General features: G+C 55.7%; 2 protein-coding genes across 2 annotated transcripts; both read left to right on the forward strand.

The window, feature by feature from the left end:
• The first annotated feature begins 420 nt into the window (after positions 1–420).
• Positions 421–70,880, forward strand: LOC137310882 (zinc finger protein 271-like). Its single transcript, XM_067978431.1, has 4 exons — positions 421–545; positions 2,825–4,169; positions 64,567–64,684; positions 66,970–70,880. Exons 2-4 carry the CDS (start codon positions 2,826–2,828, stop codon positions 68,655–68,657), a joined length of 3,150 nt encoding a protein of 1,049 aa, XP_067834532.1. The 5' UTR covers positions 421–545; position 2,825; the 3' UTR covers positions 68,658–70,880.
• A 5,831-nt stretch (positions 70,881–76,711) lies between these two features.
• LOC137310883 (uncharacterized) lies at positions 76,712–102,444 on the forward strand. Its single transcript, XM_067978432.1, has 2 exons — positions 76,712–76,940; positions 97,800–102,444. The coding sequence occupies exon 2, from the start codon at positions 97,814–97,816 to the stop codon at positions 99,482–99,484; it is 1,671 nt and encodes a 556-aa protein (XP_067834533.1). The 5' UTR covers positions 76,712–76,940; positions 97,800–97,813; the 3' UTR covers positions 99,485–102,444.
• Positions 102,445–107,512: the final 5,068 nt, after the last annotated feature.

The following is a 107,512-nucleotide window of genomic DNA, read 5'->3' on the forward strand; positions in this document are numbered from 1 at the left end:
TTTCTGTCTATCTCGCTCTCTCTCTCTACCCTCACTATCCTGTTTCTGTCTATCTCTCTCTCTCTCTATCCTGTTTCTGTCTCTCTCTCTCTCTCTCTCTACCCTCACTATCCTGTTTCTGTATCTCTCTCTCTCTCTCTCACTCACTCCTCACTATCCTGTTTCTGTGTTTTTTTCCTCAAGGCCTGGTCTCCTTCTCCTCCCGCCGATTTCTCCAGCTTCGCTAGACCCGGATGTTATCTCGCGTCCTCGGTCTTTATTGGTCGGGGGGCCTCATCAATCACCAGAGGGGAAAGCGGGCCTCCACTCAGGCAGAAGAGAGACCACTGGGACCTGTCCGTCAGTCAAACAATTCCTCTTTTTGAAAGGACGAGTTCCGGAGGCCCGCCCAGTAATGGCGGCCGCCGCTACCCAGAACGCCCCGCGCCGCGGAAAGCGCTCTATCGCTGTCAGGGGGCGAGCCGCGCATGCGCGCCCGCGCTGCCTGCTGGGGCTGTTTTAGACCGGCTGGAGGATCGCGGCGGCTCCGGGCCCCGGAACAACAGGTCGGTCCGGGCTAGAGCCGGGGAACGGGAACGGGATCGGGATCGGGAACGGGAACGGGTCTGGGCCGGGAGAGGGAGAGGGAGACGGGCCCCTGGATCCGAATTGGAAGCCGACGCCCCCTCCCCCAATCCCCCTCCCCTTCCCCCACCCCCCCTCAATCCCTCCCCCCACCCCCCCTCAATCCCTCCCCCTCCTCAATCCCTCCCCCTCCTCCGCCCCCCTCAATCCCTCCCCCTCCTCCGCCCCCCTCAATCCCTCCCCCTCCTCCCCCCCCCTCAATCCCTCCCCCCCCTCAATCCCTCTCCTCCCTCCACATCCCCCTCAATCCCTCTCCTCCCTCCACATCCCCCTCAATCCCTCTCCTCCCTCCACACCCCACTCAATCCCCTCCCCCTCTTGTTACCCCAGAAAGGGCCGTGAGGAAGCAGTCGGTTGCTATGGGAGAAATGGGCGGGGTCAATGGGGGAGTGGACACGCTTCCCATCATGCTGCTCCTTTGTCGCCGGCCCGTCGCCATCTTAGGAAGGGCAGGTGTGCGCGCTGCATTGTGGGGTTCCTGCAGCCATTTCCCCGCCCCCCCCCTTTCCCTCCCAGGGGCAGTTGGTGCAGAGAGAAGGAGCTCAGGTAGGATGGTCATCCCCTTGCAGCCTCGGTGGAGGGCTGTCCCCTACAGGGAGGGGCTGGGAGCATTGGCTGCACCCCATTATAGGAAGGATGGGAGAGCTGCAGTGTGGAGCTCCTGGGACAAGGTGATGGGGCTGGACAACACCAGCAACTCCCATCAATACAGCATCTTTAACATAGTGAGGTGTCCCAGGGCGCTTTACAGGAGCGATTATCAAACAGAATCAAACACCGAGCCACGTGAGGAGATATTAGGACAGGTGACCAAAAGCTCGGTCAAAGAGGGAGGTTTTAAGGAGAGTCTTAAAGGAGGAGAGAGAGGGGGAGAGGTTTCGGGAGGGAATTCCAGAGCTTAGGGCCCAGACACTGAAGGCACGGCCGCCAATGGTGGAGCGATTAAAATCGGGGGATGGACAAGAGGCAAGAATTGGAGGAGAGCAGAGATCTCGGAGGGTTGTCGGGCTGGAGGATGTTATAGAGATAGGGAGGGGGGTGAGGGCCATGGAGGGATTTGAACAGGAGGATAAGAATTGTAGGGGCTGGAGGAGGTTATAGAGATAGGGAGGGGGGGCGAGGGCCATGGAGGGATTTGAACAGGAGGATGAGAATTTTAAAATCGAGGTGTTCCCGGACCGGGAGCCAATGTGGGTCAGTGAGTCAGCTATAGCTCCAGCCTCTGGGTGAGCTAGGGATGGTGGAGTTAATGGGAGTCTGGTGCACCAATGTCATTCGGTCCCTGTTTTAAAGTCATACGTTCTGCCCTTATATGGCGGAGATGTCAATCGAAACACAGGCGTTGTAATTTACAATGGCAACTGCCTATGTAAACAGGTCACGGTGTAATTATACCCTCCCACCACGGGAGGCATCACAGGCTGCCTACACAACTGGGAGGCACTTTCTATTATGAACTCGGCCATGGTGTTTTATAATGGGAAACGTCGACTGTAAGTGTGTACAGATGTGAGATGTTACGAGGGACGAGAGGTTCAGGGGTGACCTTTTTCGTCTTCAATGGGAGGAGAGGGGATAATTGGGAGACCGACCCCAGGGAGGGGGAGGGACACAGGACGTTCTGTCATTGGACAGGATAGGGCAGGCGCTAAAAGAAAGAAAGAACTTGCATTTCTATAGCGCCTTTCACAACGTTCCAAAGCGCTTTACAGCCAATGAAGGACTTTTGTCAGTGTTATAATGTAGGAATGAATTGTGGCAGCCAGCAAGGTCCCTCAAACAGAAATGAGATAATGACCAGATGATGTGTTTTTTTAGTGATGCTGTTTGAGGAATAAATATTGGTCAGGATACCAGGAAGACTTGGAAATAGTGCCCTTGGGATCTTTTACACTCTCCTGAACAGGCAGATGGGGCCTCGGTTTAACGTCTCCTCCGACAGAATAACGCTCACTCAATACAGCGCTAAAGCATCAGCCTAGATTATGGGCTCAAGCCTCTGGAGTGGGGCTTGAACCCATGGCTTTCTGACTCAGAGGCAAGAGTGAGACCTGCTGAGTGAGTCCTGGCCGACCCCGAGGAGGGGCTATGAATGGGCTCGGGGGGGGTGACCGGGGAGGCCCTGGGGAAGGTGGCTGCTCCCTCCAGTCAGTACTGCAGCAGGAGCAGATGGTAAGGTTATTTTCCTGTTGATCTGCAGGATGAACCTGGAGCAGACCCCAGGCATTGGAGCTCAGTCGCCATCACCGCCCGGGGGGGAGCAGCTCGGCGGCAGCGATGGGGATGGTGCCCGGCCGGTGAGCGGCGAAGACACGGCACTGCCCGGAGCCTCGGGGCGCGGAGACTGCGGGGAGACCTTGGACCTGCTGCGGCAGACGGGGAGCCACCGCCGCCGCCGCCCAGGAGAGAAGCCCTTCCAGTGCGAGGCCTGTGACAAGGCCTTCCCGCACGCCTCGGGCTTGCTGAAGCACCGGCGAGTCCACACGGGCGAGAAGCCTTTCCGCTGCCTGGTGTGCCACAAGGCCTTCGCCAGCTCGTCCTGGCTCTCGGTTCACCAGCGCTCGCACACGGGCGAGAAGCCCTTCGAGTGTGGCGTGTGCCACAAGCGTTTTGCCTACTCCTCGTCCTTTGCCATCCACGGCCGTATCCACACCGGCGAGCGGCCCTTCCAGTGCTCGGCCTGCGGCAAGGGCTTCCGCGAGTCCTCCAAGCTGCTCATCCACCAGCGGCTGCACACCGACCGACGGCTCTTCCAGTGCGCCGTGTGCCTCAAGAGCTTCAGCAACCTGTCGTACCTGGCCAGCCACCGGCGGGTCCACACCGGCGAGCGGCCCTTCGAGTGTGACATCTGCCACCAGCACTTTGGGAACTCGTCCACCCTCACCAGTCACCGACGGCTGCACACCGGCGAGCGGCCCTTCAAGTGCGCCCACTGCGACCGGGCCTTCAACCAGTCAGGCCACCTGGCCAGCCACCGGCGGGTCCACACCGGCGAGCGGCCCTTCAAGTGCGAGACGTGTGGCCGGGCCTTCGCCGTCTCCTCCAACCTCATGAACCACCGGCGGGTCCACACTGGTGACAAGCCCTACCGCTGCGACGTCTGCTTCAAGCGCTTTGCCTACTCCTCCTCCCTCATGCGACACCGGCACATCCACACCGGCGAGAAGCCCTTCAAGTGCCAGGCCTGCGGCCGGGCCTTCAACCAGTCGGGCCACCTGGCCAACCACCGCTGCTCCCAGGCCCAGGCTCAGGCCCAGGCCCAGGCCCAGCCACTCTACCAGTGCTCACTCTGCCTCCAGAGTTTCCGTGACCTGGGCCGCCTGTCCCAGCACCAGTGTGGCCCGCTGACCGCCTCCGACCACCTGCTCCAGTGTGCCCTGTGCCTCCACACCTTTTCCCACCTCTCCGAGCTGTCCCAGCACCAGTGCACCGGGGCTGGGGAGGGGGAAGAGGCCAGGGACAGGGACGGGCCTTTCCGCTGCCTGGTCTGGATCAACTCCCTGGCCACCCTCTCCTCTCTCTCCGTCCACCAGCGAGCTCGCGTGTGAGGGAGGGAGGCCGGGCCCCGACATCTCAGCTGGGACCATTGCTGACCCAGACACCGCCTGGAACACAAACACACCAACTTTGTGCATGTGTGTTTGGATGTGCGGGTGGGGGTATGTTTGTGTTTGGGTGTGGGGGGTATGTCAGGGGGCGTTTGTGGTGTGAAGGTGCGTGCGTGTCTGTAGGGGTGGGGGTGCGTGAGTGTGTATCTGTGTGGGGGTGCGTGAGTGTGTATCTGTGTGGGGGTGCGTGAGTGTGTATCTGTGTGTGTGGGGGTGCGTGAGTGTGTATCTGTGTGTGTGGGGGTGCGTGAGTGTGTATCTGTGTGTGTGGGGGTGCGTGAGTGTGTATCTGTGTGTGTGGGGGTGCGTGAGTGTGTATCTGTGTGTGTGGGGGTGCGTGAGTGTGTATCTGTGTGTGTGGGGGTGCGTGAGTGTGTATCTGTGTGTGTGGGGGTGCGTGAGTGTGTATCTGTGTGTGTGGGGGTGCGTGAGTGTGTATCTGTGTGTGTGGGGGTGCGTGCGTGTCTGTATCTGTGTGGGGGTGCGTGAGTGTGTATCTGTGTGGGGGTGCGTGAGTGTGTATCTGTGTGGGGGTGCGTGCGTTTGTGTGCGGGTATTTGTGGGGGTGGGGTATGTGATTGGGGATTGTGTGCAGGTATTTGTCAGGGTGGGGGTATGTGCGTGTGTATTTGGGTGCGTGTGTATGTGATTGGGGGTTGTGTGCGTGTGTATGTGATTGGGGATTGTGCGTGGGTGGGTACGTGTGTATGTATGTGATTGGGGGTTGTGTGCGTGTGTATGTGATTGTGGATTGTGTGCGGGTATTTGTGTGCGTGTGTATGTGATTGGGGATTGTGTGCGGGTATCTGTGTGCGTGTGTATGTGATTGGGGATTGTGCGTGGGTGTGTGTGTGTATGTGATTGGGGATTGTGCGTGGGTGTGTATGTGATTGGGGATTGTGTGCGGGTATTTGTGTGTGTATATGTGGGTGGGTACATGTGTGCGGGTATTTGTGTGTGTATATGTGGGTGGGTACGTGTGTATGTATGTGGGGATTGTGTGCGGGTATATGTGGGTGGGTACGTGTATGTATGTGATTGGGGATTGTGTGCGGGTATTTGTGTGTGTATATGTGGGTGGGTACGTGTGTGCGGGTATTTGTGTGTGTGTGTGTGGGGGGGGAAGTTGAACTATTGAAGTGTTTCTTCTGGTTCAGGAGGAGTCCGGTAGCAGAGAGTGTTCCCAGGCTTAATCCTCCATCCTCGAGATAGCTGATCTCCCCTGGGGTGGGACTGAGCTCCACACAGAGCAGGAAAAGCCCAGGCTCTGTGATAAGTTAGCTGAACTGCAGCCACCTCTCCCCTCTCCCATAACCTGCCGGTTCTGATTGTGCCCACCACTTGTCTTTTAATGTCACAATATTTAAATTATTTCCAATGATCTTCCTTCCTGTAACACAACTCCCTCTCGGCTTGTTACAGGAACCAGGGTCCCACACGCCTGGTGTAATGAGCTGTGATCAATCCCTCTCGGCTTGTTACAGGACCCAGGGTCCCACACGCCTGGTGTAATGAGCTGTGATCAATCCCTCTCGGCTTGTTACAGAATCCAGGGTCCCACACGCCTGGTGTAATGAGCCGTGATCAATCCCTCTCGGCTTGTTACAGGACCCAGGGTCCCACACGCCTGGTGTAATGAGCTGTGATCAATCCCTCTCGGCTTGTTACAGGACCCAGGGTCCCACACGCCCGGTGTAATGAGCTGTGATCAATCCCTCTCGGCTTGTTACAGGACCCAGGGTCCCACACGCCCGGTGCAATGAGCTGTGATCAATCCCTCTCGGCTTGTTACAGGACCCAGGGTCCCACACGCCCAGTGTAATGTGCCGTGATCAATCCCTCTCGGCTTGTTACAGGACCCAGGGTCCCACACGCCTGGTGTAATGAGCTGTGATCAATCCCTCTCGGCTTGTTACAGGACCCAGGGTCCCACACGCCTGGTGTAATGAGCTGTGATCAATCCCTCTCAGCTTGTTACAGGACCCAGGGTCCCACACGCCCGGTGTAATGAGCTGTGATCAATCCCTCTCGGCTTGTTACAGGAACCAGGGTCCCACACGCCCAGTGTAATGTGCCGTGATCAATCCCTCTCGGCTTGTTACAGGACCCAGGGTCCCACACGCCTGGTGTAATGAGCTGTGATCAATCCCTCTCGGCTTGTTACAGGATCCAGGGTCCCACACGCCTGGTGTAATGAGCTGTGATCAATCCCTCTCGGCTTGTTACAGGACCCAGGGTCCCACACGCCCGGTGTAATGAGCTGTGATCAATCCCTCTCGGCTTGTTACAGGATCCAGGGTCCCACACGCCTGGTGTAATGAGGTGTGATCAATCCCTCACGGCTTGTTACAGGATCCAGGGTCCCACACGCCCGGTGTAATGAGCTGTGATCAATCCCTCTCGGCTTGTTACAAAATCCAGGGTCCCACACGCCTGGTGTAATGAGCTGTGATCAATCCCTCTCGGCTTGTTACAGGAACCAGGGTCCCACACGCCTGGTGTAATGAGCTGTGATCAATCCCTCTCGGCTTGTTACAGAATCCAGGGTCCCACACGCCTGGTGTAATGAGCTGTGATCAATCCCTCTCGGCTTGTTACAGGACCCAGGGTCCCACACGCCCAGTGTAATGAGCTGTGATCAATCCCTCTCGGCTTGTTACAGGATCCAGGGTCCCACACGCCCAGTGTAATGAGCTGTGATCAATCCCTCTCGGCTTGTTACAGAATCCAGGGTCCCACACGCCCGGTGTAATGAGCTGTGATCAATCCCTCTCGGCTTGTTACAGAATCCAGGGTCCCACACGCCCGGTGTAATGAGCTGTGATCAATCCCTCTCGGCTTGTTACAGGATCCAGGGTCCCACACGCCTGGTGTAATGAGCTGTGATCAATCCCTCTCGGCTTGTTACAGGAACCAGGGTCCCACACGCCTGGTGTAATGAGCTGTGATCAATCCCTCTCGGCTTGTTACAGGACCCAGGGTCCCACACGCCCAGTGTAATGAGCTGTGATCAATCCCTCTCGGCTTGTTACAGGATCCAGGGTCCCACACGCCCAGTGTAATGAGCTGTGATCAATCCCTCTCGGCTTGTTACAGAATCCAGGGTCCCACACGCCTGGTGTAATGAGCTGTGATCAATCCCTCTCGGCTTGTTACAGAATCCAGGGTCCCACACGCACGATGTAATGAGCTGTGATCAATCCCTCTCGGCTTGTTACAGGAACCAGGGTCCCACACGCCTGGTGTAATGAGCTGTGATCAATCCCTCTCGGCTTGTTACAGAATCCAGGGTCCCACACGCCTGGTGTAATGAGCTGTGATCAATCCCTCTCGGCTTGTTACAGGACCCAGGGTCCCACACGCCCAGTGTAATGAGCTGTGATCAATCCCTCTCGGCTTGTTACAGGATCCAGGGTCCCACACGCCCAGTGTAATGAGCTGTGATCAATCCCTCTCGGCTTGTTACAGAATCCAGGGTCCCACACGCCTGGTGTAATGAGCTGTGATCAATCCCTCTCGGCTTGTTACAGAATCCAGGGTCCCACACGCCCGATGTAATGAGCTGTGATCAATCCCTCTCGGCTTGTTACAGGATCCAGGGTCCCACACGCCTGGTGTAATGAGCTGCTGTGATATAATGGAGAAGTGGCATTGGACAGTCAAAGGATTAACTCCTGGCCAGCTCTAACCAATAGTAACGTGTTTAGAAATCTAGGAACTGATTAGAAAGATGGATCTTTCTGGACTGTGAAAGTCTGATAAATGTACTGATTTTCTGGTGGTTTAATTGTTTTTTTACTTTACTGGTAGACCTCCCGTGACGTTGCTCACGGATTGAGTAGGTAAAGAAATAGTGTGCTGCTCACCCACTGGGGTTAGATAAATGAAGTAAGTTTGTGTCTGTTGTGTATCTCTGTTCCGTCAATAACCCAGTGCACTGAACGTGCTGTCGTTATATAAATAAATGTTTGTTGCTCACTCACAGCAGTTACGTGAATAAAGAAATCTGTGCACCTGATTGGCTTCCGCTGCTCATTAATAATTAGAAACAGCATCCAACTAGGAAGCCTGCGGTGACGCTGTTCCTGCATTGTAATGCATTCTTCCTGGCTATTAGCTACACCCCCCAGTTTGGTGTCCATAAGTTTTGAAAATGTACTTCCCATTCCCGAGTCCAAATCGTTGATGTAAATTGTGATCAGCAGTTGTCCCAGCACTGATCTCTGGACCATCACTTCCCACCTTTTGCATCTTAAAGGAGGAGAGATAGGTGGAGAGGTTCAGGGAGAGAATTCCAGAGCTTAGGGCCTAGACAGCTGAAGGCACGGCCCCAATAGTGGGCGAACATAGAAGGGGGATGGACGAGAGGGCAGAGTTGAAGGAACGCAGAGATCTCGTGTTTTTATCACATTAATGGAAGTAGAATGGGTCTTTCTATAGACTTTTCTCCATGTGCTTCTGCAAAAAACGGGCGAAGAAAATCGGGGATGCACAAAAGGCCAGAATTGGAGTAGCACAGAGATCTCCAATCCCCCAGGAGTTGGTGTTTGCACCATTGCTCTTTTTGATATAGATTAATAACCTGGACTTGGGTATGGGGGGCATAATTTCAAAGTTTGCAAATGACACAAAGCTGGGAAATATAAACAATGTGGAGGACATAGACAGACTGGTGAAATGGGCAGATACATGTCAGATGAAATTTAATGCAGAGAGGTGTGAAATGATGTATTTTGGAAGGAAAAATGAGGAAAGACGACATAAACTAAAAGGTACAATTTTAAAGGGGGTGCAGGAACAGAGAGACCTGGGGGTTCATATACACAAATCTTTGATGGTGGCAGGACAGGTCAATAAGGCTGTTAATAAAGCAAAAGGGATCCTTCACTTTATCAATAGAGGCATAGAATACAAAAACAAGGAAGTTATGCTAAACCTTTATGAAATACTGATTAGGCCTCAGCTGGAGCATAGGGAGAAACTGTTTCCACTGGCAGGAGGGTCAGTAACCAGAGGGCACAGATTTAAGGTAATCGGCAAAATGGCCAGGCGGGAGGTGAATCATAGAAAGGTTACAGCACAGGAGGAGGCCATTCGGCCCATCGAGTCCGCGCCAGCTCTATGCAAGGCCAATCCAGCAAGTCCCACTGCCCCGTCCTATCCCCGTAGCCCTGCAATTCTTTTTCTTTCAAGTACTTATCCAGTTCCCTTTTGAAGGCCATGATCAAATCTCCTCTCAACCGTCTCTGTTCCAAGGAGAACAACCCCAGCTTCTCCAGTCTATCCACGTGACTGAAGTCCCTCATCCCTGGAATCATTCTGGTCAATCTCCTCTGCACCCTCTCTAAGGCCATCACATCTTTCTTGAAGTGCGGTGCCCAGAACTGGACACAATACTCCAGTTGTGACTGAACCAGTGTTCGTACTCTATGCCTCTATTTATAAAGCCTAGGATCCCGTATGCTTTTTTAACCACTTTCTCAACCTGCTCTGCCACCTTCAACGATTTGTGCACATATACCCCCAGATCTCTCTGATCCTGTACCCCTTTTAGAGCTGTGCCCTCTAGTTTATATTGCCACTCCTCGTTCTTCCTACCGAAATGTATCTCCGCATTTTTATGTGCTAAATCTCACCTGCCATGTGTCCGCCCATGCCACCAGCCTGTTTATATCCTCTTGAAGTCGATCACTGTCCTCCTCACCTTCCAAGTTTTGTGTCATCTGCAAATTTTGAAATTGTGCCCAGTACACCCAAGTCCAAGTCATCAATATATATCAAGAAAAGCAGTGGTCCCAGTACCAACCCCTGGGGAACACCACTGTACACCTCCCTCCAGTCCAAAAAACACCCGTTCACCATTACTCTCTGTCTCCTGTCCCTTAGCCAATTCTGTATCCATGCTGCTACTGCCCCCTTTATTCCATGGGCTTCAATCTTGATGATAAGCCTACCGGGCGGCACTTTATCAAATGCCTTTTGAAAGTCCATATACACCACATCAACCACATTGCCCTCATCAAAAAACTCTATCAGGTTAGTTAAACATGATTTGCCTTTAACAAATCTATGCTGGCTTTCCTTAATCAATCCACACTCGTCCAAGTGACTGTTAATTCTGTCCCGGATTATCGTTTCTAAAAGTTTCCCCACCACTGAGGTTAAACTGACTGGCCTGTAGTTGCTGGGTTTATCCTTGCACCCTTTTTTGAACAAGTGTGTAACATTTGCAATTCTCCAGTCCTCTGGCACCACCCTCGTATCTACGGATGTTTGGAAGATTGTGGCCAGTACCTCTGCAATTTCCACCCTTACTTCCCTCAGCAAGGTGCATCCCATCTGGACCGAGGGACTTATCTACTTTAAGTACAGCTAACCTCTTCTTTATCAATTTTTAGCCCATCCAGAATCTCAACTATATCTTCCTTTCCTGAGACTCTGGCAGCATCTTCTTCCTTGTAAAGACAGATGCAAAGTACTCATTTAGTACCTCAGCCATCCCCTCTGCCTCCATGAGTAGATCTCCTTTATGGTCCCTAATCGGCCTCACTCCTTTTACTACCCGTGTACTGTTTACATGCCCTTAGAAGACTTTTAGATTCCCTTGAGATGAGGGGAAAAAATGATCGGAAATGCACTGTCTGAAAGGGCGGTGGAAACAGATTCAATAACTTTCAGAAGAGAATTGGATAAATACTTGAAGGTGAAAAATTTGGAGGGCTATGGGGAAAGAGCAGAGGAGTAGGATTAATTGGATAGCCCTTTCAAAGAGCCAGCACAGGCACGATGGGCCAAATGGCCTCCTTCTGTGCTGTATGATGCTATGAACTTGGGCAAAAAAATACACATTCGTCAAGAATCTCAGGACGTCACACTGGATATCTCCAACCTTGGTCAGGAGGCTGTGAGAGAGATGAACATTTAAAAACCGGTTCGTTCGGTCCCGACCGGTTCGTTCGGTCCCGACCGGTTCGTTCGGTCCCGACCGGTTCGTTCGGTCCCGACCGGTTCGTTCAGTCCCGACCGGTTCGTTCAATCCAGACCGGTTCGTTCAATCCAGACCGGTTCCCTCGGTCCCGACCGGTTCGTTCAATCCAGACCGGTTCGTTCGGTCCCGACCGGTTCCCTCGGTCCCGACCGGTTCGTTCAATCCAGACCGGTTTGTTCAGTCCCGACCGGTTCCCTCGGTCCCGACCGGTTCGTTCAATCCCGACCGGTTCGTTCAATCCCGACCGGTTCGTTCAGTCCCGACCGGTTCGTTCAATCCCGACCGGTTCGTTCAATCCCGACCGGTTCGTTCAATCCCGACCGGTTCGTTCGGTCCCGACCGGTTCGTTCAATCCCGACCGGTTCCCTCGGTCCCGACCGGTTCGTTCAATCCCGACCGGTTCGTTCAATCCCGACCGGTTTGTTCAGTCCCGACCGGTTCGTTCAATCCCGACCGGTTCGTTCAATCCCGACCGGTTCGTTCAATCCCGACCGGTTCCCTCGGTCCCGACCGGTTCGTTCAATCCCGACCGGTTCCCTCGGTCCCGACCGGTTTGTTCAGTCCCGACCGGTTCCCTCGGTCCCGACCGGTTCGTTCAATCCCGACCGGTTCCCTCGGTCCCGACCGGTTCCCTCGGTCCCGACCGGTTCGTTCAATCCCGACCGGTTCCCTCGGTCCCGACCGGTTCGTTCAATCCCGACCGGTTCCCTCGGTCCCGACCGGTTCGTTCAATCCCGACCGGTTCCCTCGGTCCCGACCGGTTCGTTCAATCCCGACCGGTTCGTTCAGTCCCGACCGGTTCCCTCGGTCCCGACCGGTTCGTTCGGTCCCGACCGGTTCGTTCAATCCCGACCGGTTCGCTCGGTCCCGACCGGTTCGTTCGGTCCCGACCGGTTCGTTCGGTCCCGACCGGTTCGCTCGGTCCCGACCGGTTCGCTCGGTCCCGACCGGTTCGTTCAATCCCGACCGGTTCCCTCGGTCCAGACCGGTTCGTTCAATCCCGACCGGTTCCCTCGGTCCCGACCGGTTCGTTCAATCCAGACCGGTTCGTTCGGTCCCGACCGGTTCGCTCAATCCAGACCGGTTCGTTCAATCCCGACCGGTTCGTTCGGTCCCGACCGGTTCGTTCAATCCCGACCGGTTCGTTCAATCCCGACCGGTTCGTTCAATCCCGACCGGTTCGTTCAATCCCGACCGGTTCCCTCGGTCCCGACCGGTTCGTTCAATCCCGACCGGTTCCCTCGGTCCCGACCGGTTCGTTCAGTCCCGACCGGTTCGTTCGGTCCCGACCGGTTCGTTCAATCCCGACCGGTTCCCTCGGTCCCGACCGGTTCGTTCAATCCCGACCGGTTCGTTCAATCCCGACCGGTTCGTTCAATCCCGACCGGTTCCCTCGGTCCCGACCGGTTCGTTCAGTCCCGACCGGTTCGTTCAATCCCGACCGGTTCGTTCAATCCCGACCGGTTCCCTCGGTCCCGACCGGTTCGTTCAATCCCGACCGGTTCGTTCAATCCCGACCGGTTCCCTCGGTCCCGACCGGTTCGTTCAATCCAGACCGGTTCGTTCAGTCCCGACCGGTTCCCTCGGTCCCGACCGGTTCGTTCAATCCCGACCGGTTCGTTCGGTCCCGACCGGTTCGTTCAATCCCGACCGGTTCCCTCGGTCCCAACCGGTTCGTTCAATCCCGACCGGTTCGTTCAATCCCGACCGGTTCGTTCAATCCCGACCGGTTCGTTCAATCCCGACCGGTTCCCTCGGTCCCGACCGGTTCGTTCAATCCAGACCGGTTCGTTCAGTCCCGACCGGTTCCCTCGGTCCCGACCGGTTCGTTCAATCCCGACCGGTTCGTTCGGTCCCGACCGGTTCGTTCAATCCCGACCGGTTCCCTCGGTCCCAACCGGTTCGTTCAATCCCGACCGGTTCGTTCAATCCCGACCGGTTCGTTCAATCCCGACCGGTTCGTTCAATCCCGACCGGTTCGTTCAATCCCGACCGGTTCGTTCAATCCCGACCGGTTCGTTCAATCCCGACCGGTTCGTTCAATCCCGACCGGTTCGTTCAATCCCGACCGGTTCGTTCAATCCCGACCGGTTCCCTCGGTCCCGAACGGTTCGTTCAATCCAGACCGGTTCGTTCAATCCCGACCGGTTCGTTCAATCCCGACCGGTTCCCTCGGTCCCGACCGGTTCGTTCAATCCAGACCGGTTCGTTCGGTCCCGACCGGTTCGTTCGGTCCCGACCGGTTCGTTCGGTCCCGACCGGTTCGTTCAATCCCGACCGGTTCGTTCAATCCCGACCGGTTCGTTCAATCCCGACCGGTTCGTTCAATCCCGACCGGTTCGTTCAATCCCGACCGGTTCGTTCGGTCCCGACCGGTTCGTTCAATCCCGACCGGTTCGTTCAATCCCGACCGGTTCGTTCGGTCCCGACCGGTTCGTTCGGTCCCGACCGGTTCGTTCGGTCCCGACCGGTTCGTTCAATCCCGACCGGTTCGTTCAATCCCGACCGGTTCGTTCAATCCCGACCGGTTCGTTCAATCCCGACCGGTTCCCTCGGTCCCGACCGGTTCGTTCAGTCCCGACCGGTTCGTTCAATCCTGACCGGTTCCCTCGGTCCCGACCGGTTCGTTCAATCCCGACCGGTTCCCTCGGTCCCGACCGGTTCGTTCAATCCAGACCGGTTCGTTCGGTCCCGACCGGTTCGTTCGGTCCCGACCGGTTCGTTCAATCCAGACCGGTTCGTTCAATCCCGACCGGTTCGCTTGGTCCCGACCGGTTCGTTCAATCCAGACCGGTTCGTTCAATCCAGACCGGTTCGTTCAGTCCCGACCGGTTCGTTCAGTCCCGACCGGTTCCCTCGGTCCCGACCGGTTCGTTCAGTCCCGACCGGTTCGTTCAATCCCGACCGGTTCGTTCAATCCCGACCGGTTCCCTCGGTCCCGACCGGTTCGTTCAATCCCGACCGGTTCCCTCGGTCCCGACCGGTTCGTTCAATCCCGACCGGTTCCCTCGGTCCCGACCGGTTCGTTCAGTCCCGACCGGTTCCCTCGGTCCCGACCGGTTCGTTCAGTCCCGACCGGTTCCCTCGGTCCCGACCGGTTCCCTCGGTCCCGACCGGTTCCCTCGGTCCCGACCGGTTCGTTCAATCCCGACCGGTTCCCTCGGTCCCGACCGGTTCGTTCAATCCCGACCGGTTCCCTCGGTCCCGACCGGTTCGTTCAATCCCGACCGGTTCCCTCGGTCCCGACCGGTTCGTTCAATCCCGACCGGTTCGTTCAATCCCGACCGGTTCGTTCAATCCCGACCGGTTCGTTCAATCCCGACCGGTTCGTTCAATCCCGACCGGTTCGTTCAATCCCGACCGGTTCGTTCAATCCCGACCGGTTCGTTCAATCCCGACCGGTTCGTTCAATCCCGACCGGTTCCCTCGGTCCCGACCGGTTCGTTCAATCCAGACCGGTTCGTTCGGTCCCGACCGGTTCGTTCGGTCCCGACCGGTTCGTTCGGTCCCGACCGGTTCGTTCGGTCCCGACCGGTTCGTTCGGTCCCGACCGGTTCGTTCAATCCCGACCGGTTCGTTCAATCCCGACCGGTTCGTTCAATCCAGACCGGTTCGTTCAATCCCGACCGGTTCGTTCAATCCCGACCGGTTCGTTCAATCCCGACCGGTTCGTTCAATCCCGACCGGTTCGTTCAATCCCGACCGGTTCCCTCGGTCCCGACCGGTTCGTTCAATCCCGACCGGTTCGTTCAATCCCGACCGGTTCGTTCAATCCCGACCGGTTCCCTCGGTCCCGACCGGTTCGTTCAATCCCGACCGGTTCCCTCGGTCCCGACCGGTTCGTTCAATCCCGACCGGTTCGTTCAATCCAGACCGGTTCGTTCAATCCCGACCGGTTCGTTCGGTCCCGACCGGTTCGTTCAATCCAGACCGGTTCGTTCAATCCAGACCGGTTCGTTCAATCCCGACCGGTTCGTTCGGTCCCGACCGGTTCGTTCAATCCAGACCGGTTCGTTCAATCCAGACCGGTTCGTTCGGTCCCGACCGGTTCGTTCAGTCCCGACCGGTTCGTTCAATCCAGACCGGTTCGTTCAATCCCGACCGGTTCCCTCGGTCCCGACCGGTTCGTTCGGTCCCGACCGGTTCGTTCAATCCTGACCGGTTCCCTCGGTCCCGACCGGTTCGTTCGATCCCGACCGGTTCGTTCGATCCCGACCGGTTCGTTCAATCCCGACCGGTTCGTTCAATCCCGACCGGTTCGTTCGGTCCCGACCGGTTCGTTCGGTCCCGACCGGTTCGTTCGGTCCCGACCGGTTCGTTCAATCCCGACCGGTTCGTTCGGTCCCGACCGGTTCGTTCAATCCAGACCGGTTCGTTCGGTCCCGACCGGTTCGTTCAGTCCCGACCGGTTCGTTCAATCCAGACCGGTTCGTTCAATCCCGACCGGTTCCCTCGGTCCCGACCGGTTCGTTCGGTCCCGACCGGTTCGTTCAATCCTGACCGGTTCCCTCGGTCCCGACCGGTTCGTTCGGTCCCGACCGGTTCGTTCAATCCCGACCGGTTCGTTCAATCCCGACCGGTTCGTTCAATCCCGACCGGTTCGTTCAATCCCGACCGGTTCGTTCGGTCCCGACCGGTTCGTTCAATCCAGACCGGTTCGTTCAATCCAGACCGGTTCGTTCAATCCCGACCGGTTCGTTCAGTCCCGACCGGTTCGTTCAATCCAGACCGGTTCGTTCAATCCCGACCGGTTCGTTCAGTCCCGACCGGTTCGTTCAATCCCGACCGGTTCCCTCGGTCCCGACCGGTTCCCTCGGTCCAGACCGGTTCGTTCAATCCCGACCGGTTCGTTCAATCCCGACCGGTTCCCTCGGTCCCGACCGGTTCGTTCAATCCCGACCGGTTCGTTCAATCCCGACCGGTTCCCTCGGTCCCGACCGGTTCGTTCAATCCCGACCGGTTCGTTCAATCCCGACCGGTTCGTTCAATCCAGACCGGTTCGTTCAATCCCGACCGGTTCCCTCGGTCCCGACCGGTTCGTTCAATCCCGACCGGTTCGTTCAATCCCGACCGGTTCGTTCAATCCAGACCGGTTCGTTCGGTCCCGACCGGTTCGTTCAATCCCGACCGGTTCGTTCAATCCCGACCGGTTCCCTCGGTCCCGACCGGTTCGTTCAATCCCGACCGGTTCGTTCAATCCCGACCGGTTCGTTCGGTCCCGACCGGTTCGTTCGGTCCCGACCGGTTCGTTCAATCCAGACCGGTTCGTTCAATCCAGACCGGTTCGTTCGGTCCCGACCGGTTCGTTCAATCCAGACCGGTTCGTTCAATCCCGACCGGTTCCCTCGGTCCCGACCGGTTCGTTCGGTCCCGACCGGTTCGTTCAATCCTGACCGGTTCCCTCGGTCCCGACCGGTTCGTTCGGTCCCGACCGGTTCGTTCGGTCCCGACCGGTTCGTTCAATCCCGACCGGTTCGTTCAATCCCGACCGGTTCGTTCAATCCCGACCGGTTCGTTCAATCCCGACCGGTTCGTTCAATCCCGACCGGTTCGTTCAATCCCGACCGGTTCGTTCAATCCAGACCGGTTCGTTCAATCCAGACCGGTTCGTTCAATCCCGACCGGTTCGTTCAGTCCCGACCGGTTCGTTCAATCCAGACCGGTTCGTTCAATCCCGACCGGTTCCCTCGGTCCCGACCGGTTCCCTCGGTCCCGACCGGTTCGTTCAATCCAGACCGGTTCGTTCGGTCCCGACCGGTTCCCTCGGTCCCGACCGGTTCGTTCAGTCCCGACCGGTTCCCTCGGTCCCGACCGGTTCGTTCAGTCCCGACCGGTTCCCTCGGTCCCGACCGGTTCGTTCAATCCCGACCGGTTCCCTCGGTCCCGACCGGTTCGTTCAGTCCCGACCGGTTCCCTCGGTCCCGACCGGTTCGTTCTGTGCCGATCGGTTCGCTCGGTCCCCTCGGTCCCGACCGGTTCATTCTGTGCCGATCGGTTCGCTCGGTCCCGACCGGTTCGTTCTGTGCCGATCGGTTCGCTCGGTCCCGACCGGTTCGTTCTGTGCCGATCGGTTCGCTCAGCCGCTGTGACTCCTGTTATGTGTAAGCTCACACTCTACACCAAACCACAGCACTCTTCAGAAACATGACGCCATAAATCAACGTAAATACACTCACCTCAAAACACAGATGACACAAAACTTGGAAGGTGAGGAGGAAAGTGATAGATTTCAAGAGGATATAAACAGGCTGGTGGCGTGGGCGAACACATGGCAGGTGAAATTTAGCACGGAAAAATGCGGAGATACATTCCGGTAGGAAGAACGAGGAGTGGCAATATAAACTAGAGGGCACAGCTCTAAAAGGGGTACAGGATCAGAGAGATCTGGGGGTATATGTGCACAAATCGTTGAAGGTGGCAGGGCAGGTTGAGAAAGTGGTTAAAAAAGCCAGACTCCATCGGTCTGAGCGGAGACCCCTGTGTCAGTTATGGCTCAAGTGTCAGAAGGTCATGGGTTCAAGTCCAGAGACAAGTACAGAGGGAGTGCTGCACTGTCGGAGGTAGATGGATATACTCTGGGACTTGAGCCCCATAATCCAGGCCCACACTCCCCGGTCCCAGTACTGAGGGAGTGCTGCACTGTCGGAGGTAGATGGAGGCAGCTGAGAGGAGCCGAGCCGAGCGGAGGGAGCGTCCGATAAAAGGCGGGATTTCAGAGCGCTGAGTGCAGCTGAGAGGAGCCGAGCCGAGCGGAGGGAGCGTCCGATAAAAGGCGGGATTTCAGAGCGCTGAGAACAGCTGAGAGGAGCCGAGCGGAGGGAGCGTCCGATAAAAGGCGGGATTTCAGAGCGCTGAGTGCAGCTGAGAGGAGCCGAGCCGAGCAGAGCTGCGACCGAGTTCGAAGTGACGTCAGGAATCAGATCGGGACGCGACACAGGGGAGGCACCTGATTGGGGAGTAGGTTCAGGTGAGTATTTCTACTTATCGACAGTAACTGAAGTAAAAGGAAAGGGAAGGTCTGCAGGTCTTATAGGAAGTAGCGTTTATTTTTTAGTGAATCAAGGTCCCTAGTGTAGTTAACATTCTCTAAATTGAGAACAATTTAAAGGAGTAAACTCCTTAAAGGGAGTGGTAAGTAGTTTTTCTTTCCTTTTTTTTCTCTTGACATTGCAGTTGTTGTTAAGCTAACTTAAGGGTTAAGTCATGGCAGGAGATCCCAGAGCCGTGTCATGTTCCTCTTGTGAGATGTGGGAATTCAGGGCTCCTTCCTGTATCCCTGATTCCTTCACCTGCGGGAAGTGTGTCCAGCTGCTGCTATTGTTTGACCGCTTGACGGCTCTGGAGCTGCGGATGGACTCACTTTGGAGCATCCGCGATGCTGAGAAAGTCGTGGATAGCACGTTCAGTGAGTTGGTCACACCACAGATAAAAATTACTGAGGGAGATAGTGAATGGGTGACCAACAGACAGAGGAAGAGTAGGAAGGCAGTGCAGGGGTCCCCTGCGGTCATCTCCCTCCAAAACAGGTATACCGTTTTGGATACTGTTGGCGGAGATGGCTCACCAGGGGAAGGTGGCAGTGGCCAGGTTCATGGCACCGTGGCTGGCTCTGCTGCACAGGAGGGCAGGAAAAAGAGTGGCAGAGCTATAGTGATAGGGGACTCGATTGTAAGGGGAATAGACAGGCGTTTCTGCGGACGCAACCGAGACTCCAGGATGGTATGTTGCCTCCCTGGTGCAAGGGTCAAGGATGTCTCGGAGCGGCTGCAGGACATTCTGGAGGGGGAGGGTGAACAGCCAGTTGTCGTGGTGCATATAGGCACCAACGATATAGGTAAAAAACAGGATGAGGTCCTACAAGCTGAATTTAGGGAGTTAGGAGTTAAACTAAAGAGTAGGACCTCAAAGGTAGTAATCTCAGGATTGCTACCAGTGCCACGGGCAAGTCAGAGTAGGAATGACAGGATAGCTAAGATGAATACGTGGCTTGAGAGATGGTGCAAGAGGGAGGGATACAAATTCCTGGGCCATTGGAACCGGTTCTGGGGGAGGTGGGACCAGTACAAATTGGACGGTCTGCATCTGGGCAGGACTGGAACCAATGTCCTAGGGGGAGTGTTTGCCAGTGCTGTTGGGGAGGGTTTAAACTAATGTGGCAGGGGGATGGGAACCGATGCAGGAAGTCAGTGGGAAATAAAATGGTGACAGAAACAAAAGGCAGTAAGGGAGAGTGTACAGAACATGACCGGACAGATGGTCTGAGAAAGCAGGGCAAAGACCAAGGGAAGTCTAGATTAAACTGCATTTATTTCAATGCAAGAAGTCTGATGGGCAAGGCAGATGAACTCAGGGCATGGATGGGTACATGGGACTGGGATGTTATAGCTATTACTGAAACATGGATAAGGGAGGGGCAGGACTGGCAGCTCAATGTTCCAGGGTACAGATGCTATAGGAAAGATAGAGCAGGAGGTAAGAGAGGAGGGGGAGTTGCGTTCTTGATTAGGGAGAACATCACGGCAGTAGTGAGAGGGGATATATCCGAGGGTTCGCCCACTGAGTCTATATGGGTCGAACTGAAAAATAAGAAGGGAGAGATCACTTTGATAGGATTGTACTACAGACCCCCAAATAGTCAACGGGAAATTGAGGAGCAAATATGTAAGGAGATTACAGACAGCTGCAAGAAAAATAGGGTGGTAATAGTAGGGGACTTTAACTTTCCCAACATTGACTGGGACAGCCATAGCATTAGGGGCTTGGATGGAGAGAAATTTGTTGAGTGTATTCAGGAGGAATTTCTCATTCAGTATGTGGATGGCCCGACTAGAGAGGGGGCAAAACTTGACCTCCTCTTGGGAAATAAGGAAGGGCAGGTGAGAGAAGTGTTAGTGAGGGATCACTTTGGGACAAGTGATCATAATTCCATTAGTTTTAAGATAGCTATGGAGAAGGATAGGTCTGGCCCAAAAGTTAAAATTCTAAATTGGGGAAAGGCCAATTTTGATGGTATTAGACAGGAACTTTCAGAAGTTGATTGGGAGAGTCTGTTGGCAGGCAAAGGGACGTCTGGTAAGTGGGAGGCTTTCAAAAGTGTGTTAACCAGGGTTCAGGGTAAGCACATTCCTTATAAAGTGAAGGGCAAGGCTGGTAGAAGTAGGGAACCTTGGATGACTCGGGAGATTGAGGCACTAGTCAAAAAGAAGAAGGAGGCATATGACATGCATAGGCAGCTGGGATCAAGTGGATCCCTTGAAGAGTATAGAGATTGCCGGAGTAGAGTTAAGAGAGAAATCAGGAGGGCAAAAAGGGGATATGAGATTGCTTTGGCAGATCAGGCAAAGGTGAATCCAAAGAGCTTCTACAAATACATAAAGGGCAAAAGGGTAACTAGGGAGAGAGTAGGGCCTCTTAAGGATCAACAAGGTCATCTATGTGCGGAACCACAAGAAATGGGTGAGATCCTGAATGAATATTTCACATCGGTATTTACGGTTGAGAAAGGCATGGATGTTAGGGAACTTGGGGAAATAAATAGTGATGTCTTGAGGAGTGTACATATTACAGAGAGGGAGGTGCTGGAAGTCTTAACGCGCATCAAGGTAGATAAATCTCCGGGACCTGATGAAATGTATCCCAGGACGTTATGGGAGGTTAGGGAGGAAATTGCGGGTCCCCTAGCAGAGATATTTGAATCATCCACCGCTACAGGTGAGGTGCCTGAAGATTGGAGGGTAGCAAATGTTGTGCCTTTGTTTAAGAAGGGCGGCAGGGAAAAGCCTGGGAACTACAGACCAGTGAGCCTGACATCTGTAGTGGGTAAGTTGTTAGAGGGTATTCTGAGGGACAGGATCTACAGGCATTTGGAGAGGCAGGGACTAATTAGGAACAGTCAGCATGGTTTTGTGAGAGGAAAATCATGTCTCACGAATTTGATTGAGTTTTTTGAAGGGGTAACCAAGAAGATAGATGAGGGCTGTGCAGTAGACGTGGTCCACATGGACTTCAGCAAAGCATTTGACAAGGTACCGCATGGTAGGTTGTTACATAAGGTTAAATCTCATGGGATCCAAGGTGAGGTAGCCAATTGGATACAAAATTGGCTTGACGACAGAAGACAGAGGGTGGTTGTAGAGGGTTGTTTTTCAAACTGGATGCCTGTGTCCAGCGGTGTGCCTCAGGGATCGGTGCTGGGTCCGCTGTTATTTGTTATTTATATTAATGATTTGGATGAGAATTTAGGAGGCATGGTTAGTAAGTTTGCAGATGACACCAAGATTGGTGGCATTGTGGACAGTGAAGAAGGTTATCTAGGATTGCAACGGGATCTTGATCAATTGGGCCAGTGGGCCGATGAATGGCAGATGGAGTTTAATTTAGATAAATGTGAGGTGATGCATTTTGGTAGATCGAATCGGGCCAGGACCTACTCCGTTAATGGTAGGGCGTTGGGGAGAGTTATAGAACAAAGAGATCTAGGAGTACAGATTCATAGCTCCTTGAAAGTGGAGTCACAGGTGGAATGGGTGGTGAAGAAGGCATTCGGCATGCTTGGTTTCATTGGTCAGAACATTGAATGCAGGAGTTGGGATGTCTTGTTGAAGTTGTACAGGGCATTGGTGAGGCCACACTTGGAGTACTGTGTACAGTTCTGGTCACCCTATTATAGAAAGGATATTATTAAACTAGAAAGAGTGCAGAAAAGATTTACTAGGATGCTACCAGGACTTGATGGTTTGAGTTACAGGGAGAGGTTAGACAGACTGGGACTTTTTTCCCTGGAGAGTAGGAGGTTAAGGGGTGATCTTATAGAAGTCTATAAAATAATGAGGGGCATAGATAAGGTCGATAGTCAAAATCTTTTCCCAAAGGTAGGGGAGTCTATAACGAGGGGGCATAGATTTAAGGTGAGAGGGGAGAGATACAAAAGGGTCCAGAGGGGCAATTTTTTCACTCAAAGGGTGGTGAGTGTCTGGAACGAGCTGCCAGAGGCAGTAGTAGAGGCGGGTACAATTTTGTCTTTTAAAAAGCATTTGGACAGTTACATGGGTAAGATGGGTATAGAGGGATATGGGCCAAGTGCAGGCAATTGGGACTAGCTTAGTGGTATAAACTGGGCGACATGGACATGTTGGGCCGAAGGGCCTGTTTCCATGTTGTAACTTCTATGATTCTATGATTCTATATACTCTAGGACTTGAGCCCCATAATCCAGGCCCACACTCCCCGGTCCCAGTACTGAGGGAGTGCTGCACTGTCGGAGGTAGATGGATATACTCTAGGACTCGAGCCCCATAATCCAGGCCCACACTCCCCGGTGCCAGTACTGAGGGAGTGCTGCACTGTCGGAGGTAGATGGATATACTCTAGGACTCGAGCCCCATAATCCAGGCCCACACTCCCCGGTCCCAGTACTGAGGGAGTGCTGCACTGTCGGAGGTAGATGTATATACTCTAGGACTTGAGCCCCATAATCCAGGCCCACACTCCCTGGTCCCAGTACTGAGGGAGTGCTGCACTGTCGGAGGTAGATGGATATACTCTAGGACTCGAGCCCCATAATCCAGGCCCACACTCCCCGGTCCCAGTACTGAGGGAGTGCTGCACTGTCGGAGGTAGATGGATATACTCTAGGACTTGAGCCCCATAATCCAGGCCCACACTCCCCGTTCCCAGTATTGAGGGAGTGCTGCACTGTCGGAGGTAGATGGATATACTCTAGGACCTGAGCCCCATAATCCAACCAACACCACTAAATCTGGTCATTATCACATTGCTGTTTATGAGACCTTACTGTGCGCAAATTGGCTGCCATCTTTCTTACATTACAACAGTGACTACACTTCACAGGTACTTCATTGGTTGTAAAGTGCTTTGGGGACGTCCTGAGGTGGTGAAACGTGCAATAGAAATGGGAGTTCTTTCTTTCTTTCCCAGTACAGCGTATACTCTGACTGGCCAAATAGGATACAAATGCCTGTATTTTTCACCACATCCCATGTCTGCTCTGGATCAGACCCCAGGCTCCAGAGGGTGTTGTACATACATGTGTAGGTGTGTGTGTGTACTCACCCAGTCCTGTGCCAGCCTCTGTCTCCAGCGGGTACGTGTTTCTCACAAGTGCCCTGGTTAATCCTGTGGGACCGATGTCCCCTCGGCCCAGTCCTGTGCCAGCCTTTGTCTCCAGCGGGTACGTGTTCCCCACAAGTGCCCTGGTTAATCCTGTGGGACCGATGTCCCCTCGGCCCAGTCCTGTGCCAGCCTCTGTCTCCAGCGGGTACGTGTTCCCCACAAGTGCCCTTGTAATCCTGTGGGACCGATGTCCCCTCGGCCCAGTCCTGTGCCAGCCTCTGTCTCCAGCGGGTACGTGTTCCCCACAAGTGCCCTTGTTAATCCTGTGAGACCGATGTCCCCTCGGCCCAGTCCTGTGCCAGCCTCTGTCTCCAGCGGGTACGTGTTCCCCACAAGTGCCCTGGTTAATCCTGTGGGACCGATGTCCCCTCGGCCCAGTCCTGTGCCAGCCTCTGTCTCCAGCGGGTACGTGTTCCCCACAAGTGCCCTTGTTAATCCTGTGAGACCGATGTCCCCTCGGCCCAGTCCTGTGCCAGCCTCTGTCTCCAGCGGGTACGTGTTCCCCACAAGTGCCCTGGTTAATCCTGTGGGACCGATGTCCCCTTGGCCCAGTCCTGTGCCAGCCTCTGTCTCCAGCGGGTACGTGTTCCCCACAAGTGCCCTTGTTAATCCTGTGGGACCGATGTCCCCTCGGCCCAGTCCTGTGCCAGCCTCTGTCTCCAGCGGGTACGTGTTCCCCACAAGTGCCCTGGTTAATCCTGTGGGACCGATGTCCCCTTGGCCCAGTCCTGTGCCTGACCGCTGTCCTGCCAACATCAGCGAAGAGTTAGGAGCCACATTTAGGACCGGGTAAAATGACACATCACAGTCCCCCCTCACCCCCCACCCCGCCAACCGGCAATCTGCCGTAGTCTGCACCCATCAGAGCCACTTACATAGAATTACACAGAAACAGGCCATTCAACCCAACAGGTCTGTGCCGGTGTTTATGGTCCACACGAGCCTCCTCCCTCCCGACTTTATCTCACCCTATCAGCATATCCTTCTATTCCTTTCTCCCTCATGTGTTTATCCAACTTCCCCTGAAATCCATCTACACTATTCGCCTCAACTACTCCTTGTGGGAGCGAGTTCCACATTCTCACCACTCTCTGGGGAAAGAAGTTTCTCCTGAATTCCTGATTTGATTTATTAGTGACTATCTGATATTTATGGCCCCTAGTTCTGGTCTCCCCCACAAGTGGAAACATCTTCTCAACATCTACCCTATCAAACCCCTTCATAATCTCAAAGACCTCTATCAGGTCACCCCAGCCTGTTCAATCTTTCCTGATAGTTATAACTTCTCAGTTCTGGCATCATCCTTGTGAATCTTTTTTGCACCTTCTCAAGTGCCTCAATATGCTTTTTGTAATACGGAGACCAGAACTGTGCACAGTGCTCCAAGAGTGGTCTAACCAAGGTATATGGAGACCAGAACTGTGCACAGTGCTCCAAGTGTGGTCTAACCAAGGTATATGGAGACCAGAACTGTGCACAGTGCTCCAAGTGTGGTCTAACCCAGGTATATGGAGACCAGAACTGTTCACAGTGCTCCAAGTGTGGTCTAACCAAGGTATATGGAGACCAGAACTGTTCACAGTGCTCCAAGTGTGATCTAACCAAGGTATATGGAGACCAGAACTGTTCACAGTGCTCCAAGTGTGATCTAACCGAAGTTCTTTCCAAGTTTAACACTTCTCCGCTTTTAAATTCCATCTCTCGAGAAATGAGCCCCAGTGCTTGATTTGCCTTTTTATGGCCTTATTTTCCTGTGTCATTACTTTTAGTGATTTGTGTATCTGTACCCCCAGATCCCTCTGCTCCTCCACCCCATTTAGACTCTTATTATCCAATCCTCCTCATTCTTCTGTCCAAAATGTAATACCTCGCACTTACCTATATTAAAATTCATTTGCCATTACACACCCATTCTGCAAGTTTATTAATGTCTGTAATTCCTGTATTTTGTCGCAGTCCTTCTCAGTATTAACTATACCCCGACAATTGCACTTGCCAAGTCCAGGTCGTTCATGTAAATACAGAATAACAGGGATCTGAGGACCGAACCTGAACACAGGTGCGGGAAGTGTCGTCAGTTGGAGGAGCTCGAGCTCCGGGTTTCAAAACTTAAGCAACAGCTGGCATCACTGCAGTACATGCGCAAGACTGAGATCTTGACTCAGGCAATTGGGACGAGCTTAGTGGTATAAACTGGGCGACATGGACATGTTTGGCCGAAGGGCCTGTTTCCATGTTGTAAACTTCTATGATTCCATGATTCTATCTACGTGGATAGCACGTTTCAGGAGGTGGTCACCCCGCAGCTTTAGAGAGTGCAGGCAGAGAGGGACTGGGTGACCGACAGACAGACAAGGTAGTGCAGGGGTTCCCTGAGACCATCTCGCTCTCTAAGGGTGAGGGAGAGGGTTCCTCTGGGGAGTGCATGCAGTGCCAAGATCATAGCATCGTGGGTGGCTCAGCTGTACGGGGGGCGGGGGGAGCAGAAAGGTCAAGAGAGCGACAGTGACCGGGGATTCCTCCCCTCCTTCAGTCACCAAACTGTGGGTCTCCTCCCCTCCCTCAGTCTCCAAACTGTGGGTCTCCTCCCCTCCCTCAGTCTGCAAACTGTGGGTCTCCTCCCCTCCCTCAGTCACCAAACTGTGGGTCTCCTCCCCTTCCTCTGTCTCCAAACTGTGGGTCTCCTCCCCTCCCTCAGTCTCCAAACTGTGGGACTCCTCCACTCCCTCAGTCTCCAAATTGTGGGAATCCTCCCCACCCTCAGTCTCCAAACTGTGCACCTCCTCCCCTCCCTCAGTCTCCAAATTGTGGGTCTCCTCCCCACCCTCAGTCTCCAAACTGTGCACCTCCTCCCCTCCCTCAGTCTCCAAACTGTGGGAATCCTCCCCACCCTCCACCTCCAAACTGTGGTTCTCCTCCGTCACTCAGTCTCCCTTCAAACTGTGGTTCTCCTCCCCTCCCTCAGTCTCCCTTCAAACTGCGGGATTCCTCCCCTCCCACAGTCTCTCCCAAAACTGTGGGACTCCTCGCGTCCCTCAGTCCCCCTCCAAACTGTGGGACCCCTCCCCTCCCTCAGTCTGCAAACTGTGGAACTCCTCCCCTCCCTCAGTCTCCAAACTGTGGGACTCCTCTCCTCCCTCAGTCTCTAAACTGTGGGACTCCACCCCTCCCTCAGTCTCCAAACTGTGGGACACCTCCCCTCGCTCAGTCTCCAAATTGTGGGACTCCTCCCCTCCCTCAGTCTCCAAATTGTGGGAATCCTCCTCTCCCTCAGTCTCCAAACTGAGGAACTGCTCCCCTCCCTCAGTCTCCAAACTGTTGGACTCCTTCCCTCCCTCAGGCTCCCCTCCAAACTGTGAGACTCCTCCTCACCCCCAGTCTTCAACCTGTGGGACTCCTCCACTCCCTCAGTCTCCAATATGTGGGACTCCTGCCCACCTTCATTCTCCCATCCATCTGTGGACTCCTCCCCATCCTCAGTCTCCAAACTGTGGAACTCCTCCCCACCCTCAGTCTTCCCTCCAAACTGTGGGACTCCTCCCCACCCTCAGTCTCCAAATAGTGGGTCTCCTCCCCTCCCTCAGCCTCCCCTCCAAAATGTGGGACTCCTCCCCACCCTCGGCCTCCAAACTGTGAGACTCCTCCCCACCCTCAGACTTCCCTCCAAACTGTGGGACTCCTCCCCATCCTCAGTCTCCAAACTGTGGGACTCCTCCCCACCCTCAGTCTCCAAACTGTGGGACTCCTCCCCACCCTCAGTCTTCCCTCCAAACTGTGGGACTCCTCCCCACCCTCAGTCTCCAAATAGTGGGTCTCCTCCCCTCCCTCAGCCTCCCCTCCAAAATGTGGGACTCCTCCCCACCCTCGGCCTCCAAACTGTGGGACTCCTCCCCTCCCTCAGTCTCCAAACTGTGGTTCTCCTCCGTCCCTCAGTCTCCCTTCAAACTGTGGGACTCCTCCCCTCCCACAGTCTCTCCTTGAAACTGTGGGACTCCTCGCGTCCCTCAGTCCCCCTCCAAACTGTGGGACACCTCCCCTCCCTCAGTCTCCCATGTGTGGGTCTCCTCCCCTCCCTCAGTCTCCAGACTGTGGGTCTCCTCCACTCCCTCAGTCTCCAAACTGTGGGACTCCTCCCCTCCCCAGTCTGCAAACTGTGGAACTCCTCCCCTCCCTCAGTCTCCAAACTGTGGAACTCCTCCCCTCCCTCAGTCTCCAAACTGTGGGACTCCTCCCCTCCCTCAGTCTTCCCTCCTAATTGTGCGTCTCCTCCCCACCCTCAGTCTCCAAACTGTGGGACTCCACCACTCCCTCAGTCTCGAAACTGTGGGACTCCTCCCTTCCCTCAGTCTTCAAACTGTGGGACTCCTCCCCTCCCTCAGTCTCCAAACTGTGAGACTCATCCCGTCTCTGTGTCTCCAAACGGTGGGACCCCTCTCCTCCCTCCATCTCCAAACTGAGGGTCTCCTCCACACCCTCAGTCTCCAAACTGTGCATCTCCTCCCCTCCCTCAGTCTCCAAACTGTGGGAATCCTCCCCTCCCTCCACCTCCAAACTTTGGGTCTCCTCCGTCCCTCAGTCTCCACTCCAAACTGTGCGTCTCCTTCCCACCCTCTGTCTCCAAACTGTGGGACTCCTCCACTCCCTCAGTCTCCAAATTGTGGGACTCCTCCACTCCCTCAGTCTCCAAACACTGGGACTTCTCCCCTCCCTCAGTCTCCAAACTATGGGACCCCTCCCCTCCCTCAGTCTCCAAACTGTGGTTCTCCTCCGTCCCTCAGTCTCCCTTCAAACTGTGGGACTCCTCCACTCCCTCAGTCTCCAGACTGTGGGTCTCCTCCACTCCCTGAATCTCCAAACTGTGGGACCCATCCCCTTCCTCAGTCTGCAAACTGTGGAACTCCTCCCCTCCCTCAGTCTGCAAACTGTGGAACTCATCCCCTCCCTCAGTCTGCAAACTGTGGGACTCCTCCCCTCCCATAGTCTCTCTCGAAACTGTGGGACTCCTCGCGTCCCTCAGTCCCCCTCCAAACTGTGGGACCCCTCCACTCCCTCAGTCTCCAAATTGTGGGACTCCTCCTCACCCTCAGTCTCCAGACTGTGGATCTCCTCCACTCCCTCAGTCTCGAAACTGTGGACTCCTCCCCTCCCTCAGTCTCCAAACTGTGGGACTCCTCCCCACCCTCAGTCTCCAAACTGTGGGACACCTCCCCTCGCTCAGTCTCCAAATTGTGGGACACCTCCCCTCGCTCAGTCTCCAAATTGTGGGACTCCTCCCCTCCCTCAGTCTCCAAACTGTGGGACTCCTCCCCTCCCTCAGTCTCCAAACTGTGGGACTCCTTCCCTCCCTCAGGCTCCCCTCCAAACTGTGAGACTCCTCCTCACCCCCAGTCTTCAACCTGTGGGACACCTCCACTGCCTCAGTCTCCAATATGTGGGACTCCTGCCCACCTTCATTCTCCCATCCATCTGTGGACTCCTCCCCACCCTCGGTCTCCAAACTTTGGGAATCCTCCCCATCCTCAGTCTCCAAACTGTGGGACTCCTCCCCACCCTCAGTCTCCAAATAGTGGGTCTCCTCCCCTCCCTCAGCCTCCCCTCCAAAATGTGGGACTCCTCCCACCCTCGGCCTCCAAACTGTGAGACTCCTCCCTTCCCTCAGTCTTCCCTCCTAACTGTGCGTCTCTTCCCCACCCTCAGTCTCCAAACAGTGGGACTCCTCCCCTCCCTCAGTCTCCAAACTGTGGGACTCCTCCCCACCCCCAGTCTTCAACCTGTGGGACTCCTCCCCTCCCTCAGTCTCCAAACTGTGGGTCTCCTCCCCTCCCTCAGTTTCCAGACTGTGGGTCTCCTCCCCTCCCTCAGTCTCCAAACTGTGGGTCTCCTCCCCTCCCTCAGTGTCCAAACTGTGAGACTCCTCCCCTCCCTCAGTCTCCAAACGGTGGGGCCCCTCTCCTCCCTCCATCTCCAAACTGAGGGTCTCCTCCCCACCCTCAGTCTCCAAACTGTGCACCTCCTCCCCTCCCTCAGTCACCAAACTGTGGGAATCCTCCCCTCCCTCCACCTCCAAACTTTGGGTCTCCTCCGTCCCTCAGTCTCCACTCCAAACTGTGCGTCTCCTTCCCACCCTCAGTCTCGAAACTGCGGGACTCCACCCCTCCCTCAGTCTCCAAACTGTGGGACCCCTCCGCTCCCTCAGTCTCCAAATTGTGGTTCTCCTCCGTCCCTCAGTCTCCCTTCAAACTGTGGGACTCCTACCCTCCCACAGTCTATCCTCGAAACTGTGGGACTCCTCGCGTCCCTCAGTTCCCCTCCAAACTGTGGGACACCTCCCCTCGCTCAGTCTCCAAATTGTGGGACACCTCCCCTCGCTCAGTCTCCAAATTGTGGGACTCCTCCCCTCCCTCAGTCTCCAAACTGTGGGACTCCTCCCCTCCCTCAGTCTCCAAACTGTGGGACTCCTTCCCTCCCTCAGGCTCCCCTCCAAACTGTGAGACTCCTCCTCACCCCCAGTCTTCAACCTGTGGGACACCTCCACTGCCTCAGTCTCCAATATGTGGGACTCCTGCCCACCTTCATTCTCCCATCCATCTGTGGACTCCTCCCCACCCTCGGTCTCCAAACTTTGGGAATCCTCCCCATCCTCAGTCTCCAAACTGTGGGACTCCTCCCCACCCTCAGTCTCCAAATAGTGGGTCTCCTCCCCTCCCTCAGCCTCCCCTCCAAAATGTGGGACTCCTCCCACCCTCGGCCTCCAAACTGTGAGACTCCTCCCTTCCCTCAGTCTTCCCTCCTAACTGTGCGTCTCTTCCCCACCCTCAGTCTCCAAACAGTGGGACTCCTCCCCTCCCTCAGTCTCCAAACTGTGGGACTCCTCCCCACCCCCAGTCTTCAACCTGTGGGACTCCTCCCCTCCCTCAGTCTCCAAACTGTGGGTCTCCTCCCCTCCCTCAGTTTCCAGACTGTGGGTCTCCTCCCCTCCCTCAGTCTCCAAACTGTGGGTCTCCTCCCCTCCCTCAGTGTCCAAACTGTGAGACTCCTCCCCTCCCTCAGTCTCCAAACGGTGGGGCCCCTCTCCTCCCTCCATCTCCAAACTGAGGGTCTCCTCCCCACCCTCAGTCTCCAAACTGTGCACCTCCTCCCCTCCCTCAGTCACCAAACTGTGGGAATCCTCCCCTCCCTCCACCTCCAAACTTTGGGTCTCCTCCGTCCCTCAGTCTCCACTCCAAACTGTGCGTCTCCTTCCCACCCTCAGTCTCGAAACTGCGGGACTCCACCCCTCCCTCAGTCTCCAAACTGTGGGACCCCTCCGCTCCCTCAGTCTCCAAATTGTGGTTCTCCTCCGTCCCTCAGTCTCCCTTCAAACTGTGGGACTCCTACCCTCCCACAGTCTATCCTCGAAACTGTGGGACTCCTCGCGTCCCTCAGTTCCCCTCCAAACTGTGGGACACCTCCCCTCCCTCAGTCTCCCATCTGTGGGTCTCCTCCCCTCCCTCAGTCTCCACTCCAAACTGTGCGTCTCCTTCCCACCCTCAGTCTCTAAACTGCGGGACTCCACCCCTCCCTCAGTCTCCAAAATGTGGGACCCCTCCCCTCCCTCAGTCTCCAATCTGTGGGACTCCTCTCCACCCTCAGTCTCTAAACTGCGGGACTCCACCCCTCCCTCAGTCTCCAAAATGTGGGACCCCTCCCCTCCCTCAGTCTCCAAGCTGTGGGACTCCTCCCCTCCCTCCACCTCCAAACTTTGGGTCTTCTCCGTCCCTCAGTCTCCACTCCAAACTGTGCGTCTTCTTCCCACCCTCTGTCTCCAAACTGTGGGACACCTCCCCTCCCTCACTCTCCAGACTGTGGGTCTCCTCCACACCCTCAGTCTCCAAACTGTGGGACTCATCCCCTCCCTCAGTCTGCAAACTGTGGAACTCCTCCCCTCCCTCAGTCTGCAAACTGTGGAACTCCTCCCCTCCCTCAGTCTCCAAACTGTGGGACTCCTCCCCTCCCTCAGTCTCCAAACTGTGGGACACCTCCCCTCCCTCAGTCTCCAAATTGTGGGACTCCTCCCCTCCCTCAGTCTCCAGACTGTGGAACTGCTCCCCTCCCTCAGGCTCCCCTCCAAAATGTGGGAGTCCTCCCCACCCCCAGTCTTCAACCTGTGGGACTCCTTCCCTCCCTCAGGCTCCCCTCCAAACTGTGAGACTCCTCCTCACCCCCAGTCTTCAACCTGTGGGACTCCTCCACTCCCTCAGTATCCAATATGTGGGACTCCTGCCCACCTTCATTCTCCCATCCATCTGTGGGACTCCTCCCCACCCTCGGTCACCAAACTGTGGGACTCCTCCCCACCCTCAGTCTTCCCTCCAAACCGTGGGACTCCTCCCCACCCTCAGTCTCCAAATTGTGGGTCTCCTCCCCTCCCTCAGCCTCCCCTCCAAAATGTGAGACTCCTCCCCACCCTCAGTCTTCCCTCCAAACTGTGGGACTCCTCCACTCCCTCAGTCTCCAAACAGTGGGACTCCTCCCCTCCCTCAGTCTCCAAACTGTGATTCTCCTCCATCCCTCAGTCTCCCTTCAAACTGTGGGACTCATCCCCTCCCTCAGTCTGCAAACTGTGGAACACCTCCCCTCCCTCAGTCTCCAAACTGTGGGACTCCTCCCCTCCCTCAGTCTCCAAACTGTGGGAATCCTTCCCTCCCTCAGTCTCCAAACTGTGGGACTCCTCCCCTCCCTCAGTCTCCAAACTGTGGGAATCCTTCCCTCCCTCAGTCTCCAAACTGTGGGACTCCTCCCCTCCCTCAGTCTCCAGTCTGTGGAACTGCTCCCCTCCCTCAGGCTCCCCTCCAAAATGTGGGAGTCCTCCTCTCCCTCAGTCTCCAAACTGTGGAACTGCTCCCCTCCCTCAGTCTCCAAACTGTTGGACTCCTTCCCTCCCTCAGGCTCCCCTCCAAACTGTGAGACTCCTCCTCACCTCCAGTCTTCAACCTGTGGGACTCCTCCACTCCCTCAGTCTCCAATATGTGGGACTCCTGCCCACCTTCATTCTCCCATCCATCTGTGGGCTCCTCCCCACCCTCGGTCTCCAAACTTTGGGAATCCTCCCCATCCTCAGTCTCCAAACTGTGGGACTCCTCCCCATCCTCAGTCTCCAAACTGTGGGACTCCTCCCCACCCTCAGTCTTCCCTCCAAACTGTGGGACTCCTCCCCACCCTCAGTCTCCAAATAGTGGGTCTCCTCCCCTCCCTCAGCCTCCCCTCCAAAATGTGGGACTCCTCCCCACCCTCGGCCTCCAAACTGTGAGACTCCTCCCTTCCCTCAGACTTCCCTCCGAACTGTGCGTCTCCTCCCCACGCTCAGTCTCGAAATTGTGGGACTCCTCCCCTCCCTCCATCTCCAAACTGAGGGTCTCCTCCCCACCCTCAGTCTCCAAACTGTGGGACTCATCCCCTCCCTCAGTCTGCAAACTGTGGAACTCCTCCCCTCCCTCAGTCTGCAAACTGTGGAACTGCTCTCCTCCCTCAGTCTCCAAACTGTGGAACTCCTCCCCTCCCTCAGTCTGCAAACTGTGGAACTCCTCCCCTCCCTCAGTCTGCAAACTGTGGAACTGCTCTCCTCCCTCAGTCTCCAAACTGTGGGACTCCTTCCCTCCCTCAGGCTCCCCTCCAAAATGTGGGACTCCTCCCCACCCCCAGTCTTCAACCTGTGGGACTCCTTCCCTCCCTCAGTCGACAAACTGTGGGACTCCTCCCCACCCTCAGTCTCCAAATAGTGGGTCTCCTCCCCTCCCTCAGCCTCCCCTCCAAAATGTGGGACTCTTCCCCACCCTCGGCCTCCAAACTGTGAGACTCCTCCCTTCCCTCAGACTTCCCTCCGAACTGTGCGTCTCCTCCCCACCCTCAGTCTCCAAACTGTGGGACTCCACCACTCCCTCAGTCTCGAAATTGTGGGACTCCTCCCCTCCCTCAGTCTCCAAACTGTGAGACTCCACCACTCCCTCAGTCTCGAAATTGTGGGACTCCTCCCCTCCCTCCATCTCCAAACTGAGGGTCTCCTCCCCTCCCTCAGTTTCCAGACTGTGGGATTCCACCCCTTCCTCAGTCTCGAAACTGTGGGTCTCATCCCCTCCCTCAGTCTCCAAACTGTGAGACACCTCCCCTCCCTCAGACTCCAAACGGCGGGGCCCCTCTCCTCCCTCCATCTTCAAACTGAGGGTCTCCTCCCCACCCTCAATCTCCAAACTGTGCACCTCCTCCCCTCCCTCAGTCTCCAAACTTTGGGAATCCTCCCCTCCCTCAGTCTCCAAACTGTGGGGCGCCTCCCCCCCTCTCAGTCACCAAACTGTGGATCCCCTCCCCTCCCTCAGTCTCCAAACTGTGGGACACCTCCCTTCTCTCAGTCGACAAATTGTGGGTCTCCTGCGCCCCTCAGTCTCCCCTCAAAATGTGGGACTCCTCCCCTCCCTCAGTCTCTCCTCCAAACGGTGGGACCCCTCCCCTCCCTCAGTCACCAAACTGTGGGTCTTCTCCCCTCCCTCAGTCTATAAACTGTGGGACTCCTCCCCTCCCTCAGTCTCCAGATTGTGGGTCTCCTCCCATCCCTCAGTCTCCAAACTGTGAGACTCCTCCCCTCCCTCAGTATCCAAACGGTGGGACCCCTCTCCTCCCTCCATCTCCAAACTGAGGATCTCCTCCCCTCCATCAGTCTCCAAACTGTGGGAATCCTCCCCTCCCACAGTCTCTCCTCGAAACTGTGGGACTCCTCGCATCCCTCAGTCCCCCTCCAAACTGTGGGACCCCTCCCCTCCCTCAGTCTCCAAATTGTGGGACTCCTCCTCAACCTCAGTCTCCAGACTGGGGGTCTCCTCCACTCCCTCAGTCTCCAAACTGTGGAACTCATCCCCTCACTCAGTCTGCAAACTGTGGAACTCCTCCCCTCCCTCAGTCTCTAAACTGTGGGACTCCTCCCCTCCCTCAGTCTCTAAACTGTGGGACTCCTCCCCTCCCACAGTCTCTCCTCGAAACTGTGGGACTCCTCGCGTCCCTCAGTCCCCTCCAAACAGTGGGACACTTCCCCTCCCTCAGTCTCCAGACTGTGGGTCTCCTCCACTCCCTCAGTCTCAAAACCGTGGGACTCCACCCCTTCCTCAGTCTTCAAATTGTGGGACTCCTCCCCTCCCTCAGTCTCCCATCTGTGGGTCTCCTCCCCTTCCTCAGTCTCCAGACTGTGGGTCTCCTCCACTCCCTCAGTCTCCAAACTGTGGAACTCCTCCCCTCCCTCAGTCTCTAAACCGTGGGACTCCACCCCTCCCTCAGTCTTCAATTTGTGGGACTCATCCCCTCCCTCAGTTTCCGAACTGTGGGACTCCTTCCCTCCCTCAGGCTCCCCTCCAAACTGTGGGACTCCTCCCCATCCCCAGTCTTCAATTTGTGGGACTCCTCCCCTCCCTCAGTCTCTAAACTGTGGGACTCCTCCCCTCCCACAGTCTCTCCTCGAAACTGTGGGACTCCTCGCGTCCCTCAGTCCCCTCCAAACAGTGGGACACCTCCCCTCCCTCAGTCTCCAGACTGTGGGTCTCCTCCACTCCCTCAGTCTCTAAACCGTGGGACTCCACCCCTCCCTCAGTCTTCAAATTGTGGGACTCCTCCCCTCCCTCAGTCTCCCATCTGTGGGTCTCCTCCCCTCCCTCAGTCTCCAGACTGTGGGTCTCCTCCACTCCCTCAGTCTCCAAACTGTGGGTCTCCTCCACTCCCTCAGTCTCTAAACCGTGGGACTCCACCCCTCCCTCAGTCTTCAAATTGTGGGACTCCTCCCCTCCCTCAGTCTCCCATCTGTGGGTCTCCTCCCCTCCCTCAGTCTCCAGACTGTGGGTCTCCTCCACTCCCTCAGTCTCCAAACTGTGGAACTCCTCCCCTCCCTCAGTCTCTAAACCGTGGGACTCCACCCCTCCCTCAGTCTTCAATTTGTGGGACTCATCCCCTCCCTCAGTTTCCGAACTGTGGGACTCCTTCCCTCCCTCAGGCTCCCCTCCAAACTGTGGGACTCCTCCCCATCCCCAGTCTTCAATTTGTGGGACTCCTCCCCTCCCTCAGTCTCTAAACTGTGGGACTCCTCCCCTCCCACAGTCTCTCCTCGAAACTGTGGGACTCCTCGCGTCCCTCAGTCCCCCTCCAAACAGTGGGACACCTCCCCTCCCTCAGTCTCCAGACTGTGGGTCTCCTCCACTCCCTCAGTCTCTAAACCGTGGGACTCCACCCCTCCCTCAGTCTTCAAATTGTGGGACTCCTCCCCTCCCTCAGTCTCCCATCTGTGGGTCTCCTCCCCTCCCTCAGTCTCCAGACTGTGGGTCTCCTCCACTCCCTCAGTCTCCAAACTGTGGAACTCCTCCCCTCCCTCAGTCTCTAAACCGTGGGACTCCACCCCTCCCTCAGTCTTCAATTTGTGGGACTCATCCCCTCCCTCAGTTTCCGAACTGTGGGACTCCTTCCCTCCCTCAGGCTCCCCTCCAAACTGTGGGACTCCTCCCTTCCCTCAGTCTCCAATATGTGGGACTCCTGCCCACCTTCATTCTCCCATCCATCTGTGGACTCCTCCCCACCCTCGGTCTCCAAACTGTGGGACTCCTCCCCACCCTCAGTCTTCCCTCCAAACTGTGGGACTCCACCCCACCCTCAGTCTCCAAATTGTGGGTCTCCTCCCCTCCCTCAGCCTCCCCTCCAAAATGTAGGACTCCTCCCCACCCTCGGCCTCCAAACTGTGAGACTCCTCCCTTCCCTCAGACTTCCCTCCTAACTGTGCATCTCCTCCCCACCCTCAGTCTCCAAACTGTGAGACTCCTCCGCGCCCTCCATCTCCAAACTGTGGGATTCCTCCCCTCACTCCATCTCCAAACTTGTGGGTCCTCCCCACCCTCAGTCTCCAAACTGTGGGACTCCTCCCCTCCCTCCATCTCCAAACTTGTGGGACTCCTCCCCTCCCTCAGTCTCCACCTGTGGGAATCCTCCCCTCCCTCCATCTCCAAACTTTGGGGCACCTCCGTCTCTCAGTCTCCCCTCTAAACTGTGGGACTCCTCCCCTCCCTCAGTCTCCAAACTGTGGGACTCCTCCCCTCCCTCAGTCTCCAAACTGTGTGACTCCTCCCCTCCCTCATTCTCCAAACAGTGGGACACCTCCCCTCCCTCAGTCTCCAAGCTGTGGTTCTCCTCCGTCCCTCAGTCTCTAAGCTGTGGGACTCCACCCCTCCCTCAGTCTCCCATCTGTGGGACCCCTCCCCTCCCTCAGTCACCAAACTGTGGGTCTCCTCCCCTCCCTCAGTCTCCAAACTGTGGGACACCTCCCTTCTCTCAGTCCACAAATTGTGGGTCTCCTGCGCCCCTCAGTCTCCCCTCAAAATGTGGGACTCCTCCCCTCCCTCAGTGTCCAGACTGTGGGTCTCCTCCCCTCCCTCAGTCTCCAGACTGTGGGTCTCCTCCCCTCCCTCAGTCTCCAGACTGTGGGTCTCTTCCCCTCCCTCACTCTCCAGACTGTGGGTCTCCTCCCATCCCTCAGTCTCCAAACTATGGGACTCCACCACTCCTACAGTCTCCAAAGTGTGGGATTCCTCCCCTTCCTCAGTCTCGAAACTGTGGGACACCTCCCTTCTCTCAGTCGACAAATTGTGGGTCTCCTGCGCCCCTCAGTCTCCCCTCAAAATGTGGGACTCCTCCCCTCCCTCAGTCTCCAAACTGTGGGGCGCCTCCCCCCCGTCTCAGTCACCAAACTGTGGGTCTTCTCCCCTCCCTCAGTCTATAAACTGTGGGTCTCCTCCCCTCCCTCAGTGTCCAGATTGTGGGTCTCCTCCCCTCCCTCAGTCTCCAGACTGTGGGTCTCCTCCCCTCCCTCACTCTCCAGACTGTGGGTCTCTTCCCCTCCCTCACTCTCCAGACTGTGGGTCTCCTCCCCTTCCTCAGTCTCGAAACTGTGGGACTCCGCCCCTCCCTCAGTCTCCAAACTGTGGGACTCCTCCCCTCCCTCAGTCTCCAAACTGTGAGACTCCTCCCCTCCCTCAGTCTCCAAACTGTGGGACTCCTCCCCTCCCTCAGTCTCGAAACTGTGGGACTCCGCCCCTCCCTCAGTCTCCAAACTGTGGGACTCCTCCCCTCCCTCAGTCTCCAAACTGTGAGACTCCTCCCCTCCCTCAGTCTCCAAACTGTGGGACTCCTCCCCTCCCTCAGTCTCCAAACTGTGGGACTCCTCCCCTCCCTCAGTCTCCAAACTGTGAGACTCCTCCCCTCCCTCAGTCTCCAAACTGTGGGACTCCTCCCCTCCTTCAGTCTCCAAACTGTGAGACTCCTCCCCTCCCTCAGTCTCCAAACTGTGGGACTCCTCCCCTCCCTCAGTCTCCAAACTGTGGGACTCCTCCCCTCCCTCAGTCTCCAAACTGTGAGACTCCTCCCCTCCCTCAGTCTCCAAACTGTGAGACTCCTCCCCTCCGTCAGTCTCCAAACTGTGGGACTCCGCCCCTCCCTCAGTCTCCAAACTGTGGGACTCCTCCCCTCCGTCAGTCTCCAAACTGTGAGACTCCTCCCCTCCCTCAGTCTCCAAACGGTGGGACCTCTCTCCTCCCTCCACCTCCAAACTTTGGGTCTCCTCCGTCCCTCAGTCTCCCTTCAAACTGTGGGACTCCTCCACTCCCAGAGTCTCTCCTCGAAACTGTGGGACTCCTCGCGTCCCTCAGTCCCCCTCCAAACTGTGGGTCTCCTCCCCTCCCTCAGTCTCCAAACTGTGGGACACCTCCCCTCCCTCAGTCTCCAAACTGTGGGACACCTCCCCTCCCTCAGTCTCCAAACTGTGGTTCTCCTCCGCCCCTCAGTCTCCCTTCAAACTGTGGGACTCCTCCCCTCCCAAACTCTATCCTCGAGACTGTGGGACTCCTCGCATCCCTCAGTCCCCCTCCAAAGTGTGGGTCACTTCCCCTCCCTCAGTCTCCCATCTGTGGGTCTCCTCCCCTCCCTCAGTCTCCAGACTGTGGGTCTCCTCCACTCCTTCAGTCTCCAAACTGTGGAACTCATCCCCTCCCTCAGTCTCCCATCTGTGGGTCTGCTCCCCTCCTTCAGTCTGCAAATTGTGGGACTCCTCCCCTCCCTCAGTCTCTAAACTGTGGGACACCTCCCCTCCCTCAGTCTCCAAACTGTGGGACACCTCCCCTCCCTCAGTCTCCAAATTGTGGGACTCCTCCCCTCCCTCAGTCTTCAAATTGTGGGACTCCTCCCCTCCCTCAGTCTCCAAACTGTGGAACTGCTCCCCTCCCTCAGTCTCTGAATTGTGGGACTCCTTCCCTCCCTCAAGCTCCCCTCCAAACTGTGGGGCGCCTCCCCCCCTCTCAGTCACCAAACTGTGGGATTCCTCCCCTCCCTCAGTCTTCAACCTGTGGGACTCCTCCCCTCCCTCAGTCTCCAATATGTGGGACTCCTGCCCACCTTCATTCTCCCATTCCTCTGTGGACTCCTCCCCACCCTCGGTCACCAAACTGTGGGACTCCTCCCCACCCTCAATCTCCAAATTGTGGGTCTCCTCCCCTCCCTCAGCCTCTCCTCCAAAATGTGGGACACCTCCCCACCCTCGGCCTCCAAACTGTGAGACTCCTCCCCACCCTCAGTCTCCAAACTGTGGGACTCCTCCGAGCCCTCCATCTCCAAACTGTGGGACTCCTCCCCTCCCTCCATCTGCAAACTTGTGGGACTCCTCCCCACCCTCAGTCTCCAAACTGTGGGACTCCTCCCCTCCCTCCATCTCCGAACTTGTGGGACTTCTCCCCTCCCTCAGTCTCCATCTGTGGGAATCCTCCCCTCCCTCCATCTCCAAACTTTGGGGCACCTCCGTCCCTCAGTCTCCCCTCGAAACTGTGCGTCTCCTTCCCAGCCTCAGTCTCCAAACTGTGGGACTCCTCCCCTCCCTCAGTCTCCAAACTGTGTGACTCCTCCCCTTCCTCATTCTCCAAAATGTGGGACACCTCCCTTCCCTCATTCGACAAACTGTGGGACACCTCCCCTCCCTCAGTCTCCAAACTGTGGGACACCTCCCCTCCCTGAGTCTCCAAACTGTGGGACTCCTCCCCACCCTCTGTCTCCAAACTGTGGGACTCCTCCCCTCCCTCCATCTCCAAACTTGTGGGATTCCTCCCCTCCCTCAGTCTCCAAACTGTGGGACGCCTCCCTTCTCTCAGTCTACAAACGGTGGGACCCCTCTCCTCCCTCCATCTCCAAACTGAGGGTGTCCTCCCCACCCTCAGTCTCCAAACTGTGCACCTTCTTCCCTCCCTCAGTCTCCAAACTGTGGGAATCCTCCCCTCCCTCCACCTCAAAACTTTGGGTCTCCTCCGTCCCTCAGTCTCCACTCCAAACTGCGTCTCCTTCCCACCCTCAGTCTCCAAACTGTGGGACCCCTCGCCTCCCTCAGTCTCCAAATTGTGGGACTCCTCCTCACCCTCAGTCTCCAAATTGTGGGACTCCTCCTCACCCTCAGTCTCCAAACTGTGGGACTCCTCCCCTCCCACAGTCTCTCCTCGAAACTGTGGGACTCCTCACGTCCCTCAGTCCCCCTCCAAACTGTGGGACTCATCCCCTCCCTCAGTCTCGAAACTGTGGAACTCCTCCCCTCCCTCAGTCTCCCACCTGTGGGTCTCCTCCCCTCCCTCAGTCTCCAGACTGTGGGTCTCCTCCCCTCCCTCAGTGTCCAGACTGTGGGTCTCCTCCCCTCCCTCAGTGTCCAGACTGTGGGTCTCTTCCCCTCCCTCACTCTCCAGACAGTGGGTCTCTTCCCCTCCCTCACTCTCCAGACTGTGGGTCTCCTCCCATCCCTCAGTCTCCAAACTGTGGGACTCCACCACTCCTACAGTCTCCAAAGTGTGGGATTCCTCCCCTCCCTCAGTCTCCAAACGGTGGGACCTCTCTCCTCCCTCCACCTCCAAACTTTGGGTCTCCTCCGTCCCTCAGTCTCCCTTCAAACTGTGGGTCTCCTCCACTCCCAGAGTCTCTCCTCGAAACTGTGGGACTCCTCGCGTCCCTCAGTCCCCCTCCAAACTGTGGGTCTCCTCCCCTCCCTCAGTCTCCAAACTGTGGGACACCTCCCCTCCCTCAGTCTCCAAACTGTGGGAATCCGCCCCTCCCTCCATCTCCAAACTTTGGGGCACCTCTGTCCCTCAGTCTCCCCTATAAACTGTGCGTCACCTTCCCACCCTCAGTCTCCAAACTGTGGGACTCCTCCCCTCCCTCAGTCTCCAAACTGTGGTTCTCCTCCGCCCCTCAGTCTCCCTTCAAACTGTGGGACTCCTCCCCTCCCAAACTCTATCCTCGAAACTGTGGGACTCCTCGCATCCCTCAGTCCCCCTCCAAAGTGTGGGTCACTTCCCCTCCCTCAGTCTCCCATCTGTGGGTCTCCTCCCCTCCCTCAGTCTCCAGACTGTGGGTCTCCTCCACTCCTTCAGTCTCCAAACTGTGGAACTCATCCCCTCCCTCAGTCTCCCATCTGTGGGTCTGCTCCCCTCCTTCAGTTTGCAAATTGTGGGACTCCTCCCCTCCCTCAGTCTCTAAACTGTGTGACTCCTCCCCTCCCTCAGTCTCCAAACTGTGGGACACCTCCCCTCCCTCAGTCTCCAAACTGTGGGACACCTCCCCTCCCTCAGTCTCCAAATTGTGGGACTCCTCCCCTCCCTCAGTCTCCAAACTGTGGGACACCTCCCCTCCCTCAGTCTCCAAATTGTGGGACTCCTCCCCTCCCTCAGTCTCCAAACTGTGGGACACCTCCCCTCCCTCAGTCTCCAAATTGTGGGACTCCTCCCCTCCCTCAGTCTTCAAATTGTGGGACTCCTCCTCTCCCTCAGTCTCTGAATTGTGGGACTCCTCCCCTCCCTCAGTCTTCAAATTGTGGGACTCCTCCTCTCCCTCAGTCTCTGAATTGTGGGACTCCTTCCCTCCCTCAAGCTCCCCTCCAAACTGTGGGGCGCCTCCCCCCCTCTCAGTCACCAAACTGTGGGATTCCTCCCCTCCCTCAGTCTTCAACCTGTGGGACTCCTCCCCTCCCTCAGTCTCCAAACTGTGGGACACCTCCCCTCCCTCAGTCTCCAAATTGTGGGACTCCTCCCCTCCCTCAGTCTCCAAACTGTGGGACACCTCCCCTCCCTCAGTCTCCAAATTGTGGGACTCCTCCCCTCCCTCAGTCTCCAAACTGTGGGACACCTCCCCTCCCTCAGTCTCCAAATTGTGGGACTCCTCCCCTCCCTCAGTCTTCAAATTGTGGGACTCCTCCTCTCCCTCAGTCTCTGAATTGTGGGACTCCTTCCCTCCCTCAAGCTCCCCTCCAAACTGTGGGGCGCCTCCCCCCCTCTCAGTCACCAAACTGTGGGATTCCTCCCCTCCCTCAGTCTTCAACCTGTGGGACTCCTCCCCTCCCTCAGTCTCCAATATGTGGGACTCCTGCCCACCTTCATTCTCCCATTTCTCTGTGGACTCCTCCCCACCCTCAGTCTTCCCTCCAAACTGTGGGACACCTCCCCACCCTCAATCTCCAAATTGTGGGTCTCCTCCCCTCCCTCAGCCTCTCCTCCAAAATGTGGGACACCTCCCCACCCTCGGCCTCCAAACTGTGAGACTCCTCCCCACCCTCAGTCTCCAAACTGTGGGACTCCTCCGCGCCCTCCATCTCCAAACTGTGGGACTCCTCCCCTCCCTCCATCTCCAAACTTGTGGGTCCTCCCCACCCTCAGTCTCCAAACTGTGGGACTCCTCCCCTCCCTCCATCTCCGAACTTGTGGGACTTCTCCCCTCCCTCAGTCTCCATCTGTGGGAATCCTCCCCTCCCTCCATCTCCAAACTTTGGGGCACCTCCGTCCCTCAGTCTCCCCTCTAAACTGTGCGTCTCCTTCCCAGCCTCAGTCTCCAAACTGTGTGACTCCTCCCCTCCCTCAGTCTCCAAACTGTGTGACTCCTCCCCTTCCTCATTCTCCAAAATGTGGGACTCCTCCCCTCCCTCAGTCTCCAAACTGTGTGACTCCTCCCCTTCCTCATTCTCCAAAATGTGGGACACCTCCCTTCCCTCATTCGACAAACTGTGGGACACCTCCCCTCCCTCAGTCTCCAAACTGTGGGACACCTCCCCTCCCTGAGTCTCCAAACTGTGGGACTCCTCCCCTCCCTGAGTCTCCAAACTGTGGGACTCCTCCCCACCCTCTGTCTCCAAACTGTGGGACTCCTCCCCTCCCTCCATCTCCAAACTTGTGGGATTCCTCCCCTCCCTCAGTCTCCAAACTGTGGGACGCCTCCCTTCTCTCAGTCTACAAACGGTGGGACCCCTCTCCTCCCTCCATCTCCAAACTGAGGGTGTCCTCCCCACCCTCAGTCTCCAAACTGTGCACCTTCTTCCCTCCCTCAGTCTCCAAACTGTGGGAATCCTCCCCTCCCTCCACCTCAAAACTTTGGGTCTCCTCCGTCCCTCAGTCTCCACTCCAAACTGCGTCTCCTCCCCTCCCTCAGTCTCCAAACTGTGGGACACCTCCCCTCCCTCAGTCTCCAAACTGTGGGAATCCGCCCCTCCCTCCATCTCCAAACTTTGGGGCACCTCTGTCCCTCAGTCTCCCCTATAAACTGTGCGTCACCTTCCCACCCTCAGTCTCCAAACTGTGGGACTCCTCCCCTCCCTCAGTCTCCAAACTGTGGTTCTCCTCCGCCCCTCAGTCTCCCTTCAAACTGTGGGACTCCTCCCCTCCCAAACTCTATCCTCGAAACTGTGGGACTCCTCGCATCCCTCAGTCCCCCTCCAAAGTGTGGGTCACTTCCCCTCCCTCAGTCTCCCATCTGTGGGTCTCCTCCCCTCCCTCAGTCTCCAGACTGTGGGTCTCCTCCACTCCTTCAGTCTCCAAACTGTGGAACTCATCCCCTCCCTCAGTCTCCCATCTGTGGGTCTGCTCCCCTCCTTCAGTTTGCAAATTGTGGGACTCCTCCCCTCCCTCAGTCTCTAAACTGTGTGACTCCTCCCCTCCCTCAGTCTCCAAACTGTGGGACACCTCCCCTCCCTCAGTCTCCAAACTGTGGGACACCTCCCCTCCCTCAGTCTCCAAATTGTGGGACTCCTCCCCTCCCTCAGTCTCCAAACTGTGGGACACCTCCCCTCCCTCAGTCTCCAAATTGTGGGACTCCTCCCCTCCCTCAGTCTCCAAACTGTGGGACACCTCCCCTCCCTCAGTCTCCAAATTGTGGGACTCCTCCCCTCCCTCAGTCTTCAAATTGTGGGACTCCTCCTCTCCCTCAGTCTCTGAATTGTGGGACTCCTCCCCTCCCTCAGTCTTCAAATTGTGGGACTCCTCCTCTCCCTCAGTCTCTGAATTGTGGGACTCCTTCCCTCCCTCAAGCTCCCCTCCAAACTGTGGGGCGCCTCCCCCCCTCTCAGTCACCAAACTGTGGGATTCCTCCCCTCCCTCAGTCTTCAACCTGTGGGACTCCTCCCCTCCCTCAGTCTCCAAACTGTGGGACACCTCCCCTCCCTCAGTCTCCAAATTGTGGGACTCCTCCCCTCCCTCAGTCTCCAAACTGTGGGACACCTCCCCTCCCTCAGTCTCCAAATTGTGGGACTCCTCCCCTCCCTCAGTCTCCAAACTGTGGGACACCTCCCCTCCCTCAGTCTCCAAATTGTGGGACTCCTCCCCTCCCTCAGTCTTCAAATTGTGGGACTCCTCCTCTCCCTCAGTCTCTGAATTGTGGGACTCCTTCCCTCCCTCAAGCTCCCCTCCAAACTGTGGGGCGCCTCCCCCCCTCTCAGTCACCAAACTGTGGGATTCCTCCCCTCCCTCAGTCTTCAACCTGTGGGACTCCTCCCCTCCCTCAGTCTCCAATATGTGGGACTCCTGCCCACCTTCATTCTCCCATTTCTCTGTGGACTCCTCCCCACCCTCAGTCTTCCCTCCAAACTGTGGGACACCTCCCCACCCTCAATCTCCAAATTGTGGGTCTCCTCCCCTCCCTCAGCCTCTCCTCCAAAATGTGGGACACCTCCCCACCCTCGGCCTCCAAACTGTGAGACTCCTCCCCACCCTCAGTCTCCAAACTGTGGGACTCCTCCGCGCCCTCCATCTCCAAACTGTGGGACTCCTCCCCTCCCTCCATCTCCAAACTTGTGGGTCCTCCCCACCCTCAGTCTCCAAACTGTGGGACTCCTCCCCTCCCTCCATCTCCGAACTTGTGGGACTTCTCCCCTCCCTCAGTCTCCATCTGTGGGAATCCTCCCCTCCCTCCATCTCCAAACTTTGGGGCACCTCCGTCCCTCAGTCTCCCCTCTAAACTGTGCGTCTCCTTCCCAGCCTCAGTCTCCAAACTGTGGGACTCCTCCCCTCCCTCAGTCTCCAAACTGTGTGACTCCTCCCCTTCCTCATTCTCCAAAATGTGGGACACCTCCCTTCCCTCATTCGACAAACTGTGGGACACCTCCCCTCCCTCAGTCTCCAAACTGTGGGACACCTCCCCTCCCTGAGTCTCCAAACTGTGGGACTCCTCCCCTCCCTGAGTCTCCAAACTGTGGGACTCCTCCCCACCCTCTGTCTCCAAACTGTGGGACTCCTCCCCTCCCTCCATCTCCAAACTTGTGGGATTCCTCCCCTCCCTCAGTCTCCAAACTGTGGGACGCCTCCCTTCTCTCAGTCTACAAACGGTGGGACCCCTCTCCTCCCTCCATCTCCAAACTGAGGGTGTCCTCCCCACCCTCAGTCTCCAAACTGTGCACCTTCTTCCCTCCCTCAGTCTCCAAACTGTGGGAATCCTCCCCTCCCTCCACCTCAAAACTTTGGGTCTCCTCCGTTCCTCAGTCTCCACTCCAAACTGCGTCTCCTTCCCACCCTCAGTCTCCAAACTGTGGGACCCCTCGCCTCCCTCAGTCTCCAAATTGTGGGACTCCTCCTCACCCTCAGTCTCCAAATTGTGGGACTCCTCCTCACCCTCAGTCTCCAAACTGTGGTTCTCCTCCGTCCCTCAGTCTCCCTTCAAACTGTGGGACTCCTCCCCTCCCACAGTCTCTCCTCGAAACTGTGGGACTCCTCACGTCCCTCAGTCCCCCTCCAAACTGTGGGACTCATCCCCTCCCTCAGTCTCGAAACTGTGGAACTCCTCCCCTCCCTCAGTCTCCCACCTGTGGGTCTCCTCCCCTCCCTCAGTCTCCAAACTGTGGAACTCCTCCCCTCCCTCAGTCTGCAAACTGTGGAACTCCTCTCCTCCCTCAGTTTCCAAATTGTGGGACGCCTCCCCTCCCTCAGTCTCCAAACGGTGGGACTCCTCCCCTCCCTCAGTCTCCAAACTGTGGGACTCCTTCCCTCCGTCAGGCTCCCCTCCAAACTGTGGGACTCCTCCCCAACCCCAGTCTTGAACCTGTGGGACTCCTCCCCTGCCTCAGTCTCCAATATGTGGGACACCTGCCCACCTTCATTCTCCCATCCATCTGTGGACTCCTCCCCACCCTCGGTCACCAAACTTTGGGAATCCTCCCCATCCTCAGTCTCCAAACTGTGGGACTCCACCCCACCCTCCATCTCCAAACTTGTGGCTCCTCCCCACCCTCAGTCTCCAAACTGTGCATCTCCTCCCCTCCCTCAGTCTCCAAACTGTGGGACTCCTCCCCTCCCTCAGTCTCCCCTCCAAACTGTGAGACTCCTCCCCTCCCTCAGTCTCCAAACTGTGGGACTCCTCCCCTCCCTCAGTCTCCCCTCCAAACTGTGGGACTCCTCCCCTCCCTCAATCTCTGAACTGTGGGACGCCTCCCTTCCCTCCATCTCCAAACTGTGAGACTCCTCCGCTCCCTCAGTCTCCAAACTGTGGGAGTCCTCCCCTCCTTCAGTATCCAAACTGTGGGACTCCTCCCCTCCCTCAGTCTCCAAACTGTGGGACTCCTCCCCTCCCTCAGTCTCCTCACAAACTGTGGGAATCCTCCCCTCCCTCAGTCTCCCCTCCAAACTGTGAGACTCCTCCCCTCCCTCAGTCTCCAAACTGTGGGACTCCTCCCCTCCCTCAGTCTCCAAACTGTGGGACTCCTCCCCTCCCTCAGTCTCCAAACTGTTGGACTCCTCCCCTCCGTCAGCCTTCAATCTGTGGGACTCCTCCCCACCCTCAGTCTCCTCTCCAACCTGTGGGACTCCTCCTCTCCTTCAGTCCCGAAACTGTGGGATTCCTCCCCTCCCTCAGTCTCCCCTCCAAACTGTGGGACTCCTCCCCTCCTTCAATCTCCAAACTGTGGTACTCCTCCCCTCACTCAGTCTCCAAACTGTGGGACCCCCTCCCCTCCCTCAGTCTCCAATCTATGGGACTCCTCCCCTCCCTCAGTCTCCAAACTATGAGGCTCCTCCCCTCCCTCAGTCTCCCCTCCAAATTATGGTTCTCGTCCATTCCCTCAGTCTCCAAACTGTGGGACTCCTCCCCACCATCAGTCTCCAAACTGTGGGACTCCTCCCCTCCCTCAGTCTGCAAACTGTGGGATTCCTCCCCTCCCTCAGTCTGCAAACTGTGGGACTCCTCCATTCCCTCAGTCTGCAAACTGTGGGACTCCATCCCTCCCTCAGTCTCCTCTGCAAACTGTGGGACTCCACCCCTCCCTCAGTATCCAAACTATGGGACCCCACCCCTCCCTCAGTCTCCAAAGTGTGGGACTCCTCCCCTCCCTCCATCTCCAAACTTGGGGGTCCTCCCCACCCTCAGTCTCCAAACTGTGGGAACCCTCCCCTCCCTCCATCTCCGAACTTGTGGGACTTCTCCCCTCCCTCAGTCTCCATCTGTGGGAATCCTCCCCTCCCTCCATCTCCAAACTTTGGGGCACCTCCGTCCCTCAGTCTCCCCTCTAAACTGTGCGTCTCCTTCCCAGCCTCAGTCTCCAAACTGTGTGACTCCTCCCCTTCCTCATTCTCCAAAATGTGGGACACCTCCCTTCCCTCAGTCTCCAAACTGTGGGACACCTCCCCTCCCTGAGTCTCCAAACTGTGGGACTCCTCCCCACCCTCCGTCTCCAAACTGTGGGACTCCTCCCCTCCCTCCATCTCCAAACTTGTGGGATTCCTCTCCTCCCTCAGTCTCCAAACTGTGGGACTCCTCCCTTCTCTCAGTCTACAAACGGTGGGACCCCTCTCCTCCCTCCATCTCCAAACTGAGGGTGTCCTCACCACCCTCAGTCTCCAAACTGTGCACCTTCTCCCCTCCCTCAGTCTCCAAACTGTGGGAATCCTCCCCTCCCTCCACCTGAAAAGTTTGGGTCTCCTCCGTCCCTCAGTCTCCACTCCAAACTGTGCGTCTCCTTCCCACCCTCAGTCTCCAAACTGTGGGACCCCTCGCCTCCCTCAGTCTCCAAATTGTGGGACTCCTCCTCACCCTCAGTCTCCAAACTGTGGGTCTCCTCCACTCCCTCAGTCTCCAAATTGTGGTTCTCCTCCGTCCCTCAGTCTCCCTTCAAACTGTGGGACTCCTCCCCTCCCACAGTCTCTCCTCGAAACTGTGGGACTCCTCACGTCCCTCAGTCCCCCTCCAAACTGTGGGACTCCTCAGCTTCCTCAGTCTCAAAACTGTGGAACTCCTCCCCTCCCTCAGTCTCCCATCTGTGGGTCTCCTCCCCTCCCTCAGTCTCCAAACTGTGGAACTCCTCCCCTCCCTCAGTCTCCAAACTGTGGGACTCCTCCCCTCCCTCAGTCTCCCCTCCAAACTGTGGGACTCCTCCCCTCCCTCAATCTCTGAACTGTGGGACGCCTCCCTTCCCTCAATCTCCAAACTGTGAGACTCCTCCGCTCCCTCAGTCTCCAAACTGTGGGAGTCCTCCCCTCCTTCAGTATCCAAACTGTGGGACTCCTCCCCTCCCTCAGTCTCCAAACTGTGGGACTCCTCCCCTCCCTCAGTCTCCTCACAAACTGTGGGAATCCTCCCCTCCCTCAGTCTCCCCTCCAAACTGTGAGACTCCTCCCCTCCCTCAGTCTCCAAACTGTGGGACTCCTCCCCTCCCTCAGTCTCCAAACTGTGGGACTCCTCCCCTCCCTCAGTCTCCAAACTGTGGGACTCCTCCCCTCCCTCAGTCTCCAAACTGTGGGACTTCTCCCCTCCCTCAGTCTCCAAACTGTGGGACTCCTCCCCTCCCTCAGTCTCCTCTCCAACCTGTGGGACTCCTCCTCTCCTTCAGTCCCGAAACTGTGGGATTCCTCCCCTCCCTCAGTCTCCCCTCCAAACTGTGGGACTCCTCCCCTCCTTCAATCTCCAAACTGTGGTACTCCTCCCCTCACTCAGTCTCCAAACTGTGGGACCCCCTCCCCTCCCTCAGTCTCCAAACTGTGGGACTCCTCCCCTCCCTCAGTCTCCCCTCCAAATTATGGTTCTCGTCCATTCCCTCAGTCTCCAAACTGTGGGACTCCTCCCCTCCATCAGTCTCCAAACTGTGGGACTCCTCCCCTCCCTCAGTCTGCAAACTGTGGGATTCCTTCCCTCCGTCAGGCTGCCCTCCAAACTGTGGGACTCCTCCCCACCCTCAGTCTCCTCTCCAACCTGTGGGACTCCTCCTCTCCTTCAGTCCCGAAACTGTGGGATTCCTCCCCTGCCTCAGTCTCCCCTCCAAACTGTGGGACTCCTCCCCTCCTTCAATCTCCAAACTGTGGTACTCCTCCCCTCACTCAGTCTCCAAACTGTGGGACCCCCTCCCCTCCCTCAGTCTCCAAACTGTGGGACTCCTCCCCTCCCTCAGTCTCCAAACTATGAGGCTCCTCCCCTCCCTCAGTCTCCCCTCCAAATTATGGTTCTCGTCCATTCCCTCAGTCTCCAAACTGTGGGACTCCTCCCCTCCATCAGTCTCCAAACTGTGGGACTCCTCCCCTCCCTCAGTCTGCAAACTGTGGGATTCCTTCCCTCCGTCAGGCTGCCCTCCAAACTGTGGGACTCCTCCCCAACCCCAGTCTTGAACCTGTGGGACTCCTCCCCTGCCTCAGTCTCCAATATGTGGGACTCCTGCCCACCTTCATTCTCCCATCCATCTGTGGACTCCTCCCCACCCTCGGTCACCAAACTTTGGGAATCCTCCCCATCCTCAGTCTCCAAACTGTGGGACTCCACCCCACCCTCCATCTCCAAACTTGTGGCTCTTCCCCACCCTCAGTCTCCAAACTGTGCATCTCTTCCCCTCCCTCAGTCTCCAAACTGTGGGACTCCTCCCCTCCGTCAGTCTCCAAACTGTGGGACTCCTCCCCTCCCTCAGTCTCCCCTCCAAACTGTGAGACTCCTCCCCTCCCTCAGTCTCCAAACTGTGGGACTCCTCCCTTCTCTCAGTCTACAAACGGTGGGACCCCTCTCCTCCCTCCATCTCCAAACTGAGGGTGTCCTCACCACCCTCAGTCTCCAAACTGTGCACCTTCTCCCCTCCCTCAGTCTCCAAACTGTGGGAATCCTCCCCTCCCTCCACCTGAAAAGTTTGGGTCTCCTCCGTCCCTCAGTCTCCACTCCAAACTGTGCGTCTCCTTCCCACCCTCAGTCTCCAAACTGTGGGACCCCTCGCCTCCCTCAGTCTCCAAATTGTGGGACTCCTCCTCACCCTCAGTCTCCAAACTGTGGGTCTCCTCCACTCCCTCAGTCTCCAAATTGTGGTTCTCCTCCGTCCCTCAGTCTCCCTTCAAACTGTGGGACTCCTCCCCTCCCACAGTCTCTCCTCGAAACTGTGGGACTCCTCACGTCCCTCAGTCCCCCTCCAAACTGTGGGACTCCTCAGCTTCCTCAGTCTCAAAACTGTGGAACTCCTCCCCTCCCTCAGTCTCCCATCTGTGGGTCTCCTCCCCTCCCTCAGTCTCCAAACTGTGGAACTCCTCCCCTCCCTCAGTCTCCAAACTGTGGTACTCCTCCCCTCCCTCAGTCTCCCCTCCAAACTGTGGGACTCCTCCCCTCCCTCAATCTCTGAACTGTGGGACGCCTCCCTTCCCTCAATCTCCAAACTGTGAGACTCCTCCGCTCCCTCAGTCTCCAAACTGTGGGAGTCCTCCCCTCCTTCAGTATCCAAACTGTGGGACTCCTCCCCTCCCTCAGTCTCCAAACTGTGGGACTCCTCCCCTCCCTCAGTCTCCTCACAAACTGTGGGAATCCTCCCCTCCCTCAGTCTCCCCTCCAAACTGTGAGACTCCTCCCCTCCCTCAGTCTCCAAACTGTGGGACTCCTCCCCTCCCTCAGTCTCCAAACTGTGGGACTCCTCCCCTCCCTCAGTCTCCAAACTGTGGGACTCCTCCCCTCCCTCAGTCTCCAAACTGTGGGACTTCTCCCCTCCCTCAGTCTCCAAACTGTGGGACTCCTCCCCTCCCTCAGTCTCCTCTCCAACCTGTGGGACTCCTCCTCTCCTTCAGTCCCGAAACTGTGGGATTCCTCCCCTCCCTCAGTCTCCCCTCCAAACTGTGGGACTCCTCCCCTCCTTCAATCTCCAAACTGTGGTACTCCTCCCCTCACTCAGTCTCCAAACTGTGGGACCCCCTCCCCTCCCTCAGTCTCCAAACTGTGGGACTCCTCCCCTCCCTCAGTCTCCAAACTATGAGGCTCCTCCCCTCCCTCAGTCTCCCCTCCAAATTATGGTTCTCGTCCATTCCCTCAGTCTCCAAACTGTGGGACTCCTCCCCTCCATCAGTCTCCAAACTGTGGGACTCCTCCCCTCCCTCAGTCTGCAAACTGTGGGATTCCTTCCCTCCGTCAGGCTGCCCTCCAAACTGTGGGACTCCTCCCCACCCTCAGTCTCCTCTCCAACCTGTGGGACTCCTCCTCTCCTTCAGTCCCGAAACTGTGGGATTCCTCCCCTCCCTCAGTCTCCCCTCCAAACTGTGGGACTCCTCCCCTCCTTCAATCTCCAAACTGTGGTACTCCTCCCCTCACTCAGTCTCCAAACTGTGGGACCCCCTCCCCTCCCTCAGTCTCCAAACTGTGGGACTCCTCCCCTCCCTCAGTCTCCAAACTATGAGGCTCCTCCCCTCCCTCAGTCTCCCCTCCAAATTATGGTTCTCGTCCATTCCCTCAGTCTCCAAACTGTGGGACTCCTCCCCTCCCTCAGTCTGCAAACTGTGGGATTCCTTCCCTCCGTCAGGCTGCCCTCCAAACTGTGGGACTCCTCCCCAACCCCAGTCTTGAACCTGTGGGACTCCTCCCCTGCCTCAGTCTCCAATATGTGGGACTCCTGCCCACCTTCATTCTCCCATCCATCTGTGGACTCCTCCCCACCCTCGGTCACCAAACTTTGGGAATCCTCCCCATCCTCAGTCTCCAAACTGTGGGACTCCACCCCACCCTCCATCTCCAAACTTGTGGCTCTTCCCCACCCTCAGTCTCCAAACTGTGCATCTCTTCCCCTCCCTCAGTCTCCAAACTGTGGGACTCCTCCCCTCCGTCAGTCTCCAAACTGTGGGACTCCTCCCCTCCCTCAGTCTCCCCTCCAAACTGTGAGACTCCTCCCCTCCCTCAGTCTCCAAACTGTGGGACTCCTCCCCTCCCTCAGTCTCCCCTCCAAACTGTGGGACTCCTCCCCTCCCTCAATCTCTGAACTGTGGGACGCCTCCCCTCCCTCAATCTCCGAACTGTGGGACGCCTCCCTTCCCTCAATCTCCAAACTGTGAGACTCCTCCGCTCCCTCAGTCTCCAAACTGTGGGAGTCCTCCCCTCCTTCAGTATCCAAACTGTGGGACTCCTCCCCTCCCTCAGTCTCCAAACTGTGGGACTCCTCCCCTCCCTCAGTCTCTAAACCGTGGGACTCCACCCCTCCCTCAGTCTTCAATTTGTGGGACTCCTCCCCTCCCTCAGTATCCAAACTGTGGGACTCTTCCCCTCCCTCAGTCTCCAAACTGTGGGACTCCTCCCCTCCCTCAGTCTCCTCACAAACTGTGGGAATCCTCCCCTCCCTCAGTCTCCCCTCCAAACTGTGAGACTCCTCCCCTCCCTCAGTCTCCAAACTGTGGTATTCCTCCCCTCCCTCAGTCTCCAAACTGTGGGACTCCTCCCCTCCCTCAGTCTCCAAACTGTGGGACTTCTCCCCTCCCTCAGTCTCCAAACTGTGGGACTCCTCCCCTCCCTCAGTCTCCAAACTGTTGGACTCCTCCCCTCCGTCAGCCTTGAATCTGTGGGACTCCTCCCCACCCTCAGTCTCCTCTCCAACCTGTGGGACTCCTCCTCTCCTTCAGTCCCGAAACTGTGGGATTCCTCCCCTCCCTCAGTCTCCCCTCCAAACTGTGGGACTCCTCCCCTCCTTCAATCTCCAAACTGTGGTACTCCTCCCCTCACTCAGTCTCCAAACTGTGGGACCCCCTCCCCTCCCTCAGTCTCCAAACTGTGGGACTCCTCCCCTCCCTCAGTCTCCAAACTATGAGGCTCCTCCCCTCCCTCAGTCTCCCCTCCAAATTATGGTTCTCGTCCATTCCCTCAGTCTCCACACTGTGGGACTCCTCCCCTCCATCAGTCTGCAAACTGTGGGATTCCTCCCCTCCCTCAGTCTGCAAACTGTGGGACTCCTCCATTCCCTCAGTCTGCAAACTGTGGGACTCCATCCCTCCCTCAGTCTCCTCTGCAAACTGTGGGACTCCACCCCTCCCTCCGTATCCAAACTATGGGACCCCTCCCCTCCCTCAGTCTCCAAACTGTGAGACTCCTCCCCTCCCTCAGTCTCTCCTCCAAATTATGGTTCTCCTCCATTCCCTCAGTCTCCAAACTGTGGGACTCCTCCATTCCCTCAGTGTACAAACTGTGGGACACCTCTCCTCCCTCAGTCTCCAAACTATGGGACTCCTCCCCACCCTCTGTCTCCAAAATGTGGGACCTCTCCCCAACCTCAGTGTCCAAATTGTGGGACTCCTCCCCGACCTCAGGCTTCCCTCCAAAATGAGGGACTCCTCCCCAACCTCAGCCTCCAAACTGTGGGACTCCTCCCCACTCTTTGTCTCCCATCCAAACTGTAGGAATTCTCTCCTCCCTCAGTCGTCAAACTGTGAGACTCCGCCCCTCCCTCAGTCTCCTCTCCAAACTGTGGGACTCCTCCCCTCCCTCAGTCTCGAAAGGGTGGGACTCCTCCCCTCCCTCAGTCTCCAAACTGTGGGACTCCTCCCTTCCCTCAGTCTCCAAATTGTGGGACTCCTCCCCGACCTCAGGCTTCCCTCCAAAATGAGGGACTCCTCCCCAACCTCAGCCTCCAAACTGTGGGACTCCTCCCCACTCTTTGTCTCCCGTCCAAACTGTAGGAATTCTCCCCTCCCTCAGTCGTCAAACTGTGAGACTCCGCCCCTCCCTCAGTCTCCTCTCCAAACTGTGGGACTCGTCCCCTCCCTCAGTCTCCAAACTGTGGGACTCCTCCCCTCCCTCAGTCTCCAAACTGTGGGACTCCTCCCCTTCCTCAGTCTCTCCTCCAAACTGTGGGACTCCTCCCCTCCGGCAGTCTGCAAACTGTGGGACGCCTCGCCTGCCTAAGACTCCAAACTGTGCGACACCTCCCTTCTCTCAGTCCACAAACTAAGTGTCCCCTCCGACCTTCAGTCTCCCTGGAAACTGTGGGACTCCTCGACTCCCTCAGTCTCCCCTCAAACTGTGGGACTTCTCCCCTCCCTCAGTCTCCAAACTGTGGGACTCCTCCCCTCCCTCAGTCTACAAACTGTGGGAATCCTCCCCTCCCTCAGTCTCTCCTCCAAATTATGGTTCTCCTCCATTCCCTCAGTCTCCAAACTGTGGGACTCCTCCATTCCCTCAGTGTACAAACTGTGGGACACCTCTCCTCCCTCAGTCTCCAAACTATGGGACTCCTCCCCACCCTCTGTCTCCAAAATGTGGGACCTCTCCCCAACCTCAGTGTCCAAACGGTGGGACTCTTCCCCTCCCTCAGTCTCCAAAATGTGGGAATCCTCCCCACCCCCACTCTCCAAACTGTGGGACACCTCCCTTCTCTCAGTCTACAAACTGTGGGTCTCCTCCGCCCTTCATTCACCCCTCAAACTGTGGGACTCCTCCCCTCCTTCACTCTCCAAACTGTGGGAATCCTCCCCAACCCCAGTCTCCAAACTGTGGGACTCCTCCCCGACCTCAGGCTTCCCTCCAAAATGAGGGACTCCTCCCCAACCTCAGCCTCCAAACTGTGGGACTCCTCCCCACTCTTTGTCTCCCGTCCAAACTGTAGGAATTCTCCCCTCCCTCAGTCGTCAAACTGTGAGACTCCGCCCCTCCCTCAGTCTCCTCTCCAAACTGTGGGACTCCTCCCCTCCCTCAGTCTCGAAACTGTGGGACTCCTCCCCTCCCTCAGTCTCCAAACTGTGGGACTCCTCCCCTCCCTCAGTCTCCAAACTGTTGGACTCCTCCCCTCCCTCAGTCTCCAAACTGTGAGACTCCGCCCCTCCCTCAGTCTCCTCTCCAAACTGTGGGACTCCTCCCCTCCCTCAGTCTCCAAACTGTGGGACTCCTCCCCTCCCTCAGTCTCCAAACTGTGGGACTCCTCCCCTCCCTCAGTCTCTAAACCGTGGGACTCCTCCCCTCCCTCAGTCTTCAATTTGTGGGACTCCTCCCCTCCCTCAGTATCCAAACAGTGGGACTCCTCCCCTCCCTCAGTCTCCAAACTGTGGGACTCCTCCCCTCCCTCAGTCTCCTCACAAACTGTGGGAATCCTCCCCTCCCTCAGTCTCCCCTCCAAACTGTGAGACTCCTCCCCTCCCTCAGTCTCCAAACTGCGGTATTCCTCCCCTCCCTCAGTCTCCAAACTGTGGGACTCCTCCCCAACCTCAGTCTCCAAACTGTTGGACTCCTCCCCTCCGTCAGCCTTGAATCTGTGGGACTCCTCCCCACCCTCAGTCTCCTCTCCAACCTGTGGGACTCCTCCTCTCCTTCAGTCCCGAAACTGTGGGATTCCTCCCCTCCCTCAGTCTCCCCTCCAAACTGTGGGACTCCTCCCCTCCTTCAATCTCCAAACTGTGGTACTCCTCCCCTCACTCAGTCTCCAAACTGTGGGACCCCCTCCCCTCCCTCAGTCTCCAAACTGTGGGACTCCTCCCCTCCCTCAGTCTCCAAACTATGAGGCTCCTCCCCTCCCTCAGTCACCCCTCCAAATTATGGTTCTCGTCCATTCCCTCAGTCTCCAAACTGTGGGACTCCTCCCCTCCATCAGTCTCCAAACTGTGGGACTCCTCCCCTCCCTCAGTCTGCAAACTGTGGGACTTCTCCCCTCCCTCAGTCTGCAAACTGTGGGACTCCTCCATTCCCTCAGTCTGCAAACTGTGGGACTCCATCCCTCCCTCAGTCTCCTCTGCAAACTGTGGGACTCCACCCCTCCCTCAGTATCCAAACTATGGGACCCCTCCCCTCCCTCAGTCTCCAAACTGTGAGACTCCTCCCCTCCCTCAGTCTCTCCTCCAAATTATGGTTCTCCTCCATTCCCTCAGTCTCCAAACTGTGGGACTCCTCCATTCCCTCAGTGTACAAACTGTGGGACACCTCTCCTCCCTCAGTCTCCAAACTATGGGACTCCTCCGCACCCTCTGTCTCCAAAATGTGGGACCTCTCCCCAACCTCAGTGTCCAAATTGTGGGACTCCTCCCCGACCTCAGGCTTCCCTCCAAAATGAGGGACTCCTCCCCAACCTCAGCCTCCAAACTGTGGGACTCCTCCCCACTCTTTGTCTCCCGTCCAAACTGTAGGAATTCTCCCCTCCCTCAGTCGTCAAACTGTGAGACTCCGCCCCTCCCTCAGTCTCCTCTCCAAACTGTGGGACTCCTCCCCTCCCTCAGTCTCGAAACGGTGGGACTCCTCCCCTCCCTCAGTCTCCAAACTGTGGGACTCCTCCCTTCCCTCAGTCTCCAAACTGTGGGACTCCTCCCTTCCCTCAGTCTCCAAACTGTGGGACTCCTCCCCTCCCTCAGTCTCCAAACTGTGGGACTCCTCCCCTTCCTCAGTCTCTCCTCCAAACTGTGGGACTCCTCCCCTCCGGCAGTCTGCAAACTGTGGGACGCCTCGCCTGCCTAAGACTCCAAACTGTGCGACACCTCCCTTCTCTCAGTCCACAAACTAAGTGTCCCCTCCGACCTTCAGTCTCCCTGGAAACTGTGGGACTCCTCGACTCCCTCAGTCTCCCCTCAAACTGTGGGACTTCTCCCCTCCCTCAGTCTCCAAACTGTGGGACTCCTCCCCTCCCTCAGTCTACAAACTGTGGGAATCCTCCCCTCCCTCAGTCGTCAAACTGTGAGACTCCTCCCCTCCCTCAGTCTCTCCTCCAAATTATGGTTCTCCTCCATTCCCTCAGTCTCCAAACTGTGGGACTCCTCCATTCCCTCAGTGTACAAACTGTGGGACACCTCTCCTCCCTCAGTCTCCAAACTATGGGACTCCTCCCCACCCTCTGTCTCCAAAATGTGGGACCTCTCCCCTCTCTCAGTCTACACACTGTGGGTCTCCTCCGCCCTTCATTCACCCCTCAAACTGTGGGACTCCTCCCCTCCTTCACTCTCCAAACTGTGGGAATCCTCCCCAACCCCAGTCTCCAAACTGTGGGACTCCTCCCTTCCCTCAGTCTCCAAATTGTGGGACTCCTCCCCGACCTCAGGCTTCCCTCCAAAATGAGGGACTCCTCCCCAACCTCAGCCTCCAAACTGTGGGACTCCTCCCCACTCTTTGTCTCCAAACTGTGGGACTCCTCCCCACTCTTTGTCTCCCGTCCAAACTGTAGGAATTCTCCCCTCCCTCAGTCGTCAAACTGTGAGACTCCGCCCCTCCCTCAGTCTCCTCTCCAAACTGTGGGACTCCTCCCCTCCCTCAGTCTCGAAAGGGTGGGACTCCTCCCCTCCCTCAGTCTCCAAACTGTGGGACTCCTCCCCTCCCTCAGTCTCCAAACTGTTGGACTCCTCCCCTCCGTCAGCCTTCAATCTGTGGGACTCCTCCCCTCCCTCAGTCTCCAAACTGTGGGACTCCTCCCCACTCTTTGTCTCCAAACTGTGGGACTCCTCCCCACTCTTTGTCTCCCGTCCAAACTGTAGGAATTCTCCCCTCCCTCAGTCGTCAAACTGTGAGACTCCGCCCCTCCCTCAGTCTCCTCTCCAAACTGTGGGACTCCTCCCCTCCCTCAGTCTCGAAACGGTGGGACTCCTCCCCTCCCTCAGTCTCCAAACTGTGGGACTCCTCCCCTCCCTCAGTCTCCAAACTGTGGGACTCCTCCCCTCCCTCAGTCTCCAAATTGTGGGACTCCTCCCCGACCTCAGGCTTCCCTCCAAAATGAGGGACTCCTCCCCAACCTCGGCCTCCAAACTGTGGGACTCCTCCCCACTCTTTGCCTCCCGTCCAAACTGTAGGAATTCTCCCCTCCCTCAGTCGTCAAACTGTGAGACTCCGCCCCTCCCTCAGTCTCCTCTCCAAACTGTGGGACTCGTCCCCTCCCTCAGTCTCCAAACTGTGGGACTCCTCCCCTCCCTCAGTCTCCAAACTGTGTGACTCCTCCCCTTCCTCAGTCTCTCCTCCAAACTGTGGGACTCCTCCCCTCCCTCAGTCTCCAAACTGTGGGACTCCTCCCCTCCCTCAGTCTCCAAACTGTGTGACTCCTCCCCTTCCTCAGTCTCTCCTCCAAACTGTGGGACTCCTCCCCTCCGGCAGTCTGCAAACTGTGGGACGCCTCCCTTCCCTCAGTCTCCAAACTGTGGGAATCCTCCCCACCCCCAGTCTCCAAACTGTGGGACTCCTCCCTTCCCTCAGTCTCCAAACTATGGGACTCTTCCCCTCCTTCACTCTCCAAACTGTGGGAATCCTCCCCACCCCCAGTCTCCAAACTGTGGGACACCTCCCTTCCCTCAGTCTCCAAATTGTGGGACTCCTTCCCTACCTCAGGCTTCCCTCCAAAATGAGGGACTCCTCCCCAACCTCAGCCTCCAAACTGTGGGACTCCTCCCCACTCTCAGTCTCCCGTCCAAACTGTGGGAATTCTCCCCTCCCTCAGTCGTCAAACTGTGAGACTCCTCCCCTACCTCAGTCTCTCCTCCAAATTATGGTTCTCCTCCATTCCCTCAGTCTCCAAACTGTGGGACTCCTCCCTTCCCTCAGTCTCCAAACTGTGAGACTCCTCCCCTCCCTCAGTCTCTCCTCCAAATTATGGTTCTCCTCCATTCCCTCAGTCTCCAAACTGTGGGACTCCTCCATTCCCTCAGTGTACAAACTGTGGGACACCTCTCCTCCCTCAGTCTCCAAACTATGGGACTCCTCCCCACCCTCTGTCTCCAAAATGTGGGACCTCTCCCCAACCTCAGTGTCCAAACGGTGGGACTCTTCCCCTCCCTCAGTCTCCAAAATGTGGGAATCCTCCCCACCCCCACTCTCCAAACTGTGGGACACCTCCCTTCTCTCAGTCTCCAAACTGTGGGACTCCTCCCCGACCTCAGTCTCCAAACTGTGGGACTCCTCCCCTCCCTCAGTCTCCAAACTGTGGGACTCCTCCCTTCCCTCAGTCTCCAAATTGTGGGACTCCTCCCCGACCTCAGGCTTCCCTCCAAAATGAGGGACTCCTCCCCAACCTCGGCCTCCAAACTGTGGGACTCCTCCCCACTCTTTGTCTCCCGTCCAAACTGTAGGAATTCTCCCCTCCCTCAGTCGTCAAACTGTGAGACTCCGCCCCTCCCTCAGTCTCCTCTCCAAACTGTGGGACTCCTCCCCTCCCTCAGTCTCGAAACTGTGGGATTCCTCCCCTCCCTCAGTCTCCAAACTGTGGGACTCCTCCCCTCCCTCAGTCTCCAAACGATGTGACTCCTCCCCTCCCTCAGTCTCCAAACGATGTGACTCCTCCCCTTCCTCAGTCTCTCCTCCAAACTGTGGGATTCCTCCCCTCCCTCAGTCTCCAAACTGTGGGACTCCTCCCCTCCCTCAGTCTCCAAACGATGTGACTCCTCCCCTTCCTCAGTCTCTCCTCCAAACTGTGTGACTCCTCCCCTTCCTCAGTCTCTCCTCCAAACTGTGGGACTCCTCCCCTCCGGCAGTCTGCAAACTGTGGGACGTCTCGCCTGCCTCAGACTCCAAACTGTGCGACACCTCCCTTCTCTCAGTCCACAAACTAAGTGTCCCCTCCGACCTTCAGTCTCCCTGCAAACTGTGGGACTCCTCGACTCCCTCAGTCTCCAAACTGTGGGACTCCTCCCCTCCCTCAGTCTCCAAACTGTGGGACTTCTCCCCTCCCTCAGTCTCCAAACTGTGGGACTCCTCTCCTCCCTCAGTCTCCAAACTGTGGGACTCCTCCCCTCCCTCAGTCTCCAAACTGTGGGACACCTCGCTTCTCCCAGTCAACAAACTGTGGGTCTCTTCCGCCCCTCAATCTCCCCTCAAACTATGGGACTCCTCCCCACACTCAGTCTCCAAACTGTGAGATTCCTCCCCACCCTCTGTCTCCAAAATGTGGGACCTCTCCCCAACCTCAGTGTCCAAACGGTGGGACTCCTCCCCTCCTTCACTCTCCAAACTGTGGGAATCCTCCCCACCCCCAGTCTCCAAACTGTGGGACACCTCCCTTCCCTCAGTCTCCAAATTGTGGGACTCTTTCCCTACCTCAGGCTTCCCTCCAAAATGAGGGACTCCTCCCCAACCTCAGCCTCCAAACTGTGGGACTCCTTCCCACTCTCAGTCTCCCGTCCAAACTGTGGGAATTCTCCCCTCCCTCAGTCGTCAAACTGTGAGACTCCGCCCCTCCCTCAGTCTCCAAACTGTGTCACTCCTCGCCTCTCTCAGTCTATCAATCTGTGGGACTACGCCCCTCCCTCAGTCTCCTCTCCAAACTGTGAGACTCCGCCCCTCCCTCAGTCTCCAAACTGTGTCACTCCTCGCCTCTCTCAGTCTATCAATCTGTGGGACTACGCCCCTCCCTCAGTCTCCTCTCCAAACTGTGGGAGTCCTCCCCTCCTTCAGTCTCCAAACTGTGGGAGTCCTCCCCTCCTTCAGTCTCCAAACTGTGGGAGTCCTCCCTCCCTCTGTCTCCAAACTGTAGAACACCTCCCGACTCTCAGTCCACAAACTGTGGGACTCCTCCCCTCCCTCAGTCTCTCCTCCAAAATGTGGGACTCCTCCCGTCCCTCAGTCTCTCCTCCAAACTGTGGGACTCCTCCCCTCCCTCAGTCTCCAAACTGTGGGACTCCTCCCCTCCCTCAGTCTCCAAACTGTGGGACTCCTCCCCTCCCTCACTCTCCAAACTGTGGGACTCCTCCCCTTCCTCACTCTCGAAACTGTGGGACTCCTCCCCTTCCTCACTCTCGAAACTGTGGGACTCCTCCCCTCCCTCAGTCCACAAACTGTGGGACTCCTCCCCTCCCTCAGTCTCTCCTCCAAACTGTGGGACTCCTCCCGACCCTCAGTCTCTCCTCCAAACTGTGGGACTCCTCCCGACCCTCAGTCTCTCCTCCAAACTGTGGGACTCCTCCCCTCCCTCAGTCTCCAAACTGTGGGACTCCTCCCCTCCCTCAGTCTCCGAACTGCGTGAGTTCTCCCCACACCTCAGTCTCCCCTCAAACCGAGGGACTCCTCCCCTCCCTCAGTCTCTCCTCCAAACTGTGGGACTCCCCGTCCCTCAGTCTCTCCTCCAAACTGTGGGACTCCTCCCCTCCCTCAGTCTCCAAACTGTGGGACACCTCCCCTCACTCAGTCTCCAAACTGTGGGACTCCTCCCCTCCCTCAGTCTCTCCTCCAAACTGTGGGACTCCTCCCGTCCCTCAGTCTCTCCTCCAAACTGTGGGACTCCTCCCCTCCCTCAGTCTCCAAACTGTGGGACACCTCCCCTCACTCAGTCTCCAAACTGTGGGACTCCTCCCCTCCCTCAGTCTCTCCTCCAAACTGTGGGACACCTCCCCTCCCTCAGTCCACAAACTGTGGGACTCCTCCCCTCCCTCAGTCTCTCCTCCAAACTGTGGGACTCCTCCCGACCCTCAGTCTCTCCTCCAAACTGTGGGACTCCTCCCCTCCCTCAGTCTCCAAACTGTGGGACTCCTCCCCTCCCTCAGTCTCCGAACTGCGTGAGTTCTCCCCACACCTCAGTCTCCCCTCAAACCGAGGGACTCCTCCCCTCCCTCAGTCTCTCCTCCAAACTGTGGGACTCCTCCCGTCCCTCACTCAGTCTCCAAACTGTGGGACACCTCCCCTCCCTCAGTCTCCAAACTGTGGGACTCCTCCCCTCACTCAGTCTCCAAACTGTGGGACTTCTCCCCTCCCTCAGTCCACAAACTGTGGGACTCCTCCCCTCCCTCAGTCTCTCCTCCAAACTGTGGGACTCCTCCCGACCCTCAGTCTCTCCTCCAAACTGTGGGACTCCTCCCCTCCCTCAGTCTCCAAACTGTGGGACTTCTCCCCTCCCTCAGTCTCCAAACTGTGGGACACCTCCCCTCACTCAGTCTCTCCTCCAAATTGTGGGACTCCTCCCCTCCCTCAGTCTCCGAACTGCGTGAGTTCTCCCCACACCTCAGTCTCCCCTCAAACCGAGGGACTCCTCCCCTCACTCAGTCTCCCCTCCAAGTTATGGGACTCCTCCCCTTCCTCAGTCTCCAAATTTTTGGTCTCCTCCTCTCCCTCAGTCTCCAAACTGTGGTACTCCTCCCTCCCCCTCAGTCTCCCTCAAACTGTGGGACTCCTACTCTCCCTCCGTCTCCAAACTGTGGGACTCCTCCCCTCCCTCCGTCTCCAAACTGTGGGACTCTTCCCCCCACCTCTCAGTGTCCAAACTGTGGGACTCTCCACCTCCATCAGTCTCCAAACTGTGGGACTCCTCTTCTACCTCAGTCTCCAAACTGTGGGACTCATCCCCACCCTCAGTCTCCCCTCCAAACTGTGGGATTCCTCCTCCCCCTCAGTCTCCCCTCCAAACTGTGGGACTCCTCCACTTCCTTAGTCTCCAAACTGTGGGACTCCTCCCCTTAGCTCAGTCTCCAAACTGTGGGACACCTCCCCTCCCTCAGTCTCCAAACTGTGGGACTCTTACGCACACTCAGTCTCCCCTCCAAACTGTGGGACTTCTCCCCTCCCTCATTCTCCAAACTGTGGGACTCCATCCCTCCCTCAGTCTCCCATCCAAACTGTGGGACTCCTCATCTCTCTCAGTCTCCCCTCCAAATTATGGGAGTCCTCCCATCCCTCAGTCTCCCCTCCAAACTGTGGGACTCCTCCCCTCCTTCAGTCTCCAAACTGTGGGACCCCTCCCCTCCCTTAGTCTTCCCACCAAACTGTGGGACTCCTTCCCTCCTTCGGTCTCCAAACTGTGGTTCTCCTCCCCTCCCTGAGTCTCCAAACTGTGGGACTCCTCCCCTTCCTCAGTCTCCAAACTGTGGGACCCCTCCCCTCCCCTCCCTCAGTCTCCAAACTGTGGGACTCCTCCCCTCCCTCAGTCTTCCCGCCAAACTGTGGGACTCCTCCCCTCCCTCAGTCTCCCCTCCAAACTGTGGGACTCCTCCCCTCCCTCAGTCTCCCCTCCAAACCGTGGGATTCCTCCCCTCCCTCAGTCTCCCCTCCAAACCGTGGGATTCCTCCTCCCACCTCAGTCTCCCACGTCCCTCAGTCCCCCCACCTCCCTCAGTCTCCTCTCCCTCAGTCCCCACCTCTCTCAGTCCTCGCACCTCGTTCAGGATCCTCTCCCTCAGTCTCCCCTCCCTCATTCTCTCCACCTCCCTCAGTCCCCCTTTTCCTGCTGCAATTTACACCTCGTGAATAAGGAGACCAAAACTGTACACAGTCCAGTACTGGAGTACAAGAGTAAGGCAGTCTTACTACAATTGTACAGGGCTTTGTGAGACCTCACCTGGAGCACTGTGTACAGTTTTGACCCTCCTCACAGCTCACTTTCCCACCTAGCTTTGGATCATCAGCAAACCTGGATACATTACACTCGGTCCCTTCATCTAAGTCATTAATATAGATTGTAAATAGCTGAGGCCCGAGCACCGATCCTTGCTGTACCCCACTAGTTACAGCCTGCCAACCTGAGAATGACCTGTTTATCCCTACTCTCTGTTTTCTGTCCATTAACCAATCCTCTATCCATGCTAATATATTACCCCCAACCCCATGAGCTCTGATCTTGAGTCACAACCTTTTGTGTCACCATATCGAATGCCTTGTGAAAATCCAAACATACGACATCCACTGGTTCCCCTTTATCTATCGTGCTAGTTGCATCCTCGAAAAACTCTTAATAAATTTGTCAAATTTTTCTGTTCATTTATCACACTGCAGTTTGTGGGATCTTGCTGTGCGCAAATTAACTGCCGTGTTTCCTTCATGACAACAGTGAGCACTCTTCAAAAAGTCCATCATTGGCTGTGAAGCGTTTTGGGACGCCTTGAAGTGGTGTAGAAATGGGAGTTCTTTCTATCACTGCTCATCTCCCACGTTCTCCATTCCGACACGGCTGGCTCTTTTCCCATCCTTCCTTCCACGGCCTCTTGTCATTGGCCGTGCTTTCCATTCGGCCGCCCCCTGATGGCTTTGCGGCCGTTCTGCCCACGTACTACAGGACGTCCTTGCCCCCACCTCCATATTGGGATGCAAGTTATTGTACACATGTTGCCCATCTCCATCTGTCCCCACATCAACTGTCCTCCCTCACCCCCGCCCCCCCATGTAGAAAAGGCCAGGCTTCTGCTGACCGCCATGCAGTTTGAGGTGTTTCCGAGACCCCTGAGCAGGCGCCAGGTGAACACAAGTCTTTCTTTGTGGCTCCTTGCTGTCGCTTTCTGCCATCTTTGTTTGGATGCCAGTTGACACCTTAGGTAGCTTCTGCACTTTCTTTTCTCTCTCTATTAAAAAATATTTTTCTTTCCCTTTCCCTCAGAGATTCCCTGATTTTTTTTGGGAGGGGGGAGTGAATGGGGGTGGGGGTTTAGTGTGAGACTGAGTTGTAAAAGGCCGTCCATTCAAGCTCCTTCCAGCCATCCATCATAATGGCCGCCTTCTCCAACCGTCACCCCGCCCGCGCGCCATTCAAATCCCAACGGCAGCTCCAACCGGCCCCGCGCGCGGGAAGGGAGAAAAGGGGCGGGGTTTCGGCCGTGATTGACACTTCACTCGGTGATGGATGTGTGGGTGAAAGGGGGCGGGATTCCAGCCGTGATTGACACGCCGCTCGGTAATCGGTGTGTGGGTGAAAGGGGGCGGGGTTCCGGCCCTGATTGACACGGCGCGAGGGCGGGAGGAGGGAGGGGAGGGGGGGGGGGGGGGGGAAAGAGGGCGGCGACCGCTTGGCGCAGCCCGATTGGCTGCCGCTGCCGTCAATCAGAGGCGTGCGGGCGAATGATTGGGCGGCTGCTCCCGCCCTTTGCTGGCTCCCTCCCCCTCGCCTGGTCAGTCGGCGCCCGGAGAGCGGCGGGAGAGGAGGTGGAGAGGGCTGTGCGCGCAGGTCGGTACCGGTGGCCGCTGGCTCCAATCTGTAGGAACAAACCCCCCCCCTCCTCACACCGAGGGGACGAACTAATCCACGACAGCCCGGTGCTGGGCTGCAGGAACCTTCTGGAAGCCGGAAGTAGGCCCGCTTACCCTCCCCTCCCCTTCCCCTGGCGGCCTCGGCGATGGGTAAACAAGGCCCGGTCGGCCGGCGCCTGAGAGCGGGCTCAGTCACGCCCGCCGGGGGTGGGTGAGTGATCGGACGGCCGACTCTAGCGGGGGGCACGAACTTGCGCCTCCGAGCCGACGAACTTCTCCTCGATTTCGGCCGCACGGCAAGATCCCACACCAGGAGCAATGGGCGGGGCCAAAGTGTTGGACGGGCTGGCACAGGCGGGATGGGCCGAATGGGCTCCTCACTGAGCGAGCCGGCCGGCCGACCGACCCACCGCCCTCAGGACAGGCTGGGCCGGCCATTTCTCTCTCTCTCCCCCCCCCCCCCCCCCCCAACTGCCTTTGGGATCTTGCTGTGCGCAGTTTTGGCTGCCTCAAACACGCTGGGGTGGCTGTGAAAGGACCTGGGGTGGGGATGGGATGGGTAGAAATGCAGAGGCTTCCTTCCTCCTGTGCTGTTAAAGGAGCAGATAGTGTGTGTGTTTTCTTTTAGTGATGCTGCTTGAGGGAATCAGTGGCCCTCCTCCCCCCCCCCCCCCCCCCCGCGGGACACCGGGGTGGAAGACTGCGTAACTCACGCCACCTGCACCTGCCCAGTGCCCACAGGAGACCACCCGCGCAGCCAGGTGGTACGGATAGTCCCAGGGTGCCTCCCTGGCTCAGCAAGCAATCTCAAGATCCACGGTAAACAAGGATCCCCTTAGACCAGACTGTCCCAGTGCCAGCCAGGCGGAGGAAACCAAACTGCTCCCGGCCGCCTGCGGATCCGAGGTTGTTTGCCACGCCGCCGAGGCGCCCTGGGAGTATCCGTCTCACCTGGCTGCACGGGTGATCTCATTGAAAGTACTGCAGAATGGCTTCATTTCGCAACAACACGGTTTGACAGGCGAGGAGTTCAACGGGGGTGGGGGGGTTTATATATAGAATAACAGATACCCGGGAGTGAGTTACAGACTGGAATCTAATCGAGGGGTTCGGGGGGGTTTATATATAGAATAACAGATACCCGGGAGTGAGTTACAGGCTGGAATCTAATCGAGGGGTTCGGTGGGTTTATATTTAGAATAACAGATACCCGGGAGTGAGTTACAGGCTGGAATCTAATCGAGGGGTTCGGGGGGGTTTATATATAGAATAACAGATACCCGGGAGTGAGTTACAGGCTGGAATCTAATCGAGGGGTTCAGGGGGTTTATATATAGAATAACAGATACCCGGGAGTGAGTTACAGGCTGGAATCTAATCGAGGGGTTCGGGGGGGTTTATATATAGAATAACAGATACCCGGGAGTGAGTTACAGACTGGAATCTAATCGAGGGGTTCGGGGGGGTTTATATATAGAATAACAGATACCCGGGAGTGAGTTACAGGCTGGAATTAATCGAGGGTTTCGGGAGGGTTTATATATAGAATAACAGATACCCGGGAGTGAGTTACAGGCTGGAATCTAATCGAGGGGTTCGGGGGGGTTTATATATAGAATAACAGATACCCGGGAGTGAGTTACAGGCTGGAATCTAATCGAGGGGTTCGGGGGGGTTTATATATAGAATAACAGATACCCGGGAGTGAGTTACAGACTGGAATCTAATCGAGGGGTTCGGGGGGGTTTATATATAGAATAACAGATACCCGGGAGTGAGTTACAGGCTGGAATTAATCGAGGGTTTCGGGAGGGTTTATATATAGAATAACAGATACCCGGGAGTGAGTTACAGGCTGGAATCTAATCGAGGGGTTCGGGGGGGTTTATATATAGAATAACAGATACCCGGGAGTGAGTTACAGACGAATCTAATCGAGGGGTTTGGCTAATTTGTGTAAAGAGTGACAGATACCCAGTGGGGAGGGGGATGAGTCACGGCAGGGGGTCGGGGTCACCGTATGTTGTCGGGGTGGGTGGAGGAGGGGGGGTACAGCAGTTTGCCGGGGCTGGGGGTCACGGCAGGTGTGGGGGGGGTGGTGTCGTGGCAGGTTGGCGGGGGGCAGGGTGACGGCAGGTTGCCAGGGGTGGGGACGGGGTCACAGCAGGTTGCCGTTACCCATGGTGCTGCACCCCATCCATCAAAAGAGATGATAAACTCGGGATGGAGAGAGTTAAAAACCCTTGTGCTTTTGTTGTGCAGAAGGAAGTTGTGAAGACATGTGGCCCAGGAAGCGTGGAATCAAGGGCAGTACGTTTACGGCCACCCCCACGGTGAAGGGAGACCTCGGCCACGGAAAGCGCGGTGCAAAGTCCCCGGCAAGCTGCCCTCAAAATGGAGGCAGTCAGCCGGGAGATTTATCCTCCGCAAGGATGCTCGCTGAGGAGAACGACGCTACCTCGTTGGAGAGGAGGCAGACAGGCAGCATTGAACGTCCCGCCAAAGCAGGCTCACGGGGCACGGCAGACATGAAGAATGAGGCAGGCTTAGAGGGCTCGCAGGACGCGGCTGATACACTGGACCCGGCCCAGGAAGGTTGCTCGCTCCATCACCCAGGGAGACCTTTAATGCCCCGGGCTGGTAAGAAGCCAGCCAGGCTCCCCACCCGCAGGCGGGCTTGTACCAAAGAGCGTCTCTTCACCTGCTCCCTCTGCGACAAGTCTTTTGGCCAGCTGTCCTGGTTCCTGGTGCACGAGCGTATCCACGTGGGTGAGAAGCCGTACCGGTGCGAGACGTGCGACCGAGCCTTCGCCCAGTCCTCCGACCTCCTCAATCACCAGCGCACCCACACCGGCGAGAGGCCCTACAAGTGCGACGTGTGCCCCCGAGCCTTCGCCCAGTCCTCCACTCTCCTCAACCACCGGCGCACCCACACCGGCGAGAAGCCCTTCCAGTGCGAGATGTGCGAGAAAGCCTTCGCCCAGTCCTCTACCCTGCTGACCCACCAGCGCACCCACACCGGCGTGAAGCCCTTCCAGTGCGAGATGTGCGAGAAAGCCTTCGCCCAGTCCTCCATCCTCCTCAACCACCAGCGTATCCACTCCGAGGAGCGGCCCTGCCAGCACGGATTATGCCAGGAGTGCTTCGCTGACAGCCCCTCGCTGGCCAAGCATCAGCAGGCTCACTCCGGCGAGAGGCCCTCCCAGTGCGAGACATGCCAGAAAGCCTTCAGAGTCTCCTCCAAGCTGCTGATCCACCAGAACACCCAGACCCCCGGGGAGAGGCCCTTCCAGTGCCTGGCCTGCCTCAAGAGCTTCGGAGACCCCTCCCACCTCTCCCGGCACCAGCGGGCCCACACCGGGGAGCAGTCCTTCCAGTGCTCTGCTTGCCTCAAGATCTTCGGAGACCCCTCCCAGCTGCCCCGGTACCAGCGGGCCCACGCTGGAGACAAGCCCTTCCAGTGCGAGAGGTGCGACAAGGCCTTCAGCCAGTCGGTCAACCTGACCAACCACAGGCGGCTCCACACCGGGGAGAAGCCCTTCAAGTGCGAGACGTGCGGCAGGGCCTTCAACCAGTCCTCGGACGTCCTCAAGCACCAGCGGGTCCACACCGGGGAGAAGCCCTTCCAGTGCGAGCTGTGCGACCGCTCCTTCACCCAGCTCTCCACCCTCCTCAACCACCAGCGCATCCACCTGGGCGAGAAGCCACACCGCTGCTCCGTGTGCTCCCGAGCCTTCACCCAGCTCTCCACCCTCCTCAACCACAGGCGCATCCACACCGGGGAGAAGCCCTTCAAGTGCGAGACCTGTGACAAAGCCTTCGCCCAGTCCTCCAGCCTCCTCAACCACCGGCGCATCCACACCGGGGAGAAGCCCTTCCGCTGCTCCGTGTGCACCAAGGCCTTTGCCACCTCGTCCTCGCTCTCGGTGCACCAGCGTTCTCACGTGTGAAGCTGTGCCGAGACTTTCACCAGCCCTGGGGCACCCAGAGCCCTGATGCCCCGCCGGGGCTGGGCGGGGTGGGGGTAGAACGGTGGGTACGGGGTTGGGTTCGGACCAGACCTGTGTCTTTTCTTTACTTCCCCTCCTCTGGCAGTGCTGACACCCCTCTGCTACTTCACCGAGGCAGCCATCCTTCCTGTAGAGTCTAGACAGTGAGTTGCAGCAGGCTGTTTGACTGGAGTGGGGGGGGGGGGGGGGGGGGAGAACAGCACTGAGCCTCCAGACGCACTGTCTAGACCCGTGGAATCTACAGCCCAGAAACAGACCATTGGTCTATACTCGGCACCAGAATAACATAATCCTGAAGATAAAAGAAATCGGGTCAGAGCAAGTTAAGGAATCAGGATAACATAAACGGTCAGGAAACAATTATACTTCTAGAACATCGGTGTAAAATGACTGTTACAAAATGAAGTGAGTGGAACAATTAATAAAAACAGATTAAATTGCCCGTACAGCAATGTGCACAGCATCCGAAACAAAACTGGGGAACCGGGAGCAATAATTCATAGCGAGGAGCCAGAGGTAGTCGGGATAACTGAAACACAGCTACATAAAGAACAGGACTAGCAGTTAAATATTGCAGGATATAATGTATTTAGAAAGGATAGGGAGGGGGGTGGGGTAGCCGTACTAATTAGAAACAACACAATGGCAATAGAAAAAAGGATCAAAAGTGACATTGAGATAGAAACAGAATCCTTAGGGATTAAGACAAAGGGTAAGAAGGGATCGATCACGTTAATAGGGATATTCTACAGACCACCTAATAGTGGAAGGAAGGCGGAGGACAAAACATGGAGGCAAATCTATGACAATAAAAAAAAATCAAATAATAATCGTGGGAGATTTCAACAACCTCCAAATAAACTGGCAGGAAGAGGAAGGGCTAGGGGAAAAGAGAATGGAGTTTCTACAGACAAAACAATAACAAAAGGAAAATCAGGATAGGGTCACGGTCACTAAGGGACACACAGGATAAACTCACCGGTAATGACAGCGAAATGGCAGAAATATGAAATAATTACTTTGCCTCAGTATTTACCAGGGAGACAAACATGGTGGGCAGGACATTAGAAGAAGAGATTGAAAAAGATAGAAAGACATTGAAGGTAGAAAGGGGGGAGGTAATTAATAAACTGATCAAACTTAGAGAGGATAAAACCCCTGGTCCAGATGGATTGCATCCGTGAATATTAAAAGTAGTTGGGGAGGAGATAGCAGAGGCACTATTACATACATAAAATATTAGAAAAGGGATTAGTGTCAGAGGACTGGCGGACAGTTAATGTGATTCCTTTATTTAAAAAGGGAGATAGAACCAGTCCAGGGAACTATAGACCAATTAGCTTAACGTCAGTGGGAGGAAAGATGGTGGAATCTTTACTCAAAGATGGAATAGAAAAACATTGAGAAACCGAAAATAGAATAAAGGATAGTCAGCACGGGTTTCAGGAGGGAAGGTGGAGAATCAGGGGGACACCCCCCAGTGTCGAGGGGGAGGGGGAGGAGACACCCCCAGTGTCCGGGGGACGATGTTACCTTTGGACTGCGAGGTTGGCGATTGTAGAGAGGGTCATTCAGATGCCCTGAGTTTAAAAGGATTTATATTTAACTGAAGTTAAAAGTAATGTTTGTCACTTTCTCTTCCTGTCTCGTTAAAGGAACTAAAATGGAAAAATAAACGGTGTTTAGCAGCAGGTGTGTATTTCAGGTGGATTTTCTGTTGTGCCAAGGCTGGGTAATGGAGCAGTGGGAAGGATTACCAGGGAAGGCAGCATAAAAGGCCATTCAATTGGCCTGGTCCAGAGTGTGTGCCCTTGGCCAGAGTCAGGTGGCTCCCTTCTCATTACTGTCACATCATGGCTTCCGGCGGAAGGCGAGTGTAAGATTTTTGCCTTCTGCCTGATCCGTTAGCAGGTCTGAGAGTCTAGGGCTGCATACGGTGACACCACGGTTCCCGGTTAGAGTGGAGATGATTGGGCAATTCCCCCGTCAATCACACCTGGAGACCGCACCGCTGCAAGCGACAGGGATTTGTTGTATTGCGTTTAATTTTGCTGGTGAAATAATCCTGCTTTTGTTGAGAGACTTTGCTGTAGTTTCAGTCAGGAGTTCTGTTTGCTGTAGTTCGTAGAGATTCTGCTATAAAATAAACTCTGTTTAAATAGACTGTTGTAAGGTAGACTCTTTATCATAGTAGGTAAAGCACAGGAGGAAGCCATTTGTCCCATCGTGTCTGTGCTGGCTCTTTCAAAGAGCTATCCAACTGGTCCCATTCCCCCGCTCTTTTCCCATAGCCCTGCAAGTCTTCTCCCTTCAAGTATTTATCCAATTCCTTTTTGAAAGTTACTATTGAATCTGCTTCCACCGCCTTTCAGACAGTGCATTCCAGATCATAATAACTCACTGCGTTAAAAAAAAATGTTTCCTCACGTTGCCTCTGGTTCTTTTGCCGATCACCTTAAATTCGCGTCCTCTGGTTATGGACCATTCTTATTTACTCTGTCAAAACATCCGTCCATGATCTTGAACACCTCTATCAAATCTCCGCTTAACCTTCTCTGTTCTAAGGAGAACAATCCCAACTTCAGGACATAAGAAATTTGAGCAGGAGTAGGCCATCCGGCCCCTCGAGCCTGCTCCGCCATTCAATCAGATCATGGCTGATCTTCGACCTCAACTCCACTTTCCTGCCCGATCCCCATATCCCTTGATTCCCCTCGAGTCCAAAAATCTATCGATCTCAGCCTTGAATATACTCAACGACTGAGCATCCACAACCCTCTGGGGTAGAGAATTCCAAAGATTCACCGCCCTCTGAGTGAAGAAATTCCTCCTCATCTCAGTCTTGAATGGCCGACCCCTTATCCTGAGACTATGCCCCCTAGTTCTAGACTCTCCAGCCATGGGAAACAACCTCTCAGCATCTACCCTGTCAAGCCCCCTCAGAATCTTCTATGTTTCTTAGTGAGGGAGGAAGTATTAAGGGGATTAGCATCTTTGAAAGTAGATAAATCACCAGGCACGGATGAAATGTATTCCAGGCTGTTAAAAGAAGCAAGGGAGGAAATAGCGGAGGCTCTGGCCATCATTTTCCAATCCTCACTGCATACAGGTGTGGTGCTGGAGGATTGGAGGACTGCAAATGTTGTACCGTTGCTTAAAGAGGGAGCAAGGGAAAGGCCGAGTAATTACAGGCCAGTCAGTCTCACCTCAGAGGTGGTAAAATTATTGGAATCAATTCTGAGGGACAGGATAAACCATCACTTAGAAAGGCACGGATTAATCAAGGATGGTCAGCATGGATTTGTTAAGGGACGGTTGTGTCTGACTAACTTGATTGAATTTTTTGAGGAGGTAACAAGGAGGGTCGATGAGGGCAGTGCGTTTGATATAGTGTACATGGATTGTAGCAAGGCTTTTGACAAAGTCCCACATGACAGACTGGTCAAAAAAGTACAAGCCCATGGGATCCAAGGGAAAGTGGCAAATTGGATCCAGAATTGGCTCGGTGGCAGGAAGCAAAGGGTAATGGTCGACGGGTGTTTTTGGGACTGGAAGGCTGTTTCCAGTGGGGTTCCACAGGGCTCAGTACTAGGTCCCTTGCTTTTTGTGGTATATATTAATGATTTGGACTTAAATGTAGGGAGCATGATTAAGAAGTTTGCAGATGATACAAAAATAGGCCGTGTGGTTGATAGTGAGGAGGAAAGCTGTGGACTGCAGGAAGATATCAATGGACTGGTCAGGTGGGCAGATAAGTGGCAAATGGAATTCAATCAGAAGTCTGAGTTAATGCATTTGGGGAGGGCAAACAAGGCAAGCGAATACACATTAAGTGGGAGGATACTGAGAGAGGTAGAGGAAGTGAGGAACCTTGGAGTGCATGTCCACAGATCCCTGAAGCGAGCAGGACAGGTAGATAAGGTGGTTAAGAAGGCATATGGAATACTTTCCTTTATTAGCCGAGGCATAGAATATAAGAGCAGGGAGGTTATGCTAGAACTGTTAGGCCATAGCTGGAGTACTGTGTACAGTTCTGGTCATCACATTATAGGAAAGATGTGATTGCACTAGAGAGGTACAGAGGAGATTTACGAGGATGTTGCCAGGACTGGAGAATTTTAGCGATGAGGAGAGATTGGATAGGCTGGGGTTGTTTTCCTTGGAACAGAGGAGGCTGAGGGGAGATTTAATTGAGGTGTATAAAATTATGAGGGGCCTGGATAGAGTGGATATGGAGGACCTATTTCCCTTAGTGGAGGGGTCAGTAACCAGGGGGAATAGGTTTAAAGTGATTGGTAGAAGGATTAGAGGGGAGCTGAGGAGAAATGTTTACACCCAGAGGGTGGTGGGGGTCTGGAACTCACTGCCTGAGAGGGAGGGAGAGGCAGAAACCCTCAACTCATTTAAAAGGTACCTGGATGTGCACCTGAAGAGCCGTAAACTACAGGGCTACAGACCAAGGGCTGGAAAGTGGGATTGGGCTGGGTTGCTCGTATCGGCTTGCACAGACACGATGGGCTGAATGGCCTCCTGTGCCGTAAATTTTCTATGATTCAATGAGATCACCTCTCATTCTCCTCAACTCCAGAGAGTATCGGCCCATTCTACTCAATCTCTCCTCATAGGACAACCCTCTCATCCCAGGAATCAATCAGGTGAACCTTCGTTGCAACACCTCTAAGGCAAGTATCTCCTCCCTTAGATAAGGAGACCAAAGCTGTGCTTCTCCAATCTCTCCACTTAACTGAAGCCCCTCTTCCCTGGTACCGTTCTGGTAAATCTCTCCTGCGTAGGCTCTGCTGTAAAATCGCCCCGCCCCGCCTCCGACTCATTCACTGGCAATACTCAGTTCGGAGGGTCGAGTGTCAGCATCTTAACACTTTATCAAGAACTATAAGATTAGCAGATTTTCTGCCCACGACCTTACCTTGTCAATCGTAGTAAAGACACAAGTGATGCATGGGCGCATACCTGCACGTAGCCAGCCCGCTGGATGGAACCCTGAGCTCGAACTCCGATGTCTTTACTTCCAGCTGCCCGCAGGTCACTAGGATACACTAAAACCGTTGCTTTGGTCACAAGGTATGATGTAACCACAGCACTCTGCTACTTATCCGTTCTGTGTTGCAGATAATCAGCCTCATCCCTTATCTCTTCAACGTTGCTCTGTTTGGCACTTCCCCTCTCTATGCCTGGATCCATGGTAACCCCCTGCCTAACTATTTAAAACTTAGTACACTCCTAAAGCCATGTGATACATCTAGCATCTAAAAGTCCACTGCCTACAGTACAGTCACTTCTACACTAGCTGTCTTATCTTACACAGCTCAGGATTCCTCTTCTGCAGGGATGTTACTGACACATGCCATACCTACCCTCTAACACAGGTGGTACTCTCTAAACTAGTTAAACACCATATTAACCTGTTGTATTACACACCATCCTGCAGCGTGCCCATTCGAAGTTGGGTAATGGTGCCATGCCCTGTCAAGTAGCCTGCTGATCCTCGCTGGACTTGCAGGAAGACTGGGCGGGGTAGTGTGTGCTGGAAGGCAAAAATTAATTCCCTCCCCATTCCCCCTGCCCTGGGCTCTTCCGTCTGTGTGCCACGCACCCTGGGCAAGGGTTCTCTCACTGCTGTGCCATTGTGTAATTGTGAGCATGTCTCCAATAGAGTTAAGTGTTGAACTTTTTTATTTAGTACCAATCGTGACATTTCTCCGCCATACTGGGGTTTTAATCTCGCTCTTTCTCCAACATCTCGGGGTGGATCAGCCACGCTTTCTGTCAGCGTTGCGGCGGCCAATTCTCGGCTCCTGCCTCTGACCCCGGCTCCATGAAGCTGCCAAGTCGGGCTTTTGTCAAGTGATGTGGACCAGTGCACGCTGCTTGCTGCATCGTGTCCACTGCCGAAACTCTCTCCTACCTCCGCACCTCACACGCCATCGAAACTCCAGTCAGTGTCTTCGTTACCGTTGTCTCTCGAGCTCTCCGACCCACCCACACCCTCTCCCACAAATTACCGCCCGTCCAGGACGTCGTGACTGAACTCACCCGCACCAAGCCCCGCAGCCTAAGTCCTCTCCCTGCTTTCATTGGCTTCCCCCGTGCGTCAGCACGTTAACTTGAAAGAAGACCCTTGTCCTCCCTTTCAGATCACTGCACAGCCTCGTCTGGCCTGGCCTTACGAAGCTCCTCCAGCCATCTATCGCCACGCACCCTCCAATCCTGACTCCGGCACGCGCCTCAGTACCCGTTCCACCATCAGCAATTGACTTCTCCGTCACGACAGCCCCGCCTTCCATGGAGCTCTTTTCCACAGATCCTTCGACCATGCCAAGTCCATTTCTGCCTTCAACAGCCTCCAACAAACCATTGCCTCCATTCCTCTCGGTCTTTCCATCCCCTCTCTTTTGCTTGCTGACTACTCTTTCTCCCTTTGTCTTGTAAAGTGCTTTGAGACATCCCTACATGGGAAACTAGATTTGGAAACTACACTGACTGGTGTCTCTCAGTCCCCTCTCTCTCAGGGAGATATCTGTACACTGACTGGTGTCTCTCAGTCCGTCTCCCTCAGGGAGATATCTGTACAATGACTGGTGTCTCTCAGTCCCCTCTCCCTCAGGGAGATATCTGTACACTGACTGGTGTCTCTCAGTCCCCTCTCCCTCAGGGAGATATCTGTACACTGACTGGTGTCTCTCAGTCCGTCTCTCTCTCGGAGATATCTGTACACTGACTGCTGACTCTCAGTCCCTCTCCCTCAGGAAGATACCTTTACACTGACTGGTGTCTCTCAGTCCCTCTCTCAGGGAGATATCTGTACACTGACTGGTGTCTCTCAGTCCCCTCTCCCTCAGGGAGATATCTGTACACTGACTGGTGTCTCTCAGTCCGTCTCCCTCAGGGAGATATCTGTACACTGACTGGTGTCTCTCAGTCCCCTTTCCCTCAGGGAGATATCTGTGCACTGACTGGTGTCTCTCAGTCCCCTTTCCCTCAGGGAGATATCTGTACACTGACTGGTGTCTCTCAGTCCCCTCTCCCTCAGGGAGATATCTGTACACTGACTGGTGTCTCTCAGTCCCTCTCCCTCAGGGAGATATCTGTACACTGACTGGTGTCTCTCAGTCCGTCTCCCTCAGGGAGATATCTGTACACTGACTGCTGACTCTCAGTCCCTCTCCCTCAGGGAGATATCTGTACACTGACTGCTGACTCTCAGTCCCTCTCCCTCAGGAAGATACCTTTACACTGACTGGTGTCTCTCAGTCCGTCTCCCTCAGGGAGATATCTGTACACTGACTGGTGTCTCTCAGTCCCCTCTCCCTCAGGGAGATATCTGTACACTGACTGGTGTCTCTCAGTTCCCTCTCTCAGGGAGATATCTGTACACTGACTGGTGTCTCTCAGTCCCTCTCCCTCAGGGAGATATTTGTACACTGACTGGTGTCTCTCAGTCCGTCTCTCTCAGGGAGATATCTGTACACTGACTGGTGTCTCTCAGTCCCCTCTATCTCAGGGAGATATCTGTGCACCGACTGGTGTCTCTCTCGGAGATATCTGTACACTGACTGCTGACTCTCAGTCCCTCTCCCTCAGGAAGATACCTTGACACTGACTGGCGTCTCTGAGTCATTACGGGTACAGCAAGATCCCACAAGCAGCAATGTGCCAACCGGTTAATCTCTCTTTCGTGATAATGCTCCAGGTACGAGTGGTGCCCAGAATATTCAGGAAGGGTGCAGTCAATCAGTGGGCAAGGAAGCAGTTGGTGACATCCAGCGAAGCTGGCGGAGAATGGCCGAGGGAGGAGGGACAGAGAGAGACGGGAGAGCAATGGTCGTCCAGTTACCCAGACTCCCCCGCGGGTCGGAAACCCCTCCATCTCCTCCAACAGGGGCGCGGAGGCGCATGCGCAGCCCCGCCCCTGGGAGGCGGCCTGGCCGGTGCGGGACCGCGCAGGCGCACCTCCCCTCCCCTCCCCCCCCCCCCCGACCACCTCACCGTGACTGAGGTGAGTTGCTCGGAGACGAGGAGCGGCCCGGCGGAGAGGGGAGAGAGAGCGAGCGACACGGGGGAGCGCCTCCGATACCGACCCGGAGAGGGAGAGGAGAGCGGCGGGGGGGGGGAGCCTCGGACACCGACCCGGAGAGAGAGGAGAGCGGCCTCCTCCGCTCTCCATTCACATTCCCGTCCGGAGCGGAGCGGTGCGGAGCGCCGGTGAGAACAGGGGTGCGAGAAGCCGGGGGACGGGTGCGGGAGGCGGGGAGTCGGGTGCGGAAAAAGCCGAGGCCCGAGTTGGCGGGAAGTGCGGGGGGGGGGAAGGGGCCGATTTAAAACCCGACCGTTAACGGCCAGCTTGGTGACGTCACGGCAGCGCCAGCCCGGCCGGGGCGCATGCGCCAAACTTCCTCTTCCCCCCCCCCCAGTGACGTATGGACTGGATTGACCCCCAACCCCCCCCCACACCTTGCACTGGGTCACGGGTTCAATGACCCCCCGAGCCCCATAATCCAGGCCCACACTCCCCGGTCCCAGTACTGAGGGAGTGCTGCACTGTCGGAGGGAGATGGATATACTCTAGGACTCGAGCCCCATAATCCAGGCCCACACTCCCCGGTGCCAGTACTGAGGGAGTGCTGCACTGTCGGAGGTAGATGGATATACTCTAGGACTCAAGCCCCATAATCCAGGCCCACACTCCCCGGTCCCAGTACTGAGGGAGTGCTGCACTGTCGGAGGTAGATGGATATACTCTAGGACTCGAGCCCCATAATCCAGGCCCACACTCCCCGGTCCCAGTACTGAGGGAGTGCTGCACTGTCGGAGGGAGATGGATATACTCTAGGACCTGAGCCCCATAATCCAGGCCCACACTCCCCGGTCCCAGTACTGAGGGAGTGCTGCACTGTCGGAGGTAGATGGATATACTCTAGGACTCGAGCCCCATAATCCAGGCCCACACTCCCCGGTCCCAGTACTGAGGGAGTGCTGCACTGTCGGAGGGAGATGGATATACTCTAGGACTCGAGCCCCATAATCCAGGCCCACACTCCCCGGTCCCAGTACTGAGGGAGTGCTGCACTGTCGGAGGGAGATGGATATACTCTAGGACTCGAGCCCCATAATCCAGGCCCACACTCCCCGGTCCCAGTACTGAGGGAGTGCTGCACTGTCGGAGGTAGATGGATATACTCTAGGACTTGAGCCCCATAATCCAGGCCCACACTCCCCGGTGCCAGTACTGAGGGAGTGCTGCACTGTCGGAGGTAGATGGATATACTCTAGGACTCAAGCCCCATAATCCAGGCCCACACTCCCCGGTCCCAGTACTGAGGGAGTGCTGCACTGTCGGAGGGAGATGGATATACTCTAGGACTCGAGCCCCATAATCCAGGCCCACACTCCCCGGTCCCAGTACTGAGGGAGTGCTGCACTGTCGGAGGGAGATGGATATACTCTAGGACTCGAGCCCCATAATCCAGGCCCACACTCCCCGGTCCCAGTACTGAGGGAGTGCTGCACTGTCGGAGGGAGATGGATATACTCTAGGACTTGAGCCCCATAATCCAGGCCCACACTCCCCGGTCCCAGTACTGAGGGAGTGCTGCACTGTCGGAGGGAGATGGATATACTCTAGGACTTGAGCCCCATAATCCAGGCCCACACTCCCCCGTCCCAGTACTGAGGGAGTGCTGCACTGTCGGAGGGAGATGGATATACTCTAGGACTCGAGCCCCATAATCCAGGCCCACACTCCCCGGTGCCAGTACTGAGGGAGTGCTGCACTGTCGGAGGTAGATGGATATACTCTAGGACTCGAGCCCCATAATCCAGGCCCACACTCCCCGGTGCCAGTACTGAGGGAGTGCTGCACTGTCGGAGGGAGATGGATATACTCTAGGACTCGAGCCCATAATCCAGGCCCACACTCCCCGGTCCCAGTACTGAGGGAGTGCTGCACTGTCGGAGGTAGATGGATATACTCTAGGACTTGAGCCCCATAATCCAGGCCCACACTCCCCGGTGCCAGTACTGAGGGAGTGCTGCACTGTCGGAGGTAGATGGATATACTCTAGGACTCGAGCCCCATAATCCAGGCCCACACTCCCCGGTCCCAGTACTGAGGGAGTGCTGCACTGTCGGAGGGAGATGGATATACTCTAGGACTCGAGCCCCATAATCCAGGCCCACACTCCCCGGTCCCAGTACTGAGGGAGTGCTGCACTGTCGGAGGGAGATGGATATACTCTAGGACTCGAGCCCCATAATCCAGGCCCACACTCCCCGGTCCCAGTACTGAGGGAGTGCTGCACTGTCGGAGGTAGATGGATATACTCTAGGACTTGAGCCCCATAATCCAGGCCCACACTCCCCGGTGCCAGTACTGAGGGAGTGCTGCACTGTCGGAGGTAGATGGATATACTCTAGGACTCGAGCCCCATAATCCAGGCCCACACTCCCCGGTGCCAGTACTGAGGGAGTGCTGCACTGTCGGAGGGAGATGGATATACTCTAGGACTCGAGCCCCATAATCCAGGCCCACACTCCCCGGTCCCAGTACTGAGGGAGTGCTGCACTGTCGGAGGGAGATGGATATACTCTAGGACTCGAGCCCCATAATCCAGGCCCACACTCCCCGGTCCCAGTACTGAGGGAGTGCTGCACTGTCGGAGGGAGATGGATATACTCTAGGACTCGAGCCCCATAATCCAGGCCCACACTCCCCGGTCCCAGTACTGAGGGAGTGCTGCACTGTCGGAGGTAGATGGATATACTCTAGGACTTGAGCCCCATAATCCAGGCCCACACTCCCCGGTGCCAGTACTGAGGGAGTGCTGCACTGTCGGAGGTAGATGGATATACTCTAGGACTCAAGCCCCATAATCCAGGCCCACACTCCCCGGTCCCAGTACTGAGGGAGTGCTGCACTGTCGGAGGGAGATGGATATACTCTAGGACTCGAGCCCCATAATCCAGGCCCACACTCCCCGGTCCCAGTACTGAGGGAGTGCTGCACTGTCGGAGGGAGATGGATATACTCTAGGACTCGAGCCCCATAATCCAGGCCCACACTCCCCGGTCCCAGTACTGAGGGAGTGCTGCACTGTCGGAGGGAGATGGATATACTCTAGGACTTGAGCCCCATAATCCAGGCCCACACTCCCCGGTCCCAGTACTGAGGGAGTGCTGCACTGTCGGAGGGAGATGGATATACTCTAGGACTTGAGCCCCATAATCCAGGCCCACACTCCCCCGTCCCAGTACTGAGGGAGTGCTGCACTGTCGGAGGGAGATGGATATACTCTAGGACTCGAGCCCCATAATCCAGGCCCACACTCCCCGGTGCCAGTACTGAGGGAGTGCTGCACTGTCGGAGGTAGATGGATATACTCTAGGACTCGAGCCCCATAATCCAGGCCCACACTCCCCGGTGCCAGTACTGAGGGAGTGCTGCACTGTCGGAGGGAGATGGATATACTCTAGGACTCGAGCCCATAATCCAGGCCCACACTCCCCGGTCCCAGTACTGAGGGAGTGCTGCACTGTCGGAGGTAGATGGATATACTCCAGGACTCGAGCCCCATAATCCAGGCCCACACTCCCCGGTGCCAGTACTGAGGGAGTGCTGCACTGTCGGAGGTAGATGGATATACTCTAGGACTCGAGCCCCATAATCCAGGCCCACACTCCCCGGTCCCAGTACTGAGGGAGTGCTGCACTGTCGGAGGGAGATGGATATACTCTAGGACTCGAGCCCCATAATCCAGGCCCACACTCCCCGGTCCCAGTACTGAGGGAGTGCTGCACTGTCGGAGGGAGATGGATATACTCTAGGACTCGAGCCCCATAATCCAGGCCCACACTCCCCGGTCCCAGTACTGAGGGAGTGCTGCACTGTCGGAGGTAGATGGATATACTCTAGGACTTGAGCCCCATAATCCAGGCCCACACTCCCCGGTGCCAGTACTGAGGGAGTGCTGCACTGTCGGAGGTAGATGGATATACTCTAGGACTCGAGCCCCATAATCCAGGCCCACACTCCCCGGTCCCAGTACTGAGGGAGTGCTGCACTGTCGGAGGGAGATGGATATACTCTAGGACTCGAGCCCCATAATCCAGGCCCACACTCCCCGGTCCCAGTACTGAGGGAGTGCTGCACTGTCGGAGGGAGATGGATATACTCTAGGACTCGAGCCCCATAATCCAGGCCCACACTCCCCGGTCCCAGTACTGAGGGAGTGCTGCACTGTCGGAGGTAGATGGATATACTCTAGGACTTGAGCCCCATAATCCAGGCCCACACTCCCCGGTGCCAGTACTGAGGGAGTGCTGCACTGTCGGAGGTAGATGGATATACTCTAGGACTCGAGCCCCATAATCCAGGCCCACACTCCCCGGTGCCAGTACTGAGGGAGTGCTGCACTGTCGGAGGGAGATGGATATACTCTAGGACTCGAGCCCCATAATCCAGGCCCACACTCCCCGGTCCCAGTACTGAGGGAGTGCTGCACTGTCGGAGGGAGATGGATATACTCTAGGACTCGAGCCCCATAATCCAGGCCCACACTCCCCGGTCCCAGTACTGAGGGAGTGCTGCACTGTCGGAGGGAGATGGATATACTCTAGGACTTGAGCCCCATAATCCAGGCCCACACTCCCCGGTCCCAGTACTGAGGGAGTGCTGCACTGTCGGAGGGAGATGGATATACTCTAGGACTTGAGCCCCATAATCCAGGCCCACACTCCCCCGTCCCAGTACTGAGGGAGTGCTGCACTGTCGGAGGTAGATGGATATACTCTAGGACTTGAGCCCCATAATCCAGGCCCACACTCCCCGGTCCCAGTACTGAGGGAGTGCTGCACTGTCGGAGGTAGATGGATATACTCTAGGACTCGAGCCCCATAATCCAGGCCCACACTCCCCGGTCCCAGTACTGAGGGAGTGCTGCACTGTCGGAGGTAGATGGATATACTCTAGGACTCGAGCCTCATAATCCAGGTCCACACTCCCCGGTCCCAGTACTGAGGGAGTGCTGCACTGTCGGAGGTAGATGGATATACTCTAGGACTCGAGCCCCATAATCCAGGCCCACACTCCCCGGTCCCAGTACTGAGGGAGTGCTGCACTGTCGGAGGTAGATGGATATACTCTAGGACTCGAGCCCATAATCCAGGCCCACACTCCCCGGTCCCAGTACTGAGGGAGTGCTGCACTGTCGGAGGGAGATGGATATACTCTAGGACTCGAGCCCCATAATCCAGGCCCACACTCCCCGGTCCCAGTACTGAGGGAGTGCTGCACTGTCGGAGGTAGATGGATATACTCTAGGACTCGAGCCCCATAATCCAGGCCCACACTCCCCGGTCCCAGTACTGAGGGAGTGCTGCACTGTCGGAGGTAGATGGATATACTCTAGGACTTGAGCCCATAATCCAGGCCCACACTCCCCAGTCCCAGTACTGAGGGAGTGCTGCACTGTCGGAGGTAGATGGATATACTCTAGGACTCGAGCCCCATAATCCAGGTCCACACTCCCCGGTCCCAGTACTGAGGGAGTGCTGCACTGTCGGAGGTAGATGGATATACTCTAGGACTCGAGCCTCATAATCCAGGCCCACACTCCCCGGTCCCAGTACTGAGGGAGTGCTGCACTGTCGGAGGTAGATGGATATACTCTAGGACTCGAGCCCCATAATCCAGGCCCACACTCCCCGGTCCCAGTACTGAGGGAGTGCTGCACTGTCGGAGGGAGATGGATATACTCTAGGACCTGAGCCCCATTATCCAGGCCCACACTCCCCGGTGCCAGTACTGAGGGAGTGCTGCACTGTCGGAGGGAGATGGATATACTCTAGGACTCGAGCCCCATAATCCAGGCCCACACTCCCCGGTCCCAGTACTGAGGGAGTGCTGCACTGTCGGAGGGAGATGGATATACTCTAGGACCTGAGCCCCATAATCCAGGCCCACACTCCCCGGTCCCAGTACTGAGGGAGTGCTGCACTGTCGGAGGGAGATGGATATACTCTAGGACTTGAGCCCCATAATCCAGGCCCACACTCCCCGGTCCCAGTACTGAGGGAGTGCTGCACTGTCGGAGGTAGATGGATATACTCTAGGACTCGAGCCCCATAATCCAGGCCCACACTCCCCGGTCCCAGTACTGAGGGAGTGCTGCACTGTCGGAGGGAGATGGATATACTCTAGGACTCGAGCCCCATAATCCAGGCCCACACTCCCCGGTCCCAGTACTGAGGGAGTGCTGCACTGTCGGAGGTAGATGGATATACTCTAGGACTCGAGCCCCATAATCCAGGCCCACACTCCCCGGTCCCAGTACTGAGGGAGTGCTGCACTGTCGGAGGGAGATGGATATACTCTAGGACTCGAGCCCCATAATCCAGGCCCAAACTCCCCGGTCCCAGTACTGAGGGAGTGCTGCACTGTCGGAGGTAGATGTATATACTCCAGGACTCGAGCCCCATAATCCAGGCCCACACTCCCCGGTCCCAGTACTGAGGGAGTGCTGCACTGTCGGAGGGAGATGGATATACTCCAGGACTCGAGCCCCATAATCCAGGCCCACACTCCCCGGTCCCAGTACTGAGGGAGTGCTGCACTGTCGGAGGGAGATGGATATACTCCAGGACTCGAGCCCCATAATCCAGGCCCACACTCCCCGGTCCCAGTACTGAGGGAGTGCTGCACTGTCGGAGGGAGATGGATATACTCCAGGACTCGAGCCCCATAATCCAGGCCCACACTCCCCGGTCCCAGTACTGAGGGAGTGCTGCACTGTCGGAGGGAGATGGATATACTCCAGGACTCGAGCCCCATAATCCAGGCCCACACTCCCCGGTCCCAGTACTGAGGGAGTGCTGCACTGTCGGAGGTAGATGGATATACTCTAGGACTCGAGCCCCATAATCCAGGTCCACACTCCCCGGTCCCAGTACTGAGGGAGTGCTGCACTGTCGGAGGGAGATGGATATACTCTAGGACTCGAGCCCCATAATCCAGGCCCACACTCCCCGGTCCCAGTACTGAGGGAGTGCTGCACTGTCGGAGGGAGATGGATATACTCTAGGACTCGAGCCCATAATCCAGGCCCACACTCCCCGGTCCCAGTACTGAGGGAGTGCTGCACTGTCGGAGGGAGATGGATATACTCTAGGACTTGAGCCCATAATCCAGGCCCACACTCCCCGGTCCCAGTACTGAGGGAGTGCTGCACTGTCGGAGGGAGATGGATATACTCTAGGACCTGAGCCCCATTATCCAGGCCCACACTCCCCGGTGCCAGTACTGAGGGAGTGCTGCACTGTCGGAGGGAGATGGATTTTCTCCAGGACTCGAGCCCCATAATCCAGGCCCACACTCCCCGGTCCCAGTACTGAGGGAGTGCTGCACTGTCGGAGGTAGATGGATATACTCTAGGACTCGAGCCCCATAATCCAGGTCCACACTCCCCGGTCCCAGTACTGAGGGAGTGCTGCACTGTCGGAGGGAGATGGATATACTCTAGGACTCGAGCCCCATAATCCAGGCCCACACTCCCCGGTCCCAGTACTGAGGGAGTGCTGCACTGTCGGAGGGAGATGGATATACTCTAGGACTCGAGCCCATAATCCAGGCCCACACTCCCCGGTCCCAGTACTGAGGGAGTGCTGCACTGTCGGAGGGAGATGGATATACTCTGGGACTTGAGCCCCATAATACAGGCCCACACTCCCCGGTCCCAGTACTGAGGGAGTGCTGCACTGTCGGAGGTAGATGGATATACTCTAGGACTCGAGCCCATAATCCAGGCCCACACTCCCCGGTCCCAGTACTGAGGGAGTGCTGCACTGTCGGAGGTAGATGGATATACTCTAGGACTCGAGCCCCATAATCCAGGCCCACACTCCCCGGTCCCAGTACTGAGGGAGTGCTGCACTGTCGGAGGGAGATGGATATACTCCAGGACTTGAGCCCATAATCCAGGCCCACACTCCCCGGTGCCAGTACTGAGGGAGTGCTGCACTGTCGGAGGTAGATGGATATACTCTAGGACTCGAGCCCCATAATCCAGGCCCACACTCCCCGGTCCCAGTACTGAGGGAGTGCTGCACTGTCGGAGGTAGATGGATATACTCTAGGACTCGAGCCCATAATCCAGGCCCACACTCCCCGGTGCCAGTACTGAGGGAGTGCTGCACTGTCGGAGGTAGATGGATATACTCTAGGACCTGAGCCCATAATCCAGGCCCACACTCCCCGGTCCCAGTACTGAGGGAGTGCTGCACTGTCGGAGGTAGATGGATATACTCTAGGACTTGAGCCCCATAATCCAGGCCCACACTCCCCGGTCCCAGTACTGAGGGAGTGCTGCACTGTCGGAGGGAGATGGATATACTCTAGGACTCGAGCCCCATAATCCAGGCCCACACTCCCCGGTCCCAGTCCTGAGGGAGTGCTGCACTGTCGGAGGGAGATGGATATACTCTAGGACCTGAGCCCATAATCCGGGCCCACACTCCCCGGTCCCAGTACTGAGGGAGTGCTGCACTGTCGGAGGGAGATGGATATACTCTCGGACTTGAGCCCATAATCCAGGCCCACACTCCCCGGTGCCAGTACTGAGGGAGTGCTGCACTGTCGGAGGGAGATGGATATACTCCAGGACTTGAGCCCCATAATCCAGGCCCACACTCCCCGGTCCCAGTACTGAGGGAGTGCTGCACTGTCGGAGGGAGATGGATATACTCTAGGACTCGAGCCCATAATCCAGGCCCACACTCCCCGGTCCCAGTACTGAGGGAGTGCTGCACTGTCGGAGGGAGATGGATATACTCTAGGACTTGAGCCCCATAATCCAGGCCCACACTCCCCGGTCCCAGTACTGAGGGAGTGCTGCACTGTCGGAGGGAGATGGATATACTCTAGGACTCGAGCCCCATAATCCAGGCCCACACTTCCCGGTCCCAGTACTGAGGGAGTGCTGCACTGTCGGAGGGAGATGGATATACTCTAGGACTCGAGCCCCATAATCCAGGCCCACACTCCCCGGTCCCAGTACTGAGGGAGTGCTGCACTGTCGGAGGTAGATGGATATACTCTAGGACTCGAGCCCCATAATCCAGGCCCACACTCCCCGGTCCCAGTACTGAGGGAGTGCTGCACTGTCGGAGGCAGATGGATATACTCTCGGACTTGAGCCCATAATCCAGGCCCACACTCCCCGGTCCCAGTACTGAGGGAGTGCTGCACTGTCGGAGGGAGATGGATATACTCCAGGACTTGAGCCCCATAATCCAGGCCCACACTCCCCGGTCCCAGTACTGAGGGAGTGCTGCACTGTCGGAGGGAGATGGATATACTCTAGGACTCGAGCCCCATAATCCAGGCCCACACTCCCCGGTCCCAGTACTGAGGGAGTGCTGCACTGTCGGAGGTAGATGGATATACTCCAGGACTCGAGCCCCATAATCCAGGCCCACACTCCCCGGTCCCAGTACTGAGGGAGTGCTGCACTGTCGGAGGGAGATGGATATACTCCAGGACTCGAGCCCCATAATCCAGGCCCACACTCCCCGGTCCCAGTACTGAGGGAGTGCTGCACTGTCGGAGGTAGATGGATATACTCTAGGACACGAGCCCCATAATCCAGGCCCACACTCCCCGGTCCCAGTACTGAGGGAGTGCTGCACTGTCGGAGGGAGATGGATATACTCTAGGACTCGAGCCCATAATCCAGGCCCACACTCCCCGGTCCCAGTACTGAGGGAGTGCTGCACTGTCGGAGGGAGATGGATATACTCTGGGACTTGAGCCCCATAATCCAGGCCCACACTCCCCGGTCCCAGTACTGAGGGAGTGCTGCACTGTCGGAGGGAGATGGAGATACTCCAGGACTTGAGCCCATAATCCAGGCCCACACTCCCCGGTCCCAGTACTGAGGGAGTGCTGCACTGTCGGAGGGAGATGGATATACTCTAGGACTCGAGCCCCATAATCCAGGCCCACACTCCCCGGTCCCAGTACTGAGGGAGTGCTGCACTGTCGGAGGGAGATGGATATACTCTAGGACTCGAGCCCCATAATCCAGGCTCACACTCCCCGGTCCCAGTACTGAGGGAGTGCTGCACTGTCGGAGGGAGATGGATATACTCTAGGACTTGAGCCCATAATCCAGGCCCACACTCCCCGGTCCCAGTACTGAGGGAGTGCTGCACTGTCGGAGGGAGATGGATATACTCTAGGACTCGAGCCCCATAATCCAGGCCCACACTCCCCAGTCCCAGTACTGAGGGAGTGCTGCACTGTCGGAGGTAGATGGATATACTCTAGGACTCGAGCCCCATAATCCAGGCCCACACTCCCCGGTCCCAGTACTGAGGGAGTGCTGCACTGTCGGAGGTAGATGGATATACTCTGGGACTTGAGCCCCATAATCCAGGCCCACACTCCCCGGTCCCAGTACTGAGGGAGTGCTGCACTGTCGGAGGTAGATGGATATACTCTAGGACTCGAGCCCCATAATCCAGGCCCACACTCCCCGGTGCCAGTACTGAGGGAGTGCTGCACTGTCGGAGGGAGATGGATATACTCTAGGACTTGAGCCCCATAATCCAAGCCCACACTCCCCGGTCCCAGTACTGAGGGAGTGCTGCACTGTCGGAGGGAGATGGATATACTCTAGGACCTGAGCCCCATAATCCAGGCCCACACTCCCCGGTCCCAGTACTGAGGGAGTGCTGCACTGTCGGAGGTAGATGGATATACTCTCGGACCTGAGCCCCATAATCCAGGCCCACACTCCCCGGTGCCCGTACTGAGGGAGTGCTGCACTGTCGGAGGGAGATGGATATACTCTAGGACTCGAGCCCCATAATCCAGGCCCACGCTCCCCGGTCCCAGTACTGAGGGAGTGCTGCACTGTCGGAGGTAGATGGATATACTCTAGGACTCGAGCCCCATAATCCAGGTCCACACTCCCCGGTCCCAGTACTGAGGGAGTGCTGCACTGTCGGAGGTAGATGGATATACTCTAGGACTCGAGCCCCATAATCCAGGCCCACACTCCCCGGTCCCAGTACTGAGGGAGTGCTGCACTGTCGGAGGCCGATGGATATACTCTAGGACTCGAGCCCCATAATCCAGGCCCACACTCCCCGGTCCCAGTACTGAGGGAGTGCTGCACTGTCGGAGGGAGATGGATATACTCTGGGACTTGAGCCCCATAATCCAGGCCCACACTCCCCGGTCCCAGTACTGAGGGAGTGCTGCACTGTCGGAGGGAGATGGATATACTCTAGGACCCGAGCCCCATAATCCAGGCCCACACTCCCCGGTGCCAGTACTGAGGGAGTGCTGCACTGTCGGAGGTAGATGGATATACTCTAGGACTTGAGCCCCATAATCCAGGCCCACACTCCCCGGTCCCAGTACTGAGGGAGTGCTGCACTGTCGGAGGCCGATGGATATACTCTAGGACTCGAGCCCCATAATCCAGGCCCACACTCCCCGGTCCCAGTACTGAGGGAGTGCTGCACTGTCGGAGGGAGATGGATATACTCTGGGACTTGAGCCCCATAATACAGGCCCACACTCCCCGGTCCCAGTACTGAGGGAGTGCTGCACTGTCGGAGGGAGATGGATATACTCTAGGACTCGAGCCCCATAATCCAGGCCCACACTCCCCGGTCCCAGTACTGAGGGAGTGCTGCACTGTCGGAGGGAGATGGATATACTCTAGGACCCGAGCCCCATAATCCAGGCCCACGCTCCCCGGTCCCAGTACTGAGGGAGTGCTGCACTGTCGGAGGGAGATGGATATACTCTGGGACTTGAGCCCCATAATCCAGGCCCACACTCCCCGGTCCCAGTACTGAGGGAGTGCTGCACTGTCGGAGGTAGATGGATATACTCTAGGACTTGAGCCCCATAATCCAGGCCCACACTCCCCGGTCCCAGTACTGAGGGAGTGCTGCACTGTCGGAGGTGGATGGATATACTCTGGGACTTGAGCCCCATAATCCAGGCCCACACTCCCCGGTCCCAGTACTGAGGGAGTGCTGCACTGTCGGAGGGAGATGGATATACTCTTGGACTTGAGCCGAGAATCCAGGCCCACACTCCCTGGTGCCAGTACTGAGGGAGTGCTGCACTGTCGGAGGGAGATGGATATACTCTAGGACTTGAGCCCCATAATCCAGGCCCACACTCCCCGGTCCCAGTACTGAGGGAGTGCTGCACTGTCGGAGGGAGATGGATATACTCTAGGACTTGAGCCCCATAATCCAGGCCCACACTCCCCGGTCCCAGTACTGAGGGAGTGCTGCACTGTCGGAGGGAGATGGATATACTCTCGATGTCGAGGACGATATTTATCACTCAACCAACATCACTTTAAAAAGCGGAGGATCTGGTGAAGATCACATGATGTGAGATTGTGTCTGAGGTTGTGATGTTTGTGGGCTGACCATCCAGAGGGACTTCCTCACCTGACACTTTGAGATTATCGACTGGCCGCTCATCTCATGAGCAGACAGAAATATAATCAAACCAACATCCGGCTCAGACTGAAGGGAGCAGTGTCCCTGACTGCTGGCTGAACCTGTCCACAATCAAAGGACTTTGGACGATTTCAGTCCCGTTCCCAGCCTGTGAAGGGACACAGTGCGAAACTGGCACATTTTAGCAAACAGTCAGCCTCACTCGGGCCTCATAGATGGTAGAGAAATGGCAATATTAACTGTATAGAGAGAGAGAGTTAAAAGGCAACAGAGTAGAGGGAGCTTTACTGTACATCTAATCCGTGCTGTACCTGACCCTAGGAGTGTTTGATGGGACAGTGTAGAGGGAGCTTTACTCTGTATCTAACCCTGTACCTGCCCTGGGAGTGTTTGATGGGACAGTGTAGAGGGAGCTTTACTCTGTATCTAACCCTGTACCTGCCCTGGGAGTGTTTGATGGGACAGTGTCGAGGGAGCTTTACTCTGTATCTAACCCTGTACATGCCCTGGGAGTGTTTGATGGGACAGTGCAGAGGGAGCTTTACTCTGTATCTAACCCTGGACCTGCCCTGGGAGTGTTTGATGGGACAGTGCAGAGGGAGCTTTACTGTGTATCTAACCCTGTATCTGCCCTGGGAGTGTTTGATGGGACAGTGTAGAGGGAGCTTTACTCTGCATCTAATCCTGTACCTGCCCTGGGAGTGTTTGATGGGACAGTGCAGAGGGAGCTTTACTCTGTATCTAACCCTGTACCTGCCCTGGGAGTGTTTGATGGGACAGTGTCGAGGGAGCTTTACTCTGCATCTAATCCTGTACCTGCCCTGGGAGTGTTTGATGGGACAGTGTCGAGGGAGCTTTACTCTGTATCTGCGTTTCACCACAAGAAACATTTACTGTTTCACACACCTTATACTTTGTCGTGAACAGGTGCAGAAAATAATCAATAAGGCTAATGGAATGCTGGCCTTTATACCTAGAGGACCAGAGTACAAGGGGGCAGAAGTTATGCTGCAGCTGTACAAAACCCTGGTTAGACCACACCTGGAGTACTGTGAGCAGTTCTGGGCACCGCACCTTCGGAAGGACATATTGGCCTTGGAGGGAGTGCAGCGTAGGTTTACTAGAATGATACCCGGACTTCAAGGGTTAAGTTACGAGGAGAGATTGCACAAATTGGGGTTGTATTCTCTCGAGTTTCGAAGGTTAAGGGGTGATCTGATCGAAGTTTATAAGATATTAAGGGGAACAGATAGGGTGGATAGAGAGAAACTATTTCCGCTGGTTGGGGATTCTAGGAGCAGGGGGCACAGTCTAAAAATTAGAGACAGACCTTTCAGGAGCGAGATTAGAAAACAGCTTTACTCTGTATCTAACCCTGTACCTGCCCTGGGAGCGTTTGATGGGACAGTGTAGAGGGAGCTTTACTCTGTATCTAACCCGTGCTGCACCTGCCCTGGGAGTGTTTGATGGGACAGTGGAGAGGGAGCTTTACTCTGTATCGAATACTACCTGCCCTGGGAGTGTTTGATGGGACAGTGTAGAGGGAGCTTTACTCTGTATCTAACCCTGTACCTGCCCAGGGACTGTTTGATGGGACAGTGCAGAGGGAGCTTTACTCTGTATCTAACCCGTGCTATACCTGCCCTGGGAGTGTTTGATGGGACTGTATAGAGGGAGTTTTACTCTGTATCTAACCCTGTACCTGCCCTGGGAGTGTTTGATGGGACAGTGTAGAGGGAGCTTTACTCTGCATCTAATCCTGTACCTGCCCTGGGAGTGTTTGATGGGACAGCGTAGAGGGAGCTTTACTGTGTATCTAATCCGTGCTGCACCTGCCCTAGGAGTGTTTGATGGGACAGTGTAGAGGGAGCTTTACCCTGTATCGAACCCTGTACTTGCCCTGGGAGTGTTTGATGGGACAGTGTAGAGGGAGCTTTACCCTGTATCGAACCCTGTACCTGCCCTGGGAGTGTTTGATGGGACAGTGCAGAGGGAGCTTTGCTCTGTATCTAACCCTGTACCTGCCCTGGGAGTGTTTGATTGCACAGTGTAGAGGGAGCTTTACTCTGTATCTACGTTTCACCACAAGAAACATTTACTGTTTCACACACCTTATACTTTGTCGTGAACAGGTGCAGAAAATAATCAATAAGGCTAATGGAATCCTGGCCTTTATACCTAGAGGACAAGAGTACAAGGGGGCAGAAGTTATGCTGCAGCTGTACAAAACCCTGGTTAGACCACACCTGGAGTACTGTGAGCAGTTCTGGGCACCGCACCTTCGGAAGGACATATTGGCCTTGGAGGGAGTGCAGCGTAGGTTTACAAGAATGATACCCGGACTTCAAGGGTTAAGTTACGAGGAGAGATTACACAAATTGTGGTTGTATTCTCTAGAGTTTCGAAGGTTAAGGGGTGATCTGATCGAAGTTTATAAGATATTAAGGGGAACAGATAGGGTGGATAGAGAGAAACTATTTCCGCTGGTTGGGGATTCTAGGAGTAGGGGGCACAGTCTAAAAATTAGAGACAGACCTTTCAGGAGCGAGATTAGAAAACAGCTTTACTCTGTATCTAACCTGTGCTGTACCTGCCCTGGGAGTGTTTGATGGGACAGTGCAGAGGGAGCTTTACTCTGTATCTAACCCTGTACCTGGCCTGGGAGTGTTTGATGGGACAGTGCAGAGGGAGCTTTACTCTGTATCTAACCCTGTACCTGCCCTGGGAGTGTTTGATGGGACAGTGTAGAGGGAGCTTTACTCTGTATCTAACCCTGTACCTGCCCTGGGACTGTTTGATGGGACAGTGTAGAGGGAGCTTTACTCTGTATCTAACCCTGTACCTGCCCTGGGACTGTTTGATGGGACAGTGTAGAGGGAGCTTTACTCTGTATCTCACCCTGTACCTGCCCTGGGACTTTGATGGGACAGTGCAGAGGGAGCTTTACTCTGTATCTAACCCTGTACCTGGCCTGGGAGTGTTTGATGGGACAGTGCAGAGGGAGCTTTACTCTGTATCTAACCCTGTACCTGGCCTGGGAGTGTTTGATGGGACAGTGCAGAGGGAGCTTTACTCTGTATCTAACCCTGTACCTGCCCTGGGAGTGTTTGATGGGACAGTGTAGAGGGAGCTTTGCTCTGTATCGTACCCTGTACCTGCCCTGGGAGCGTTTGATGGGACAGTGTGGAGGGAGCTTTACTCTGTATCTAACCCTGTACCTGCCCTGGGACTGTTTGATGGGACAGTGCAGAGGGAGCTTTACTCTGTATCTAACCCTGTACCTGCCCTGGGAGTGTTTGATGGGACAGTGCAGAGGGAGCTTTACTCTGTATCTAACCCTGTACCTGCCCTGGGAGTGTTTGATGGGACAGTGCAGAGGGAGCTTTACTCTGTATCTAACCCTGGACCTGCCCTGGGAGTGTTTGATGGGACAGTGCAGAGGGAGCTTTACTGTGTATCTAACCCTGTATCTGCCCTGGGAGTGTTTGATGGGACAGTGTAGAGGGAGCTTTACTCTGTATCTTACCCGTGCTGTACCTGCCCTGGGAGTGTTTGATGGGACAGTGTAGAGGGAGCTTTACTCTGTATCTAACCCTGCACCTGCCCTGGGAGTGTTTGATGGGACAGTGTAGAGGGAGCTTTACTCTGTATCTAACCCATGCTGTACCTGCCCTAGGAGTGTTTGATGGGACAGTGTAGAGGGAGCTTTACTCTGCATCTAATCCTGTACCTGCCCTGGGAGTGTTTGATGGGACAATGTAGAGGGAGCTTTACTCTGCATCTAATCCTGTACCTGCCCTGGGAGTGTTTGATGGGACAGTGTAGAGGGAGCTTTACTGTGTATCTAATCCGTGCTGTACCTGCCCTAGGAGTGTTTGATGGGACAGTGTGGAGGGAGCTTTACTCTGTATCTAACCCTGTACCTGCCCTGGGAGTGTTTGATTGCACAGTGTAGAGGGAGCTTTACTCTGTATCTACGTTTCACCACAAGAAACATTTACTGTTTCACACACCTTATACTTTGTCGTGAACAGGTGCAGAAAATAATCAATAAGGCTAATGGAATGCTGGTCTTTATATCTCGAGGACTAGAGTACAAGGGGGCAGAAGTTATGCTGCAGCTGTACAAAACCCTGGTTAGACCACACCTGGAGTACTGTGAGCAGTTCTGGGCACCGCACCTTCGGAAGGACATATTGGCCTTGGAGGGAGTGCAGCGTAGGTTTACTAGAATGATACCCGGACTTCAAGGGTTAAGTTACGAGGAGAGATTGCACAAATTGGGGTTGTATTCTCTCGAGTTTCGAAGGTTAAGGGGTGATCTGATCGAAGTTTATAAGATATTAAGGGGAACAGATAGGGTGGATAGAGAGAAACTATTTCCGCTGGTTGGGGATTCTAGGAGTAGGGGGCACAGTCTAAAAATTAGAGACAGACCTTTCAGGAGCGAGATTAGAAAACAGCTTTACTCTGTATCTAACCCTGTACCTGCCCTGGGAGCGTTTGATGGGACAGTGTAGAGGGAGCTTTACTCTGTATCTAACCCGTGCTGTACCTGCCCTGGGAGTGTTTGATGGGACAGTGTAGAGGGAGCTTTACTCTGTATCGAATACTACCTGCCCTGGGAGTGTTTGATGGGACAGTGTAGAGGGAGCTTTACTCTGTATCGAACCCTGTACCTGCCCAGGGACTGTTTGATGGGACAGTGCAGAGGGAGCTTTACTCTGTATCTAACCCGTGCTATACCTGCCCTGGGAGTGTTTGATGGGACTGTATAGAGGGAGTTTTACTCTGTATCTAACCCTGTACCTGCCCTGGGAGTGTTTGATGGGACAGTGTAGAGGGAGCTTTACTCTGCATCTAATCCTGTACCTGCCCTGGGAGTGTTTGATGGGACAGCGTAGAGGGAGCTTTACTGTGTATCTAATCCGTGCTGTACCTGCCCTAGGAGTGTTTGATGGGACAGTGTAGAGGGAGCTTTACTCTGCATCTAATCCTGTACCTGCCCTGGGAGTGTTTGATTGGACAGTGTAGAGGGAGCTTTACTCTGTATCTGCGTTTCACCACAAGAAACATTTACTGTTTCACACACCTTATACTTTGTCGTGAACAGGTGCAGAAAATAATCAATAAGACTAATGGAATGCTGGCCTTTATACCTAGAGGACTAGAGTACAAGGGGGCAGAAGTTATGCTGCAGCTGTACAAAACCCTGGTTAGACCACACCTGGAGTACTGTGAGCAGTTCTGGGCACCGCACCTTCGGAAGGACATATTGGCCTTGGAGGGAGTGCAGCGTAGGTTTACTAGAATGATACCCGGACTTCAAGGGTTAAGTTACGAGGAGAGATTGCACAAATTGGGGTTGTATTCTCTCGAGTTTCGAAGGTTAAGGGGTGATCTGATCGAAGTTTATAAGATATTAAGGGGAACAGATAGGGTGGATAGAGAGAAACTATTTCCGCTGGTGGGGATTCTAGGATTAGGGGGCACAGTCTAAAAATTAGAGACAGACCTTTCAGGAGCGAGATTAGAAAACAGCTTTACTCTGTATCTAACCCTGTACCTGCCCTGGGAGCGTTTGATGGGACAGTGTAGAGGGAGCTTTACTCTGTATCGAATACTACCTGCCCTGGGAGTGTTTGATGGGACAGTGTAGAGGGAGCTTTACTCTGTATCTAACCCTGTACCTGCCCAGGGACTGTTTGATGGGACAGTGTAGAGGGAGCTTTACTCTGTATCTAACCCTGTACCTGCCCAGGGACTGTTTGATGGGACAGTGTAGAGGGAGCTTTACTCTGTATCTAACCCGTGCTATACCTGCCCTGGGAGTGTTTGATGGGACAGTGCAGAGGGAGCTTTACCCTGTATCGAACCCTGTACCTGCCCTGGGAGTGTTTGATGGGACAGTGTAGAGGGAGCTTTACCCTGTATCGAACCCTGTACCTGCCCTGGGAGTGTTTGATGGGACAGTGTAGAGGGAGCTTTGCTCTGTATCTAACCCTGTACCTGCCCTGGGAGTGTTTGATGGGACAGTGTAGAGGGAGCTTTACTCTGTATCTGCGTTTCACCACAAGAAACATTTACTGTTTCACACACCTTATACTTTGTCGTGAACAGGTGCAGAAAATAATTAATAAGGCTAATGGAATCCTGGCCTTTATACCTCGAGGACTAGAGTACAAGGGGGCAGAAGTTATGCTGCAGCTATACAAAACCCTGGTTAGACCGCACCTGGAGTACTGTGAGCAGTTCTGGGCACCGCACCTTCGGAAGGACATATTGGCCTTGGAGGGAGTGCAGCGTAGGTTTACAAGAATGATACCCGGACTTCAAGGGTTAAGTTATGAGGAGAGATTACACAAATTGTGGTTGTATTCTCTAGAGTTTCGAAGGTTAAGAGGTGATCTGATCGAAGTTTATAAGATATTAAGGGGAACAGATAGGGTGGATAGAGAGAAACTATTTCCGCTGGTTGGGGATTCTAGGAGTAGGGGGCACAGTCTAAAAATTAGAGACAGACCTTTCAGGAGCGAGATTAGAAAACAGCTTTACTCTGTATCTAACCTGTGCTGTACCTGCCCTGGGAGTGTTTGATGGGACAGTGTAGAGGGAGCTTTACTCTGTATCTAACCCTGCACCTGGCCTGGGAGTGTTTGATGGGACAGTGCAGAGGGAGCTTTACTCTGTATCTAACCCTGTACCTGGCCTGGGAGTGTTTGATGGGACAGTGCAGAGGGAGCTTTACTCTGTATCTAACCCTGTACCTGCCCTGGGAGTGTTTGATGGGACAGTGTAGAGGGAGCTTTACTCTGTATCTAACCCTGTACCTGCCCTGGGACTGTTTGATGGGACAGTGTAGAGGGAGCTTTACTCTGTATCTAACCCTGTACCTGGCCTGGGAGTGTTTGATGGGACAGTGCAGAGGGAGCTTTACTCTGTATCTAACCCTGCACCTGCCCTGGGACTGTTTGATGGGACAGTGTAGAGGGAGCTTTACTCTGTATCTAACCCTGTACCTGCCCTGGGAGTGTTTGATGGGACAGTGTAGAGGGAGCTTTACTCTGTATCTAACCCTGTACCTGCCCTGGGAGTGTTTGATGGGACAGTGTAGAGGGAGCTTTACTCTGTATCTAACCCTGTACCTGCCCTGGGACTGTTTGATGGGACAGTGCAGAGGGAGCTTTACTCTGTATCTAACCCTGTACCTGGCCTGGGAGTGTTTGATGGGACAGTGCAGAGGGAGCTTTACTCTGTATCTAACCCTGTACCTGCCCTGGGAGTGTTTGATGGGACAGTGTAGAGGGAGCTTTACTCTGTATCTAACCCTGTACCTGCCCTGGGACTGTTTGATGGGACAGTGTAGAGGGAGCTTTACTCTGTATCTAACCCTGTACCTGGCCTGGGAGTGTTTGATGGGACAGTGTAGAGGGAGCTTTACTCTGTATCTCACCCTGTACCTGCCCTGGGACTGTTTGATGGGATAGTGTAGAGGGAGCTTTACTCTGTATCTAACCCTGTACCTGCCCTGGGAGTGTTTGATGGGACAGTGTAGAGGGAGCTTTACTCTGTATCTAACCCTGTACCTGCCCTGGGAGTGTTTGATGGGACAGTGTAGAGGGAGCTTTACTCTGTATCTAACCCTGTACCTGCCCTGGGACTGTTTGATGGGACAGTGCAGATGGAGCTTTACTCTGTATCTAACCCTGTACCTGCCCTGGGAGTGTTTGATGGGACAGTGTAGAGGGAGCTTTACTCTGTATCTAACCCTGTACCTGCCCTGGGAGTGTTTGATGGGACAGTGTAGAGGGAGCTTTACTCTGTATCTAACCCTGTACCTGCCCTGGGATTGTTTGATGGGACAGTGTAGAGGGAGCTTTACTCTGTATCTAACCCTGTACCTGCCCTGGGAGTGTTTGATGGGACAGTGTCGAGGGAGCTTTACTCTGTATCTAACCCTGTACCTGCCCTGGGAGTGTTTGATGGGACAGTGTGGAGGGAGCTTTACTCTGTATCTAACCCTGTACCTGCCCTGGGAGTGTTTGATGGGACAGTGTAGAGGGAGCTTTACTCTGTATCTAACCCTGTACCTGCCCTGGGAGTGTTTGATGGGACAGTGCAGAGGGAGCTTTACTCTGTATCTAACCCTGTACCTGCCCTGGGAGTGTTTGATGGGACAGTGTAGAGGGAGCTTTACTCTGTATCTAACCCTGTACCTGCCCGGGGAGTGTTTGATGGGACAGTGTAGAGGGAGCTTTACTCTGTATCTAACCCTGTACCTGCCCTGGGAGTGTTTGATGGGACAGTGTAGAGGGAGCTTTACTCTGTATCTAACCCTGTACCTGCCCTGGGAGTGTTTGATGGGACAGTGTAGAGGGAGCTTTACTCTGTATCTAACCCTGTACCTGCCCGGGGAGTGTTTGATGGGACAGTGTAGAGGGAGCTTTACTCTGTATCTAACCAGTGCTGTTCCTGCTCTAGGAGGGCCTGGCGGGCTGCTGTGTGTGTGTATATGTAATATATATATATATTTAGGAGTGAGGAATGTTTCGCTGACTGCCTGTGTCTCTTTCCCAGGCTCAGAGCAGACGATGGAAGACGGCTCGGCCCAGCTCAGCCGGCTCCCTCCCGAGGCCGAGAAGAAGTCCTTCATGTGCACCTTCTGTGGCAGTGTCTTCATCAGCTCGCACTCGCTGCGGCAGCACAGCCGCGTCCACGCTGCCGAGAGACCGTCGTGCAGCGAGGCGAACCGACAGGCTGCCATCTGCCCGGACCCGAGGCGTGTTACTCGACCCTTCGAGCACCTCTTCACCTGCGACCTGTGCGGCAGGCGTTTCTCCATCTGCTCCTTCCTGATCAGGCACCAGGCGGCCCACACAGGCCAGCCTCCCCAGGAGTGTAACCTGTGCGGACAGACCTTTGCCTCGCCCAGCAACTACAGCGAGCACCGGCGGCGGCACTACCGGGAGGAGGCAGGCCGCTGCGCCGTGTGTGGCATCGCCCTGGCTGACCCTGTAGCCCTGCTCCGTCACCGTCACAGTCACATGATGCGAGAGCCCTTCGTCTGTGGTGTGTGTGGCGTCAGCTTCCAGCGCGCCCACTACCTGCGGTGGCACCAGCGCACACATGCCAGCGTGCTCAGCGGGTACATGCCTGTCTCCTCGACCAGCCCCACCCGCAAGGTGGCATTATCGCCCAAGCACAGAGACTGGACTGAGTCGTCATCGTTGCCGCAGCAAGCGTGCGGAACGGGGTTTGAGCTGGGGGTCCGCCCTGGGGCCGAGCTGGGGGTCCGCCAGGGGGCCGTGTCATCGGCATTGGTGCAGCCATGGTGCGGAGCGGGGACCAAGCTGGGAGTCCACCAGGGGGCTGAGTCATTGGCATTGGTGCAGCAAGGGGGCGGAATGGGGGCTGAGCTGTGGGTCCGCCAGGGGGCTGAGTCATCGGCATTAACTCAGCAAGGCGGCGGAATGGGGGCTGAGCTGGGGGTCCGCCAGAGGGCTGTGACTTTGCCGCAGCAAGGGGGTGGAGCGGTTGCTGTGCTGGGGGCCCGCCAGGGGGCCGAGACATCGCCCCAGCAAGGGGGCGGAGATTGGACCGAATCATCAGCATCGTCATCGCCCCAACAAGGGAGCGGGGACTGGACTGAGTCATCGGCATCAGCATCGCCCCAACAAGGGAGCGGGGACTGGACCGAGTCATCGGCATCAGCATCGCCCCAACAAGGGGATGGAGACTGGACCGAGTCATCATCATCGCCCCAGCAAGGGAGCGGGGACTGGACCGAGTCATCGGCATCGGCATCGCCCCAACAAGGGGGCGGAGACTGGACTGAGTCGTCATCATTGCCCCAGCAAGGGGGCGGAGACTGGACCGTGTCATCATCATCGCCCCAGCAAGATGGCGGAGGGGGGACTGAGCTGGAGGTTGGACAGGGGGTCAAGTCATCGCCACCGTGGGTCACGAACGCCAAGTTGGGCTCCTCGCCCGGAGCGTCTGGCTCAGCGGAGAGGCGGCCCCCGGGCTCCAGCTTGGACTCCGTCGGCCATGGGAGGCACCACCAGGCCACACAGGGCCGGAGCCGAAGCATCAAGAGGCCACGTCGACAAGGTAGGGCACACCCAGCAGAGCGGCCCAGGCATCGGGTGGAGGGCGGCCTGGCCAGAGACAGCTCCTTCATCTGCCACATCTGCGGGGACAGCTTCACTGGCTGGTATCAACTGCAGAGGCACCAGCGGCGGCACCTAAACACCATTCTGTGATGACACAGGATGGACCTTGTAAACAGGAGCCAGCCAAAGGCAAGAGATGGACACAGTGACCAGGAGCTGGGCAATGGGACGAGATGGACAATGTAACCAGGAGCCCAGCGATGGAACGAGATGGACACTGTGACCAGGAGCCAGCCAAAGGCAGGAGATGGACACAGTGACCAGGAGCCCAGCGATGGAACGAGATGGACACTGTGACCAGGAGCCAGCCAAAGGCAAGAGATGGACACAGTGACCAGGAGCTGGGCGATGGGACGAGATGGACACAGTGACCAAGAGCCGGGCGATGGGACGAGATGGACACTGTGACCAGGAGCCAGCCAAAGGCAGGAGATGGACACAGTGACCAGGAGCCCAGCGATGGAACGAGATGGACACAGTGACCAGGAGCCCAGTGATGGGACGAGATGGACACAGTGACCAAGAGCTGGGCGATGGGACGAGATGGACACAGTGACCAGGAGCCCAGTGATGGGACGAGATGGACACAGTGACCAAGAGCCGGGCGTTGGAATGAGATGGACACAGTGACCAGGAGCCAGCCAAAGGCAGGAGATGGACACAGTGACCAGGAGCCCAGCGATGGAACGAGATGGACACAGTGACCAGGAGCCCAGTGATGGGACGAGATGGACACAGTGACCAAGAGCTGGGCGATGGGACGAGATGGACACAGTGACCAGGAGCCCGGCGATGGAACGAGATGGACACAGTGACCAGGAGCCGGGCGTTGGAATGAGATGGACACTGTGACCAGGAGGCGGGCGATGGGACGAGATGGACACAGTGACCAGGAGCCGGGCGATGGGACGAGATGGACACTGTGACCAGGAGCCGGGCGATGGGACGAGATGGACACTGACCAGGAGCCGGGCGATAGGACGAGATGGACACTGTGACCAGGAGCCGGGCGATGGGACGAGATGGACACTGTGACCAGGAGCCGGGCGATGGGACGAGATGGACACTGTGACCAGGAGCCGGGCGATGGGACGAGATGGACACAGTGACCAGGAGCCGGGCGATGGGACGAGATGGACACAGTGACCAGGAGCCGGGCGATGGGACGAGATGGACACTGTGACCAGGAGCTGGGCGATGGGACGAGATGGACACTGACCAGGAGCCGGGCGATGGGACGAGATGGACACTGTGACCAGGAGCCGGGCGATGGGACGAGATGGACACTGTGACCAGGAGCCGGGCGATGGGACGAGATGGACACAGTGACCAGGAGCCGGGCAATGGGACGAGATGGACACTGACCAGGAGCCTGGCGATGGGACGAGATGGACACTGTGACCAGGAGCCGGGCGATGGGACGAGATGGACACTGTGACCAGGAGCCGGGCGATGGGACGAGATGGACACTGTGACCAGGAGCCGGGTGATGGGACGAGATGGACACTGACCAGGAGCTCACACAGTCGGGCAGCCACGCGAGGCCAGCCTGACCTTTGCCTCCCCCGGAGATTACAGGGTGCAGCTCTTGGAGGAGGTGGGCACCCCAGAATCTGTCTGGGGTGGGGGTCAGTACAGACAGTGCCCCGCGGGGGGGTTTGGGGGGGCGGGATGAGAGAGGCTGATGGTCAGTGTTCATCCACTGTTGTGTCCGGAGACCACACCCACTGCTGCCACCTACTGTGTCTCTCTCCCCCTGTCTCTCCCACTCTGCCTCTAGGTACTCTGATAAGGGCTCATGGGGTTGGGGGTAATGTATTAGGAGGATTGGTTAATGGACAGAAAACAGAGAGTAGGGATAAACGGGTCATTCTCAGGTTGGCAGGCTGTAACTAGTGGGGTACAGCAAGGATCGGTGCTCGGGCCTCAGCTATTTACAATCTATATTAATGACGGAGATGAAGGGACCGAGTGTAATGTATCCAAGTTTGCTGATGATACAAAGCTAGGTGGGAAAGTGAACTGTGAGGAGGACACAAAGAGTCTGCAAAGGGATATGGACAGGTTAAGTGAGTGGGCAAGAAGGTGGCAGATGGAGTATAATGTGGGGAAATGTGAGGTTATTCACTTTAGTAGGAAGAATAGAAAAACAGAATTTTTTAAGCAGTGAGAAACTATTAAATGTTTGTGTTACTTGTACCAGGATACCCAAATCCCTCTGAACACCGAGTTCACATGCAGGTATAGCAAGCAATTAGGAAAGCAAATGGTACGTTGGCCTTTATTGCAAGGGGGTTGGAGTACAAGAGTAAGGAAGTCTTACTACAATTGTACAGGGATTTGGTGAGACCTCTCCTGGAGTACTGTGTACAGTTTTGCTCTCCTTATCTAAGGAAGGATATACTTGCCTTCGAGGGGGTGCAACAAAGGTTCACCTGATTGATTCCTGGGATGAGAGGGTTGTCCGATGAGGAGAGATTGAGTAGAATGGGCCGATACTCTCTGGAGTTTAGAAGAATGAGAGGTGATCTCATTGAAACATATCAGATTCTGAGGGGGCTTCACAGGGTAGATGCTGAGAGGCTGTTTCCCCTGGCTGGAGAGTCTAGAACTAGGGGGCAGAGTCTCAGGATAAGGGGTCGGCCATTCAAGACTGAGATGAGGAGGAATTTCTTCACTCAGAGGGTTGTGAATCTTTGGAATTCTCTACCCCAGAGGGCTGTGGATGCTCAGTCGTTGAGTATATTCAAGGCTGAGATCGATAGATTTTTGGACTCGAGGGGAATCAAGGGATATGGGGATCGGGCGGGAAAGTGGAGTTGAGGTTGAAGATCAGCCATGATCTGATTGAATGGCGGAGCAGGCTCGAGGGGCCGAATGGCCAACTCCTGCTCCTATTGTGTTCTTCTGTCCCTGAGCCATGGTCATCTGTGTGTTTCCCACCATCCGCTCATTCTCCAATGTGACACAGGCTGAATTCAAGAGATTGTTGATGTATGAATGTTTCTGAAAATTACTTATGAATAAAAATGACCCGGCTGGTTTTGGAATTGTCTCACAAAATGAAAGACTCTTTTTTAAAAAAAAACAATACGTGTGTTTATCCAGCTTCCCCTGAAATCCATCTACACTATTCGCCTCAACTACTCCTTGTGGGAGCGAGTTCCACATTCTCACCACTCTCTGGGGAAAGAAGTTTCTCCTGAATTCCTGATTGGATTTATTAGTGACTCTCTTATATTTATGACCCCTAGTTCTGGTCTCTCCCACAAGTGGAAACATCTTCTCTACGTCTACCCTATCGAACCCTTTCATAATCTTAAAGACCTCGATCAGGTCACCCTTCTTTGAGAGTGTAGAGGGAGCTTTACTCTGTACCTAACCCTGTACCTGCCCTGGGAGTGTTTGATGGGACAGTGAAGAGGGAGCTTTACTCTATCTAACCCTGTACTTGCCCTGGGAGTGTTTGATGGGACAGTGTAGAGGGAGCTTTACTCTGTACCTAACCCTGTACCTGCCCTGGGAGTGTTTGATGGGACAGTGAAGAGGGAGCTTTACTCTGTACCTAACCCTGTACCTGCCCTGGGAGTGTTTGATGGGACAGTGTAGAGGGAGCTTTACTCTATCTAACCCTGTACTTGCCCTGGGAGTGTTTGATGGGACAGTGTAGAGGGAGCTTTACTCTGTATCTAAACCTGTACCTGCCCCTGGGAGTGTTTGATGGGACAGTGTAGAGGGAGCTTTACTCTGTATCTAACCCTGTACTTGCCCTGGGAGTGTTTGATGGGACAGTGTAGAGGGAGCTTTACTCTGTATCTAACCCGTGCTGTACCTGCCCTGGGAGTGTTTGATGGCACAGTGCAGAGGGAGCTTTACTCTGTATCGAACCCTGTACCTGCCCTGGGAGTGTTTGATGGGACAGTGAAGAGGGAGCTTTACTCTGTATCTAACCCTGTACTTGCCCTGGGAGTGTTTGATGGGACAGTGTAGAGGGAGCTTTACTCTGTATCTAACCCTGTACCTGCCCTGGGAGTGTTTGATGGGACAGTGTAGAGGGAGCTTTACTCTGTATCTAACCCGTGCTGTACCTGCCCTGGGAGTGTTTGATGGGACAGTGCAGAGGGAGCTTTACTCTGTACCTAACCCTGTACCTGCCCTGGGAGTGTTTGATGGGACAGTGTAGAGGGAGCTTTACTCTGTATCTAACCCTGCACCTGCCCCTGGGAGTGTTTGATGGGACAGTGTAGAGGGAGCTTTACTCTGTATCTAACCCTGTACCTGCCCTGGGAGTGTTTGATGGGACAGTGTGGAGGGCGCTTCACTCTATCTAACCCTGTACTTGCCCTGGGAGTGTTTGATGGGACAGTGTAGAGGGAGCTTTACTCTGTATCTAACCCGTGCTGTACCTGCCCTGGGAGTGTTTGATGGGACAGTGTAGAGGGAGCTTTACTCTGTATCGAACCCGTGCTGTACCTGCCCTGGGAGTGTTTGATGGGACAGTGTAGAGGGAGCTTTACTCTGTATCGAACCCTGTACCTGCCCTGGGAGTGTTTGATGGGACAGTGAAGAGGGAGCTTTACTCTGTATCTAACCCTGTACTTGCCCTGGGAGTGTTTGATGGGACAGTGTAGAGGGAGCTTTACTCTGTATCGAACCCTGTACCTGCCCTGGGAGTGTTTGATGGGACAGTGAAGAGGGAGCTTTACTCTGTATCTAACCCTGTACTTGCCCTGGGAGTGTTTGATGGGACAGTGTAGAGGGAGCTTTACTCTGTATCTAACCCTGTACCTGCCCTGGGAGTGTTTGACGGGACAGTGTAGAGGGAGCTTTACTCTGTATCTAACCCTGTACCTGCCCCTGGGAGTGTTTGATGGGACAGTGTGGAGGGAGATTTAGTCTGTATCTAACCCTGTACCTGCCCCTGGGAGTGTTTGATGGGACAGTGCAGAGGGAGCTTCACTCTATCTAACCCTGTACTTGCCCTGGGAGTGTTTGATGGGACAGTGTAGAGGGAGCTTTACTCTGTATCTAACCCGTGCTGTACCTGCCCTGGGAGTGTTTGATGGGACAGTGTAGAGGGAGCTTTACTCTGTATCGAACCCTGTACCTGCCCTGGGAGTGTTTGATGGGACAGTGTAGAGGGAGCTTTACTCTGTATCTAACCCTGTACCTGCCCTGGGAGTGTTTGATGGGACAGTGTAGAGGGAGCTTTACTCTGTATCTAACCCGTGCTGTACCTGCCCTGGGAGTGTTTGATGGGACAGTGCAGAGGGAGCTTTACTCTGTACCTAACCCTGTACCTGCCCTGGGAGTGTTTGATGGGACAGTGTAGAGGGAGCTTTACTCTGTATCTAACCCTGCACCTGCCCCTGGGAGTGTTTGATGGGACAGTGTAGAGGGAGCTTTACTCTGTATCTAACCCTGTACCTGCCCTGGGAGTGTTTGATGGGACAGTGTGGAGGGCGCTTCACTCTATCTAACCCTGTACTTGCCCTGGGAGTGTTTGATGGGACAGTGTAGAGGGAGCTTTACTCTGTATCTAACCCGTGCTGTACCTGCCCTGGGAGTGTTTGATGGGACAGTGTAGAGGGAGCTTTACTCTGTATCGAACCCGTGCTGTACCTGCCCTGGGAGTGTTTGATGGGACAGTGTAGAGGGAGCTTTACTCTGTATCGAACCCTGTACCTGCCCTGGGAGTGTTTGATGGGACAGTGAAGAGGGAGCTTTACTCTGTATCTAACCCTGTACTTGCCCTGGGAGTGTTTGATGGGACAGTGTAGAGGGAGCTTTACTCTGTATCGAACCCTGTACCTGCCCTGGGAGTGTTTGATGGGACAGTGAAGAGGGAGCTTTACTCTGTATCTAACCCTGTACTTGCCCTGGGAGTGTTTGATGGGACAGTGTAGAGGGAGCTTTACTCTGTATCTAACCCTGTACCTGCCCTGGGAGTGTTTGACGGGACAGTGTAGAGGGAGCTTTACTCTGTATCTAACCCTGTACCTGCCCCTGGGAGTGTTTGATGGGACAGTGTGGAGGGAGATTTAGTCTGTATCTAACCCTGTACCTGCCCCTGGGAGTGTTTGATGGGACAGTGCAGAGGGAGCTTCACTCTATCTAACCCTGTACTTGCCCTGGGAGTGTTTGATGGGACAGTGTAGAGGGAGCTTTACTCTGTATCTAACCCGTGCTGTACCTGCCCTGGGAGTGTTTGATGGGACAGTGTAGAGGGAGCTTTACTCTGTATCGAACCCTGTACCTGCCCTGGGAGTGTTTGATGGGACAGTGTAGAGGGAGCTTTACTCTGTATCTAACCCTGTACCTGCCCTGGGAGTGTTTGATGGGACAGTGTGGAGGGAGCTTTACTCTGTATCTAACCCTGTACCTGCCCTGGGAGTGTTTGATGGGACAGTGTGGAGGGAGCTTTACTCTGTATCTAACCCTGTACCTGCCCTGGGAGTGTTTGATGGGACAGTGTAGAGGGAGCTTTACTCTGTATCTAACCCTGTACCTGCCCTGGGAGTGTTTGATGGGACAGTGTGGAGGGAGCTTTACTCTGTATCTAACCCTGTACCTGCCCTGGGAGTGTTTGATGGGACAGTGTGGAGGGACATTTACTCTCTATCGAACCCTGTACCTGCCCTCTCAGGTGGAGGTAAAGATTTCCCGGCACTATTTCGAAGAAGAGCCGGGCAGTTCTCCCTTGTATCCTGGGGCCAATATTCATCCCTCAACCAACATCACTGAAACAGATGATCTGGTCATTATCACGTTGCTGTCGGTGGGACCTTGTGCACAAAGTTGCTGCGATTCAGAGGGGGAGGCCATTCAATCCTTGAGCCTGTTCCACCATTCAATGAGATCATGGCTGCTCTGTCCCTTAACCCCATCCACCTGCCTTGGTTCCATATCCTTTACCTAATGAAACACACCTATTCATTTCAGTTTTGAAATACTCAATTGACCCCCAGCCTGAATAGTTTTTTTTTTGGGTGGGTGGTGATGAGTTGCAGATTTCCATTGCCCAACATCTCCGACATTGCTGCACTTGGAAAAGTATTTGTGACTGGAAGGCTGTTCCCAGTGGAATTCTGCAGGGCTCAGTACCAGGTCCCTCGCTTTTTGTGGTATTTATCAATGATCTGGACTTAAATGTAGGGGGCATGATTAAGAAGTTTGCAGATGATACAAAAATTGGCCGTGTGGTTGATAGTGAGGAGGAAAGCTGTGGACTGCAGGAAGATATCAATGGACTGGGCAGAAAAGTGGCAAATGGAATTCAATCTGGAGAAGTGTGAGGTAATGCATTTGGGGAGGGCAAACAAGGCAATCACACAATAAATGGGGGGATACTGAGAGAGGTGGAGGAACAAAGGGACCTGAAGGGAGCAGGACAGGTAGATAAGGTGGTTAAGAAGGCATACGGGATACTTTCCTTTATTAGCCGAGGCATAGAATATAAGAGCAGGGAGGGGTTATGCTGGAACTGTATAAAACACTGGTTAGGCCACAGCTTGAGTACTGCGTACAGTTCTGGTCACCACATTACAGGAAAGATGTGATTGCACTAGAGAGGGTACAGAGGAGATTTACGAGGATGTTGCCAGGACTGGAGAATTTTAGCGATGAGGAGAGATTGGATAGACTGGGGTTGTTTTCCTTGGAACAGAGAAGGCTGAGGGGAGATTTAATTGAGGTGTATAAAATTATGAGGGGGCCGAGATAGAGTGGACAGGAAGGACCTATTTCCCTTAGTGGAGGGGTCAATAACCAGGGGGCATAGGTTTAAAGTGATTGGTAGAAGGATTAGAGGGGAGCTGAGGAGAAATGTTTACACCCAGAGGGTGGTGGGGGTCTGGAACTCACTGCCTGAGAGGGTGGGAGAGGCAGAAACCCTCAACTCATTTAAAAGGTACCTGGATGTGCACCTGAAGAGCCGAGACCTGCAGGGCTCCGGACCAAGTGCGGGAAAGTGGGATGAAGTTGGGTGGCTCCATAAGAGATAAGAGCAGGAGTAGGCCATTCGGCCCCTCAAGCCTGCTTCCCCCATTCAATGAGATCGTGGCTGATCTGGTTTTTTAACTCAACTCCACTTCCCCCCCCTCCCCCGATATCCTTTGA

Source organism: Heptranchias perlo, unplaced genomic scaffold (genome assembly GCF_035084215.1).
Source record: "Heptranchias perlo isolate sHepPer1 unplaced genomic scaffold, sHepPer1.hap1 HAP1_SCAFFOLD_286, whole genome shotgun sequence".
Classification (NCBI taxonomy): domain Eukaryota; kingdom Metazoa; phylum Chordata; class Chondrichthyes; order Hexanchiformes; family Hexanchidae; genus Heptranchias; species Heptranchias perlo.

Bases quoted from the DNA above. Each gene is read 5' to 3' on its own strand.
- LOC137310882 (XM_067978431.1), top strand. From the start codon at position 2,826: ATGAACCTGGAGCAGACCCCAGGCATTGGAGCTCAGTCGCCATCACCG. The intron at 4,170-64,566 runs TGAGGGAGGGAG...CGTCAATCAGAG, and splicing joins TCCACCAGCGAGCTCGCGTG to GCGTGCGGGCGAATGATTGG. The intron at 64,685-66,969 runs GTCGGTACCGGT...TTTGTTGTGCAG, and splicing joins GGAGAGGGCTGTGCGCGCAG to AAGGAAGTTGTGAAGACATG.
- LOC137310883 (XM_067978432.1), top strand. From the start codon at position 97,814: ATGGAAGACGGCTCGGCCCAGCTCAGCCGGCTCCCTCCCGAGGCCGAG.